Below are 124,781 nucleotides of genomic sequence, written 5' to 3' on the forward strand. Positions count from 1 at the left end.
GAGTTTTGAGGAGGGGAGGATGGGTCTGCCATGTCCTCAGACTGTGGGTCTGTGGGGTGAGGGGTGGGGGAGCAGGGAGGCTGGGAGAGGCCTTCACTGGAACCCTGACATTGGGGTCTGTAGGGGCAGGAAGGTCGGAGGTCAGGATGGTGTCAGAGTCCAGCTGGCCAAGGGCAGCACCAACCCCGTCCGAGGCCTTTGGGATGCAGAGATCTGAGGGGCAGCCTGGGGCTTGAGGCTGGTTGCTCTGAGGCCTGCCCTGCCCATGTGCCCCCTCCCGCGTGCCTGCTAAGAGGCAGAGAGCAGAGGAGGCACATGTCTTCCCCAGGCGCCCAGCCCTTCTCAGCCTGGGAGTGTTAAGCCAATGTCCAGAGAGCTCACTGCCTCCCCTCCCACAGAAACAGGAGGGGTGGGGAGTAAGGCTGGCCACCTGGTGGTAGCCGCTGTCCCTTCCTTCCTGTCCAGGCGCCAACAACCAGGAACAGGACCTACAGAGGGCTTCACTGAGGAGGTGTCCCTGCCCTCAGCGCTGGGCATGTCTCCTGGGTGGGCTTAGTGCGCGGGGAGTATTTGTGGACAGGGCCCCTGTGGTGGCTCAGGTGCCTCTGTCTCCAGTGAGACGGGTCACAGACATGTCTGGGAGTGTGGACACACATTGGGTGGGGGTGTATGTGCCCTGACACCCTCCACCTCCACCTGGAGCGGCCTAGGAGGAGATGGGCCCAGGGAAGAAGCGTCTTTCGCCCGGTGTCCTGGTCAGGCCACGAATTCTCACTGAAGGTGGGTGGACAGGCCAGGCTGACTCGTGCTCAGGTCAGGAGAAGAGGCCAGGCCTCCCAGTGGCCCCGGGGTGGGCACTGATTGCCCCTCATGAGGGCCTCATGGCCACAGCTCCGCTGGTTTCTGGGCCCAGGGAGCCAGGCCTTCTCCACAGGCCCAGAGGGTCTTTCTGCTTGTTGACCTTGAACCAAGAGCTCTGTTTGTGGCATGGGGAGGGAGACCGAGCTGGCAGCTGGTAGGGCCAGGAGGATGGGTCCTGCTGGGCCAGGGGTCTCTGGCCTGCTTGTTCCCTCCCCTCTTTCTGCCTGCCCGGCACCAGCCCCGCCAGAACCTGCCGCAGAACCTGGGGTTGCACACACGTCCTCACCGCAGACGTGGACCTCAGCGCCCCGTCCTCAGCCCCCCGTCCTCAGCCCGACACTTTCATGAACTTCCCATTACTTCCAGGTTGTGCACGGCGGTGTCCTGACTGCCGCTTTTAGGTCCATCTGAGGTGGGGAGGGGCTGTCCAGGCTGCTCACTGAGAGCCTGGGCCTCGGCAGGGAAGGCTAGGCACAGGCCAGGGGCTGTCTCTGGCTGGAGGGCCTGGGCGGGGGATGGGGCGGCCAGGGCAGGCCGGCGCCCTGCGGTCACATGCCTGCTGCTCGCGTGTTGTGAACACACGTGTGTCTCGTGCCCGGGGTTTGCAGCACGCTCCCCCCACATCGTGTTTACACACCCGTGGCATCCGTTCTCCCTCAGGCTGATACACACTCACATGGCTTGCTGATGCTCTTCCGTGCCCCACCTCAGGGCTGCACGCGGAGCAGCACGAGCCCTGCCCTGGAGCCTCATCTGCATGCCCTGAGGCACCCCCACAGGTTCAGAACTGGGGAGGGGCCTTCACCAGGGGCACTGCCCACTGCCATGCTGTCTCTGTGGCCTCTGTGACCAGCAGGTCCGGCTGTGGTGGGGCCCTGGGAAGGCTAGTGTCTGCATAGCTCGGAGGGGTCTGTGAGGGGCCAGGCCTGGCGCTGGGGGAGGCAGTACAGAGTAGGGGCAGTGGTGGGAAGGAGGTAGAGCTCAGCTGGGGCCCCACGGAGGCGGTGTCCTCAGCTCTGAGCCTGTCCTGGCCTCTCCCTCGTAACCCCTGTCTGCTGCACAGGGCTGAGCGTTTGCGGCTCAAGCCAGTACCTGGAGGAGGGGTGCCCCTCAGCCCTGGGACCTGGGCCTCCTATTGGTGGGCCTGCCTTGGGCTCCCCTCGCCCCTCTGCTGGTCCACGAGACAGATAGGGTGCCAACACTGTGGCAGGTCCCGGTGGAGACTCTGTCCAGGGCTTGTGGGAGGCCCTTTTGTTATCAGCAGTCAGGAGAGGGGGCTGGGGCTGGGACCTGCTGGCCCAGCTGGGGGCTGCAGCTCTACACAGCCTGGAACCTCTGGCTTGGAGCGGGGTGGGGGCTGTGCTTCCAGAGTGCTGGCTTCTGTCTGAGGGACTGAGCTGGATGGAGCTGATGGTGGTGGCTTGGTTCTCAAGGCTGTCTGTCCAGGCCCTGTTGGTCATCTGTCCTGTGGGACACATGTCTCTTTTCCCTGCCCGACCCCCCCTTGGAGCCCTGGGCTGGGGTCTGGGACCACCCTGTCCCCACCATAGTACGCCCAGCCCTGGGCTCAAGGGAGTAGGGAGGGGGCCCCCGGATGGCTCCTCTGCTCCATCCTCAGGGATGGAGGGTGGTGGGAGTTTCAGCAGGAGAGGAAGACCTGGCAGGAGCGGGTTTTCAAAGTCTTGGTGTCGCCGCAGCATGGCAGGCCTTCCGCTGACAAGGGTGTGTTGTCCATGTGCCTGTGCGGGGTGTGGTGGAGGCCACGAGGGTGACTCCAGGCTGGTGCTGTGGTGCAGGAGGGGCCTGGGGCCTGGCCAGGGCTCAGACTTCCTTGCCTGGGGCCTCAGCCCCCATCCAGCCCCAAAATGTGGGTCTGCAGTGGGGGTAGGGGGAGCAGCCCCGCTGACCTGCTTGGCCTGGCAGGACAAGGTCGTCCGACAGCACCTGTGGGCAGAGTCGAGTTTCACGGGCCCCTGGCCACTGTTTTTTGTACTGGGGGAGGACAAAGGTCTGAGCTGAGCAGAGCAGGTCCCCTCAGCTCGCCCACCACAATTTGGCTTCTGTTGGCCATGCAGGTGTGGCATCAACTGGGAACTCAAGGGTGGGGAGGCAGCACACGTGTGGGGACGTGGCCGGTGCAGACGGTGCCTTCGTGTTGTGCTGTGGAGTTACAACAGTGAGGAGGAGGTCAGAGGCCAGGCCAGGCGAGGCATCTTGGGAAGGGCCACTGTGGTCTGGGCGGCCTGGGAGGGCCCCGAGGGGAGAGCAGGCTCGGGAGGGCCCGTGGACACAGAGTTCACAGCTCCTACCTTAGAGCGGAGCAGAGCCCAGGCCAGCCTGCGACGGAAGACGGAGGGCGTGGCGGATGTGTGGGAGGTCAGCCAGGACCCAACTTCATGGTGGTCTCTTGCCCTGGTCAGGGTCACCTTCTTGTGGCCGGAGGCCCTGCAAGCACTTTGTCTGGGGCTCCTGTCTCCTCACCAGCTGGAGGCCTGCAGTGTGGTCAGCATGTCCTCCGAGCTGCATCTAGAGCCCAGGATCTGGTGTCCTTCCTTTTCGAGCCTCTTCTCGAAGCTTCAGGAGCTGCTGGGTCATGGAGGAGGCTGTGGGCCACACACCTGGTACTGGTCAGCGGCAAGGGCCCCCTGCCGGTTTGGGTGCTCCTGTCCCCACAGGTCTCCCTCAGGGACGTTCCCAGTATCCACTTTGTGTCCTCTCAAGAGCTCCCCCACTGGAGCCCCTGTGACCACCAGTGTCCCCTTTATGGGAAGGATGGTAGCCAGCTGCCCCAGTTTACCTGTGACTGTTCAGGTTAGCACTGAACACTTTCATTCCAGGAAACCCCTTGGTCCTGGACAAACTTTAGTGTGGGCCTCCCCTGGGGGAACACAAGAGGATACTTCCCTTGGAGGGAAGGCTGCCTGGTGTGGCCAGGCCTGGGCTCGGCCAGAAGATAGCCCCGTCCCCTCCTCTCCACCCAGGGCTGAGGCACTTTGCTGGTTCCCTTGGTCTGTTTCCTCTGGTTTGTCTGAATATCCGCTGTGTGCCAGGCACTGGCAGAGCCACCGTCACGCTGTGCTTTCTCCATCCCACACTGACCCAGGAGGCGGTTCTGCTGTTTCCCCACTTTGCAGCTGAGAGCAGGAGGCTCTGATGGAGGCTTCCCTGGTAAGTGCTCGCAGTCCTGGGTTGGGACATGTGCAGCTTCCCATAGGGCTATTGTCGTCAGCAGTGTCCGCGGACAGATGCCCAGCAGCTGGGCCTGGTGCCGGCCCCTGTGGTGCCCCCTAGGGAACCTGGCAGGTGCTGGGCGGCTGGAATCTCAGAGCCCTGTGCTTCCTTCCTGGAGGTGCAGGAGTGTGGGCTGGAGCAGAGCTACGGCTCACGTTGCTGGAGACAGGTGTCACCTGGGGTCTCCACCCACACCTCCGGGTGACCGTCAGAGTGCAGTCTGGGGCCAGCTCTGTCCTTGCTGTGTGACCTATCTGTCAACCTGGAATCATGATTTTCCTGCCTCTGAGTGTGGAGAGGGTGAGGGTGAGATGCTGCAGGTGGAGGGCTCTGCTTGCTGCTGGCAGAAGTCCCGCGAGTGCCTTTGATGCTTGAAGGAGCCCCGTCCACAGTCTCGCCTGCTGCTCTGGACCTAGTCTGGGGTTTCAGCCTTGGGCTCAGGCAGGTCAGCTGGATGCTTGGAGTGAACACTGGCCTGACAACAGCTGTGAGTGGTACAGGAGTCTGCAGAGAGCTGCAGGCAGAGAGAATTTCCTGGAGGTGGTGTGTTGGGGCATCATCAGCCTGTGCAGGGAGCTGGCCCGAGGTGTGGGGCTCTGCAGTGGAGGGGAAGCACCTCGGATCCCCCCTGTTCCAGGAGGCCCTCCAGATCAGTCCTATCTAACCACAGAGGGGTGACCATTTTCACCAGGGCTGGGGTGGGTGGGCAGGTTCCCTCCATCTCCCAGGCTGGGCCACGTTCTGCACAGTGCAGCTCAACCCTGACCCCCAGCGGCCAGTCCTGAGCACTGCTGCAGGGGATTTGGGACAGTGGGCTTAGGTTGTGACCCAGGAGGGTGTCCTCTAACCCCAGCCCGGGCACCTCACCACCTTCCCTAAAGTTTGGCCTGGACACACCCATACCACAGGCTTGGTGACGGGGCTTCATTCAACATGTGTGTGAACTCCCGCTGGGAGACAAGACCTGAGGGTTCTGGGACAAATAGGTCCCTGCCCCTAAGGAGTTCCACCTGGGGTTGGTCTTTATTGAGCTGGAGGCTTGTCTGTGACTGGCTAGCCTGGAGAGGCGGCCTCCGAGCTGTGTGCGGGGAGGGATGGAGGAGTGTGGGGGGAACGGGAGAGGCTGTGGGGTGACTGGGTGTGTCAGAGACGGGTGAGGCTGAAGGCAGGCGGCCACGCTGGGAGGGGACCACAGGGGGCTCTGTCTGCAGACAGTGGGGCCTAAGAGGGTTTGGGGCACAGCAGCATGGCCATGTGTGTTTCAAACCAGTCATTCTGGCTTCTGGACGGAAGGTGAACAGAGGGTGGACAAAGGGTCAAGGCTGGCAGTGGCCGGCGGGAAATGCAGCCTCTGAGCCCCCAGCCTGTGGGGGGGAGGGCACTGTCAGGTGGGGGCTGGACATGGGGGCGTGGGGGTGTGGCTTGGAGGGACGTTATGGATTCCAGCATCCCTGAGGGCAGAAGGATGGCGAGACCTGGTGTGGGGAGACCTGGGCCAACTGCCAGCCGGTGCAGTGGTGGAGGAGGCGCAGAGACAGCCGTGGGGAGGGGCTTAGTGGTCTCCAGCACCTCAGACTCACCTGGGCCCCGGGGGAGGCTGGGATGGGTTCTGCCCAGTGCCTCGGGCTGCTTCCTGCTCAGGTGGGCAGGACAGTGCTGGGTCCTGAGGGCAACACTGAGGGTCAAATCCTACATCTCCAAATAGCGGAGGAGAGGGACCAGGGCTCTCTGGAGGGTGGAGAGATGTCTGCTCAGCGGGAGGATGCCTGGAGCCCTGGAGCCTGGGGCAGCTGTGGGGCTCAGGCTGCACAGCTGGAGAGGCTGCGAGAACCTGGTGTTTCTGTGCTCAGGTGCGGGGGGCCGCACAGTGTGTGTGCGCACACGGACCTGGGGTGTGTCCACACATGCGCGCGCATGTGTGCGTGATGCTGGGGGCTTCTCCTTCCCTCCCTGCTCATCTCTCCCCTTAGTCCTTCTTTACTTTAGAGTGGTTCTTCTAAAGTGCTGTAGGACCACGGGGGAGGGCCCCCCAAAAAACCCACAAAAAACCAAAGTGCAGCAGGACCATTTCTCTCTCTGAAAGCCTCTGGAAACTACTCACTGAAATACTTATGAATGAAGCGATGTGGCCGTGTTTGGGATTTGCTGCACGAAGACCCTGTGGACGTGGGTGTGGAGTAGGAAGTGGCCCACTGATCTTGGGGCAGGGACGCCCACGTGGGCGATACTTGTTCTCTCTACTTTTGTGTGTACTTGAAATTTTGTCCGGATGAATTGCAAAAGACTTCAAAATGTCAAAAACCCTGAACCTGGGATGGGGGTGGGGAGTGCCCTGGTCAGGATGGCATCCTCCCCAGACAGGTTGTCCTGGCCTCTCTCTCCAGTCCTGTGGGGCCCCTCCTCCTTGCCCACCGTGGCCCCAGCCTGAGCTCCATCTCTGCTGGTGGAGCCCTGGAGGCTGGTGGAGGCTGTCAGGCTGCCCCCGGGTCCACAGCCCTGCTGGAAGTGGCCCTTACAGCCAGCTTCAGTGTTAACCTTAGAGCCCATCCCACTGCCCAGGCAGGTCGGGGAGGGGCCTGGCACCTGGGCTTTATTTCTGTTTTAACTGAAGCACAGCAAACACAATGCGAAGTTCAGATCACAGGGTACTCCCGCCAGGACCTCACGGTGACCCACCACACAGAACCAGTCCTGAGCTCTGCTGCCCCTCCTCCCTCCCGCCCCGGCCCGGCCTTGCCTCCTCCATTACCGGCCAGAGGGGGGCAGCCTCTCCTCACATCTGCCTTCAAGACTGCTGCCTCGGATTCTTGGTGGGCCACCTGTCGGGTGGACAGAACACTCCCGTTAGGTTCTCGGTGGAGGCGGGGGCTGCTGCCCCCAGCCCCGGCCCCATGACACTTCAGAATCACCTGGGGGTCCCCATCCCTAGGCCCCTGGGTTGGAATTTCTGGGATTGGCTCCAGGATTTGGGATTTTAAAAAGTACATTGAAATATTTTATTTTGTTTTTACTTTGGAGGGGGGAGTGGGCCATACATGCAGGTAATTCAGAAAGAAAGCGGCACAGTGAGGAGAAGCGCGGTGGGAGGGACCCCTGGGCCTCTCAGCCCCTGAGAGCGGGGCTCTGTGCACCACACAGGACACATGGTGCAGGGCCGTGGCATCCGCAGTGTGGGCCAGCCCTTACCGATAGACATTCAGGTGGTGTCTAACCCACTTTGCATGCACAGTTGTGCAAAGATGTCCTTGAACACGTGGTTTCCTGGCAGTGGGCATGTTTGAGGTGAGGTTTCTGTACGTGCGGGGCGGTCTGAGCTCTGAAAGGCCTGCTGCTGAGCTGCGCTGCATGGAGCTGGCCCTGAGCTGGACCCGCTTGCGATCTGCCTTTCGTGTCCAGGGCTGTCCCTGCGAGCCGGTCTTTGGGGTGACAGGGGCTGAGGCTGGGGCGTGGAGCTGAAGGGAGCAGAGTCTGTCGGGGGTGGGGAGTGTGAGGGAGACCGTCAGTGTGCGCAGGGTCCCCAGCCTCCTCACAAAGGGGGCCGTGAGTGAGGGCACTACACCACAGCGTTCGTTCATTTGATCGCCTGTTCGTTCAGCACGTGTGTCGAGCCCTTGCCAACACATTAGGATGCTCCTTGGCATAAAATCTGACATAAAAACATTACGCCAGAAGTCGGTGTGACAAAGTCCTGAACGCTGATGATTTTGCCCCAGGATGACTATTTGGACACGTTTGGGAAAAAAAGCCAAGTTCCTCTTAAAACAATTGTTCTTGGTTCCCTGCTTTGATAATTCCCTAAACACTGGCCCTGACTCTTAGAAATGCAGTGGGGTGGGGGATGTGAGGGAGGTGGGTGGGGTCCCCACGGAGGAGACTTGGCCGCAGATCTGGGAGAAGGAGGAGGAGTTTGGGTCCAGCGCAGGCTGCCCAGAGAGACGGGCTTGGCTGTAGTCCTCCTGGAGCTGCTGATGGCGGCACCCTGGTGTTGGGGGCAGGGGGACCCCGGGGCTACTGAGGATGGTGGTGAACAGAGCTGGGGCAACGTGGGATGGGGTGTGCAGAGGGTGCCCCCACAGTTCGCCACCAGGTCAAAGGAGAAGGAAGATTCCTCTCAGGGCACCTCTGGGACGGGTCCAGGACCCACAGGAGGCCCTGCCCTGTTTGGGGAGGGGGACCTGAGGACAGAGATCGGTTCTGCTGGTGACAGTTGGACTTGGGGAACCCATGGGGGCCCCAGGCTGTGCCTGCAGGGATAAGGTGACGTAGGAAGCTCTCGCAGAAGACGGGCTGAGGGGCTGGCCCCATGGCCTCCCACCCTGGTTTCCCAGGATGTGGTGTTTCCAGGACTCTCAGTTTTAACACCAAGACAGTCTGGACAAATCTTTATGAGCTGACTGACCCCTTGTAGGTCTTTGTTCCTGATGTGGCTGAGCTGAGTGGCAGCTGCCTCTGTGTCTGAGGGTCCAGGGCCCCACAGGAAAGAAGCCAGGTCAAAGTTCAAGCTGCTTCCCCAACCCCGAAACAGGACAGCTGTGGACACAGAGGGCAGCCGTGCCCAGGGAGCCGCCGGCTCCCAGGTGAGGTATCTGCTCCCATTTGCAGGGCACTGCTGCCCCCTGGGACCTCTTGTTCTCCTGCTCCAGACAGAGTCCTCTGCACAATTGGCCTTCGCTGCCCTGTGATTTCTGGTGTTTGGGGACGGAGGGTGGGTCACCTGTGTGCTGTTGACCTGGATTGTGGCTCACTCCTCCTTGTTGGTACCAAGCTGACTGCTCTGCATTTTCATGGTGAATTTGTTTCCTGAGCCGTCATTGAAATTCTGGAAGCAGGGAAAATGCATTTGCTCCATCACCTTCCGGATGTGACAAGTCCTATAAAATCTATTAGAGCTTTTAATGAAATCCTTGCTCAGAGCTGCTCTGTGAATGAATGTGGAATCGGAATTTAAATTGAAATGTTGTTTTTGTAGTCTGGAGGCTCTGTCTGGGAAGAAATTAAAGGGACAGCCCACCTTTCTGCCGTAATTCTCAGGCTTGATGGGTGCCTTGCTTGGTGGCCCTCTGACCGGATGCTCACGGCCTCCTCAGACCCGCCGGCTGCTGGGGAGAGACCCTCCCCACGCCAAGCTCACAGAGGATACTGTGCAGAGGAGAAGGCAGGTGCACCTGTGGGCCAGGTAGCCACTGGGGCCTGGAGATGAATGTATTTACTTACAAGCAGATGCAGGTCCTGCACTCTGGTGACCCTGCAGGCTGCCTCTTCGTCTGGGCAAGATGAAGAAGTGGTGCTATAGGAGCTGAGCTGAAATTTGCATCCCTTCCGGGGGACGAGGGCGACATCGGCAGTGAGTGTGAAAGGCTGCGTGTGGCACAGAGCATGTTCCAGGCCCAGGACAAGCCTCTCCTGACCTCTTGACTGTCCTGAAGTTCTGGGTCCTTGGCCACCAAGATGGGAATTTGAGTGTGTCGTCCCTCCCACCCATCTGTGAGGCTCTCTCTACAGCTCCAACGTCACTAGTCACCTGGGAAACACGTGAGGCTGGCAGAACTGAAAACTCAAGATTCTCCAGGGTGTGAGTGGTGAGCTTCATGCAGCAGCAAGAAGATGACCAGCAGAGGCCCCAGAGAGCCTCCCCTGTGCTCCCAGGGTCACCCGTGCTCCCAGGCCACCCAAGGCACCCAGTGGCAAGGAGACAGAGTCATTAAAAATGCATTTGTCATGACAAGAAGTGGACTTGGTATCCGTCAGCAGGAAGAACACAGAGGTATGGTTTATTTATGCTGTTTGGGGCCACACTTTTAAAATCAGCTAGACTGCCTAGTTCTGATACACCTGAAAAATACTCACCTGTATGATCCTCTGCTCTACCAGCTGAGCTGTCGAAGGGTGTGCACCTCAAAATAGCACTGAGTGATAAAAGCAAGTTGCACAGGGTTTTGTTCCACATGATCACATCAACGTAATCTTCAGAGAACGTTACAAGCTGTTCTTGGATGTGTACGTAGGTGGTAAAACTATGAAAACACGCAGAGATGGCACAGACCAGTTTCAGAGATGCTCCCTCTGGGGAGCACGGCAAAGGTCTGAGTGTTTATTGTCGTCGTCTCTGTGTTTGAACACTTTCCTGCTTAAAAATTTAAAAACAAAGATTATGGGGCATGGGACGAGGAGGCAGGCTGAAGGAAGTTCATCCCCAGGTGGCAGAGGGAGTGATCTGGCAGTGGGAGACTGGACAGAGGGGGTACGTTGAGGATTCCGGGCAGAATTTTGAAGGAAGAAGACCTGAAAAGAAGGAGAGTCCCACAGCAAAGGGCAGCTGGGGGGCCTGGGGGAGCTGGGGGCACCTGAGGGGGAGCCGAGGCGGGCAGGTACTCAGGTTCTAGCCTTGAGGTGGTGCGGGGCAGGCAACATGGGGTCATAATGATACTTCTGGGAACCTCGAGCCCAGGTGGGGACCTGTGCCAGCGCCACACCCAGAGTCCGGGGTGGGGCGCAGTTCCTCCCCATCCAGACTTCAGGGTCCACGCGGGTCAGGATGGGGGGCGGTATGGAGATATGGGATGGAGGTGGCTGTGGAGCTAAGGAGTGAGCCCCTTCAAGGCTGAGAGCACATGTAATTCCGCCTCCAATGGATGACGATCACGGGCTGGCCTGGCCATGGAGAGCAGAAGCGTACAGTGTAATGCTAACCTTTTATTCATGGCGCAGCTGCTAACCGCACCACAAACAAGTTTCATCAGCCACTGCTGCTTACTCACTTGCAAGTCAGCTCGTTACCCTCCTGGTGGGTCCCCCTCCTCTCCAGATCCCCCTGAGCCCACCTTGTCCTGCCATCCCTGCTTGGAGATTCTTTGGTGCTCATGACCCCCAGGATGGCACCCCCGCTGGGGCTCCTGAACCTCACGGTGCACGTGCAGGGCTGGCCTCTCCTCTCCCCTCCCTTATAACAGTCCCCCAGCTTGTCCCCCCACCATCTCTTTACAACACCAGTAATGACACAGACCTGGAACTTGGCTCCCCAAGATCCGAGTCTTCCTTGGACTCAGTCCTGCCCCTCTTCCCAGGAGGCGCCTCCTAGGGGGCCGAGGGCTGTTCGTATCTTCATTCCTTCCTTGGGCCCTGACCACCCCCCTGGTTAGGCCTGCCTCCCCGGGCCCTCTGCAGGCTGGCCCCAGAGTGAGCCCAGGTAGGGCTGAAGCAAAGTGAAGCCTGAGCTGGTCGGTCAGCACGCAGACACAGTGACTCCTGCCCCTAGACAGCAGCGGGCCCTGGTTTCTGAACACTCTGACAGTGACCTTCTGGGTGGGATTTCTAGAGTCCTCTTCAGGCACCCTCAGGACGTAGACCCTGGCTGGGTACTTCCTGTGGGCAGAGCCTCCAGCACCTTCCCCTGAGGCTTCCCCTCCACGCTGGGGTCCAGTCCAGGCTTGGCGGCACACACTTGCGTTGGAGCCTCTAGTGGGGGAAGGGAGATTATTCCCATCCCACCAACCCATTCAGTTTTTAGATCAAACGTTAATAGAGCCACGTGGGTGGGTTGGGAGTGGCCAGACTGAAGCAGGCTGGTGGGAACGGACACTGGGGTCCGTCTCCGACAAGGGCTCACTTTGGGGAAAAGGGTCCAGGTTCAACACAGGGCCTGGAGATCGGTGGTGGCACATGGTGGAGTCATGCGGGGAGTCCCCAGGCTTGGGCTCTGGGCCATGCTTAAGCTGATCAGAGTCGTGACCCCTGGCCCTCCAGTGGCCTGGGGACAGGGATGCTGGGTGGCAGGATGCCTCCCCCCACCCAGTTCACAGGGCCGGGCCCCCCAGAGACACCTGGTGTCTATGACTGGGGCTCACCACCTTGCATACGGGGCTGGACTCCTCCACCCAGGCCAGGCAGGACCCGTCCCTGGACTGGGCAGGACGGCAGAGGTTTTGGGCCGCTGAGTGTTGGAGGAGAGGATTAGGAGGGAAACTGTAGACTCTGTGCTGACAGTGGGTCTGGAGGCTTACACACTAATGAGGGAAACAGAAACCATGCTCCTGTTTGTACTCTGAGCTGGTGAGGGATCATAGTACCCACTCCCCTTCCCACATTTCCTGGACCCTTCTCGTGGAGTCCAGGGGATGGTCTGGCCCAGGCTGTTTTTTGAGTCTTCTGGTTGGGCAGGGGAACAGATCTGTCACAACCACACCAAAGTGCTGTGGTGGACAGAGGGATGTGGGGCCTGGGGTTCCAGGAGCCCTGACTCTCAGACCTGCGCCGGGGCCAGTGGTGACTGATGGGTGGCAGTGGACCAGAGGTCCGGCTGCGTGCGGCCCAGGGCCTGGTGAGGCGCCTCAGCCCACTTGTGGATTCTGCCCATGTAAGTAAGGGAGACTGTGGGCCCTGCCGGAGACGGGCACTCCCTGAGTTTGAGCCTGGCCCCTTCTTCCTGTGTCCACCAGCCCCAGCTCCAAATCTGGCAGGGCTCGGGCTAGGCCCAGGGTCATGAGACAAAGAGCAGCTCTGACGGAGGCCCTGGGCAGCTGAGGGGCTTCAGCTTGGCCTGGGGGATGGGCCACTGACTCCTTGCAGAGCACCCTCCCCCCTCTTTCACCCCTAGACTCTGTTTCCAATCAGTTCAATTAGCGCAACTTTGAAGCAATTAGGGAGACTCTGCTGCAGGCAGTGCTGAGCGCACTCGGCCCCCTGTCCTGCAGCCTGCCAGCTGCTGCACCAGCCTTGCCGGTCCTGCTTCCCCTGACCCAGCTCAGGCCGCACCTTCTTTCGAGGCTCTGCAGAGGGAAGGGGGCAGCCTAGGGGAGAGACCCAGAGTGGGAGGGACGAGGAATAGAAAATCCGTCTCCCTTGGGCCCTGGGCCTAGACTTGCAGAGGAGATGAAGTAAGGATGCTGGTTAGAAGCTCAGCCGCTGAGCCAGGGTGCTGGGTGCAAATTCAGGGCCCACTCCTGAGAGCTGCCTCTTCCTCCCCCTCCCCCTCCCCCCTGCAGAGGGAGGAGGAGGACTGGGTAAGTTTGTGACAGTCCTGATCATCAATGCTGCTCCCATTCTGTGGTCCCTGGCTGGAGGGAAGGAGTCTACAGCAGTTTTCTGGGGAGGGGGAAGCGTGCCACTCTCTGCCCCTACACCATGGCCTCCAGGGACCCCCAGCTTGGCACCTCTTGGCAGGGCAGCCTTTGTTTAGGGCTCTGGCCTCTTCACTCTGCACACCCGGGCAACGGGGGCCCAGGCCTGTACCCTGCACTTCGTAGAGGCCTTCTGGGCCAGTTCCAGAGCTGCCGGGAGGAGGTGACCTCTCTGTGCTGCAGACGCCCTTGCTGGAGCCTGGGCTTTCTCCTCCAGGCGCGTGGATGCGGCAGGGCAGGTGCAGGGGCTGACTCTGCAGACAGAGCCCTTTGTGTCAGGACCCACGTGCCACCCCCTCCCCAGGCCTTCCGGCCTGCCCCTCCTCATTCCCCCAGCCTCTCAAAGAAGGCCTGTTCTGGGAGCCTCCTCTGGGAGACTTCCCTCCCCCAGGGTGGCCTCCCTCAGATGTATGGGGCCTGCGTCTGCCCTGTGCTTCCTTCACCATCCACACTGGCCAGAGCCTGGGTAGGCCCTGAGCTGGGCACTGGGGGGACAGCCCCATTATGCCCCACCCTCCCCTGAGGACTCAGGTGCTGGACAAATGATGACCTGATTACTTGTGCTGCTCCGTCTGTGAGGAGAATGGCCCAGAGGAGGGGGCCAGGGCCTAGAGACTCCCAGGACACCCTGACCTAATCTGGAAACTCCAGAGAGGGGGTTTAGCAGGAGGACCAGGGAAGGAGCTGGGTGGGGCAAAGCCTGGGAGATGGGAGGGAGCAAACCCTCCTGAGTGTGGCTGAGCTCAAGGGAGGGGCGGGGCTGAGGCCTGAGGGGGTCTGGAGGGCAGAGGGCAGGAGGAGGCCTGTGCTTTATCCTGCAGTGAAAGTGGATGCAGGGAGGTTCTGGGCCTGGGCCGGAGAGGGGTGGGCCCCTCCTGTTCTCCAGCTGAAGAAGGGGCTTGCCTGACTCAGCGGGGACCGCCTCCCTGCTCTGTTGTGTCCCATGGCCTAGCAGGGCGAGCCAGGCCGGCCCGTGGACAGCTGAAATGGGCTGGGGTGGGCAGGGGACGTGTTTGCTCTCAGTGGCAGGAGACGAAAGGAATCAGCACCCCCACCATTGTTAAACTGATACTGTGTCCAGCTGCCCGGTCCACACCCACGCCTGCCGTCAGTCTTCCCTGGGGGCCCCATCACGTAGGGCTGGGGCACAGGCAGGTTTCCACGCCCTGTGTCCCCACAGCTACCACTGAGCAGGGGTGAAACCCTAAGGAGGGTTCCCCAAGGAAGGGATGCTGAGGGGTGCAAAGCAGCAAGCGGATCACCAGCCCAGGAAGTTCCATTAGAAAGAGGGCACCACCCACAGAGCTAAAGGAGGGGACCACCCACAGAGCTACAAGCTACTTCACTGTCACTTCAAAAAGGAACAACCTCCCTTCTGACCTTGTGTGTCTGTCCCTGGGGTTGAGGGCCTCCTGGTGGTCAGGGGCTGCTTCCTGGCCCCTCCCTGCCTCCACCAAGGGCTCCCGAGGGATCTTGGCGACGCCTAATGCCCTCTCCCTGTGCTGGCTCTTCCCATTTCAAATTCTCCACCTCCTGATGGACAATTTCCAACATAATGGCCCCACGTTGCAAGATAAATGTGAAAAACCACCAAAGAGAGGCCAGGGGATGAGATGCTTCTTCGGAGCGTCACCTGCAGAAGGCAGTCTGGCTGCCGGCAGGGCCTCCGTTCAGGTCTAGGGGAAAGACCTGGAAGACACTGACAGGCACTGGTCCTGAGCAGAGCAGACCAGAGGCCTGCATGGCTCCCAGCCCAGTGGGAGAGGCACGCACGTGCAGGGGCCACACCCCAGGGGAGGTGCAGGGCTGCAGGTCTCTGGAGAAAGGGTGCTTGGGTGGAGATGAGGTGCAGCCTGTCCCACAATGAGGGCAATCTGAGAGCGTCCCTGCTGTGCCCAGCAGCTGCAAAGGCCCTTAGGAGTGGAGACCCAAGAGACCCTGGTCTGGGGGAAGCATGCGGCCCACCTCGAGGAAGGCCTCCTGGTCTGAGGAGAGGGATCTAGGCCACATGATGAGCCCTGGGTTGAGTGGGAGGTGGACACCAGTGGATCTTGGCCTGAGTCTGGGTGGCCACCCACTCGATGGCAGCTGATGGGGATTGGTCCACACGTGGCCCTCTTCTGGGTGCCGAGTGAGACCTGTAGCTTTTGTGCTTTCTCCAGCCTCACTCCCCGTCATGGGGGCAGGAATGGTGTGCACACACAGACACACACATGTGCAAACCCCAGTGTGCATGTGCACACAGACCCACATAACAGACAGGCGCACACACGTGCATACACACTGCACAAGATGTGCATGCAGATGTGCACACGTGGACTCAGACGTGCACACAAACATGCTCGCATGTGTACACGTGAATGCATGCATACCCGCTACAAGACGTAACCACAGATGCGCACACAGATGTACACACACGAGTACACGTAGATATGCACACACGCACAAGCACAGCACATTTCTTCTGCGCAGCTCTGCCTCTGCTGCCAGCTGTCACCTCTCCCCTCTGGCCGTGTGTCCTCCCTTCAGGACGGTGGAGCTAAGGGACAAATGGGGCCTGGAGGCAGAAGGCCTGGCGCTGGTGCCCTTCTACGGGCCTTAGCTTCCCAGTCTGTGGCTTGGGGATGCTGGGGCGTCACCCTCAGGCTGCTGGAGGGAGTTAGTGTACCAAGGCGAGGGGCTGGTGCCTGGTGCTGGGTTACGGTTCAGAGGGTCCAAGCGAGCTGAGAACTTTCACCTCTGAACCCTGGCTTGAGGACAAAGTCTGATGACCCTTGAAGGTCTGGATGGGGCTGTGGGCTCCACTGTGCTTGGCTGGGCTCTGAGAGCCCCTGAGACGGCTGATTCTCTGCACCTTCATAGGGTGATTTGCTGAGGCCACCAAGGGCGCGGGCCAGTGGTCGGTGCTGGAGGGTCCCCAGCTCGGGGACGCCGCACGGCCCTCCTGCGGCTGACAGGTACTGGTGTTTCCCCGCCCCGTCCAGCCCTGGCCTGGCCCGGCGTCGCTGCTCTGTGCCCCAGGGGCTTGGGCCAGGGCTACCTCTGTGGGAGCTCTGGGAGGGACGCCCAGAGCCCTGTTCCTGTTTCCAGCTAGAGGAACTTGCCTGCTGAGACGTGGGTGCCCCGGAGCGTGGGGGTCTGCAGACCTCAGGGCGCTTGAGGACAGCTGTGAGAGAGCCCCCGGTCTCGGGCTGTAGAGGTTCCTGAGTCTGGGCGTGGCTTCCTCATCCCCCCTCTAGGCTCCGTGAAGGGCACAGAGACCAGAGGGCTCACAGCGGTTCAAGGCCAGCTCCCCCAGAGGAGCCCTGTGTCCCTTCCTCTTCTTGTCTTGAGAGCCGTTCATTCAGGAAACACACAGGGTGCCCGATCCTGTGTGGAGAACAAGAGAGTGCTGTCCTGGGTGCGAGGGATGCCTTCCCCAGGAGGTGCCGGAGGACGTGGACCCTGCTTTGTGGAGGGGTGCCAAGGGAACAACTGGGCTGACACCCACATCTAGGTCACCAGGACTGGGGTGCCCGGGCTGGTGTTGGGGGGCCCCTTGGAGGAGGGGACACCTAGGCGGCTGGCTGTGTGGCGAGGAGTGTGTCAGCACAGGACTGCGGCCAGAGAGCACAAGTGGAGGCGGGCCACAGAGCCACAGCAGGATGTCAGGTCCAGACACCGGAGGAGTGTGGGTTAGGGTCTCCGTGGGCAGCTGCCAGAGGGCCAGAGAAAGCCAGACTGAGCTGCCACGAGAGAACTCAGAGGACCAGTTGGGCCATTCAGTGTTTGTTCGTTCACTGGACAGTCATTTCATGAGTGCCCCAGAGGTGCTGGGCGCTGCCCTTCTGTGGGGCTTGTGTCTCAGTGGGTGAGAGCCAGCCAGGTTCGAGGGTGGGAGGTGTGGCATGGCCAGCTGGGGTGTCTGAGGTGCTCAGGTTGGTCAGAACCAGTGTCGCTGGATGTGTAGGGAGGAGGCTGGTGTGGCTGCTGGGGTAGGCCGAGTGCAGCAGGCATGAGCCGCACTGCCCCCACCCCAACCCGCCGCCATGACTGGCCTGGGCTGAGGATGAGCCCAGAATGGGCCTTGGAGCTGAGCCAAGAAGGGGACGTGGCAGCCCCTTCCCTGCACGAGGTGTGGGTCTGAGCTTGGATCCTGCACTGCCCCAGCCTGCTTCTCTTCCGCGGGATGTGGCTTGGCTGCCAGGAGCTTCCCACCCATCATCATCCTTCCAGGAGAAGGTGGAGCTGGAGGTGGCCGCAACCACCTAGGGGCATCAGCCACAGGTAAGCCTCTGCTGCTGATTTTCCATTCACGTCCCCATGGCACTGGAGGACCCTTCAAACAGGATGGCGTGTTCAGTCACACGAAGGGTGCGGCATTGCTGGGACAGCACAGGCTGCGTTGTTTCCTTGGAGTCTCACGTGGTGTCTGGGGTCTTCCTTGGTTTAGAAACAAGTGGCAGGACAGTCCCCATGTTTCTGGAGACCCCGTGGAGTCAGGCTGTGGGACGGGAGCCTGGGACAGGCGGCAAGGATGCAGGACAGGGTTGTGGGGTCCTTCTCTGCCTTGCATGTGCAGCTGAGCCTCAGCCACCTTGCACCTGACCCCAGGGCTTTGTGGGGTCTCAGGACTCTGTATGTCTGTCCGGCACCCACCTCCCAAGCTCCGTGTGTACACAGTGTGCACGTGAGTGTCTGTCCCATGTTCTTGTTCTGCAACACTGGGGGTGGTTTTCGACCTTCCAGCAGGTCTGTCTTGGCTGATGCAGGACTGTGCGCCTCTCCTCCCACAATCCTGTTTATCCCTTCTGGGGCGGGGGCCTTTGGCCACCCCATGCAGGCGGCTGTTCCCCCAAGGTCACTGGGGCTTCCCTGAAGCTGCCCTCTTCCCCTGCCCTCCCCTCCAACACCCTGTGCTTGGCTGGTCCCACTACCAGCCCCCACCCCACCTGCTCTCTCTGTGGGATTTGCATACAGGTGCCCCTGCTGGTGGCAGCTGAAGGGTTGGGGGTGGAGCCAGGGCCCATGCTGGGAGGGCGGCAGCACGGGAGCACAGGTGCTGGGACAATGGCCACTTGGAAAGTGGATTTTAGTCCCTTGCCACCTCCTGAGAGCTGCAGCCTGGCTCCCGTGCCGTGGGGGGAGGCAGGCTCTGGTGTTTGGGGCCCCGGGGAGCCTTTGTGCCACCAGGTCTCTCTGGAGCCTTGTCACATCAGCCACTGTCCAAGCCTCCATTCCTGGTCTGTAGCTTTGTGGGGGACGGGGGTGCCTGCAAGGGTTGTGTTAGCTGAGGCCCTGTGACTGATGCAGCTGGATGGGGTTGGGGGTGTCCCTTCAGGTGCAGGAGGACTCTCAGCCCAGGCTGCACGCTCACAGAGCCCTCCCATGAAGCCTTCTGGGCTCCCTCCCAGTGGGGCAGTGCCCAGCCAGCAGGACAGTGAGCCTGGCAGGTCTGTTGACAGACTGAGATGTCGCTGTGTGCCTGAAATGTTTATTAACCCAGCAATTACAGTGAACATGCCAACCATGGAAGGGTTGAATTTTAAATGCAAGTGTTGGACACGCACCCTGATTTTTGTAACACAGCTTCAGCATTCTTTGTTTCCTAACAGCCTGAAGCCCTCATGGATGGGAGGTGTCCCACCCGCCTGATTACCACCTTGGTGAAGGTCGGGGATGGTCCTGGTCTCACAGCACCTCCCCTCCCAGCCAGCTCTGGGCCCTTTCCCAGCAGCCTCCTCCACACCCCCTGCCCTGCCTGTGCTCCTGGGGCTGGGGGGGCCGGGGTCTGTTGGCCTGCCCCTCTTTCCTTCCAGACTCAGGGATGTCTAGCTTGTAGGGCTGGGGTCAATGTTGTCCCACAGGCCTCTGGCTGGACACTGGGTTGCCTTGCCTGGATGTGTCTAGGACTCTGGAGGTGTGTGTGGTGTGGTGGGGATCAGGTAGGTAGGGGGACATGGGCTCTGGGCTCCAGGGGCATTGTGGATGGTCACACTTGTGGCCCCTAGTGAGCCCTGTCCCCCGTGTCTGAGACTGGAGGTAGCCCTTCCCACGTGTACTGATCTGCACCAGCAAACCTGATGTATCCACCTGCTCATTCGTCTGCCTCCTCTGTGCACAACCCTCCATCCACCCACCCACCCAGCCGTCCATCCCCCACTTCCCCACCCACCCATTCATGCACTCGAGGATGGCAGAGTTGGGGTGTGGGGAGGTCAGGGCTGTTAATGGACTCATTGCAGCTTCATCCAGTAGGTTCAAGGCTCTGCTTCTGGGTGTAGTGGGGACTGGAGGTCTGCACAGGGTCTGGAAGGTTCCAAGCCACTCTAGCCTGCGAAGGCTTGAACTGGGGCAGGGCCCAGGGAAGGTGTGGCCTGGGCCCTGGGCAGCGCTGCGAGGCCTAGCCTGGCTCAGGCCCACTGGTGGGCTGGGCGGTCCTGGGCTAACCAGGCCTACGCCCTGGAGGCCCTGCAGTCAGCGTCTCGTGGCTGTCCCGGTGGGTGTGTCCTCCAGATACCTGCCTGGAGCCCCTCAGTCATCGCTGCTGCCTCCCGTCCTTCTGCTTCGCTCACGTTCCCTTCGGGTGCCTCCTGCTCACTCCAGGGCTGGGACGAGGGTAAGGCCTCAACACCCCCCGTGCCCGCCCCCAGTCCTGTTCTCCCTTGGAAGCCCAGGGTGGGGCCCGTCCTCACCCAGAGGCTTTCACCAGTGAGGCCTCCCCTGTGGGGAGCAAGGCCCAGATCCTGGGTTTGGCTCCAGTCCCGGCCCTGCCCTGGGAACTGCGGGCCCTTGCCCTCTTCAGCCTTGTCTGCAAGGTGGGACCCATGCTGTTGGCCCTGCAGGACCCCCACGTAGGGGGACCCGCCGCCCTCTCAGGGCTGGACCCGTCTTGCCGCACCCTCACGGGGTTGGTGTGTTGGGGGAGGGACAGGAGAGCTGGCACCAGGGCCTGTCTTGATGCTGGCTCTGTCCAAGGCTCCGGCTGCCCTTTCTCCTTCTGGGCTTCAGGATCCCCGCTGTTGAGAGGGCCCCAGGGCACTCCTTGACTCCCCCCAGGAAGCCATCCTGTTATACGGGAGTGTGGTGCAGGCTCCAGTGCTGGGTACGGCTGGAACCACCCCTGATCAGTGTGTCCTGGGCTGCGGCCCGGCCTCTCAGGACTGAGTCTTGGGGGAGAGTGTTGTCTTTGAGCCTCAGCATGTGGCCAGCCAGTGCCCACCTGCTCCACCAAGCTCCGTTCTCGCTGCGGTGGGGGCTGGACGTTCAGGCAGGGATGTTTCCCTTCTGGGGTCCTGCTGGGGCCTCCCCTCCCCAGAGCCTTGTTGACGCTTGTGGCCATGCTCTCATGGCTGCTGTGAGCAGAGGCCAGCAGCCTGGCCTCCCATGGCAACCGCCGAGCCTCAGTCCCAGTCCAGGCGCCTGGGCTGCTTTATCTCCCAGGCCATCTGTTCGGGAGCAGAATTCCAGAGCCGTTTGAACGGAGCCTGGAGCCTCTGCCCTCCACCTCCTGTGCACACACACGTACACGCAGGTGAGCGCGACCCCTGCCGGCACGAGGCCTAGAAAAAGGACTAGACCAGAGGGGGCTCCAGTCCAGCCCTCACTTTCTCCTGGGGCCTGCGGGCCCACCTGCCTCCCTACCTGCCTCCTTGCCCTCTTTGGGCCCCTCCGTCTCTGGCCCCTCCCCTCTGGCCCCTCCCTTTGGGCTGGAAGCCCTCTGACACCAGCCTGGGGTTAGGGGGGATGTGAGGCCTCTAGGGGTCAGACCTTGATGCTGTGCAAGGCTCTTCTCTTCTCTTGGATGTGCTCCCTCCACCCCGGCTGCTCCTGGCACCAAGCTGTTCCTAAACCCGCTGAGAGATGCCTGCAGACCCAGGACCACTGGGCTCAAGCCTCCACCTAGAGGCCCGAGGGCCCCACAACGTGGGTCCAGGGAGTGGCTGCCATCCCCGACAGCCCTGCGCTCAGAACCCAGCAGGCAGCCGCTCTGTGTGACCCCTTGCCCCAGCGGTCCTGCAGGACAACTCCTTCCAAGGTGCTACCTGCTTCTGGAGCCCTCTCTGGCCTGAGGAAGGCCAAGGGATGCGAGGCGGATGTGTTGGGCTCTGCGGGCTCCTGGTGGGGCAGGGTTGGCAGGGGAGCCAGAGGTCAGACCTGAGGGGCTTCTGGGTGCACCGGTGAAGGCTCTACTAAGGCACCACCGGAAGCTGCTGTCAGCCTGACCTGCCGACGGGCACGAGGCTGAAATGCCCCCCAGCCCTAGTGCCCCACGGCCCTGGGAGCCCGCAACCGGCCCCTGGGGCGGACTCTGCTCCGGTGTTACCTCAGTCTACAGCGCTGAGGGCTGGGGCCTGTCTGAGTCTCAACTGGGAACACAGCTGTGGCAGGTGTTGTCCGGAGGGCTTTCCTCAGGGCAGTGCTCAGCACTGATCTGGCTCTGGTCAAGGAGAGGGAGGTGCCACAGCCACACAGGACCACCGCCCTCAGCAGCCAGAGCTAGTCCTGCGGCTGGGGCCTCCCAGGGCCGCTGGGCCGAAGGGAGTGCTCACCTCCAAGGGCTCACAGGTCACCTGGGGTCTCGAGGAAATATGGATTCTGACTCAGCCATCCATGCTCTGGTCCCGTCCCTGTCCCGCTGTCCCTGAGCACACTTTGAGTCGGGGTGGAGGGGGCAGAAGAGCCCCCGGGCCTTCAGAAGGTGCACTGACTTTGTCTTACCTGGCTCTGAACTTGCTTTGTGCTTTGGTCGTGTGATGGGTGTGAGGCCGCTTGGTTGTACTAAGGGGAGCAGCACGCGCGTTCTCGGGCTGCCCGCTTTGTTACTTTCAGTCTCAGTTGGCTCTATCCAGAGGATGCCTGTCCCCAAGGGCAGGGAGCCTGGTGGAGTCAGGGCTGCTCACGCAGGGACCTGGAGTCTGCTGTGCCGGGGCGAGACTCTTGGGCTTCCTGGGGGTCCAAGGTTGGGAGGCCTGGGGTGTGAGGCGAGGGGCTCAGCAAGGACTCTGCACCGGCCAACCGGGGTGGCCCCATCTGGGGACCCACGAGAAGGTGTCCCTGGCGCCTCATTCTGCAGAGCAGAAAACTGAGTTGCAGGAGGGTTGGATAACTCCACCTAGGTAACTTCTCTGGTAAGTGCATCTGTCACTGCATTGGAGGGACAGTGACAGAAGTGGAGGGGACCTTCCACTCAACTGCAGAATCCCTTCCCTGTGTGCCCCTGGTCCGCCATCTGCCCCTGATATTCCCCATCTGCCCCCTCTGCTTTTCTTTCCCCCCTCCGCCCCTGTCCTCCCCCCCTCCCCTGCCCTACCCCTCTCCCCTGCTCTCCTCCTCTCACTGCACTCTCACCAGCCTCTCAGCACATTTCCTCCACACCTCGATGTCCTCTAAGCAGGTGACTCACAATTTCTGGTCTGACCTTGGCCCTGAGTACCATGTCAGGGGACAACAGGCTGTCAATTCCCACAAACCTGCTCTCAGGCCAAACTCTGGAGTCCCGTGTGTCCCTTCGGGGACTCTCAACAGCCTGGCCCTTCCCCCAGCCTGTATCCTAACCTGGCCTTCCGCCTTGGAGCACCCGCTTGTCCATTTCCTGCCCAGCTGTCCTCCCTGGAGGCCTCCCTGCAGGCATGGAAACATTCAACCATTTGTTGGCGGTCACAGGGATGTGAGGGGATGGGGGACAGCCTGGGTTCCGTCCAGATTTCTTGCCTCCTGGCTCCAGGACAGTGAAGCCTGATTCCCCCAGCACCCATCCCTCCAGCTTGCAAGGCAAGCTGGGGGTGTTGTGACTCCCTCTGGCCTGAGTGCATGGTACGCACCACCGTCAGGCTTCATTTAAGGGTGGGTCTGTGAGGACAGGACCTGGCATTTCCTTTTCTTCACCCCATGGTTCCAGGGGCCAGATTTGAGACCTTCTGCTCTAGAGGAATGGGGGTGGGGTGCTTGGTCCTCCTCTGCCCCTAACCACCTCCCTGGCCTGAGGGAGCCCCACCCAGCCCTATCTCCCAGGCCTCCCAAAGAACCAGTGAGTTTAGAATTTCTGCTATAATCTTAGCTGCCACAGGCTGCACAAGCCTCACTTGCTGGGGGGCAGACACCTGCACACAGTCAGCTGAGTACCTAAGCTGAGGATGGGATGGAGACCTCCTGGGAGGTGACACCTGAGTTGCCTTAGGGGTGAGTGGAAGCTTCCTCCCAGCATCAGGAGACGCCAGCAGTGTCCAGCCATGTCTGGTTTATTTCTCCAAAGGCCCTGTTGGGCACCACAGGTTCCTGGACATGGGGTGGGGCGGGAGGGCTCACCCGGAACGGCCTAACCCATCACACTCACACACACACACACACAAGCCGCCACCTCCCATGCCCCTTCCTGACCCTCTGTCCCTAAGGGAGCTGGTCCTCTCCTCACCTTCCCTGGCCCATCCCCCAAAGCTTCACACTTGAGTGGGGATTACCACAAGGGCCTGCCTCCTTGGCAGCCAGTGTTTGTGTTGGGAGGAGGGGCTCCAAAGGCCTAATCCCACCCCAGTCGTCCTGACTGGCCTGACCAGGTTTCTGGCCTACTTGATCTAGAGTGATGCGGGGAGAGAGGGGAAGTGGGAGAGAGAAGGGGAGAGGGAAGTCGGGGAGGAGGGGGGTGCGGAGGGGAAGGCTCTCTGGGGAGCGAAAGGCCCCTCCCCTCCCTCACTTGTTCGCCTATTAGTGAGAAGGGGCTGTGTCTTTGCTTCCCCCCACCTGCAGGCGGGGCTCATTGTCTGGGGCCTGGGGCCCCTTTGTGTGGGGAGGGAGCCTCATTGGCAGGGCATCAATTTGTGTTTATCTGCTCCCTGGCCCCGATTGGCTGGATGAGAAGGGAGCTTTCCAGGGCCCTGGGACACAGAAGTTCGTGAAGCAACTTTCTGCACCATGAAGTGACCGTGTATACAAGCTTTGGAGTGGAGGTGTGCCTGCCGGCCAGGATGATGCTCTGCGGGACCTTCCTGGGTGCGTACCTCTCCGCTCCCTGCTTCAGCACCCCTCCCTGGGCCTGTTCACGGGTTTCTGCCAAGACGCCAAAGGGGCTAATTAGCTGTGTGTCCCTACCGCCCTCAGTGCTCTTTTCTGGGCAGCGGAGGAGGTGACAGACACATGCTCTCTCTAGAGCAAGGCCAGGGCCCTCAGAAACTGGCCTGCTAATCTCCCCTTCCAGACGCTCAAGCCGCTTGCAGAACCCTGTGGAGGCTGTCCTGTCTGTGGGCCCGCCTCCCAAGACTGGAGGTGGGGAGGGCATCTTGTAGGGGTGTTGTGTGACCGGCGTGCCCACCTGGGACTTACTGCAGTAAGATGCTTTGCTGGGGCCACTGCTCCTTGGATTTCCATCACATGCAAAGTTGCTCTGTGTGTGTGAGAAACATTCAGTGTAATACTCTCCCAATCATATGTGTGTTTGTGTGTGTAAGTGTTCACACAGTGCCAAAGTGTTGGTGTGTTTGATGTTTTAGCATGAAATAGTCTCTCTATATGGGGTGTGTGTGTGTGTGTGTGTGTGTGTGCGTGTGACAGGCACACGGAGTCAGTCCAGGGTGCTGGTGAGAGTGGCTCTCGGTTTTGTTTGCTCCATCTGCCAGAGCCTGCCTGGGGCAGCGCCCCCCCTCGCCCTCAGCTGTTCGTATACAATATTAATGCTGACCATCGCGGCTCCACACACAACGGCCCTAATTGTCGTCTGCAGCTTTAAGGCGGGCGCCCATCTGCAGGGAAGCTTTCAGAAGGAAACAAGAAAACCCTCACCCCCAGCTGGTCACCGGAGAAGGTGGTGCCAATTACAGATGCAGAAAGTTTAGACCAAAATTACTTGAAAGAGTTTTTATGAAGCAAATGAACTGACACTTGGAATGTCTGTGTGCAGATTTGCACAAGTAATTACACTTTATTTGAAATGATCTTACCAGCTAGGCGGCCATTGGGCCCGCCTCCCCAGCTCCCACAAACCTTCCTTAGCAAGTGCTGCAGCTTCCAGTCTGGTTTTGCAAATCTCCCCATTTCTCCCATGTGGCATTTGAGGACCCCCCAGTTAGAAGTTGCTTCCCTATGGATCTTCCCAAACTTAAGTCACAGGCAACTTCCCCACAGATTCATTAAATGAAATAAAGCTTAAAGGAACTCTATGCTTAGTTATGGAAATATTTTATGATTTTTAAGAAATCCTGACAATTTCCCCCTGTGTAGGAAAGAAAGTTTTCAGTGACATCTTGCCTGCTGTCACTTACAAGCAAGGCTGGGAGCCTTGGTTTGGAGCCGGCTCTCCCCGCCAGGTTCAGTGACTGCCTGACTGCCGAGAGCCTGCCATGACTCTGTGCAGAGAACAAAGGCCTGGGCGCGCGAGGGAGCGCTGTCCAGCGTGCTGATCCGACCCCACCACTCTGGCTGAAGGGAGCCGGCAGACCCTGGAGACTTGCCGGCTGAGTACCTTCCCCGCTCCCTTCCTGTGGCTCCTCCTTTGCTCTCCTGACGGCGTTGGAGAAAGGCTTTGAACCTTTACTCATCAAAACCTGTCTCTTCTGAACCGGCTCTTTCAACTGTGACCCCCGAGTAGGGGCTCCCGGGGCTTCTCTCCAGGCGCTTGAAACAGGCACCCACTTGAAGTTCTGAGCATGTGAACGCTCCCTGGTGAGCCTCAGGTGGAGTCCAGGGGCCCCATCCCAGACCACTGGGCTACAAGCCTGGGGAAACCTGCTGACTGGTGGTGGTGGTGGGGGGGGTTGGTGTGGCAAGCACCACAAATGTAGCTGGTTACCTGAAAAAACAGCTGTCATCCCGGTCTTCTTGTTGCATGCACTGACGTTACCTCTGCTTGCTGTTGTTTCCTGGGTTTGAGTGTCACGCATCTGAATTAACTACTTTGAAACACTGGGTATTGTTGGAGAACATGGCTGATTCAGCACCGGCCCTCCCTGTGATTCTATCTTCATCTGGAACAATGGTGCTGTCTGCGCCTGCAGCCTGCCGATAAGAGTTTAATAGAGTTTCTGAATGCCAAAGGTTTGGGATGTAAAATATCCCAGCACTTGCAGTGTGTCCAGAGGAGACAGAAAATGGCTTTCAGGAAAGCTCTTAACTGAACACGCTCCCTGTGCTGATGGGTGTGGGCTTAGGGGAGAGTGAGGACAATGTTCCGCAGCCATCGCGTGGCCCAAGCTGCTCTCATCTGGCTGATTAATATTTCATCCTCAGTTTGACCAGTGAGGGCTTGCCTTTATTTCCTTTTGCTCAAGCTGAGAGATCGCTCCGAGTACAGTTTGTATTTTACTTGTGGATAATAACGTGTACGTATAAAGACTGAACATCTTTCCTTTTAGGACGAAGCTCGTTGGCTCACTTGTAATGTGGGCAGCAGCTCTGGAAGTTAAAAACTGTTGACTGTGGAAGAGTTTAGCTGATCTTCAAAACTTGCTCTCTTAAAGAAAGCTAAATGTTTTAGTTCTGTCTCATGTGTGCTTTTGGTGGCCTGAGCCCTTCAGCTTTAATTAACTTGGCGGTGCTGTGTTCCTGCATAACTTACCAAGGAGTGATATTTACTGTCTGCTGCAATCTCCGCTCTGAACTCCTGGGCCAGGGGTCATGCTGGCCTGTGACAGTCCATTCTTTGCAGGTGTCTGAAATTCAGCTTGTGTCATGTTTCATAGAACAGCTTCTGACAACCTGAGTACGGTAATGGACAATTGTTTGCCTGCTTTATCAGTAAGAAAAAGGAATTTGAACAGTAAGCCAGAATACCCTGGCTCCTGGGTGTGCCTACTGAGGAAATTTCTGCATTTGTCCCTGAATGTAGAAAAAAATCACAAGCCAACGCCAAAGAAAGCAGACAGCGGGCTGCGTGGAGAGTGGGTGGGCACTGCTATTGTGTGTTACGGACTTTCGCCTCTTGACTTTCACTGGCTAGCTCCTCGCAGGCAGTTTGAAAAAGACTCAGAAAGACAGAGAGCTGAGTGGTGTGCATCCCTCTGGCTGGGATAAGCGTAGTGGTTTCCAGGTGTAGGATACTTGTGGCTTCAGGAGGGCTCAAGCCCTCTTTGAGAGGGTTTTATTATTTTAAGACTTGAAACAAAAAGGAAACATGTGATAAAAGAAAGCATCTTGCAGAGTATCTTCTCCTGATCTATAATTTGTGTGTGTGACTTCTATTTATTTGTTTTTTGGTCTGTGGCCATAGGTACCTTTTACACACTTAAAAAACACGTACGTACATACTTATCCATTTAAGTCACTGATACTTGAATATGCAGACGAGCCACTGTGTGACCCTCCTGGCTCATCTGAGTAATAAATTCTGCAATCCGTTTTTTATGACGGTAGGTCATATTCCCAACCACCAATAAATATTGTGAAGTACTTTCGCTGCAGCCGCGCTAACCCAGGGCATCTGTCATTCCGGTCGCTGCTATTAGGAATTATTGGACTGAACCACTGGTGGAGAAAGCAGAGGGGGGTGAGCTTGGTGGTTGTGACGCTCTCTGCCCTTCTGTGTGTTTTGCAGTAAAAAAAAAAACCAAACCGTGCTGCATATTAATTATGAATCCGTGTGGGCAAACGCAGGCACCTTCTGTTGGCTGAGGCTTGGAGCAGGAGACAGAGGCTGGGCTGGCCTGGGCACCTCTCGCTCCCCGTCAGCAGATCCATCTTTCTGATGCTATACTGTAAATTTATTTCACCTCGGAGAGTAAACAGATATATTGGAGCCCCAAGGGTTCATGGGTAGCGTATTTACAAAGGAGCCTCTCCGCCAGCCCGTGCCACCGCTGCTAATGAGAGCGGTCATTAAGTAAATGAGACGTCGCCTTTAGCTGGCTTAGGAGTTCGCACACTAAAGGGAGAAGATATTTAATTGAAACCCGCACACAGGCTCCCCACATGTGACCGCTGGGAGGGAGGCAGCTGCCTCGCCTCTCCACCCCGTCCACCCTGCACCCCCATGTAAATTTCATGATTGCTTTCCGTGATGTCATTTTGAAGGAGGACAGACAATAGCTGTGGGGAAAGGTAAGTCAATGTTACGTTCTTTCGCTGACAAAGGCAGCCATCCAGAGCTTGGCTTTTCCCCTCGGACGGAGATGGGGAGAGGGCGTGAGCAGAGCTGATTTCTAAGATGAAGGCTTTCTTTGCTGGAAAAGCAGGTCTGGGGATGGCTTTTTAAAGCCGCTCTGTTGGACTGGGGATTTTTCTTCTCCTGGGTCTGCCTGTGGCTGTTTTCCTTGGCTTCCTCTGTCCGTCTCTGGCTTGTTCACGCGCTCGGCCTCTCTGAGTGTCCAGTGGGTACACTGTGCGTCTGACAGAAAAGACATTTGGGGACCTTGTGTCGAGATGAGAAACTTTATGTGCATTTCTGGAAGAGGAGCACAGACATATCCGCAGCTGTGGGACCCAGCAGCTATGTGCTCGGGGAAAACACTGGCTCCTTAAAGTGGAAGACCTCTCAGGAGCGGGGAACGCAGTCAGTACCGCGTGGGCGACTCCCACCCGAGACACGGCGTAGAGATGGTCATGTGAGCGCTCTGTCTTTGCGTGTCACGTATTTCTAAACTTACGGAGCAGCATCTAGGGTGCGTGTGTCTGAGGAATAGATGCACTGAACTCAGTATTGCTGCTCCTCGGGCTCCTTCTCCTGCTGTGTGATCGGGGTCACGAGCGTGGTTGTTTATGGAATTGGTGTAACTGGGTCTTCATATTTAAAACTAGAAATCAGATTTAGCCAAGAAGTCAGTGTGAGCTTTGAACAATGTGATGCTGTTGGCCGTAGGGTGATGTGCTCCGGGGCCGTGGACTTTGTTTGCTGGGTTCACTTTCCTCTTTGTGAATCAGGAAAATAAACGAGCTGGCGGTGGCTCTTGGGTTGCGGTGCGGTGGGTCCTCATCACGAGAGCTGCTCTTTCTGAGTCACCCAGGGCTCTCTGGTCTCAGCATCACCTCTGCACCAGTGGATGCCATTGGCTGGTAAAGTTGGGCTTTAATTTCTGAAACAACCTCCGAGTGGTAGGCCTGGAAGCGGGATGTGGGCTCGGTCCTGGGCCGTCTGATGAGGCCGTTACAATGGCGATAATGACGGCGATTATTATCATTATCCTTTTGGGAAAGGGGGATGAGGAATTTTGCCCCAGTGGTTAAAAAAAAAAAATCAAAGAGACCTGAGGACATCTGTGAGGCTAGCGGCGGAGTGAACAAAAGGCAGGAGAGTGCTGGGCAAACCCAGAGGAAGTGAACCCTCAGCCTTGGTGCGAGAGGACGTACTTGGACTCTGCCTCCTCCAGACGCTGGCATGGTCTGCCCTGCCCTCGCTCCGGCCCAGGGAGGCCCAGGCTCCTCACCATCGGGGGGGGGGGGGGAGGGCTCCCCTCCCATTGGTCCTTGGCTGTGATTTTCACCTCCTTCCATATGGCTCTGCTAATTAATGGTAAACAAAAGAGAGAGGGAGCAGGGATTGGAGTTTTGTGGTACCAGAGGGGAGGGTGTCACCAACAGGGCTGGACCCAGGGCTGTTTGCTATGCAGAGGAGGCCAGCTTAGGGCTTACAGGGCAGTTTGCTTGCAAAGAGAAGGGAGCAGCTTCACGGACCCTTCTGTCCTGTGGGGCTGGAGACTGAGGCCCCTGCAGGGTGTCCTTATCTCCTGGGAACTTGGTTAACACTGGAACTCACAGGGATGTCTGCTGATCCAGGGGGCAGAGCAGGGGCCTTGGAGAGTTGGATACGAAGGCCTTCAATCTTGGAACCCCCTGGGTTTTGACCCTTTTGGACCATGGACCCAGACGTGGGCCTGGGAGCTCACCAAGGGCAGAGGGTTTCTTCTGTCTAAAGTGTAACCCAGGTGGCCTATGTGACCCTCAGGCATTGCCCATAGGTCTGGAGGCAGCCCAAATAGTCAGAGCCAATGCCCCAGACCCCCTCGGAAGATTCTGGTTAAGGCAACAGTCACCCATTGCCCTGAACACTCTCGGTGCCTCAGGGAGGAGGACCTGCTCTGAGATGACCCCATGCTGTGGGCAGAGCCTTTGGGGTGCAAAGTTGCTCTGTCCCTGCAGTCATGGCCGCTTGTACTGGAAAGTCCTATCACTGCCCAGTGGCATCAGGGAGAGGCTGGCAGAGTGTATGCTGACACAGGAGTGTTCTCAGACGCCTTCCAGGCAGCTGACCTACAGCAGTGCCCCTTCTGGCTGAAGGGAGACCTGTCCTCCCCTTGGCTGTGGTGGACGCTCTCCCTGGTGCTGCCCAGAGCCAGGGCCCCTTCTCCCTGGGCCTTACTGTCCACCTCTGGCCTGGGGTCGCCAAATGTGGCCATGAGGACATGGATGACTCTGGGTGGTGCGGGTGGTGCATGTGAGGTGGGGGCAGAGGGACCCGTACTAACTCTGGGAGTTGGGTTGGGGAGCCCAGGGGCTGTGTGCCGCCCCTTCCTGTGGTGGTGCCCAGGCCTGGGTGATGGCCGCACAGGTTGGATGCTGCTTTGCACGGACCAACACTGCAGACTGACAAGTGCCTCTGGTCCTTGCACAGCTGCTCTGAGGGCAGTGGGCAGGCTGGTGCGGGCTGGGCTCCTCCTGAAAGCAAGAGGCACTTCTGCTGTGGTGAAGAGAGAGCGAGGAGGGCTGGGAAGGGGGACCAGGAGTGACCAGAACTCCTTGGTGGGCACTGGGCCCTAAGTGGACAGAGGCAGGGAACTGGCTGCCAGGTGGGCAGGGGCTGCCTGGTCACCTGACCCTCGGGCCGGCAGGGCACCGAGCGACCAGTCAGACTTGCATGTTAGAGAGATCAATGCTGTGCCAGTCCAGCCCTTGGACACCCACTCCAGATCTGCTTTTTGTTGGCTTTTATCTGCTGGAGAGCCGGCCTGGGAGCCAGGAAGGGGCTAGCCCAGAGGGCCCTCCCCCGACTCCCTCTACTCCCACCAGCTCCTAGATCCTCCCATCTGCTCCTTCCTTGTGAACTCCCTCATGAATAAGCTAGAAGTTATTTGTCTACAGATGTAATTTTAACAGGAATTTTATGGTGTGAGTTTACAGGAGAACAGTCTTTGGGAGCCGGCACCATCAAGAGATTAGTCAGCCCGGAAAATGCTGTTTCCCAGAAGGGAGGAGATAGCTGCCCCCAGCCAGCTCTCCGCTCCCGGAAGACACCCCTCCCCCCACCGCCCTCCCCTGGGGACCCCTCAGGGGCCACCGCTGTGCAGGCCAGAGTGCTTGCCAAGGGGGCTTTCGGGTGGCGTGTTTCCTGTCTTTCACAGATGGCTAAATTTCCCCAAATACTGCTTAGAAAACCCTCAGGACAAAATGAGACTTAAAACGCTTCTGCTCTGAGTTCCCTTGAGGTTGTTTCAGAGAGAGGATAGTAACCAGCACCTGCCGGCAGAGACAGGGCTCCGTCCTGCCTGTCTGCTTGGAGCCCACCTGGCCCCTCTGGCGGCCGGGCAGCGAGGAGCTCCTGTGAGAAGAGGCTGCACCCACCCTTTCTCCCTCTTTCCTTTTTAAATTTGCTCTTTAAAAAATGCAGCATTGTTTTATTCAGATGGAATGAACGTGCTCAGAGGACATTTTAATCTGCCCCTGCCGGGCTGTGACCACATCTGCCCCCGCTGTCAGGATTAGTTCGGTAGTTGGAGAGGGGAAAAGGGTCCAGCTCGCGGCTCCCCTCGCCTGGGCGCTGCCAGCTCTGCATCCACAGGCCCCCCCTCCCGGTGCTCAGGCCACTGGAGGGGCCCCTTGGATTGGTGCCGACACGTGTGGTGTGTGTGCCCAGGGGTTCGTTTGGGATTGCGGCCTGGGAGTAGGGCCTGCAGGGAGGGTGCCTGTGGGGCAGGCCCCAGGCAAGGTGCGTGGGCACGTCCATCCAGACCTCGGAGGCAGAGCGGATGCGCCATATGGCCTGAGCTGCGGGCAGCTTAGCCCCTGGCTCCCACCTCCCCCTCACGCCTGGCTTCACACCTTGATCATGTTCGACATCGGTCTGAGGGCTCTGGCACAAGCCATCTGGGTCCTCTCCTTCTTCCCCATTTTGTTGCCTAAAAACTCCACTTTACAGCAGCAGCTTGAGTGAGAGATCCCCGGAGTCGGGGCTGGACAGACTGCCTTCGCCTTGGCCCTCGGCCCCTCCGGACCCAGGGTGGAGCTGTGCCTGCTGGGAGGGAGCTCGGTGCTCCGTTGTCCCTGCCTTACAAGGTCCCTGAGGGCCGGACACCCCTGAGCTTTGAAGCCCCTGGCACATCTCTGCTGTCCCTGCACATCGTGCTGAGTCCACCTGTCAAAGCACCTCTGCTGCACCCGCAGGGCTTGCTGAATTCCAGAAATAACACAGCTCAGCCACAGTTGTGCTCTGGGCAGCCCGGTGGTTCCTGAGTGAAGGTGCAGCCACGACATGTTTCACAGACTCAGAGCTTCACCTTTGCTCTAAGCAAGGTGCCCTGGGGACAGGGGCCCCCAGCCTCAGTGACTCTGCTGGGTCACCAGGCTGCTTTATGTGTAACTGTGCAACTTCTCACACATTCTACCAAGGTTCTGTGGGGTAAAACCAGGGACTTGTGATGGGAAGGGCCACATTTAGCACTGTTCTCATTGATACTGGGCCGTTATCCCACAAAACACATGCAACAGGACCAGAGATGTCTGTCGTGAGGGGCAGACAGATGCACTTGATGCTGTTATTTCACCTGTGTGGCCTAAGGCTGTGCTGACCGATTTGATTCCCCCTAACACGCCCAGTGGGTAGACACCGTTGCAGCCCCATTTCACAAACAAGGCCCTGAGGCTGGGAACTGAGGTGAGAGTGCAGCCTGGTTTTGAAATTCTTCCGGAATAGCCTCTGATGTTGGCCCCGCCCAGGCCTACGCCTTCCGGCTGCCCCACACCCTAGACAGCCCAGGAGGTCGTCCTCAGACCATCGTCTGAACCTCACTGCCCTCTTGGGAGCTTCCCCCCGGCCTGGGAGACGTCTTAGTCTGTCTCCAGCCTGTCTCCCAACCCGATTCTCCATCCCCGAGCTGTCTACCCCGAGACCCCTGGTCCTCCTCCCAGCTCCCTTCACCTCCTGCTTCTCCTTCAAGACCTCACACAGATGCCACCCTGGGTCCCTAGGTGGACCCCCCCCCCCAGGTGTCACCCCCTTAGGTGTCTTACCCTTGAGACATCTCTGTTACACGTTGTATCAGCCCGTGAGTGTCCCCACTTCCTTGGAGGAGAGCCTGCAGGCTGCCTGGCGGGGTGCTGCCCCTGCATTCAGTTCTGGTACGGACTCAGGTGCCGGCCCAGAACCCTTGGGAACACAGGCAGTGCGCTGTCAGTGCCGGGCTGGACGTGGGCAGGGAGGGTTCTAAATCGAAGCGGGGAGAGAAGCTACTCTCTCTTGGGGCTTGGTTGGGGAGTTTTCCCTCCACCGCCTGCCTTCTGGGGAAGTAAGACCACGTTGGCCCAGAAAGAGGGTCAGACTGCGGTCCAAGCTGAGAGCTGTTTCTGTCATGACTTTCCAGTGGTCTGGTTACGCGCTGGCTGGATTACTCTGCTGTTTGTGTGATCTCCTTCAACTTCCTGAAGCCCACGCCCGACCTCATTTCTTCCTGAGCTCTCGTTTTCACCAAGCAGGTTAGCTGTGAGGCCCCCCACCCTCCACACACATAAAGCAGGAATTTTCATGATGTGTGAGAGTTGTGAACGGCTGTGAGATCATCCCACGGGTCTGGTGTTTCCGGGAAATGTCGCTAGGGAAGCTTGTAGACCCTGAGGCCAGTGCATCAGCACAAAGAGAGAAGAAAGGCGGTTTGGACTTGAAATCTGAATTGCATCAGCACAATTTTTAGCCCCCTCGAAGGCTGCTGGGACACGTCATGAGAACCGGCTTCTGAGCCCTGGTTTGCTTGCCCAGCTGCAAATCACACACTCAGCTTCTAAGTTCAGAAACTGCTGCTGGGGGTGGGGTTCCCTTCATGCCCAGGGTCTAAACTCTTGTACTTGGCCTGCAGCCAGCACCTCTGACACCTAGGGGACCCCAAAAGGGCGCCGATGTGAGAGTCAGAGTCCCACTCTTGCTGGGACAATTCCCAGAGCGTCCTCAAGCTCCTGGAGCATGTGTGTCAGTGCAGGGACCTGGAAGGGCTGTCCCCCACCCACCAGGCCCCACCCCTGCTGGGATGGGCCCTTACTGTCCAGAGCCACTGGGAGGCTGGCTGCCTCTGATCTGTGTGGTTTGTGTTTTTACCAAACTCTGTTCTGTGTTGGTGCTCTGCGTGTTGAGCTCGCCCGTCTAGACTGGGAAGCCAGCATGTGCGGCCCCCCAATATTTCTAAGCTTAAAAGGCAGCAGAGTGGGTTCTTGCTGGGCAGTGTGGGAAGCTGACAGGTGGGTCTCTGCCCACACTCCGGAAGAGGAAAGTCAGCCACCACATGGGGGCCACTCTGAGCCCTGGGCCGGGGCTACAGTTAAACTCTCCAGGGAGCAGCTGCCTGATGCCAGCCTCCTGGGGCTCACCCCTGTCCCTCAACAGGAGTGCTTCCACTTCCTGGAGTTGGAGGGACTGGGGAGGGAGGGGGAGGGGGGAGTCCGAGGGCTTTGAGGCCCCAGAGCTGCGTGGACCTGGCAGGAGGTGCTCCCCGATCCTGCCTGGTTCCCTCTCCTGAACTGGACTGGAGCAGGGGCACAGACAGACCTAAAGGGACCTCCGAGCGGCTTAGTTTCTTCCCTTGATACAAGAGAGTGCTACCTCAAGAGCAGAGCAAAGTGTGCTTTCAGGGAGGAAGGAAATGGCCATTTGTCCTCTTGGGCTGGAGAATTCTGACTGAGAAAGTTGTTTCTGGGGCTCCCGCGGGGACCCTGGGAGCTGTGGGTGGGCACAGGCGGTAGAGTGGATGCCTTCCCTGGCTCCTCCCCTGGACTGTGTCCAGACTTGGTGAGTTGGGCGGGTCGGGGAGTGGGAGGGAGTGCCGTCTGTGCCCGTGGGATCCCCACCTATTTCCTGGTCTTGGGCCTCCTGGTCTCTCCTGTTGGCCTGAGGGGCTTGAGGGAGGAGCTGCCTCCTAGTGCTGAGGGTGGAACACGTTCAGGGTCACTGGTGTTGAATTCCACCTGGAGTGGGAACGCTCTCCGTGAAACCCTGGGCGTCTGCCTGGAGGAAGCAGGACCTGCTGAGTGTCTGCTGCTGTTGCCTGTGGTCCTGGCACCTGCCTGGGTGTCGGAGGCCTGGCCTGCATGCCTGACAGAAGCAGCTCTGCTCTATTGTGCCCTGGGGCTGTGCCACCACCACCCCTCGTCATCCTGAGGCCCCCTCCCCTGCTGGCAGGCTCCCTGACAGGCCGCCTGGAGAGCCAGTCCTGTGATTTGGTTTGGAAAGTCATCATTACTGCCCGGCAGTTTAGCTGTTGTTTTTACAGCGTTGGTAAGGTTAAAAGAAATAATAATAATGGTATAAGAGAGACTCAGCCGCAGTAACTGCCTGCAACGTGCTATTTGCATTTTTAAGGAAACACTTCTTTGAGACAGCCTGGGTGAAAGGTCACTATTTGCATATAAATGGAAAAGAAAGTGTGTGATGCTGGAAGTTACATCTGTATTATTTTCTCAGCAGTGAGCTGCTGTTGGGGAGATTAGGGGACGTGGCTTGCGTTTGGCTTTTACTGAAAAGAGAAGGCACCGGCGAGGCTGATTTAGAGGCAGAATAATGAGGAGCGTGCAAAGCGATGGAACTGCTCCCCCACCCCCCATTTTCACCTAAACTCAGCAAAAGCAGGTCTGTCTTTGCTCCGCTCAGCAAGTCTTCATTTTACTTCTCCCTGAATTCCATCTTAAAAAAATAATAATGAATTTTTTTTAAAAAGGGAAGGAAAAGAGGAAAACTCACCCTCATTTCCCATCGGTTCTGTTTGCACTTCCTGCCAGAAGCTGGTCCAGCAGGTGGGACACCAGCACTGCCTCTGGGCCCCCCAAACCAAGTCAGAAGCCCCCACGGCAACTGTGCTCTTCAAGTCCTGGAACAGGGGAAGGACAGGCACCCAGGTCTAGGAGCTCCGGGGGCTCCAGGAAGATCTAGGGGAGCAGGTGGGGGTCTCGAAATGACCTGCCTGCCCCGAAGAGTCCAGGGCATGTGTACCGCACCCTCTTCTGGACTTGCGGGCTCTCAGACTCTCTGAGGGCACCCCCACCTGCCCCGCCAGGAGGTCCCGTGGAGCCTGCCTCGCAGTATGTTATTTTTTAAAATATTTTTGGAAACAGTCTCCAACTCACAGAAACTTTTCAAATACAGGACAAACTGTTTCCAGACCCACCTGAGAGTAGCTTTGCCCAGTTTGAGCCTGTCGCCCAGACCGCTTGTTTGGGGGTTTCCAACGAAGCACAGGTTCTCCAGAGCTACTGTCTCAGAGGGTCATCTGGCCCTCCCAGCATCCAGCCTTCTCGAGGGTGGGCTCAGGACACACCCTGCATCAGGCTTACTCAGGCGTGGCCCTCCTTGGAGGGCACTGGGTGTCCTCGTGGCTGGACGTGAGCTGTCTGGGGACACCAGGTGTGAGCTCACTCACTGGGTAAGTGGAGCCATCCTAGCATCTCTGGCTGCAAAGAAACTTTTCCCTTTTGCAATTAATAAGGATTTGGGGGGAAGGTACTTTGAAACTATGAAAATACCCCATTCCTCATTAGACTACAGTTACTCATTTATACTGCTATCTGCAGAGGCACATGACTTGTTTTATCCAGTCACAAGCATCATTCTGATGCGCAGATTGTCCATGCTGGCCCTCTGTCCTTCTAATGCCTCTCCGTCTCTCTCCTGCGCCTTCGTGCTATCCCTGCCCTGGGCCTGGAGCCACCCCAGCGCCCGGCTCCTTTGGCTTGAGGGCCCAGGGTGAGTGTGCTCCCAGCCTCTCAGTGGACACGCACACATACCTGGATTTATTTCTCCATTTTCTATACGTGTTGAAAACCACAAGTTCACATTATACCTCTGAGTCCAACTGCCCCCAGGATACGGTCTAGACGTCTCCCTTTCTGTATGTGTAACTTCTTCCTCCAACAGTGGGATACCTGGTTTCCTGAACATACTTACTTGTCAGATCAAGGCCCCTCCCCTCCACCCTGGCACCCAGCTCCTCACCCTTCCCACAGGCGCTCCCCAGCCTGTGGGCTCTGACACCCCCTCGTCGTGGGATGGCCCCACACTCCCCTCCGGCCAGGACTTCTCCCCTGCTTGGGGTCTGGCCTGGTTTGCCCAGGTCACAGGGCAGGGCAACCTGGAGGGACTTGTGGCCTCAGTACTGGGTTCTTCTCCCACTTCCAGTCAGGGCGGCTGTGGCTCCCTTCACAGCTCCCTTCGCGGTCCTGAGCTCCGCCTCCATGCATCCGTCTTCACGGCTAAGCCCTGTCACGTATGAAAGATGATTTCCTGTGCAAGCTTTGTTTTCCTCGTGGGTAATTTGCCCCGTCCCCTCCCCCGACCTACCTGGTGTCCAGAGGTGCTTTTGAGACTGTGTCTCTGGAGGTGTTTTTATCCTACCATGTTCCTGGACTGGTGTTTTGTCTGGGCACGGTTCGAAGGCCTTGCTGCACTGTGGGTACGCCACTCCAATGGTCGCTTCCGTCTGTGACCTTTCCCCCGGGGAAGCTTTTTGGACCTCTCACTACTCCTGGTGTTTTAGAATTTCACAGTGCTTGGCTTGGTTGGAGCAGGTCTTTTTTATTCACTGTGTTGGGCACTTAATGGGCCTTTTAATCTGAAAATGTAATTTCCTTTGGTTCTGGGAAATTATTTTTTATTATTTAATTCATACTTTCCCCTCTCGTTCCCTGGTCCTCTCTTTCAGGAACCCTGGAGTTGGCCCTTAGGTCCTGCTAAGCTTTCCTCCTCATCGTTTCTCTCTCTGTCTTTTCCTTCTGTCTACTTTTCTGGTATGTTTCTTTGACTCTACCTCCCAACTCCTCTGCTGGATTTTTCGTTTTGGTTTTATGTTTTATTTCCAAACCGGGGAAGACAGACGTGATGCTATCAGGCCTTCTCAGATAACTCTCGTGCTAATCTCTACCTCTGCTGCTGCCTGGCCAGGCCATGTCCGCTCTGTCCAGCCGCCGCTGGCTCTGTCCGTGCTCCAGCCCCTAGCCGCTGTCCACAATGCAGAGGAAGGGAGCTTCCCAAGGCCCACACTCACTCATCCGACAAAGATTCCTGGACGCGCTCCCCACCCTCGGTCCCGCCCAAGGTTCCGGCCCACAGATCTGAGGGAGGCCTGGGACCTTCTCTGGACTTGGAGGAATGCCAGGCTTCCTTCTGCAGCCCTTGGGAGCCTTGGGACATGGCCTGTGTGTCCTCCAAGGGCCTGTCTCCCCAGGTCTGAGAGAATGGTCTGCACCTCAGGGCTTTGGAGTCAGAGGTTCTCTGGGTTCAGAGGGCAGAACTGGGGGCTGCCGTCCCTCCAGTGTCTACTGTGACTGTGGTCGGTTTTGTGTGGGCCTTAAAATGGTTACTACAATTTTATTCTAACCTTTCTGCCTCTCTGGGCTTTGCTTTAAACCCAAACAGCAGCAAGGAGAGGATGAATGAGGACTGAGATGAAAGCAGGGAAGAATTTTTCCTTTTAAATGGCAGGATTTGTTTAGGTAGTTGTCCTTGGGTGTCTGCAGGGGACTGGTTCCAGGATCCCCCCAATACGCTCTCCAGTCCCTCACACGGAACGGTGATGTATTTGCATCCCCCCACTCACATCCTCCACAGACTTCTAACACCTAGGACAGTGTAAATGCTGCCCAAATAGTTGCCAGCAAAGCCGAGTTTTGCTCTTTGGAAACTTCTGGAATTTGGGGGGCGTATTCTGCATCCGCTGTTGGTTGTATCCGTGGGTGCAGAACCCGCAGATGCAGAGGCCGACTGTGCTCCATTCCAGGCCCAGTGTCTCAGAGGTACGTTCAGTCTATGGCTTTGAGGTGGAGGGGAGCAGAGGGAGGAGAATGTGCCCAAACTGCCCCCGTGAGGAGGCCTGGCCCCCAGGGCAGCCGCACAATGCTTGATGCTGGAGCACAGCCGACCCGGAACCGCGTGGTTGGTTAGTGATGGGTGGGGTTTGGAGGGGAGGTTGGCTGCAGCCCTGACTTGAGATTAGCCACTGACATGTCTTCTGTGGCAGAAGTGGGCGCCGTCTGTGCTGTTCTGGGTTTCGGAGCCTCCTGCTGCGCAGGGGCCGTGCCTTCACTTGGCTGGAGTCCGAGCTGCTGCAGGTGGGGGTGGGGTCTGACCCCCAGGGCCCGTCCCACATCCCTGCCTTGGCCCATCCTCTTCCTGCACCCCTGGACCCAGCCCTCCCTGGCCTCCAGGCAGCACCAGAACCCAGGCTTACAGAACCCAGCCTGGGAGAAGCAAAGGCAACTTGCTCAGACTACTGCCCTGTGCAAGAGGCCCTGGGCGGCTTCACTGACCTGCCTGTAGTCCAGGGGCTCACACACCACGGAGGGGGCAGTTCATCTCTTGTCTGGCAGCTCCAGTTGTCAGAAATTTATTTTTGATGTGAGCATCTCCTAAAGCACCCAGAGCACACTGAAACTCCTCTGGCTGATGGCCCCTGGTGTTTGAAGCAGCCCTTGCCCACTGCGCTCTGGCGTGGACAGGAGCGCCTGCCCTGCCCCAGTTCCTCAGGTGCACTCCTGAGCTGAGCAGGACACTGCGGCCTACCCGCTCTTGAGGGCTGGTACCCTGCCTGGGCCGGTGGGTGGGGGCTGCAGCGGCCAGGCTGTGTGTCAGAACCTGGTCCGTGGACTCTCACTGCTGTGCTTCCTCCCTCTGTGTGCTGTCGACTTTTAAAAAATAGCTTTATTGAAATATAATTTACATGTCACATAATTCACCTGTTATAAGTATAGAGTTCAGTGGCCTCAGCCAGTTCACGGGTTGGGCATCTGTCACCACAGTCTGACTTGAGAACATTTTCGGCCGCCCCCTCCCGAAGAGACCCCATGCCCACTGTTGCCCCTCCCCCCAGCCCGGCGCCGCTAATCTACTCTCTGTCTCTTTGGATTTGCCATTTCTGGATGTTCCATAAATAAAGAACCGTACAATCATACGTAGTCTTTTTCGTTTGAATTTTTTCACTGAATGTGATGTTTTAGGTTCAGCTATGCTGAACCGTGCGCGAGCTCTTTAATTCTTCTTTGTTGTCAAATACTGTGCAGTCGTATTTTGTATCGTCCATTGAGCAATCGATGGACTTTTGGTTATTTCCACATTTCGGCTAGTATAGATAAACCTGTGACAAATCGTTGTGTGCAGGGCTCCGTGTGGACGTATATTTTCATTTCTCTTGGGTCTATTCCTGGAGTAGAATTGCGGGTCCTACAGTAAATCTACGTTTAGGATTTTGATTACCTGCTGATGGTTTTCCAAGCTGGTCGTGCCATTTTGCTCCCCCGTCAGGGTGGCCAGGGCCCCAGTTTCCCCACATTCCCTCCAGCACCTGCTGCTGTCCGTTGTGTTGGTGGCTGTGTGGTGGGATCACGCTGTGGTTTCGCTTGCGTTTCCCTGATGACGAGGTGTGGAGCATCTTCATGTGCTTAGCGACCACTTACATGTTGTCCTTGGAGGGATGTCCATTCAAATCCTTTGCCCATTTTGAAGTCAAGTTATTTGCTTTATTTTGGAGTTGCAAGAGCTGTTTACGTGCTCTGAGTAAAAGCTCCTCCTCAGGAACGTGACTTGCAAATGCTTTTTCCAGTCTGGGCTGGCTCTTCATTTAATTGATGGTGTTATTTGATGCCCCCAAATATCAGACTTTGCTAAAGCTCAGTTTACCCATTTTTTCTTTTGTTGCTTGTGCTTCCGGTGTCATATCTAAGAAACCATTGCCTGACCCAGTCAGGAAGATTAGCTCCTATGTTTTCCCGGAGTTTTAACTCTGATGTTTAGATCTGTGACCCCTGTGTTGGTTTTGACTTATGATGTGAGGTGCATCCAGCTTCGTTTTTATTGACTATTCTATGTCCCTTGATCTGCCATATGAATTTTAGTATCAGTTCATCAAATTTTGCAAACAAAACAAAAGAGCCAGAGAGGTCAGAAGTGGTCAGATTCTGGGGAGACTCAGAAAGTAACAGTGGCAGGACTTGGGGCCCAGGACTGGTCCCCCGTGCTCACACCCAGGGAGTTCACAGCTGAGAGCAGGGGGAGGGAAAGCTGTGGGCAGGGGTGGGATCAGGAGGTGGCAGGAAGGCAAGTGGAGCAGAAGGAGCCTGCCTGGTGGCAGTGGCAACCAGGAGAGGCTTGAGCGCAGGGGGGTGGGGCACTGCCACTGGAGCAGGGAGCCAGTGTGATGAGGGTGGCACCGGCGACCTGGCAGGGACTGCTGTTTTGGTGGCGGGCTGTGGATAGAGGCCAGCAAGACTGGGGAGCAAGGAATGGCGTCTGCAAGTTGGAGACCCTTACAAGATATGGTTATGAGGTGGGTGGAGATGCAGAGCTACTGGGGCTGGGGTGTGGAGTCCAGCCAGATAGTGTTTTTCAGATGTGGACACCTCAAGCTTGTTGAACAGCTGAGAAGCCCCAGGAAGGGTCCAGTTGAGGGGGAATGATCACAGATTTGAGAGGAGTATTGTATATGGTTGAGGCTCCCGGGACACTTTAATTGGCAGTGGGAAGAAGGGGATATCACGCCCCTCGCCGTCACGCTGGAGAGGTTGTCAGCCGGGATGCAGCTCCTCCTCCCTATGTCTGGGACAGAGGAGGACAGAGGAAGCCTGGGGCTGAGGGGCTGACCTGTCCCACTGGGTGGGCGCACGGGAGAGCCAAGATGTGGGCTCTCTCCAAGCAGAGACCCTTCCTCCTTTGCTTGCCTGGCGGGAGGCAGGTAGTAACAGCTCCTGGCTCCAAAGACAGGTCACCAAAGACAAAAAATCTAGTGAAGACTCGGAAAACATTTTGACAGGAGTTTCTTTTGAGCCCACAGGGTCTCTACTGCCTTCAGAGCAAAACAACCCTTCTGCCAAAGTGGCACCTCCTGGGCTGTCCTTAGGAGAGGGATGAGCCCAGCTGTGGCCTCAGTCAGGGCTCTGCCCGGTGGAGGAAGGCACCAACTGACCTCCCAGGAGACTCCCCACCCTGGGGACCCCTGACCTTATCCACCTACCTGAGTCCTGTAGATCTGAGTGTGGGACCTCTGTGGGTCAGATGCTGGGGGCAGCACGGAGCAAGCAGGGTACGTGGTGCCAGGTCCCACGGAGGGGTCGTGGCCAGGGCCGTTGACCTCACTACCTGCTGCCCAGTGGCTTGTTTGCCATGTGTGTCTGGGAGCAGGGGCTCAGATGAACCTGTTAGAGACCTCAGAGCCCAAAGAAAGGGTTGGTCTTGAGGAAAGCCTCGTCCTCACCTCTGACTCCTGATAAGAAAGGCAGAGCTCCTTCCGCATTCACTGTGTGCTGGAGGCTCTAAGTGGCTGTCCCCAACTTCATGGGTGAGAAAGGTGGCTTGCAGGGCAGGGGCAGAACTGCCCCTCCACCTCCATGGGCTGAGTGTCAGCCCCTGGCATGACTTCTGGACGGGGCATCTGTGAGACCCTCTTTTGTGCAGGGCCTGCCTTTGGCTCGGGGGCTCGGCTGTTGTCTGGGGATGTGGGGGCCTCATGTGCTGCCTTTGTGGCAGCTCAATGCGTCCAGGCAGGAGGGGTCTTGTCTGTGGTGGAGACACATGCAGGTCCCAGTGGGGACCAAGAGGGCCCCAGGTTGTCCCCCAGCAAAGGAGAAGGTAGGGCAGGACCCTGGTAACGTGGTTCTGGTCCTGGAGAGGGAGCTCGCGTAAATCCCTCCGCATCCCAGGGCCAGCGCTGCAGACCTCACTGGGGTGCTGTTTGGAGGCAACGATGCCAGGGACGGCCTTTAGGCCCAAGTGTTGCCTGAGCAGCTGTGAGGCTGCAGAGACCAGAGCTGACCCAGGGAATGCAGGCGAGGGGAGAATTCCCCTCAACAGGACTTCGCTTTCAGACTCCCCAGGCAGGCGAGCGGGGAGGCATTGTGAGCTGGTTATCTCTCATCAAACAGAAAACCAGTGGCCCCTTCACACAGAGTTGCACCGTTCACCCCCGCTGGGCTTCTTGGGAGGCAAGCAGGGTTGAGGGGAGAAAGAGCTGAGGTGGTGCTTCCAGGACACCTGCTGGGATGACGACTGATGCTCGCAGCACAGACTTAGGGTCCTGTGTCCTTCCCGCCAGCTGTCAGGGAGACAGGCCCTAGTTACCCCATTCACTGACACGATGCCGTGACAAGAAAGTCCACTGGAGCCTCGTAGATCAGCCCAGCATGCAGGCTTCTGCGGCGCCTTCTCTCACGGGAGGTACCTGTGGGAAGTGAACCCCATTTATGGCCGGGGGTCTCCCAGCTTTCATTGTCGCTGTAGATGCACAACCCTCATACCATCTTCAAGTGTGACACACACGCTGTGGCCAGAGCGATTCTTGGCGATTCCTGGTGATTCACCTCCTGAATTTCCTCCCTCCATCCCCTTCGAGGAGGCTGTCTGCTCCCTCCTCCCCACTGGTGCTGTGAGTGGCACCCTCCTTTTGCGTTTAGGATCCTGGGCAACTCCTGTCGTAGGTTTGGGAATTTGGGTGCCCAGTGGTTGAGCCTGTTTCCTTGTGGAGCCTGCTGGTGTCTGCTGGTGCCCGGGTGGGAGAAGAGTTGCATAGCTTCCCACTCTCCACTTGAGTCAGTCCTCACGGGGGCCCTGCAGGTGACCCATAGCCCAGAGGGTGAGGCACACAGTAGGAACACACAGTAGGTGCCAAATTCTGGTGGTATTACCCATCCCTTTGAAGACTTTGCATCAGGCTGTTTCCTTGACAACCTGTCTGCTTCCCTCTGTGTTTGTGTTCCTGGGGGTCACCAGAGGCCCTTTAATGGGATGGAGTCATTTCCAGACAAGAGGACACTGTGGCCAGAGCCACAGAGCTGCCCGGGGCAGAAGTGGTGGAATTATAGAAAAACAGCATTTGGGGACACATGTCAAAGATGTGAGAAGAAGGATAATGGGTGTGACAGCAGTGCGCCCGACCGGCCTCCAGCAGAGCCCAGATTCACTTCCAAGGGGAGGCAGAGAGCAGAATGCAGGAGTATTCATTTCCTGTTTTTATTGTTGGTTACTTCACGACCTTCCTTTGAAAGCTGCAGTGGTAGAAAGCTGGTTGTCATGGAGACAGGGAGTGCCGTGCAGGGAACAGGCACACAACGCCTCTCTTTGTCAGGTCCAGCTGATGCCTTTAGCCTCTGCTTCGCGACATGTGAACTTACGTGACGAATTAAATATCAACTGGAGGCAATGCCCTGGAGAGAGGCAGGCGCACAGGCAGAGGAGGGACCTGGGAGCCAGGGCCCAGGGGAGGCCGAGCGTGGGGCCGCACCCGACTCACATCAGCGCCCGGGTTGGAGGGGCCGTGGGGGCGGAACCCCACCCCAACTCTAAGTCAAGTTCCACACGACAGTGCCAGAGCTGGGATGCCGGTGAGGGAGTGTGCCCCAGACAGACTGAGGTCTTCCTCAGAGAGCTCCTGTGTCTTGTCCCTGAAACGGCCGTGGGGCCATGACCCTGGATGTCTTTCTGGTGGGTCCCTGAGAAGGGCTGTACACCTGCTGTGGAAAGAGTGGCCTGAGTTCCCCAACTCCTCCCCTGGAGCTGGCACAGCGAGCGTTTATTAGGTTTTCTTTTTCTGACCCTCAGAAAATGAGTTCCGGGGGGAGCTGCTGAGTCAGAGGTGGACGCAAGGACACAAAGCCAACGACTGCAGGACCTCAAGACTCTTCCTGGGTGGACGTGGCAAGGTGAGGTACTCAGGGGCAGCCCCCGCCCCGGGCCTGGCCTGGCACAGGACTTCCTCCCTCCTCGACATGGGGCACGGAGGGACTTTTGATACCGTGGTCGTCCGTCTAGATCAGGCAAAGAGTAAGTGGGCTAGGACCGTCAGTGATCTGGTCACTTTAAAATTAGAGGAAGAAAAATAACTGAGTGGAGTAAAACCAAAATGTGGCAGCAGGGGCTCACATCTGCCAGGTCCCTGCTCTGGGTCCAGTCACACCAGGGCTCCATGACTCCCCTCAGTTCCTGTTCTCTGTTCTCCCTGCTGCTTCCGGCAGCCTGAGGGTCCTGGACTGACGTTGCCACAAGGACTCCTGAGTTCTGCTGACTTTGTTTATTTCGATCTTCCCAAGTAGGGGCAGATAGTGCCCAGTTCCTACCTGCCTGGAACTCGCTGATGGAGGTGCCTCAGGCTCTCTGCCTCCCTGGAGGTGCTGCAAGCCCCGGATGTCGCATGCACTTACTGCCACCCCAAGTTTCTGATTCTAGAGCTTCCATGACGTGTTCTGGATAAAGCCAGGCCCCCAGGCTCAGGGGACCCCCAGAGATGGAGGTGGAGGTGATAGCAGGCTTGGTGGGCATCCCTTCCTGGATCTCAATTCTGATCTCTCATTTTCTTTGACATGTGGATGCTCTCCACCAGGGATCCAAGCCATGATCCAGGGCAGGGCCACCAAGTCGTAGTGACCCAGGGTAGAGATGAGGTGGTCATGGAGTTTTAGGCGGCGACCCCACTCAAGGTTCTTGTGTTTTACTCTCGAAGCCCAACATTTTTCTTTTGAATACGGTGGCTGGCCGTGATTGTACAGTGGTTAGTACTCTGCGTTGTGAATCCGGTGGCTGCAATGTACATTTTAACGGGCCTGTTCTAACACCTTGTGAAGCATCTCCACTCACACTTTTCTTGCTGTGTGATTATCAGTGATTTGCTGAGCCATGTAGGAGCCTGAGGCAAAAGGAAAAGCCAATAGCTGGCTCAGTCTTTAAGTAATTTTTGCTATTTTATTCACCATGTAATTTGGGCATTAATTTAGGTACTTCAAATATTGCATTAAATTATTATTTATCTTGATCACTTGGTTTTATTCCCCCCTTAAGTCTGCACCTGGCTAAATGCCTCACTCGCCTCACGGCTCCGGCCCTGAGCATCCAGAGATCACGAAACCAAGAAGCTACAGGGTCTCTGGGTGATGTTCACCCACAGTGGCTGGCACTGGGTGAGGGTGGGTAGGAGGGTTGCTGTCCCCCTGTGGCTCAGGTGTGACAAGCCTGGAGGATGAGGGACCTGCTGAGAACCAGCCTGGTGGCCTCGCTCAGCCTCTCCCCAAGCACCAGCTGTTTCACAACTGCTCCATTAGGGAGTGGTTTCCTCTAGTTTGGGCCTGAGTTACTGCTCTGAGCAGAGGCACTAAGACAAAGAGTGGTACAGAGAAGGACGTTCCTGTGAAGAGGACAGGACTTGGGGGCTGGCGCCAGTGGTGGCTTCTCGTGGTGGGGGCTAAGACAGGTAGGGGCACCGGAGAGCGGAGTGCACCCTTAGACAGGAGGTGGCGAGGTGGGGAGCTCAGTGCCTGGAGGGCCGTGGGAGCAGAGGAACCCTATGTGGGAGGTGGTACAGCCTGTCTGCCTCCGAGTTCAGCACCGGGCATGTGGACAGCTCAGAGACGAGTGGGAAGGGGCTGTTGGAAAGAGTGGGTGGTTGTGTGTTTGGTGGACGTGCTGGACATTGGGCTTTTTTCCCTTTAACTAGAGGAGAAAAGGAGTAAGCATTGATGGTAGGACCTTAAACCTCTTTTTGACCTTGAAGAATGAAACATTAGGGCCCCAAATCATATAATGTTCAATAGATGCAATCGAAAAGCAGGGTGGCTGCATGGACAGTCAGCAAGCAGGGCCTTCTTCCTGCTGCCGACGTGGATGCTCCCGACGAGGGACGCCTGCCTCACTTGATGTGGTTAGATTTCTCCTCCCGGATAGGTGGAAATCCCATTTAAGTTGGTGTTTTACACAGATGGACACCCAGACATGGCTGCTTTATCAGGGTGTCTATTTCATAGCTAAATTTTTAATTTGGGGGTTGGAGCGAGCCATGATCCCATGCTTAGAGATGTCAGGAGAACCCCTCCCAAGACACATATTAAATAATGCTCCTGAGTGTCCTTTCTGCAACCCGAGGAGAAGGCTGGTCTGTTCAGCTGCCAGTCAGCTGGATGACGGGTGGCGTGTCAGAGAATTTCAGACACACGGTGGGACATCCCCTAGGGGACACGACTGTCACTGCCAGGAGCCAGGGGAGCCATGATGGCTGTCAGGAGGTGCTGGAGTACAGGCTTGTGGCTTAGCCTCGGAGACCAGTGCATGGGAGCAGGATGTGAGCTGCAGGTCCTGAGGCAGCAGGACTTCTACCTCTCCAGGCTGACTTGCTGCGGCCTGCAGGTGTGTGGTCAGGTGAGGGGAGCTGGGAAGGCTGTGCAGGCAGCAGCAGCAAGCAGGGCAGAGGTTGGGGGCTCTGTAAGATTCCACTGGGGTGCTTGGTGGGGGTAGGGAGTAAAGGAGCATACTTGAATACTGCTCTTAAATCCTTAAGGGGAGCTTCTCCCAGGAGTGAGAACATGGATCTGCCACAAGGCTTTGCAGCAGCCATGTGTGAGCTGCCTTGCCCTCACCTGTGCACAGGTGAGAGGGTAAAACTAGCCCAGACCGTGCCACTCCTCTGCCCCTTCCCTCCCTGGGGAAAGGGGAGACTGGGCAGGTGCTGCCCCTCCGGTTATGTCCCCCTGCCCCCCTCACTGTTTCCTTTACTGCCTGGTACCCCCCCCCCCGCCCCGACCCGCCTGGCATTGGCAGATGCTCCCCAGCCTCAGCTAGGGCTTCCGGGAGGAAAAACACCTCAGACCTCCCACAGGGACCCTATCATCAACGTAGTCTTGTGGATTTGAAAACTTGACCTAAGTCCATTCTAATTCCTCAGCTTTGCCAGCTGTTGGAATGTGTTCTGAATAAAATGGAACAATAATCTGTCTCCTCTAGCCCAGGCCAAGTGAGTTCCCTGGGAGTCTGGACCCCCCTGAGCAACTTGTGGCTCTGGTTTCTGCTTTGATGGCTCCTGGTCACCTTCCCCAGGTCTAGGGCCTCAGAGAGGTCAGATTGTCCCCATTGGTCTGTCCATCTGCCTGTTTGCCTGTCCTTACATAATCCCTACTGAGCAGTGAATGAGGTCTCTGTAGGAGAGACACTGACCTCAAAAACATGAATGAATGAGCTTATTTCAGATGGTGGTGAGCACAGGGTGGAGAGAGGGTGGGGGCTGGGAAGACGGAGGGAGCAGGCCTGGCCACCCATGGCTGCACTCTGCTCCCCAGGTCTGGAACACCCCCACCCTGCGGCCATCCTCCCTGATCCACGGAGCCTCCCCACACCCATCCAGGCTCCCATGTCCAAGCAGCCCCTACCTCTCAAGCTCTCCCCTGACATCCTCCCTTCCCTGGAGTGAGGGACCTGTAAGTCTGGTGCTCCTCAGGCCAGGACACCCCACAGGGCCAGAGAGGCAGGACGGCGTCTAGAGCTGCTGGGGTCAGGCTTCAGTACGGACTCTGATTTTTGTCCAGCCCTCAGCCACCTCTTCAGCTGCGAAGGCCCCAGAAGAACCAAGAAGAAAAGAGAGTGACAGAGACAGAGAGACAGAGATAGAAACAGACAGAGATAGAAACAAAGACAGAGAGAGCAAGGATGACTGAATGGGCAATAAAGAGAAGGGGGCCACCCCTCCTGAGACCACCTAAACTTGGTCTCTGAACTTGGGCAGGGCTTGGGCAGAGCTGGATTCGCTGGTGAAGGTGAAGATTGGGACAAAGCCTGTTGGGCCTCTAACTGGACACTTGTGGACACAGAGAGTTCACCCTCTCCTCTTTGTTACTGGCTGTGTGTCTGGCAGACTTCTCACAACCACACCCCAAGGGTCTACCAGTTTCAAGATTGCTTAGCACGTTCCCATTTTTGGAGTTTGTAAATCTCCAACTTAGGGAACTCAGCTTCGTCAAGGGTGCCGGGTGGATAGGCGTGAAAGCGGCTGATCTTTGTAACATGTCCTGTGAGAAGTGCTCACATGACCGACTTTAGTGAAAATACAAAATGGAACCAAGCAGTGACACCGTCCTGGATGAGACCATGGCCAGGACACTGGTGAAGCGAGTTCAGGGGAACAGGGAGGGACGGCGGGCCTCCCTGGTTAACAGGAGCAGCAGAACGGGCTGCATCTGCGTGAGTAGATCCCTCTCCTCCCTGTAGTTTCCTTTTGGAGACAGAGCTATCTAAGTCTTAATTGGAGCGAAGAGCTGGTTAGGGAGCCCAGGGCAGTTGTGAGTCATGCTCCTGATGGCAGAATGCGGTTGGCGTCACAGAAATATTGTGGGCTTGTGCTTGAGAGATGGGGTAAGGGGCTGAGGTTGGCTTGGCTGTGACGGGGCCTTTCACCCTCAAGATGAGAGGCCACTCATTTTCTGTGGGCCTTCTGGAAATAGCCTTGATTGGTTTGTGCTCAGAACAGGTGGAGAGTTTTAAAAATAAGTCAGTGGAAGCTTGGGAAGTGTCTCATTGTCTTTGCACTAGGAAGTGTGTTTTCTGTGGTGCTGGGAGGTGGGGGACTGCCAGCAGGAGAGTGGGGTACAGGGCTCCCACCATACGCACGCATAGCACCAGTTGAGGGCATGCGGACAGCAGAGAACCGCCTCCGAGAAGGAAAACAACCAAGTCCAGCGGGGCAGGTTCTGCCAAGCCTCACCCAGTGCTTCCGAAGGCAGCCGCCACGCCAGTTCAAGCAGTTCGGGAGTCAGATTTCCCTGCTTCACTGTCGATGCCCAAGTGGTCCACCCGGCTCTTCCCAACTCATTCTCATGTTGAAGCACTAACCCTCGCTTTTCCTCCTGTCATTCCATGTCTTCCTTTTAAAATCGAAGCTTCCGGCAATGAAGAGACCATCTCACTTACTGACCATTGGATGCAGACAAATTGCAGGTGGAAAGGTGCTCGGCAAAGGGAATGTGCAGCTGTAGCTCCATTGAGGGGAGCTCGCGGGCTGCAGCCCTCTCCACTCTCTGCTCTTTGAGTAATTGATCTGCGGGAAATCCAAATTGCCAGGGCACGCTTTAACCTAGCAGAATGCTTGCCAATTTCCTCGGGAAAACTGACAAAAAAAATTTTTTTTTAAGAAGAGCTGTAGATTGTATTTCAGCTGAGAGCCGCATGGAGCAGTCGGACTCATCAGCCCCTTTGTGCCGCTGCACCGGAAGCCGCTGGGCTTGGGCTCCGCGCAGACAACGTTTGAAGGCTCATAAATGTAATGAAGTCCCTTTGACACCTGCTCCGCTCTTCACTTGAAATGCAAGCCGTTGGTCCAGGGGGAACCTCCGCTTTAAAAATTGTCTTCCGTGCTGCTGGAAGGCTGTAAACGCACAGCTCAGCTCTGTGGCTCTGCAGCCGCGACTAGACAGGCTGCATAAATTATTCCAGATTTTGATGTTTCTTCCTTAACAAACCACATAAATCTTTGTATATTCGTGCTGCCCAGGGAGGGGCTCACTTTGCAAGTTCCATCTTACTAATGGGGGGGGGGTGTTAATGGGAGGATTCCCTTTCTTTGCTTCCTGGGTGGAGCTTCGGACACCGGTCTTGTGCCGGCTTTTGGGAGCTGGAGCCCCCTCTTGCTCCTGTCCCACCGTCTGGCTGTGACTTTGATGGCCTCAGCTGTGGCCCAGGACAGGTGGGAAGAGTCCTCTCCCATCTCTAACTCACTGTCACCTGCCTGCCCAGGTTTGTCCCTGGAGACCCAGGAGAAGGATTCTGTGTGCTGACCTGTGGCCCTTGGGGGCGTCCCTGTCTGATCCTCGTCCCCAGGTTTTGCCCTCCTGGGGGCTCTCCCTCCACTCCCTTGAAGGACCATGTGGGTAACATCCCCAGTGGAAGTGAGTCTGGGGCAGAGCATGTGGGGTGGGAGCTCTGATGGATTCAGGTGGGGTGGCCAGAGGACATGCAGGGTCCCCCTCAGGAGGCTCCACTCATCCTTCCTGGGAGAAGTGTCACCTTTGGGAGGGTGGCCCGTGAGTCGAGCCTAGATGACCCTTGGCCTGCATTCCTGCCTTAGCTTGGCTCTCACCCCAGTCTGCCTCCCACCTCTGGAGCCAGCGTAGTGGCCACAGGTACTTGGCATGTGGTTGGTCGAACTCAGATGGGCTGTGAGTCCAGGAGACATGAGGAATTTCTAAGAGTTGGCACGAAACAAAATCTCATTCATATTTTTTATATTGATACTGTTGAAATTATAATGTTTTGGATAGGTTGGTCTAAGTAAGGTTTAGAATTAAAATTAATTCCACCCATTTCTTTTTACATTTTAATGTGATTATTAGAGAATTTTACATGATGTGGATGACTTGCACTCTTTTTCACTGGGTGGTGGTGCCTGGAGGCCCCTGTGCCTGCAGGAGCTCACATGGGGGGTCTGGACTCATGTGGGGATGGTTGGGTCTCTGGGCTCAGGCTGCCCCCCCTTGGGCTCTCCCTGGTACAGTACATGGTAGAAACGGAAGCCATTGACCTCTGGATGCTTTGCGGAGGCCCGCCCGGGTCCCAGCCTCCTGTTGCTAACAAGACAACCCCAGTGTGCTTGGGTCAACAACTCCCAGGGGAAGCTGGGCTCTGGCGCACAGTGTGGTCAGAGTTAGTGTTGGGCGACCTGCCCTGCCCTGCCCTGCCCACTGTGAGCAGAGGATGGTGTCGCCAGGAGACCACGTGTTACCAAACCTCGACACTAATGAAGGTCTGGTGGGTGTAGCTTCCTCCTCGGATGTGGACCTGGGGCAGCAGTAGAGTCAGAACAGGAGACGGGGGATCGTCTAGGGCTGGTGGTCTCTGCCCTGAAGTCCCTCCTCCCTGCCTGCTGCTCCCAGGTCCACAGGCCTTTCTTGCCTTGTGAGCCCATTTCTTGTTCTGGGTCACAGATTCACATGTACCCCAAAGCCTGAGCCAGGAAACCACCCAGGTGACGCCATAGCCTCCCAGGGTGGTCCTGCTGGTTTCCGCTGACAGCTCTGTTGTTTTCACTCGCAGATGAGTTTGGAAAACGAGGAAAAGAGAGCTCGAACAAGATCCAAGGCCCTCCGAGGTGAGTTCTGCACCCCTCCCACCAGGGTCTGGCCTGGGTAGCCCAAAGCCCAGCTCTGGCCCAGAGACCCAGGTCCTGAAGCTGTAAAGGCCATGTCCCCCAACAGTTTTCCTCAGGAAGACAGACCCCACAGCCGCGCCTAAGGCCCCAGGACACTGCCTCCCTACGCTGGGTGCCTGGGGTCTGAGGCGCCTGGAGGCCTCAAGCCTCTTCAGCCTCTGGGTGCCTGAGAGGGCCGCGGGGTAAGGGTGGGGGCCGTCTTGCCAGACACACCTGCTGGGTTGGAGATAAGGAGGCAGAGCCTGGTTAGACCTGTTCTGTCTGGAAAGGAGAGGCCGCCAGCCTCTGCCTCCTAGGATGTCAGTCTTGGTGCCGGTGCCGGGAGGTTGGGGCAGTGTTGAGTCCAACCAGCAGTGGGGTGGGGAGGGGCCAAGGCCCTGTTTGCTCTGCAAGGACGAGCCTTGCCCCCTGCACCACAGCGCCCAGCTGGGCGAGGGTCTTGTGCTCTGAGCGCCCCCATGGCCCCATCACTGAGGGACCAGCTGCTTGGACCCCCATTCTCTTCTCTGTCCAGCTCTATCTGGTGGGTCCTGTTTCCTGCCAGGCGCTGACCCCTGCCTGCAGTCAGAGGAGGAGACAGTGCCCTGGCCTGAGCGCCCAGGGAGCCTGCCTTGGGTGGGCCATCTGTTCCAGTCCACAAAACCACCAGCCCCCAGGGGAGGGTCTGGCAGAACATGGGCTTGGAGAGAGGCAGCTGGCGCTGGGGGCCCTGGAGGACATGCTAGGAGGTCAAGGATTACTGGGGGGGCAGGTCCTATGGGGGGGCGCCTCCATTTTTCACTCTACTTGTGCTGCAGGGCAACGTGCCTTTTCAGTTCTAACTCCCACATGCGTTTCCCTGTTTCTCTGTTTCTCTCACTCAGCTCCCCTAGAGCCCACAGGTGCTGACCTCAGGTAAGAAAGGCTTTTTGCCAGCATCAAGCATGGTGCATCCCTGGGACCCGGACATCCTAAATGTCCCACACTAGGCACTTGGAATTGGCCAGCTGCGCCCGAGCCTGTTTCCCTAAGCAGGCCCCTCTCTTCCTTGCCTGTGTCCAGTGTCTGCATCCCGCCTCTGTCCTGGCCCCACCGTGCGGTCGAACTTGCGCAGGGATGCCCACACCTGGTCACCACCAGGACCTGACAGCCACCACTGTCAGGTTCCCAGCCAACAGCAAGGCTCTCACAAATGCTTGTATGTCAGATGGTCTGAAGCCCCGTTCGGGCAGAGACGAGGGGTCAGGCTGTCCCATGTCCTGAGTCTTCCACTGACTCAAGGTGCAGACAGTGGTCTGTGTGCTGGCCGAGCTTGATGACTTTCCAGATTCCCGGTCGGTCTCACAGGGACATGCACTCCGAGGAGGAAGGAGGGCAGACACATAGCAGTTTGCTGGGTTGAGACAGGAGGGTCTGGGCCCTCCTCCCCAGAGGTCGACTTGCCCTCGCCTGCTGGCTTCTGCCCTGGGCTTGGCCAACACCTTTGTGTGGGAGGCTGGGGGTGCTGGGAGGCCAGAGAGAAAGCCACTCCAATGTCTACAACTTGGGGCTGCCCCAGTACCACTCCACACAGCCTTCCAACTGCAGGCCTGTGGGCCTGGGCTCTTCCTGGGGTCTCCACTGGCAGCCTCGGGTGCCGACTTGCCCAGGCAGAACTCCAGTGAATGGTGTCCAGTGACTGGCAAAGAAAACCAGGCCCTCACGCCCCCATTTTCTGAGGAAGGGTGCCACTGCGTCTGGCTCAAAGCACTGGAGGAGGAGGGAGGGGGTGCCAGGTGGGCACTGGGTGCCTCATTTAATTTTTACAAATTCTTGTGAGATGGGGCCAGGCTTGAACTGTGGTTGAGATAACCTGCCTGAGGCTCGTCCTTGGAGGAATGAAGGGGCTCGGAGCCCACCCTCCTTCCCCTGTGGCAGCTCTGGCTCTGAGTACACCATGGTGCCCGTCACCCAGTGCCCGGAAACAGCTGCTCTGCCCACGCTGTGGGGTCAGGGTGACACGAGGGGTTGAGGGTGACAGCCACATCTTGATGGACACTTCTGTGGGCTTGCAGGCTCGTGGGTGGAGACAGACAGAGCAGTCCAGTTACTGAGGGTGGATGCTCCCTCTGCCCCGGGCCTGGAACAGCTCTGGCCACATAAGTGCATGATTCTGGGGTATCTGCTGCTTCTAAAATTCTTAGGGGTGACGGTTCTCACTAAACAGTGAGCACATCCGGGGCTGGGACCGTCTCATTCTCCACCAGAGAGACTGTTGCATGGATGGTTTTTGCCAATCAGGAGAACAAGAGGACCCCAGATCACTCTAGCGCGCCTCCAGCCTTTGAGGCTGTAACTTGGAGATGGAAGGGAAGCGCGCAGGAGGGATGCCCGGAGCCCCGGGCACCGGGCAGCTCTGCAGTGGCTGCGAAGTGCTGTCTGATCTCAGGGATCCTCACGGAAGCTCTGCCGGGTGGTGGTATTGTCTCACTTGTGAAGGGGGAAACTGAGGCTCAGAGGGTTAAAGTTCATGCAGCCGGAATAGCTGAATCACAGGGCGGGAGGGTGAGGGTGGGGCAGCAGCCAAGCTGGGCCACGGCGGGTCCACAGAGCACTGTGGGGAGCTCCCTGTGTGGCGGGGTCCTGTGGGCAAACCACTGGAGAAGATGCTGCGTGGTGCTCAGAGAGGCCATGGCATACAGGGAGGAGAGAAGGCTTCCAGGAGGAGGTGCTGCTTCTCCATGTGACGTTCACCTGGGGACATCTTGGGGACAATAAGGGGAAGGAGGCTGTGCACAGGACTCGAGTTTTGGTAACAGCAGTTAATTTTGGCTCAGGTGAAGTAATGGGGGAAGTTGGAAAGGCAAACCCAAAGGGCTAGGTTTCTCTCGAAGCTTTGAAGCAAAAATAACTCTCAAAATAGATTTGTTTTGAAATATTCTGAGAGAGGACCTGATAGTGTAAGTACGGGGATGACGTGGGCATCTGGACTGTGTCCACCTTCATTAATCTTGCGGTCTCAACCTGTTTACTTGGCAAGAGTGAGACCCATAAGTTTTGATGGAGAAACTGGGCACAGAGGCATTGACATGTTCTAGAAACAGTGTCTTCAGCAATTCTTCAAGTTTTTGAGAATCAGTGCTTAGAGGAAAATGGATCAGGCTGTGCCAAGGAGCACATGTACTCTGCATGGAAGGGGCCCCTCACTCCTGTGTCACAACCACCTGTTGTCCACGAGGTGCATGTGGGGTGCGGCCCGTGGGAGGGTTCACGCTGTGGAAAGGGGCAGAGGCTGCCTGCAGGCTCCTCCCCTCAGCACACCAGGGGCTGTGGTCAGACAAGTGGACGAGACCCTGTCCTGGTGGGGCGTACGCCCCCAGTGCCTACCCAACCCTGGTTGAGACCCACCGAGGAAACTCACCGCTGTGACTCAAAGGACCCATTCGGACCACCTGAAGGGAGGAAGGGTCATGGTGGAGCCGCCTGAGCAGGACTCAGTTCATGGACAAGGGACTTGCACCCGTGGTCCCAGAGGCTGCAGTCGGCCTCTCACCCCTGCCCCTTCCCCAGCTCAGCCACGTGCCTTCAGCTCAGTGGTTGTGGGGGGTGAGCTGAAAGCGGTCACTCTGGAACAGGCAGGAATCCCAGCTGCCCCCAAGCCCTGGCCCCCTTCAAGTCTTGCTCTGACTTTCACATGATTCCTGAGATAAAACAAGTGGGTCTGGGCCTTTCCCTTGGCACCAGTGTAGAACCACAGACATCTCTGCTGGCCCCCTGGGCCCATCCGCTGTCACACAGCTGCTACAGCCACTGGAGGCGGGTTAGGTGGGGGTGGGGTGGTGCCACCCTTCTGTGCAGAAGGAAGTGGGCAGACCCCTCTGGAGTGTCTTTGGGACATCTCCAGGTTCTGGGAGGGACGTCTGCCCTCCTGTCCTCACCTGAGGGCTTCTTCCTTGAGCCGGCGGCCAGCTCCCACCTAGGGGTCAGCCTGAGTAGGGAGTCCTCTACCTGCCTCCAGGGGCGGAGGGGTGGGAAGCCAGTCTCTTCCAGGGGCTCCCGCTGGGATGAGCTCCTCCTGGCCTTGGTCTTGGGCCCTCAGAGCAGTCACCTGGACCCTGCGTGGTGCTACCTGTGGGCAGGCCCTCGGGGAGCTTACCTGCCCACTCCTGTCTCTGCCACACTCAGAGCCATGCTGGTGAGTCGGGGGAGGGCTTGGCTGGGTCTTCCTCCCCCAGCGATGAAAGAGGCTCCAGAGGCCCAGAACCAGGGCTTGTGCCTCACCCTGCCCTCTGGCCCCGCGCACTCAGGGAACCATTCGAGCACTGGGGGTCCCTGTAGGGTAGCCTGCGGGTGCTGCCCTGCTGGGGCCAGGGCTGGGTCTCATGTCAGTGATGCTCTGGGCCACCCTGTGGGGAGCAGGGGATGTCCGGCTTCCTCTCCCAGAGTAGCCCTAGCCAGCTCTGAACATGGAGGCTCACAGCACGCCCGCTGTCCCCCGAGGGGCTGGAAGCCAGGACCCCTCTGAACTGGTGGGCGGAGGTGGGACTTGGAGCAGGTGACGTGTTTGGGGGCAGTGCCAGTGCCCCACAGGCCTCCACAGCAGCTGGCACCTAATTGCCTGATTAACTCAGTGATTAATCGACTAATTGGGACCTCAGCTTCAAATCCCCGATAACAAGGAGCTTTTGTGGAGTCTCAAACTAGTTCTTGAGAAAGTGACAGCAAGTGTGGGGCGTAGATTCCAGAATGGAGAGGCTGTGGGCAGCAGGGAGTCCTCTGGGTCTGGAGAGGAAACAGACAGCAATGTTTGCACGTCTTCCCCCTCCCCCTCCTCCCCTCCCCTTGCCCCCCAGCCTCCCCCCCCCCCCAACCGTCTGCCCCTGAGCTTTCCTCTCCTCCTCTAAACACCAGGAGCATCAGCCCTGGGATGAGCCCTGGTGGCCGCACCGTGGAGGGCTGTGGGCTGTGGGAGGAGCTGGGGGCCGGGCTCTGTCCTCAGACTGTTCTGTTCCTCCCTGGCAGGTTGGGTCGGGTCGGCGTGTTGGTGGGTGTGGCCTTCCAGCCGGCTGCACCCCACAGTCATCTGCGGTCAGGCTCATGATCAATCAGATTAGAAACTGTCGGGGTGTCTGGATACAGGTCCCGAGTGGTGCCTCTTTTGGGGTCCCAGGCGGCCACAGGTGTTGGTGGGGCAGCACAACCCTTCCTTCCCGGGTTCTAGGACAGCCTGATCTGAGGTGGGGAGCTCAGACCCCATGATGTTCACCCCGTCACAGGGTCATCCCTTCTTGGATGGGGGCACCGTGGTGCCCCCTTCCAGGAGGAGCTTGGGCTCCCCTCCCCCAGGCTCTCCGTCTCAGCATCGGTCTGCCGCTCTGTAACACGAGGTGGTGCCAGCTTCCCGCAGTCCTGGTCCATGGATGTGCCCAAAGGCCCGAGCTGGGACCCTGGCCTTGAGCCCCACGTGGCCCCTTGGGGAGCTGACTTCTAGGGAAGTGGTTTGAGTGGTCCCTGCCCATGATCAGAAGTTTCCAGAACTTACCACCATTTGGTTCTGTGGGGAGACAGTTGATGGTGGGGGGAGAGGAACTCCTGAAGTCTTATCTCTGTCGCAGTGTGGGAGCTGCCAGAGGCCAGGCATCGCCCTCAGCCAGGTCTCACGGCAGCGCCTGGATTGTGGGCCCTCCTGGTCTCACGTGCCTCCGCAGGAAGCTGGAGTCACAGCAGGGTGCGGGTTCTGGGGTGGGGTCTTTGCCGCCGAACCACGCCCACCTCCAGCTGGGCCCTTGGCTCCAGCCAAAGCTGCAGGTCTGCAGAGCTGTTTCTGCCTGGGGGCAAGGGCTGTAGAGACCCTGTCCTCAGTAGCTGTGGACCTCTCAGCTGCCTGACGGCCTGGAGAATTTGTTTGTGTTCTGTCCTTGGGCTTCAGGTGCTGGCTCTGGGGCCACATCCGAGGGTCCTGGTCCCTGCCCCTTGAAAGCCTGGTGGCAGTTTGCCTGCAGTGGGAAAGACTCACCCGTGAAGAAAGGAAGACGTCCAGTCTTGATCTCATGCATACAGATCTTTAATTAAACACACTCATGAAATTGTAATGAGCCATTCATTTATTTAAATGGGGTGAATTATTTCATTAATTTTTAGCAAACTGCAAGCAGCTGTTCTGAGATGAACTATTTAGAGACAGGGTGAGGGTCTGGGGTGGGATCCCCGATTCGGGCCCTCTCCCCGAGGTGACGGCTCCTGCTTGTCTCCCCCTAGCTGTCCTACCCCAGGATGCACAGGCTCAGGACACATCCGGGGCAAGTACTCCAGGCACCGAAGGTAAGGAGGCCTGTGGCCCTGACCAGGTTCCTGCGGAAGAGGTTGGGCTGCTGGGGGCCTTTCGTGGATCTAGATCTTTCCATCTCTGCTCTCGGCTGCTGAGCCACGCTGTCCTCGCACTTGACCCCATTTCCGTGAGGCCAAGCAGGGCCATCCGGGAGTCTCCCCACAGGGGTTGCTGTGAGGCCGGAAGAGTCCACGTGGGAATGCTCAGAGCAGACCCAGCACACACTGTGGTGCCTGGCTGAGCTGCCCCCGGGCTCCAACTGTTGTTGCTCCAGAGGTCAGCATGCCCTCAGGGCCCCCGTGTGCAGCACCAGGTTCAGAGGATGGGTGAGGGTGGGAAGAGTCTGCAGGTGGAGAAGGAAGGGCCCAGGTGCTCCGGGCTTGCTTGTGGGGAAGTAGGCAGGGTCTGACCAGGGCATGGAGCCAACAGCCTGGGCCGGCCCCCCGACCCCAGCCACCCCGGGGGAGTGACTCTGCATGGACGGGACCCACTGAGGTCTTCTGAGACAAGCAGGAAGTGAAATTTCAAGCCCAATCAGGTGCTTTTTAATGTGGACAATTAATGTAAAATTTTGAACACATCAACGTGCCAGGCATGAGTTTGGGGCTTCAGGCTTCGGGGCAGTGACGAGAGGCGGAGAGAACTTTCCCAGCAGGGAAGGCGGCTGCAGAGGGTGAGAGCAGGAGGGAGGGCCCCGGGAGGTGCTGACGGGGCAGCCCGGCCCTGTCCCCCCCAGTTTGCAGAGCTGCCCTCTGGCCAAGAAGAGGAAGCTGGAGGGTGCTGAGGCTGGGCACCTGGGGTCCAAGCGGAAGGCGCACCCCCTGAAGCTGGCGCTGGACGAGGGCTACGGCGTGGACAGCGACGGCAGTGAGGATGCTGAGGTGAAGGACGCCTCTGTTTGGGACGAATCGGAAGGAACTGCGGAGGAGGACGAGGCGGAGACGTCAGGACCGGAGGAGAGTCGTCGCCCCGAGCCAGCTGAAGGTGCTGTGTCGCTCTTTCTCCTCCAGATAAAGGCTTAGTGTGGCCCTGGAGAATTGCGGCCTGTGAAGGGGCAGCGCCTGAGAGCGGGAAGGCCCTTGCTGAGAACAAGCGACTCTTGTGCGACTTCGCGGGGCTTCCTGGGGAGGGGCCGGCGTGGGGGCCGGCGGGCCCAGGGCTCATCTGTGTGTGAACACTGTGTTCTGTGGATGTGTGTCTGTGTGCGCGTCAGAGACGGATGAACAGGTGGACGTGGGCTGTGTGTGTGGGGATTTCAGACAGGCCCTGCCGGACCCGGCTTCAGGAGAGCCGCCTGGGGCTGTGCGAAGGGTCTGTTTGGAAACAGGGAGACTGTGGGGGGTGTCCAGGGAAGCTGGGGGAGGGGAGGGGAACTGAGGGGTCTCCCTGCTCGCACCTCCTCCCCTGCAGGGCCCCCAAGACTGGCCAGGTTGGGACCCTCAGCCCTTGGCAAACGCTAGTGTGAAGGTGGGAAGTAGCCGTGTCCCCTGAGACCTCGGCAGACCGTAGAGTCCTGAGGGTGGGACTGAGGCCCAAGGTCCAACCCCACCCCAACACTTCCAAGCTTCTCGTGTTCTCTGACTTTGCAGGGTTTTTATTTTGTTTTATTTTGAGCCAAACCGGGCAGGGTCTTGCACCTGCCTCCCTCCTGGGGATCCCGCTGCGCTCGACGGCGTTCATGGCCCTGGGGCTGGCCCTGGTGCACCTCTGGGAGTGGCCAGACAGGGGCGGAGCGGAGAGGGCTGCTTCTGTGCCCTGGGGGCCTTGTTGGCGCTCCAGGGCACCTGCGTGTGGGGAGCACACCTGCAGCTTAGTCCTGGCAGTTGAAAGACCTAACCTTTAAAACAAATTCCACTGCTTCTGAATTATGAAACAGCTTCTGAAACCCTGACGTATCCCTAACCCTTAGGCTCCGTTGTATGAAGTGCAAGTTTGCCTGGTTTAAGAAAGTGCGCGTAATAGGGAGGACCTTTAATCAACAATAGCAGAGCAATTCCTAGTTTCAGAAATACAGCAACAGTTACTCCATCTACCTCCTTAAGTAGGCTCACTGTGATCTCAAGATCCAGGCAGAGGGGCTGACACAAATGCCCGCACTGAACCCACCCCCAGGGGTTTCTGTTCCTGCTGCAGTGGGCAGAGTGCAGGAATCAGAGGCCTGGAGCCCTGTCCTCCCTCCCCCTGTGCCCCTTCCACCTGGTGTCTCTGGTTCTGTGCAGGAAAGAGCCCTGCCAAGGCTCATTTCGGGTCCAATCCCATCAGCAGCCCCACGGGCTCCTCCAAGGGCAGCTACAGCAGCTATCAGGAAATCATTGCAACTTCACTCCTAAATTTGGGCCAAATCGCTGAAGAGACCCTGGTTGGGGAAGGCTCTGGCCAGGCAGCCCAGCCAGGCCCTGGCCCCGTGCGCGAGGAGGAGGCTGAGGAAAGGGCTACCAGTGACGCGGGGGAGAAGGACGTCTTTATCCAACCGGAGGATGCTGAGGAGGTCATCGAAGTCACCAGCGAGCGCTCCCAGGAGCTGTGTCCCCAGTCCCTGGAGGGTGTGGTCAGTGAGGAGTCCAGCAATCAGAAAGTGGGCCTGAGTAACGAGGAGGAAGAGGAGGAGGACGAGGAGGAGGAGGAAGAGGAAGATGAGGAGGACGAGGAGGAGGACGAGGACGAGGAGGCCCCCCCAGACCTGATCTGCCAAGAGGACCCCCCCTGCACCCCCACCCCAAAGGCCCCTGAGCCCCAGCACCCACCACCTCACAGTCCCACGCCCGAGCGCTCTGTCATAGTGGAGGTGCACTCAGACGAGGACTCGCGCTCCCAGAAGTCCACGGTCACGGACGAGTCGGAGATGTATGACATGATGACCCGCGGGAACCTGGGCCTCCTGGAGCAGGCCATCGCCCTGAAGGCAGAGCAGGTGCGGGCTATCTGCGAGCCGGGCTGCCCAGCCGCGGAGCGAGGCCCGCTGGGTCCAGGGGAGCCAGGGAAGTTGGCCAGGCCCCCGGATGGCGTGCGGAAGGACTACTGCAGCAAAGGTAGGCTGCTCATACTGACCCCGCTTTCTCATGCTCCCCCTGCCTCCAGGGGCCACAGTCCTGAGGCCTTTGCAGGCTGGGCAGCAGGTGGGGGGGTGGGGGTGGTGGGGGGCAGACCGAAGCAGACGGGGGGACAAATACGCACATGGAAGACTGGGGTCATCGATACTGAGGAAGCGGGCTCACCTGCTCACACAGGGTGGTCTGGAAACACACAGCTGAGGGAAGCCAGGCTGGGGGACGAGGAGGGGTCTAGGGACAGCGAGCTCAGCTGGGGGATGCGCACCTGGGTTGAGGGGGCCTTGAGTGAGCTGTAGCTCCCGGTCATAGTTGGTGGTAGGTAGAGACAAAGGGCACAGGTGTTCTGGGGACACTCACTCACATGGGATGGGCTCGGGGGCAGATACTGAGGGACATGGAGGACAGCTATCAATAAGATACCCTCTCAGGGTGGCACAGACTTGGGGGATAGCTGTCTGGGGGCTCCAATGAGACCAGCACAGGCCTTGGGAGGACATGGACTCTAGGAGATGAAGGGGCACAGGTTCGGGAACAAGTGCTGGGCCTGTGTCGGGTGTCAGCCTGGGGGCAGCAGTCTTGGGGCCTAGAGATCAGGGCCAATATTGATGGGATGCTGTTGGGGAGCGGAGAGGCGTAACGGGGATACGCGTGAGCACAGACAGAGTGACGGGTCCGGTCCCGAGTGTTTGGGGCCACAGACCTGTGGGGTCTCAGAAGTGCTGCCTTAAGGCATAGAGTTGAGGGCGTGGACCTAGGGGACAGAGCCTTAAAGGCAGGAGGCCAAGCTGGGACCCCTGGGCAGCCCTGAGCAGGCTCGTGCTGTGAGGACCGCGGCTGGTTCCAAGGGAATGACACTTGGTGTGGATGGAGCGCAAGTCCTGGACAAAGGCCAGTGGCAACAGTCACGAGCTCAGGAAGCCAGCCCTGGGGAGAGATGTGGGGGCCCCTCGGGGTGCGCCCTGGGGAGGGTGCCCCTGCCTGCCTGCCGGTGGAGGAGCAAATCCCCCCTTTTGAATCAGAGGCAGAGCCCCCCATCCCATCCCAGGATCCTGTCCTCCCCTAGTGGGCATTCTGAGCGTGGTCTGTGACCTCTGCGTTCTCCCAAAGGGCACAGCTGTGCTCTGGGGACCATCTGTGTCCTGACAGGTGTTCCCTCTGCCCCCACGCTCATAGCGACCTCTCTGGGCCTGCAGAGGCCAGATGCGCCCAGTGACTGAGACTTGGATTTAAATTTCTGCCCAGGCATTTGTTAGGTGCTTTGGGGAAGTTACTTAGCTCCTTGTTCCCCTCTTTTCTCAGTTCAAAGGCTGTGTCCTGGCAGGGACTTGTCACAAACTTTCACCTCTCTGTGTGGAGGCCTGTCCCCCACCCTGAAGCCAGGGGACCTCGCATAATTTCAGTGGGAGAGAGGGCAGAGGACATCAGCCGCTGATCGGGTGGTTCCCCCACCCCTCCGCCTTGCATGTCCTGCTGTTTGTGGGTTTCCACAGTCTGTGGGCTTCTTACCCCAGACCACCGGTGTGGGCAGTTTCTCCAGCGTCCCCTCGCCATCCAGCCCCTGGTCCCTCTCAGGCTCTTGGGCAGTCTGGCCACTCTCCTCTCTGGACAGCCAGAGTGAAGGGTCAGGAGATGTTCTGCCCGTGCCCTGCTTGCCACCCCCGACCCTGCTCCCCTCCCGGCTGTCCTTTGACAGTCTTATGTGTTTAGATCCCTCAAGAGCTGAGAAGCGTGAGATCAAGTGTCCGACGCCAGGCTGTGATGGCACTGGCCACGTCACGGGGCTGTACCCGCACCACCGCAGCCTATCTGGTTGTCCCCACAAGGACCGGATCCCCCCAGAGAGTGAGTAGCTCTGTCCGCTCAGGCTGCCTCTGCTGTGTGGACGGTTTCCTCATATGGGAGTGGCCATCCACGGCCCTGTCCTCTGGGTGGCACTGTCCAGAAGCCCAAACCCAACCCTACAAGTGTGGGGACACAATCCACGCAGCCTGGACAGGGCCCTGGAAGACCGCCACAGACTTGCTGGGGGGCTGAGTCCTGGAGCTGGGGAGGGCCTATGTCTGTTCCGAAGGCTCAGGAGGAGAAAGCCTGTCCTCGCCTTTAGACGAGGGGCAGTACTTGTGGACATTCCATTCAGAGGAGTGAATCACAGAACAGCTGGAGGTTTTAAGGCTGTGTTGGTTTCTGTCCCAGGGAGGCAGAGGGCCACAGGGGGAGAGGTGGCCTTGACTGAGCTGAGCCTGGACTGTGCTCACCGCCCCCTCCCTGTTCCCTCGCAGTCTTGGCCATGCACGAGAACGTGCTCAAGTGCCCCACCCCCGGCTGCACCGGCCAGGGCCACGTGAACAGCAACCGCAACACCCACAGGAGGTACTGGGCCAAATGCGCGGTGAGGGTGGTGGTGGGGCCTGCTGTGTGCTCCTCGGCTGGGGGCTGCCTTGAGGGCCAGTGCGAGGTCAGCGCAGATGTGTGGTGGGGCAGAGTGGCACCCAGATGTGCGGTCACCTGGTGGTGTTACTGCCTGTGTCACTGTGAGAGGGGGGTCCCGAGAGACCAGAGGGTGTCAGGAGGGTGCAGGCGCGGTGCAGAGCCAGGTGGAGATGGTGTCCTGCCGATGTTCAGGACCCCTCTGGACACTAGTGCTCGCTCAGCAGGCTGCTGGAGCCCTGGGCTGCTCCGTGGGAGCTGAGACCCTGGGAGAAGCACGGCTTCCAGGGTTCAGTTGTCTGCTGTCTTCCACGGGGAGAGGTTAGTGTATCCTCCCCACTCCCCGGGGTGCCTGGATAGCTGCAGCTGTGACGGGATGGCCTCTGCTCCAGCGGGTACACACTCAGCCAAAACGGCTTTAAGAATTTTGAAGAAGAGGCTAAACTCCCCAACGCTTCTGTGATGACGTCACCTCTCCGGGCCTCTCTCCTCTCAGGCAGTTATTCAGTTCTGACAGCTGCACCCGCGATGTCTCAGATGGGCTGCTTTCCTGGGAGGGCATGTGCCCTGCTGGTAGGAGCCTGCTGGTCCATGTCTCGCAGGGTCAGCAACCAGTTCATAGCCCATGGGGCCTGGGGCCTCCCCAGGTTGGCTGAGCAGATCTGGTTGGTGGTGAGGGGAGCGGAGGGAGGCAAGAGGCAGATTCCTTGTCCAGACCCACCCCTAGGATGTGCCTTTGCCCAGAGGTTGGAAGACCTTTAGGATGCATTTTGTCTTTGTGTCATTGGCTTAGAATTTCCGAAAACAGAAACCAACTGAGCTGCTGGTACCCTGAGGGCTCGAGGACAGAACTAGGGGAACCCCTGCCTGGAGGAAGGGCTCAGCTGTCCTCCTGTCCTTTCTCTAGCTTGTCTGGGTGTCCCATTGCTGCTGCAGAAAAATTAGCCAAATCTCACGAGAAGCAACAACCACAGACGGGAGACCCTTCCAAGAGCAGTTCCAATTCAGATCGGATCCTCAGGTGAGTAAAACGAGCTACAGACCGGAAGGGGTGTTACTGGACCCAAGTTCTAATGTCCGACGCGCGTTGAGGCCAAACAAACCAAAACCAGAGTCAGAGTTTGGAGCAGAGAGAGGTTTATTGCAGGCCCAAACAAGGAGAACAGGCGGCTTGTGCGCCAAAGACCCGAACTTCCCAATGGCTTTCAGGCGAGGGCTTCTAAAGACGGTGTTAGGGGAGGGTGGTGGGATGCATGATCAGCTGTGGTCGGCTGGCTGTGAGGTAACAGTGTGCTGTTTCAGGAGTCTCAGCTTTCTAGTTCCAGCCAGTCTGGGGTCTAGTGCCTATGGTCAGCATCCTCCCCTGGGTGAGGGTTCTTAGCCTCTGCAGAACGACTCAAAGATATGGGTCAGATTGTTACCCATGGCCCTTCAGGAGGAACTGGGAGTCCTGGGACTCTACTGTCCAGATCATTAACTGCTTGCACCTGCTCTTTGAAACTCTGGGAAAGCCTAGGACACTTGAAGCCTTTTTTCTCTACAGACAAGAAACAGGGGACGTGGAGGGTTTTTTGTACCAGGAAGGACCCGTAGGGTCCTGCTTGGTGTCAGGGGCTGCCTCCTGAAGTGTCCACAGGGCTGCGTGTGCACATGTGCGTGTGAGTGTCCGTGCTTGTGTCGTGTGTGTGCTCGTGCCCTGAGTTGCCCTGGAGGCTCCCAGGGCAGAGCTGGAGGGTGGTTTCGGGGCACACAGGACAGAGTCTTGTGTACACTGCATTGTCCAGTGCCTCTGCCCCTGTCTTTCTCTCCCCGAGGGTGTCTGATCTCTTTGCTTTGGACTGCTCAGGGATATTTGCGGAGATGCTGGCCCAGTTTGGAGAGAGCAGGCTGCGTCAGCTGAGGGTCACCACCATCCAGGGAGCCCTGGGAGCCACTCCTCCCTGGCTGTCCTGCCTCCACCTCCCTTACCCCAAGGATGGACCCTGAACTCGGGAGAGGAGCCAGTGTAGACGGTGCTCTCCAGAGTGCTGCCCCCTTGTGGCCCCTGAGGTGCTGAGACAGCAGTGGGCAAGTGTGTGTGCGCGTGTGCAAGTGTTTAGGTGCATGTCCATGTATGTGAGTGCGTGTGCAAGCATGCGTGCCTGTGTGTGAATCTGTATATGTGTGTGTAGACCATTAAGAAAGAATCTGCTTAGTGTGACCTCCAGCCAAGTGACCCTGTGAGTGCCACAAATAAGGCCAGAGGCTCAGGAACCACCTCCAACCCCGCCACCGGCCTGTCCCTTTCTGGGCACAACCTCAGCCAGAGAAGCTGGGACGCCCACTTGGCCTGCTCTGAGTTCCGTGAGAGGGGTCTCTGGGTAGGGCGGGGGCTTCACCCTCCCACCTGGGCGGGCAGGCTCTTGCAGGCTGGTCCGTGGGCGCCTTCAGTCCTGCACTCGAGTTGGCTTATTTCTACTGGGTAGCTCTCGTGATGACTGGAAGCAGCGCCTTTCCTCCAAGTTATTACTGGTCCTTCCAGCTTCTTGTCAGTTTTCTTGCCTTGATCCAACTTACTGATAAAATGTCAAACCACAGGCAGGTAAGGCTTGGTGAGGCCAGGGTGGAGGCCAAACAGGTTCCAAACATGGAGATTGTGCCTCGGGAGTTCCACTTCAGTCTGTTTGCCAGTACAAGTGGGACAGCAGTGTTATCGACTTCAGAAGTTTCTCATGAGGCGTGAATGAGGCAGTGGCATTGTTGCCTCCCGGACCCTCAGCGAGGAGCCCAGGGTGGTAGCAACTGGGGCCCAGATGAAGGAGCCTTCCATTCGGACTCTGTCTGGTCCAGGGGCCGTGCTTCTGAGTGTTGCATCCTGGGGTGTGGGGAGAGTCTTCAAAAAGCTTTGCTGGCATCACAGACACTAAGTCTGTGCTGCTGGCTGAAGCCACCAAAATGTGGTCCTGATGTTAAGTTTAGGATTTGCTTCCCCCGGGGTCCCTGGTGCTCTCCAGCATCTTCTTCAGATGCTGCTGGCCGGTGCGGAGAGCCCTCAGCCCTTCTGCTCATGCTCTGGTGGTGCTGGTTTCCTAAGGCCTTCAGAGCTGGCCTTACCGTGGCTACAGCATCTTCCTGTCACCAGTCCCCAATTTCCAGGCCACATTCAGGTCTTCAGTGCCCAGCACCTGGGGCCCCACACTGGCCCCTTCTTGGTTCCACTGACCCACCCTTTCCAGATGAAGTCACCACCTGGCTCTCCAGGCCCCTCCTCTCTTTTCCTTCTCTCTGAGCGGACGGTATACAAGCCCCTTCCTCCACGGAAAGCACAGAAGCCCATGGCCTTGCTGCAGGCGCTGGCCTTCCTGCCCCGGCTCCTGTGCTGTCTGGGACACTGTCTTCACTGGTGTCTCCTGCTCATTTAAAACTCTGAACGTTTCCAAGTGCTTTGGTGACAATGAACTGAGTGCTTGTGGTGGTCCTTTCCGGCCTGTCCTTCACCCTTGCAGCAGCCCCCTCCAGGGGCATCTCAGCCGACTTCAAGCGGGAGGCAGGGGAGGACAGGGTCGCCCTGTGAAGGGCTGAGTGGCCTGCCTCTGGGTGCCCTGCTCCCTCCGCCCTGGGGAGCTGCAGAGCTCTGCCTTGGCCCCCGCCCAGCAGTGCTCCTGTGGGGCTCCCTGCCAGGGCCCCGCGCGTGTTGTCACTGAGCTGCTTGAGACCTGCTCTCCGACTTCCCTCCTCTGGCTGACGCTGTGCTCAAGGGGACATAACGCTTGTTTCTCCAAGTGTCCCAGCGCTTCCTCCCTGCTGGCAACCCTTCCTGCAGAGCAGACCCAGACACCCTTTAGGGGTGGACATGAGGAGGGGCTCCCTGGGTCTCTGTCCACGCTGGGCTCTGAGGGGTGGCTTGTCCAGGCTGTGGGATGGGGCCCTGGGGGTGGGTAGTGCAAGGCCACTGGAGCCTGTCCTCACAGGTCTCTGCCCTGCACCCCAGGCCCATGTGCTTCGTGAAGCAGCTTGAGGTCCCTCCATATGGAAGCTATCGGCCCAGCGTGGCCCCTGCCACACCCAGGGCCAACCTGGCCAAGGAGCTGGAGAAGTTCTCCAAGGTCACCTTCGACTACGCAAGTTTTGATGCTCAGGTTTTTGGCAAGCGCATGCTTGCCCCAAAGATTCAGACCAGCGAAACCTCACCTAAAGCCTTTAAATGTAAGTTGGGGAAAATGGCTTCTGGGAGGTGTAGGGTCTGAGGGGCAGTGGAGGAGGAGCCCCACCCCCCAACCAGGAGCATGTAGGAATCTCCACCCTGGGGGTACCGATGGGATGGGACTGTAGCCCAGGCCCTAACATCCCTGGCATCCGTCGTGGGAGCTTTCTCAGGGTCTGTGTCTCACCGACATTGCCGCCTCCATGTCCACCATCAAACTTGATTTATCTCCTCACTATACGTGAAACAAAACCCAGGTCCATTATGGTGTCGTGTCCAAAGGCTTAAGAACAGCTTCCTTGACCTGGCTCACTGGGAGAGAGTGCCCTCTTCTGGCCCCCCTTCCCAGCCAGTTTACTCAGCTCAAGGGGTGGGGTCTGGGGAGGGTCAGACAACCGCTGTGCTGAGCTGGGTACCTGACAGGCCCTTCCTACATGGGGACCATCTTGCTGGATACAGTGTGCTATTTGTGATTTTAGCAACAAAGTTTCTGGGTGCTTGCACCAACAAAATTCATTCCTAAAAACCTTTGAGAACAAGCACCCCATCAATTTTTTGTCACTTATTGTACTAATTTGTGGGTTGCGAGCCCGTTAACCCTGGAAATGCACCTGGAATGTGAAACGGAAAAGCACCCCTGGTGACCATGAGATTGGAACTGGCATCTCCTGGTGGATGCCCAAATCGTTAATAATAGAAACTGATTGAAACGATTGCTGGCTGGAGTGGGAGCATCTCTTCAACCTGTTAGGACTGGGGGCTTCATGCCTTCACCAAGGTGCCCACTTACACTGGAGCAAGAGGTCAGACCTGAGAGTGATCTGATCTCTGCAGCACAATTACTAGAAAAGAGAACATTTTATGCCTTCGTTTGTCATGGTTACTTGAACAATAATGCTCCTTATTAAAGCTGTGACTGCTGGGGGGGGGGGACACCAAAGTCATCCGTCTGAGAGACTGTGACAAAACTTTCCTCCTTGAGTGGCGTTCCAAGTACTCATCCTGTCTGCAGACTCCTGCAGTCTCTCAGTAAGCACTCACTGGTAGACAACTTGCTTTCCATGAACTATCAGGGGCACTAGGAAGTCTTTGGAGGGTTTTGCCCTTTCTGCCCAAATGTTGGTCAAGCCAGAAATGGCCTTCTCCATGCCTGATGAGAGCAGGGGGTTGAGGGGCGTGTGGGCACCCCTTCATGAGGCTGTGCTCTGTGTGCTTCTAGCCCCCTAGGCCCCCATGTGTCTGCATGGCTGCCTCCTGTTCAAGTCGTTTGTCAGCCTGGTGTTGTTCCCTTTTTGCAGCCAAGTCTTTCCCAAAGGCCTCTTCCCCCAGGCACAGCCCCTGCGCCTCATCCTCTTCTGCAGGCTTCGACTACACACACGACGCAGAGGCTGCCCACATGGCTGCCACCGCCATCCTGAACCTCTCCACGCGCTGCTGGGAAATGCCTGAGAACCTCAGCACAAAGCCGCAGGACCTGCCCAGCAAGGTTGGTGCGACCCCTGCGAGGAGCCCTTCTCAGGCAGAGGAAGGGTGGGATTTGCAGTCAGGACCCCACGCCAACAGCGTGAAGAGTGCTCAGCACACCCAGTGTCTGTTATTCCTCTTCCTCATCTCCCTCCTGGCGTCACCCCGCTGACCAAAGACACTGACCAGAGACGTTGGATGGGCACCCCCCGAGCTCTGTGTGCTCTGTGTGCTGGGGGTGCCAAGCGGCTGTACACTCGTGTGTTCTCAGCTGTCCCCCGATTCTTAGGGTCCTGCACACCTTCTTGTGACCACATGAATGGCCTTCTCTTCTCCAGGGTCTGGTTATAGCGTTGGGAAACTCGAGGGAGTGAGTCGAGTCTAGTCTGTGTGAGTTTCAGGCCTCTCTCTTCTCAGAGACTCTTCTGTTCTTGTTTGGTTCTGCTTCCTTTGGAGGGAGACACTGTTCTGGCTTCTGAAAGCCGAGGAGTGGTATTCAGCATGGGAGGGTGGGCTCTGCCGCAGATTTCGCCTTTCAACGCAGGCTGTGGACATCGAGGTGGATGAGAACGGAACCCTGGACTTGAGCATGCACAAGCACCGCAAGCGGGAAAACGCCTTCCCTGGCGGTGGCGGCAGCCCCAGCGTGAAGTCACCAGAGGCCTCCCAGCGCCAGAGCAGCACCAGCGCCCCCAGCAGCTCCATGACCTCCCCCCCATCCAGCCACGCCTCCCGCCAGGACGAGTGGGACCGGCCTCTGGACTACACGAAGCCCAGCCGCCAGCGAGAGGAGGAGCCTGAGGAGGTGGGTGCTGGGGTCCAAGCTAGCAGATGAGCGGGTGATGCAGGTTGGCCTGCTGGCCTGAGGGCTGGTGTAAATGTGGTCGCTCCTCCAGGCAGAGCCTCCCCAGGTCCTGTCCCTGCAGCCCTGAGCAGCCAGGACTCATGCCACCCTCCTGGGGCAGTTTTCACCGTTGGGCCTTGCCCCCTCTGAGAGAGGTGGTCTTCTCACCTCTGCAGACTTGGTGGTCAGCACCAGCACAGGCCCTCTGGGGGCACGCAGAGCAGAAGGGCTTTTACTCAAATCCCACGAGGGAGGATTTGGGAATGGTTCTGAATTCCTTGGTTTTGTGGGCCTGCCAGCAGCTTGCTGTCCAGATCAGGAACGCACTGTACTCTGGCAGCAGCCCCTTCACACCGTCCTCAGGATACTCCAGGCCACCTGGCTCCTTGGACAGACGCAGGAGGAAACGCCTGGCCTCAGGAGCCCCTGGGTGGCCAGTGGCCTGAGTCCCAAGAGGGCAACTACGTAGTGGAGAGCAACAACCCAGGCCCTGGAGCCTGGGGGCAGTGGGCCCTTCCTTCCCAGTCCCTCCACCCGCTGTGGATGCGGGCTGTTGAGGGCTTTCCCCCCGGGGAGGGGAGCCTCCTGAACAAGAAAGCCCAGCTCTGAGGACCGCATGGCTCCAGGCAGCTTCCACACAGTTTGGGCAGGTCTGTGGGTGCCCTACCCACCTGCCGCTCCCTGCCAGCCCACACCCCCAGGAGGGGTGGCAGGTCCCTGTGGAGGGAGGCAGGACCCTGTGGCCCAGGGGGGCGGGGCGGGGCAGGTCCCTGTGAAGGAGGAGGTGGGCAGTGTGAGGATTCCTCCCTGAGAACTTGGCACCTCCACAGTTCTGTCCCGGTCAGCCAGGTTACCTCTGTCTACTGGCTTCGCATTCACCCCCACTTTACAGAGGGCAGACGGGGCCCCGGGTGAGGTCATGGCTCAGTCACATGGCTGCAGCCTCAGAAGAGGGGCACCTGTCAGAGTGAGCCCGCAGCGGAGGGCAGCCGGCCGTGGGTGTCTCCTGGGGCTGGCAGGACGCTCTCTCCCTGGTTGGTAGGAGTCCAGTCTGGGGCCTGGTGGGACTCTCCTGTTCAGGGCCACCAGGGCAGGGTCCCCAGATCTGCTCTTATCCTTGTTCCAGTCCTGCCCTGTGACCTTACCCCTCCTCGGCCCCTCCATTGGCTACGTCCCTTTCCCTGTCCCTTTCCTTGACTCCCAGCGCAGGCTGGTCTCTCTGGGCACTTTGTATCCGCCCCCTGGCCCCCCACCCTTGTCCATTCACAGGCCCTCTGACCATCCTTGTCCCCTCCCAGGGACTGTCACGACTATCTGTGCGGTGGTCCCCGGCCATGGAAGCCCGCCCCTCTGTCCCATGGTCGACAGTCTGCTTTCCAGCAGGAAGCCCCAGCCCATCCCCAGACCCGTCCTCTCCTCCAGCTCCTTCTCCTGGGTACAGGTGCCCACGTCCTGTTGGATCACACCCAGAAATGCCTCCTGGATCAGGCCTTCCCATCGCCTCTGCCACGACCCTGGACTCTTGACTCAGACTGTCCTAGCCCTGCTCGAGGCTCCCTGACCCATCCCGGGCAAAGCTGCTGCCCTGGCTCTTTTGCCTCACCTCTCACCTGACTCTGGCAGCAGCCCCCCTCTCTGCTCCCCAAACACCCCAGGACCCTGAGTCCACAGGCCTCTGGGACGTGCCCCCCCCCCCCACCATTTATCCTGAAGACTCAGCTTAAGTTGAGGAGTGTCCTCCGTCTCGCTCAGGCGAAGGAGTCCCTTTCCCTGGGCCACGTTCAGTGACAGTCATGGTACAATATCAGTGAGATGCGCTGGTTCATCGAGACCCTCGTGGTGCTTCAGGGCGTCCCCTCACTCCATCCCCTGATGTCCTGGGAGGGGCTGCTGTTACCTCAAGTTTGGAAGTGTGGGAGGTTGGACGGCTTGCCTAGACACAGCGAGCACCAGCACTTGGGTTTGAACCGTGAGCCGCCACAGGGGGCTGGGTGCCTGTTACAGGCTGACCTGCAGGGCTGGCGCTGACCTCCCCACCTCTGTGGACTCCCCACCCTTGCCCCTGGACGGAGGGACTATCCTCGATCCCCCTGTGTCCAGAGCACCTGCCCTCGGATGGTGACTGAACACCTCCAGATCCCACATTTGAGGTCAAAGTGCTTATTAAGTGCCTGATGCAGTCAGGTCATCGTGCTGGGTGGGGGCCAAAGAGCCAGGTGGCCCCAAGGTCACTGTGATTAGTTTGATCATACTTTGTGCCTTGTGCCAACCCCTCATCATTGCATTTCAGGAAACTCGTACTTGGGCCCCCTGTCTACTGAGGGCCTCCCGAGCCCTGGAGGGGCTGAACTCTATGTACACATTTGTGTTTAGAAGGTGGCCCAGGGCGGTTAGTTGGAGGTGACCTCATGCCCGTGGCATCAGAGGCAGCCGCCGGGGCAGCACCCAGGCCTCCTGGTTCCTGAGGCCGCTCAGGAACCGTGGCTGAGGTGGGGGTACTCCGGCTGCTCAGGGCGCTGCTTCCTGTATCTGGGGATGGGTAATCCTTCCCCTCCTTGTCCAGAGGATGGGAGCCTCCAGAAAATGCTCTGTGGACACTGTTCTGAAGGGTCCCTCTCCTTCCGCCCCGGGCTGGGCGCCCGGCCCCGCCAGCTGGTTAAAACGTCTCCCTGCTGGTTTTTTGCAGTCAGAGCCAGCAGCCCATTCTTTTGCTTCTTCTGAAGCAGATGACCAGGAAGTGTCGGAAGAGAATTTTGAGGAGCGGAAGTACCCTGGGGAGGTCACCCTGACCAACTTTAAGCTGAAGTTTCTCTCCAAGGACATAAAGAAGGAGCTGCTCACGTAAGTCCCCACCTTGGCTGACAGGACTCTGCGGGGAACCTCCATGGCCTGGACAGGAGAGCGTCCTGGTGGGAGCCGGAATGACCGGGCCCTCCCCCTCCCGGCCCAGCTCTGCCCGTCCTCCTGGCCTGACCACCTTGGAGGGCAGAGGCTGGGCATCCTCCACTGGGACTGTCCTGAGCCAGAATGGGTGAAGGGTTTCCTGTCAGCTCTGCCCCATGCTGGGCTCTAGCACGCTCCTTTAGGGTGCTGGACAATGAGGACGGGACCCTGTTCCGGCCCGCAGAGCCCAGGCCCGAGGTGTGCTCTGCCTTAGGACTGAGTGCCCTGGGTTTAACCAGATGTCCCCGGAGAGTGGGGAGGTGGCTGGTAGTGTCCGCCATCCTGTAGCCTCTGGTCAGTCCCCACTGAGACCGGCCTCTCCCAGGGGACTGAGAGAGGCCACATCTGGCACCCGCACCTCAGGTGATCCAGCCCTCACCTACGCTCAGACTTTGTTCCTGGGGTTCTCACCCTGAACCTCACCAGATTCCTCTGGCCCCGTAGCTGGCCTCCCCAGAAGTGGCCGGTTCAGTGTCAGGTCTGGGGCCTTGTTCTCAGGGCAGGCCTTGCCACCTCAGGAAGGAGCTCCCTGCACACGTGTGCCTGTGCAGCACGTGGGCTTCAGAGGCACCTTGACTTCAAGCTGAGCATGAATTTGGTTCCCTTTTCCTTCTGAGTTAAGTTGTGTGGGAGAAATTTGCAGTTGGAGAGGTCAGGGCTGTCCTCTGCGGTGAGCCAGGAGCAGGGCCAGCCCCCTCCCCGCGTGGGCTCAGCCCGGGGCAGGCCTGGCTGGTGTGCCTTGCTTTCCGTCTTGACGCTCTCTTTCCTTTGTCCAGCTGTCCCACCCCCGGCTGTGACGGCAGTGGCCACATCACCGGGAACTATGCCTCCCACCGCAGGTTCGTGCCTGGCCTGGGTGCCGCGTGGTGGGTCTTCCTCCTCTCCACCTCTGCTCCCCCTCTTTGCTCACCCCATATCCCATCTCTTCTCTTTCAGCCTCTCTGGTTGCCCTCTTGCTGACAAGAGCCTCAGAAACCTCATGGCTGCCCATTCTGCTGACCTCAAGTATGTCTGCCCTCCTGGCCTCCCACCTCTTGGGCGGCTTCCTTGCTCTGCTCTCTCCTTCCATGAGGCGCCAGCCAAAATCGGCCTTCTCCAGGGCTCCGGCACCAGGGGGCAGAGAGGCAGGGCTGTGGAGGGGCTGATTCTACTTGGCTGGGGCTTCCGCCACTGCTGCCTGTGCCCCTGCTCTGAGTGCTGCTTCCGCCTGCTCCCTTGGGAGGCTCGCCTGCTGCCCTTGGCCCTGCCAGCCTCTCTGAGGGCCGAGGTGGGGCAGGACTTGCCTCTGGCTCCTGGTAGCCCAGCCCGTCCTCTCCTTCTCCTGAGGACCCCGACGGGGCGCTCTGGGCCTGCTTTCCTCGCTGCCCTTGAGGTGTGAGAGAAGCCCAGACTTGACCTTGGCTTGCAAGTCTCGCCAAGGCTCCGAGGGCTGCAGGCTGTGCAGCTATTGCTCAGTGGATGGGTGCCGATGGTGGCAGAGAAAACTCTTGCCTTCTCCTGCAGCCCTCTTCATCTCCTTCTGTCGTGGCCCCTGGTGCCTTCCCACACATGCCTCTCCCCCATGCTCACCCACTCTTTTTCCTGAGCCCCACTCTCTGCTTCTGCTCCTCCCACACCTAACACACGGGCAGGGCAGCCCTGCGGCACCGGCTGTCCTGCTTGACTGTCCTGCTCAGATGAGGTGCAAGCACCTGAAGGCCTCCCAGCTCTCAGGGTCCTCTTGGGGCTGGAGTTGGGGGCTGAGATTGCCTTTGGTTTTGGTGCCCTCAGCTGAGCTGCTGACATCACAGCTGGTGTGACCCTGAGCCACGCAGCACTGGTCCTGGGCTCCCAGGCTGGACGGAGGCTGTGGAGGGAGGTCCCACCCCTCTCCCAGGTGTTCCTCCCTCCCTGGGGCCCTGAATCCAGGCCACTTTCTCTGGCTCACTCTGTTCAAGGGCCAGAGAGGGGCCGGGGCTCTGGCGCCTCTGAGACGAGGAGCCATTGCTGCTGAGGCTCCCTGGGGACCCAAGCTGACCGAGAAACAGGGCAGGAAGCGCCAGGTCTCTCAGTGAGTCCCGGGATTGCCAGCCTCGTCTTCGTGGCTCTGGGGAGGGCTGTCTGGTCCGAGCAGCCAGAGAAGCGTGTCATTGCCCATTTTACCAAGGAGGCCTTCCGTTCCCGCAGACAAGGCTGGGCAGGACTCACGACTCAAAGCATCTTTCCGGGAATTAACGGTTTTGACACAAGCAAGTGCTGGGGCTCAGCTCCCCTGGCAGCCTCCCCGGTGTACCCATCGTCCTCTGTGTCCAGCCGCAGGGGTCCAGTGAGACCTCCCCCAGCCTCCTCTTCTCTCCTTCCTTCCTCCCTTCTTTTACCATCTCTCTCATGTCCTTTCTCCTGTTTTCTTTTCTAGTTCTGCTTGCTTATCTAACTGATCAGTTTTCATGATTTTCCAGTTTGAGGGCTGGTTGGTTTCAGAGGCCTGGACGCAGCCACATGCACTTAGTAGCCCTTTATTCCCACAAAGCTGATGGTCAGGGCTGCCGAAAGGAAAATGAGGACTTAGTCTGGGTCCAGAAATGTGGCCAACTGGGAGGGTTGGCACCCTTCTAGGACAAAGGGCCTGTGAAGAACTGTAGCCCAAATCTTGATTCGCAGTAAGCAACAGAGTCTTCCTTGTGTGAAAACACATCATTCCCCAGCTCCCTCCAAAGCTCTTCTCTCCCCCAGGGGTCTTTCTGCAAGTGTGGACACGGCCTGGCTCCAGCCTGTCCTGGTGTACCGCCGCTCTTTCTACCGCCCAGTCCAGGGGCGTCGCACCCTCATCAGCCTTGGGGCAGCGTTGAGTGAAGATGAGTTGTCCACAGGGGGGCAGAGACTCCTGTGCCAGGCCTTGCAAATGAGTCTTTTTTGGTGCCCCCCCCAGCACCTGGGTGCAGTGACAATCTCAGATGATGTGTTTTCTGTGTTTTAATCAAGTCCCCGTTGTGGGGATTTGGAGTGCAGCCACATACCCTGCAAGCGAGCGAGCGGGGACCTCTGCACAGGCTGGGGGACAGCCCTCCACGGGACAGGGACGGGGCTGAGGCGGGGCCTGGTGTGCGCCAAGCCACGTGGTGTCCCCTCTACATGAATCCTTCTCTTGCCCGGACAACTCATTCAGAACAGGTGGTGGGAGGGTTCCTGAACCTGGCCCCATGGGTCCCTGGGACCATAAGAGTGGCCAATATTGCCAGCGCCCAGTGTGGACACCTGCTTCTCTAGCCATATGAGCACCATTCTTTCTTGGACGTGACTCTTGGGGAAAAAACATCACATCAGGCTGCAGGAGGAGTATGGGATGGGCCCACCTTCCTGGAGCAGCACTGTTCCCCGTCCCACGCCCCACCCCCCGCCCCCGCTGTGCGTCTGGCCTTCCAGAGAGGGACATTCAGGGAAAAATAAGTTAAGGAAAGCCGTGCTGGTGTATTAAAATGAAGTTTTTACCTTCTACAGTGATTTGTTCATCAAACATCTTGGGTGTACAAAGCTGGGCTTTCGTGTTTTGTGTCCCCCTCCCTGCCCTCGGCCAGTGCCAGCTACCCCTTCAAAGCTCCTGTCTGAGTGATCTCTGCACTCACTAAGTGGGAATCACACCTGGTGTGGCCAGTGCTGTGGACGGCACATCTCAGGGGTTCGGTGGATTCTGTTCATTTGCGAGGGTCAGCCACAAAGCTCCCTGAGAATAGTCCCTCTTTCTCCAGCAGCTTTGAGGAAGGACGTCTTAGGTGCTAGGTGGGCCGTCCTGAGCGGCCGTGTGAAGGCCCATACAGTTTCTGAACCTTCCAGTCCAGTCTGGCCCTCTGCAGGGGCCCGTCGTCCTGCATTGGAGACGTGCTTCCGTCTCTGCCCTCCCGGGCCCCTTGGGGAGACTGGGTGGCCAAGTCCTGCGGCCTGGAGGTCATGGCAGCAGGCCGGCAGGGTGTACATGACCTTTTCTGAGACCTTAGTGCTGGCTGGTGGGTGGGCCCATGTGGGGCTGAGTGCAGAGTTGTCTTCTGTGGCCATGCCTTCACTGGCTCTGGTCCCAGCTCCACTGTCCTCCACAGGTGCCCCACGCCTGGCTGCGATGGCTCTGGCCACATAACGGGGAACTACGCTTCGCACCGGAGGTGAGCCTGCCACGCCCTGGATGCCAGGCTGGTGCGGGTGGGGGTGGTCTCTTCCTCAAAGTGCAGGACTCCAAGTGAGACACTAATGTTGCTGCATCAAGAACCCATTTCATGTCTTTAATCTGAATTGCTGATGCTCCCAGAGCCTGGACAGCTGGCCTTACAGCCAGATCTGGGGCTCGTGGTGATGCCTCCTGCGGTGGCCCCGCTGCCGGGCAGGGTGCTCCCCAGCGGAAGTCTCCCCAGAGCTTGTGGGGCTGGTGTGAGATACTGCTGTTCTGGGACAACTGTGGCATTTTTTTCCTCTTTCAAAACCAGCCTGTCAGGCTGCCCCCGTGCCAAGAAGAGTGGAGCCAAGGCGACACCTGCAAAGGACGACAAGGAGGACCCTGAGCTAATGAAGTGAGTCTGGGTCTTGCCGGCCACTTCATGGTGGTGCAGAGTTGGGGTTTTCCTGCATTTGTAATCTTAAAAGCCCCTTCTGGATTCCCTTTGCAGTAATATAGCTGATCAGTGACAGTGCCCATTTTGGGGCACAGACGTGCTCGTGCTACGCACGTGGACACCTATGAGGGCACACACATGCACTGGCTCCTGTCTGGGCTTCCCAGGTCTGGGCTGTTTGACAGGGCTGGGAGAGGCAAAGCACCCTGCTGCCTGGGCACCTAGGGTACCTGGTGTAGGCCTCAGGGTGTGGATGGCCCCCCAGGTCACGCAGGAGCTTTGCAATCTGCATGGCTTCTGGTCTGGTGGGAAAGGTCAGTGCAGGAGTCAAGGAGGAGAGGAGGTTAGAAAGCGGTGAGTCTTTGAACCGTCTATGTGTCTGCATGCTGCCTCATCTTTGAAGGGAGCTGATGTGTTGCAAGCTGGTCCTTCCAGAGGTGTGGGCAAGGCCACTCCCCACTTGCAGGTGTGGGCAAGGCCATGCCACAGGTGCAAACGGGGTGACCCACCATCCGGTTTGCCCAGGACTCTCAGAGCTGACGCGGGCAGAGCAGGCAGTGGGTCCTCCGGCAGGTGAGGAGTGGCAGGGGTGGCGCTGGCCCTGGGGGCCCCAAGGCCTCGGGGCTGGCTTGGCTGGGTCAGGGCCCGCAGGTCCACAGGAAGCAGATCTGCCCTGAGTTACCTGCGGGCCACGAACACCTGGATGCTCACCCCACATCTGGCCCAAGATTCGGTTGCTCCTCTTCGGACCTCACCCCAGCTGCCCCAAAGCATCTGTTCAGCCACAGAGGAGGGGCCTCACTGACCTTCAGAAGGGATGGCCCACCAGCTGCTTGGTGTAATAAGGCTGCGGCTTGTTTATTTAATTTATACAATAAAACTGTAACAAGTGCTGAATCAGAAATGCAAAACACATGGTTGCTGGTACTGTGAATGCTGCCCACTAAATGGGAGGGCGGTAAAGGAGTATTTTTCCTTCTGAGGATCCAGGAATTTGCCTGTGATCACACGAATGCAATGCTGTTACGGATTTAGCAAGGATCCTGCTGAAAGGGATTAGAAGTGAATTGTGCTGCATTTGCAAATGGGTCAAATCAAGATCAGCATTTTTCAAGTTAACTGGGAAAAATGACTTTCCTCTTCCTAATGTGCTGTCAACTTTACTTTTAAAAAAACAAGATTTCCGCAGCCAAGTGGAGAATGTGACTGTCAGAAGCAGTTCAGCATTTACAGGATGGGTGAAGTTTCCAGTGGCTCCTTGGCCAGGAGAGGAGGCTGCCCACTTGGTGCCTCCATTTTGTGGGGCTTCCTACAGCCATAAACCTAAACTGTGTTTATAATTGACTACCGTCTTTAAACAAGTGCAGACCACAGCAGACACTTTAATAGGTGCTTCAGGTCCTGCTGCGGACAGGATTTCGTTAGCATGCACGAGCTGTGATTTTGGAGGGGTTGGTGGAGGAAGAGGTCCCTTTTATGAAGTCTTGTGTCTGCACCATTTAAGATTGAGCCAGGTCAGCATTTTGTGGTAAATCCTTTTGGCCACCACCAAATAACTGACCATGAGAGTCAGTGGAGGTTCCAGAGCTTAATGTGCATTGTCTGTGGGAGGACCCCAGGTGTCCCTGGCCATGCTGACAACTGACCGCGCAGAGATATGCCTCTGACCTGGGGCGCTGGGTTCACCTGGGAGCGTAGAAGCCGCCCCACTTGGGTCCCCACACACGCCTTAACGTGAGGCCACCTGACAGCTCTGAAGACTTGGGACCCACCTGGGGTCCAAGTGGAGTAAAAGAGAGAGAGGCCGTTCCTGCCCACACACCTGAAACATCGTGGATGCAGTTCCCGGGAGACAGAAGCCGCCCCTCCTCAGAGTGCCAGGTCCAGGGTTCCCCTGAGACCCCATAGTTGGGAATTGTCCAGGTTTGGGGGAATGGACACAGAATGGACCCTCCCCACAGCCACTGCAGGGCCTCAGCAGTGACACTGCTCTGGACTGGCGTCTAAGGTGACCTGGGGCCGGCTCAGTGGACACCCTGACATCTGGGGCCCACCTGGGTGGGATGAGTGCCCAGGGGCCCATGAGGACAGTCCTGGCTGAGGAGCCTGGGAACGCGTCCGCAGCGGCCACCTCTGAGATGAGGCCAGAGTGCAGGGGCCCCCAGGCCGCATGGCCTGTTCCCCAACTCTGCTGCCCTTCTGAGGGCTTCCTGCCTCTGACTTCTCTGTACCCCAGGGACCTCTCTGTAAGCGGGTCCTGTGAGTTTGCTGGGTCTGTGGCATGTGGAAAGTGGGTGACAAGCAGCCTGGTTTATTGGAAGAAGGAGACAGAACCAGCAGGTGGAGGGGCTCGTCCTCTGGCTGTGAGGATAGACCCCCAGAGCCCTCTCCTCGTCCTGTTCTCTGACTGCATGGATTCCAGCGGCAGCATGAGGGGCAGTCACTCTGAACCCTGCTCAAGTCACCTCACCTGCTCCTGGTGTGCTTGTTGCCTCTGCAAAGGGTTTACTCCCTTTCCTCGAGCAACCCGAACAGAGGAAATGCTGCTCCAAGGGCCTTGGACAGGAGTTGCCAGGGGCAGTCGGAGCTCTGCGGACAACCGATCTTCCATCCAGGATACACGTTCCAGATGCGGTCAAGTTGGGACATCATGGGCATCATGCCACGGCCAGCCTCACTCTGGGATGCTGTGGGGTGATGGGGACCCTGCTGTCCCCAAGCTGCCTGTGACCCCCAGGTCCCCTAGGCCCCGTGCTCAGTGCAAGCTCCCAGCAAGTGGCCTCTGGGGTAATACAGAAGCGATGCTGGCAGCAAGGTCTAGGTGTGGACCTAGAGGCCACCAAGAGCCAGCCCCAGGCCCCAGGGGTCACTGTTGCAGGGGGTGGGGAGAGAGGGTGGCTGCTGGCCTTCTTGCTGCGCAGGGGACACGAGGCCAAGACTAGAGGGGAACCACGATCCCTGCTGCCCTCACCTCTGGTTGGGAAGGCCCAGGTTCTCCTCCAACCCTAGGAGATTAGCCAGGAGCTCCCGGAGTGTCTCAGGGTCTGGCTTGGGAGGGTCTCTGGGCTTCTCCTCCCACCTCCGGCACCTTGTGCTCACCTCTGAACTCTTGTGTCTAGGTGCCCAGTTCCAGGCTGTGTGGGGCTTGGCCACATCAGCGGCAAATATGCCTCTCACAGGAGTGCTTCGGGCTGCCCCCTGGCTGCCCGGAGGCAGAAAGAGGGCTCCCTCAATGGCTCGTCCTTCTCCTGGAAGTCTCTGAAGAATGAGGGGCCCACATGCCCCACTCCAGGCTGCGACGGCTCTGGCCACGCCAATGGGAGCTTCCTCACCCACCGGAGGTAACTACCCTCTCTGCCATCCACGAGGGACCCCAGCTTTGGGCTGGGGCAGGGCTCCCAGGGAGGGAGACTGAGGTCAGGTGTGAACCGTAGTTTCTTGAGGAAAAAGTAAGACCCAGTTGGTAGCCAACTGGAGGAAGCCATAGAGAGTCTGTGGGACCACCTGAAAGCTATGGGACTTGCCAGTGCAGGTGTCTCCTGTGCTCAGACCCCTTCTACATCCCTCTGGCAAGAGCGAGGCCAGCAGGCTGCCTCCTGAAAAGCATTGTCACAGCTCACGCCCTGCCCCTCCCGCTGGAACCTCCTCTTTGAAATTTGGGCCTAGGCCTCTGCCTGCTTTACAAGGGACCCCTCCTGCCCAGGCAGTGGGCCTGCCCCCGACACCTCCCCGGTCCTCTTCCTCTCTGTGCCAGGAAGCCAGGGTGAACGGAGTCACCACCTGGTCCCATCAGGAGCCTCATTTTTCTATTTTATTTTTTTTGCTGTTGTTTCTCCACCTACACGATTAATTAGCTCATTCATTCCATAAACCAATACAGATAGTTCATCAAAGACCAGTCTCTGGAGGTAGATAGTCTCTGGAGAACAAGACTGGCCACCGGCCCTCCTGGAGTTGATTTGGGCAGAGCAGCAGGGGAGCCAGACTGCAAACAACAGATACACTTAATACAAGTTTGGTGAAGGACGGTCGCACCGGGGGATGTAGTGGCAGGGAGTGGGTGAGGCGGTCCTTTCAGAGGAGGCGAGGCACCGTCTGGGGGATGAGCCATCGAAGTGACGTCTAAGAGCAGTGGCCTGAGCTGAGAATGGTCTGGGCTTATGGAGGGGTGAGGAGGATGGAGGGCTGGAGCTGGGGAGAGAGGGGCACAGTTCCAAACAGGACCCTACCCAGCTGCCAGCTAAACCTGGTTCTCATTGTTACATGTGACCTCAGATGGCCTCTGGTGCATGACCTCGAACTTGCTTTTGATGTGTGACCTTTGCTTCCAGCTTGTCTGGCTGCCCTAGAGCGACCTTTGCTGGAAAAAAGGGAAAACTCTCAGGGGACGAGGTTCTGAGCCCAAAATTCAAGACAAGTGATGGTAAGGCTGCCATCTTGCCTGTGATCTTTGCAACCTGAGTGAGTGAGCAGTACCAGTGGGCGGGGGTAGGTGGCTAAGCCCCACCTGGAGAGAGTCTTGGTGAAGACTGAGTCCTCCAGCTGAGCCAGTGGCTCTTCTGACCTGGGCTCAGAGCTTCTGGTTGCCTTGTGTCCGAGAGTGGCCGTGACTGCTCTGACCTGGGTGTTGGTGAGTGTTGGCACCAGAGAGCCCTGCCAGCAGCACTGGAAACCGTGTTCTCAAGATGTATGGATTTGCAAACCCATTTAGGCTCAATGAAGAGGGAAGCTGAGGAAATTCAGCCTCATCTGGAAAAACTTCCATTTTTATCTTAGCAATTAATATCTGCCAAAGAAGTGTGTCTTCTCCCACATAAGACCCAGGGCCAGGAGGCAAACAGCTGACACATGGCCAGTAGTCCCCAAGGCCGACTTTCCCATCATGGAACATGGGACACCAGCTGGGTGTCTCTGCTTGGACGGGGTCCCTAGTTGCACCTGGAAGGCAGGCCTCCACTGCACCCACTTGCGGGCTGGGGCTTGGCCAAGCCACGACCCGGTCTCTCTCGGGCAGTGCTGGAGACCGATGAGGAGATCAAGCAGCTGAACCAGGAGATCCGCGACCTGAACGAGTCCAACTCGGAGATGGAGGCAGCCATGGTGCAGCTGCAGTCCCAGGTCAGTGCTGCCGCCTTCCCCTCCCCACCCCAAGGAAGTCCCTCCTGTGCTCAGCTTCCTCTTCCCAGGGTGGGGGTGGGGGAGCCAAGCCCGCGCCCCGCCCAGTAGTGTCAGGAGTCCTGGGGGTCTGGTGCTGTGGTCCCTCCAGGGCTACTGGTCCTGTCAGTAGGAGCAGAACCAGTTTGTGGGTTCTGAGAGCCTGGCTGGAGCTGGGTTCCACCTGGCACTGCTACACACTGGAGGACTGGTCACCAGTCTGCTCCCGGACGCCCTCACAGGTGGGCGGGAGACAATACCAGGACCTGCCCGGTTCAGCGGTTGTGAGATGAACACAGTGAGTTCAGGCGTCCCAGCCAGAAAGAGCACTGCTGCCAAGTGATGGGGTGACAAACTACCCTAAGTGTGTGTGTCATGTCTCACTCATTTCCCCAAAATGAATATTTGCAATGAGAAAAAAAAAACAGTAAAGGTCTTATTTTAAAAAGAAGACCATGTCCCTCCCTTGGCTGCTGAGCGGGGGCTGGAGCGGCCACACGTAGCTGTGTCCCCTATGGCTGGAAAGACAGAGGGATGAAGAGGTGACCTGGCGCCGCAGGGTCAGAGGGCAGAGGGGAGAGTGGGAGGTGTGAGGCACTGGGCCCCGCGTGCTGCTCCTTCCCCATCGACAGGCTTGCACGCTAACCTCCTATTGCTCATACACTGGCAGAAAAGCAGCATCAGCCTGGAAAGGTCGGGATGGGTTTCATCCATCCCGCCATGCAGCATCTTCCCCGGGGTTTCTGGGCAATGGAGGCAGAGAAGGCGTACAGGGACTGTCTCTGGGCACCGAGACACCTCACGGGCAGCTGTCACCCCCGTCCCTCCCTGCTCCTTTCCTTCTCAAAGTCCAAGGGCCCTCCCAGAGCCAATAGCCTTGGGAAGCACCTCTGATTTCTCTTGGTTTGCCAATGCCTACCTCGTTCATAGACAGATTACTCGCTATTCAGCGTCCTTTCGGAAGGACGGAGGGGTCTGGAGTTGAGTGCTCTGCAGAAGGGTTCATGCAAAGACAGTGTAGCTCCCCAGCCCTACTCAATCCTTTTAAAGCCAAAGGCTTGTCAGTCAGCGATGAAGGAGGGATGTGCCCAGCCACAGGTCACAAAGCTGCAGCCCCCTCGCAGGCGCTCACCACCCGCACCTAAGGGACGGCTCCGTGTACCACACACACTGTGTGCCTGCCTCTGCCTTCAGGTTCCCTCAAGAGGCGGTTGGGCAGGGGCTGCCTCCCAAGCGTGTCTTCTCCAGGCCAGGCCCTGGGCAGCCTTCCCAGCTGCCTTCCCCACTGTGAGCCTCTGCACAGGGTTATGTGGACCCCAAGCCAGCCAGCCCTGCCCACATGTCCTCTGCTATTCTGGTGTGGAGCCCTCAGAGCCCCTGGGAGGAGCTCCTGGGCTTCTGCCTGGGACTCCCTCCTGGCATTCTGCTGGGTCCAGAGGAACAGGGTTTGTGCTGGAAACCCTAGGATGCCCCCAGGGAGCTGGGGAAGCCGTCGGCCAGGCCTGTCCAGCCGCAAGCTGCAGAGAGAGACGCAGACCTGCTCCACTTGCCTCCACAATGTTTTGGTCTTTCTGATGCGGGAAACCCCACAGGCCGGTGGTCACCCTGAGGTGGGTGTGTTCCCATCACAGAAGAGGAGTAGGGAGGACGGCCACACTGGTGGCACAGCCAAGTGGCACCTCCGTCTGTGCTCCTCTCCACCCCGTAGGACCCATGAGGCACAGAAGGCTGTGGCCCTGAAGCCCCTGGCTCAGTCTCCGCATCGCCTCCTCCACTCAGGGCCCAGGCCAGCCCCTCACTTGCAGCAGGACCCCCAGGGGGCAGGGTCCCTGCCTCCACACCCTCTCACAGAGACGTGAGGTGTGGCCAGCGGCGTGGCTGGCGTGCTCCCAGCAGGGCGTGCCAGGAGGCAGCTGCCTTCTCTGTTTGCGCAGATCTTGTCCATGGAGAAGAGCCTGAAGACCATCGAGGAGGAGAACAGGCTCATTGAGGAGCAGAATGAGGCCCTGTTTCTGGAGCTGTCGGGCCTGAGCCGAGCCCTCATCCGAAGTCTCGCCAACATCCGCCTTCCGCACATGGTGAGCAGGAAGCGGCCCTGCGGGCACCACAGCTGAGCTGGTACCTGCCCCCGGGGCTCCAGGAGGACGAGGAGGGTGGGGCGCTCCCCTGCCTCTGGGGTCCTGGTGGAAGGCCCCGGCCCAGGAGTTCTGCTTGGGCGGGCCACATGGCTGGCCTGTGCCCCTGGGTGTTCCAGCCCGAGGGCTGCCCAGGGGATGTCCGGGCTTGTCTCCGGGGGCGAGGGCACGTGGGTCTGAGGTTCACCCATCGATTTCTATTTCCTTTGCTTCTGAAAACCACACGTCCGCGGCATGGACGGGCCTCGCGAAACTGCTTCTGTTCTCTAGGAGCCAATATGCGAGCAGAATTTTGACGCCTACGTAAGCACCCTTACCGACATGTACTCCAACCAGGAGTGCTACCAGAACCCGGAGAACAAGGACCTCCTGGAGAGCATCAAGCAGGCTGTGAGGGGGATCCAGGTCTAGGCCTCCCTGTTCGGGGAGCCACCATGCTGACCCCGGGGCGCCGGGGCACCCACTCAGCTCCACTGTTTACCTCCCTTGCCCGGCCCTCCCGGTGGAGATTTCCAACTTGCAGTGACTCCCAGCTGGCAGCCCCGGGCAGCCTCGGTGGCCACCCGGAGGGGCTGGGCCTGGAAACCCGTATCTTCCTCGATGCGATGCGCTTTGCCAGGCCGGAGCCTGGGCCTCTCCACGCAAGTGCAGGTGCACGAAGGGTTACAAAGTGATTTGTTTTTGCTTCTGGAGTCTCCAGTGGAAGCTCATGGACAAGGTTCTCAGGGAAGTTTTGGAGTTCGCAACCACAGTATTGCTTTGTCTGTCGAGGCGGGAGGGCAGCCGTGGGCCGGGGCGGGTCGTGCGTGTGTCATGTCAGCCTGGAGCGTGCCCGTGTGCCTGCTTGGTGCAGCCACTGTGGCAAGTGTGTTTTCTGTTGTCCTTTAATTCAGTTTTATGTTAAGGATGGAAAAAAGCAACGTTCCAGAGGTTAGGTTAGGAATATGCCTGCAGCCCACTGTCGGCTCAAGGAAGCTAACCTGGGACCCTTGAAAGTTCCAACCGGAAGCTCCTCTGTCTGGGCGCTGCGGCCCGAGCCCGTACAGACACTGTGGCTTGGGGTCATGCTCTCTCTTGAGGTCTGGGTCGGGGCCAGGGCCTCTGGCTCTGCATGTGCCCGCCCAGACCCAGACCCAGACCCAGACCCATCACTGCCACGTCCCCCGGGTCACAGCTGAGCTTTACCGAGGGGGGCGCAGCATCAGCAAGGTCAAGGGGTAAATTCCTAACTGGAGACCACCAAGGTTTCTCTTCTTTTTAGATCCATTCAAGATTTGAGAGAAGGTAAATTTTAATTTAATGTGTTAAAAACACAATGTTCTTAACATGTAAATAGAGTCCAAATCAATTGTGACTGCAATTCCAAGTTAGTATTTAAAAGTAGAGAAATTGCACTTCCTGGAAGAAATAAGAAAGTAGTTAGTTTAATTATTCTGTAAATTATTTAATTTTGTCAAAATGTAAGTATTTATATTCACAACCTCTTATGTTAACATTTGCTATTTATTTGACATTTTTATTTATTGATTTTATACTATTTTACCTAGACCCACACCAGGATGCATGAGAGGAAAATAAATGAAATCAAAGCAAAATTACCCATTGGACTATGAGATAGGCCACAAAAAAAATCTCGCTGTAACTTCTAGTTGTAATTTTAATGCAACCAAGTTATTTTTATATATTTTGTTATTTATTATTTTAATAATGGAATTGTGAAAAAGTATTTTGTAACTGAGGAGGTTTGATAATTTGGGGACACTCTCCCCTGGTCCACTGGAAAGAGGGACTTTCTGGTTTTCTTTGCCCCTTTGGCTCCTTCTGTTCCAGGCACGGACAACAGCAAACAGAATCTGTATTTATTGTTTATTTAAGTGTAGTGCAGATGTGTGTGCCCTGGCGTGTTTCCCATGTTGCGTCTGTGTGCAGGTTCTCGGTGGCCGAGTCCTGTTGCTGTGGGGGCGCGGGCCCAGGTCGCCTGCCCTCCGGCCCCTTTCCTTCGACAGCTCTGATACTGTGACCCTCCTTCCTCAGGAAACACATGGAACCCACAGCACAGCACTTCTCAGTGTGTTTGCAGGGTGATTTCCTAATAAAAGTCCACTCTGACTGTGAGCGGGAGCTTGTCTGTGGTGAGGACGCCGTCTCTGTCCCGATGGCTCTGACGAGTCACCTTCCTGGGGACTGGGTGGTGGGTGGACTTCTCCATCTCAGGCCTCTCCCTGATGCCACATGCAGAACCCACATCTCCTCCGTGGAACTGCCCTTTCCCCTGAGGTCTAAGTCGCAGACCGGGTATGTTTAAATCAGAGTTTTCCGGGGTCAGAGAGAAGTCTTTCTGCTGGGGTTGTCAGTGTGTGGGGCGTGAAATGGGGGCTGCCCCAAGTCCTCTCTCCTAGCCACAGGAGGAAGCTACCTGCAGGAGGAGAGTATGGACAATCTGGAGAGAGGCAGAGCTGAGCAATAGAGAGAGAAAGGTAGAAGTGAGAGGGGGAGGAAGAGAGCGCTCTCCAATGGCCTTTGCAGAGCTCCTGGGTTCAGCCATACCTGAAGGCATCTTACACTTTTGTGTCAGGTGGGGCTTTATCTCTCCCAGGTGAAACTTAGGTTTGGGCTTCTAGTCACTTCAGCCTGAACTGTCAACACACTTTGACTTCCCTGGGAATGCGGCCCTTGAGGCTAACCTGGAGCTTCCATCTGACATGTGAATGAAGGAAAATTCTTAGAAATTCTGGGCCTCATTTCCAACTGCTATCTGGGTCGTACCCAGTCATGCTGGCACACAAGTGCTGGGGTGTGGGCAATACCAACCCTGCAGTGTCCCCTCTGCAAGCTGAGGTGACACCATTCTGGGGAGCCGCTCGAGGCCCCTGCTCTGGCTGCCTGGAGAAGAGGTAGAAGAGGCCAGGGCTGGGGGAGAACAAGATGCTCAGAGTGAATCGCCACGTCCGTCTCTGCGTGGGACCTCCTGCCTTCACCCTCTCCTGGGGTCTCTGCCCTGTTTCCTCTGAAGATTCACTTGGCCTCTCGCCCTTTCTGACACCGAAACAGTACACATGGAGGGAGCCTGGTACACCTGCACCAGCTCAGCCAGAAGCCCCCCCCTTTTCCCCCAGTGCACGCAGCATGGTGTCAGGACTCATTTTCAAGGCTGCCAGGTAATTCCCAAGAGCAGCCATGCTGAGAGGCACGGATGCCTGGGAAAGTGACGGCTGGTGCAAGTGTGCTCGCCTGGCTGGTCTAAAGAACCACAAGAGTAACATGGGTGGGAAGAGGGCCCTAGAGGTCAGCTTCAAGTGCAGGTGAGTGTGCAGGTGGTGAGGGAACCGAGAGGCTTTGGAAGGTAGGCATGAGGTGGTGCAGGGCCCCCTCCACGGGCCACATCTCAGGGAAGACCTCTGTTCATGGTTGGGGACAGGTGGGCAACGGCCGAGAGAGCTGCCCTGGGAGAGACAGTTCCAACCCAATCCCAGGTTGGCCCTGGGCAGGGCTCCAACCAGGATGGACTCAGCCTTGCCCTTAACAGATGTGTGTGGGCTGCGTTCCCTGTGGAGGGCCATCTGCTGTGGGATTTGGAAGATGTCTCAGGGAGACCATGTTTGGGATGTGGCTGGTGGTCACGGGAGAAGGGACATCCTGGAGTGGACACGCTATGCTGGTGTGAAGGACCTTGATGTTGAAGAACTATGAGCTCTAAGGAGGTTGCTCTGATCCTATAAGAACTTTAGGTTTTCCAGATTCTGCCCTCTGACCCGAGGATTCTGGGAGGTACGAGGGAGCCTGGCCTCAGAGTTCTGGGTCCTTAGTACCTCCATGAGAAGCTTCCATCTGCCACGATGTCCTGGGCTTTTGAGGGTTTGTCCTCTGTGGGGTCAGCAGACCTGAGCTGGAACTGGCTCTGCATTTACCAGCTGGTGTCTTAGTCATGCTGTGGACGGAGGGACCCCTGCAGCCCCTCTGGCTTCAAGATGATGCGGCGTTACTGTGACGTCAGAAGGCTGCACAGTCCTGCAGTCTGATGATGACACCAGTTGTTTGCCCCCCAGGAGACGCTCCCACGTCTCCTGGGGTCCAGGGTAGGGGCAGGATCTTGGTGTCATAGGCAGATGCTCTCTTAGGACTTATTTGTGCTTTGGGAACCTCACTGGGTCTTCTCTCCCAGCCTGCAGACCCTTCTTTTACTCTCCAGAGACTAAAACTCAAAGCTTTATCCAGAGGGAGGGGAGTGTTCCCTGGCTCTGAGTCAGGACAGGGTTCTTGAGAATCTTCTGACTTCATAGACATACTTTCCACCAGTCATTCTTGGTACAGGACCCCACTTCCACCTCCAGCAGAACCTGAACCTGCCAGTCCCCGGGGTTCTGAGGTGTGGACTGCCTCCATCCGGAGCTTCCCACACTCTGGCTATAATTCCGGTTTTGGGTCTGCTGAGTCATTCATTGCATATCTGTGTGTTTTCTGGCTTCTAATCACATTGTTGTCTCTTCCTCCATCTTCCCATCCCTGTCAACTTACACCCTAAGAGCTGTCACTTTAGCCAGGTTTTGAAAGGGTGCCAAGGTAGATGGGTGTGTATACCAGCACGCCTCGCCTGGACCCACAGGTAATGACCCAAGGGGATGAGCACCTGACTGTGTGTGGATGCTGCGTCGATGCCACCCCATGGGTGCAGGAGAAATTAACCACTGTGTCCCTAAGGCTATTGGGTAGAGGTTGTGTCAGCTGTGGTTGGGGAGAGTTCCCTAACTGTCAGTAGATTTCTAACCTGGTAGTATAGTCAGCATCTCTTCCAGGTGTTACAGGCTTGTCCTTTCTCTTTGCTCCTCCTTCAAATAAGGAGGTGGAGTGTTGGCTTCTCCAACAGAACCCCAGTCCCCACCTCAGCAAAGTGGCAATCAGATTAAAACACACAGGAGTGCCCTTTTCTGTGGGCCCAGGTGATCTGTGATTGTGGGAACCCTGCCAGAGCTGGGCAGCTGACCCGTGGTAGAGCCCCTGTAGCCTTCACTGCACCCCAGCCTCCCACCCGTCCCCACTTTCCCCTCACGGAGTTCCTGCCTCTCCCTTTCCTCTCAGGGACTACAGCATGCCGGCCTCTGACTTCTGTTCTTCTGGAGCCTTTTACGGACCCCCTCCTCCCCTCCCCTTCTGGGTCTTCCTCCAAACTGGCCCTCGCATGCTCCCTGGAGGCTGCCCCCGCACACATCCTGGCATCTCCACTCCCTTTCTTATCCCGTCTGCAGCTCGTGTGTGCCCACAGTGTCCCAAGCCTGCCTCTCCCAGTTTGAGCACCTTCTGGGTCTCCACTTGGATGTCCCGCAGGCCTCGGGACACTGCTCAGGGTCCCCCAGAGGACTGGCTCTGTAGCTGGGACACATCCTCAGATGACCACTAGCATCCACTGGCTGGTCCCAGCCTGACTCACCCAGATGAGGGGATCAGGCCACTGTGCAAGCCACCAAGAGAGGCCACAGCTGTGCCGTGTGGGTGTGAATGCCGTGTAGAACACCAACCTAGGGGTGAGTATGCCCCAGATGGGGCTAGCCATGTGCAGAAGCACAGACATTTATTTGAGCCATACGTGGATCTGTGCAGGGTTACATGTATGACAGCACAGCCATGCCCTGCCCACCACAGGGGACCGTGTGGACATGGTGGCTCCTGAGCTCCACAGGAGCCTCTCCTGCTAGCCGAGGTGTCTACATTGGGTTGTTCTGGCCCCAACCCTGGCAGCTTCTTGAGCCAGGGGAGGTCTTGGGGGACACACTTGGAGCCCCACAGAGCTGGAGGAGGCCGCACAGGCTCAGCCCCATGGGGCCGTCCCCGAGCACCCATCACTTCCAGGACGAGGGACCTCGTGGGAGGTGCCAACAGATCAGCCCTGCTTCTCTCACTGGCCCCCAGGAGGCTGAGGAGGAAAGGATAGGCCCCTCCCCTCATCCTGCCCATGAACATCTCCTTGGCGAGCCCGCTCATCTCTGCTCTAAGGAGACCTTCTGCCAAATTAGATACACTTCTGCCAGTTTCTTTCACACACTGTCAAAAATGTTTTCCTTATCTTTAGTTCTGACACGGCTCTCTCTGTAGAAGTCGTCAAAACAGCAGAGGAGAAACCCGGTGGTGTTTATGACTAAAGACAGTGAGGAATGCACCCAAGGTCCACCTGCCACATTGTGAAGACCAAGCAGAAGGGCTTGCGAGGCCCACATCATGCCCCCTGGGCCACTGCCTGAGACTCCCAACCAGAGGTTGATAATTCGGGACCCCACCAGCTACCAAAACTAGAAGGGCTCAGTCACAGCTGAGTCACCTCACACAAAGCCCTGCCTGGCTGATTCCTGAGCAGGTGTAGGAGAGAAGTGATGACTGGCAGTTCCTAGGTGGCCCTGAGCCCTTTGGTCTCACGTGGGCTTCTCCAACCTCTCACTCTGGGGTGCAGGCACTAGAAATGTCCCCATCATACAGATGAGGAGGCTGAGGCTGAGGATGCTGCTCAGGGGCCCCAGAGGACTGGCTTTGCAGCCAGGATCTCCCCCAGGACTAGAGGCCCTCCTCAGGAAGAGGAAGGAGGTGCCAGCTTGGCCGGACCCCACAGAGTAGTCAGGCCCAGTGGATGCTAAGGAGCCAGGGGAGAGGGAGCTTCTGTGGCCCTGAGGCCAGCAGGAGGGGAGGGGCTCCATGGAGAGGCCGACCCTGCAGCTGGTTGCCCCAGACTTGGGAGAGTTGGCCAGGCAGACGCCACTGCTTCTTGGGATGCTCTGACCACTCACCAGGGTACGTAGGCCTGGCTAGAGACCCCTCAGTCTCCTTTGGGTGGAAGTAGACCCTCTGGTGCTCCTCTGGCTCCTCCTGCCTGTAGGTGGAGCAGGGGGACCCATCATCAGGCCAGAGTGGGGAGACTGTGGCTTCGTTAGGCAGGAGGAGGGCCCGGAGGACAAGCTGCGAGTTAGGAAGATCTGGTTGTGTCCCCCAGCACCTTGGCTGGGGCAGCCCACAGACAGGAGCCACACCTGGCAGGAGCCCCAGAAGTTGTGAAGTTCCTGAACCTGCTTGGAGTGTTTAGCACAGGACCCCCAGCCTAACCCTCCCTGACAGACGGCTCCATGGTGGACTCTAGACCCAGCACTCACCCTCTGGTCCCTCCTTCCAGGGAACTGGAGCTCCCGAGAGAAAAGCAATCAGTGCTTCTGGTTTCTAAGTAACATCGATTTAAACCGTGAAGTGGCTACAACGAGAAAACACTTGTCTCCTTTCACCTTGAGCTAATTACAGGCTGGGCCTTTTTTCCAGTGTGAGGACAAGGCTACTGCAGACCAGGGTGTCTGTAATGTGGCCCCAGGTACCTGGCCACTCCACTGGCAGTGTGGGAGCCCAGCAGAAGCTGGCCTCTGTGTCTGGGGCAGAGAGAGTGATGTAACTACAGGCGGCCCCACCTGGACGCAGGAGGTCTGCGGCTACCAGATCCAGAAAATTTGCTTCCTCTTGATTTGGTTTCGAGGTTTACACACCCCACATTCTCCAACGGGAGAAGGGTGGACCAGCCACATGCCGTGTTCTTCTGTTTCTGGATCACCCTGGAGATCACATCCTTCACTGTGAGCTGACGGCAGTGGCAGCCCCCAGGCAGGCCAGATCAGCTGTCAGAGTGGCCTTGTAAGCAGGAGGGCCCTGAGAGCCTGGGGAATCAGTCCAGCCCCCAAAAGCCCCGCTCCAGTTGTTCAGCAAGGATTTACCGTCACTAGAGCTGGCCATGCGTTTTCCATGGGGTGGCCAGGCTTGTGCAAGATCCCTTTTCTAGACTCCTAAAGGCAGTGTCTTCCGATGCATACATCTGCAGTCAGAAGCAGAAAGGAGTAAGACGTGGTCCTTGCCCTGGAGCACATTTTCCAGAACACTCCTGACTGTTCTGGAGCAACCATCACATGTACCCTCCCTGGGGGGCCCCTCGTGTTCTTACTGTTCCTGGAGAGTTCATGTCTCCCTGGCTTCATCCGTGTGCTGACCCTAGGGAAGGGGATATGCTCCCAGTAAACTCCCCCAACCTCAGGTCTGGGTCACGACCAGACAGACCCCCAGGCGCGTTTCTTTCTTGAAGTGCTGAGTCTAGGGGCCTGTTGGAGTCAGAACAACTTGAAATTGAGGAATCATGGGTGCGTGCTCAGAGGGGGACTGCTTGCCCTGGTCCGCAGCCCTCCCTGCATTCTGTAGGGCAGCAGGGAGTCCCCCAGCTCCCGGTCCCCAGGTGTCCTGTGAGTACGTCACTCAGAGCGCGTTCCGTCTGTAGCTACAGACACATGTGCGTTGAGAGGCGCTTACTTCAAGGACCTGGGATTTCAGTCTTCGCTCTCAGGGCCTCACCTGGAGGGTAATTTGCTTTACTCAAAGTTTAATGACTGAAGTGTTAACCACATCTAAAATATACTCTCACAACACCACCTAGACTGGTATTTGACCACACATCTGAGCACCACAGCCTAGCCAGTGGACGCATGAAATTAATCATTGCAGACTCCTTCCCTGACCCAGGCATTGCTAGCCTCTTACTAAGGTGGTTCGTTGTAAGATGAGAAATTATTTTTGAGAAACTTTCCAATCATTTTCCGTAAATGAATACATTTGAGTTCACCAGTATTCTTAGATCAACAACAAATCGCGGCCACCTGTACAGTACAGATAGCAGAGAAGCTTTTGCGCATGTCTGGAACTGTGGTTAACTCGACTTTCTGGCTACAAATGGCTTAAAGTGAAGAACAAAATTTTTCTCTCTTCAGACCACCTCAGCTGGATGCTCTCAACACAACAGCTGTGCAGTAGCGACGCCTTGTGGTTAATTTTGCATCTTGTCATTGCTGTGGCCTCGACCCTGGGATGAGGACCCCCCCCCCCCCCCCCGGCTAGTCTCACTGATGGAGGCAGGAGAGAAGGTCCAGCTCTAACACCTTTTACTTGGGATGCTGCCCCTGCCTTAACCCCTCAGTGGTGTTTGATGTGTCTGTGGGCAATAATCTCAGTCAGAGGCCCAAGACACGGAGAGTGGACACGACACCTTCCCCCTCCCCTGGGGGAGACGTCAGAAAGCAGGGGTGGGGTGGGGGAGCAGGTGGAGCTGAGGACGCCTGTGTGAGCGGGGCTTTGGGCAGCCCTTCCTGGCTGACACAGGGTGGGGGCGAGGGGCTGTGTTTCTGACTGGCGAGTCTCTTTATCAGCATCCCTGCATCAGCTCCCTGACCACGGTCTGGGGTTTGGAAATGGAGCTCCTTCTCAAAAGCAGAGTGCGGTGGGAAGACTCTTGGAGGACAGAACGTATTTTTGTTATTGTAATTGTAAAAGCAATTCTTGCCCACAGTAAAAACAGTCAGACAACACTGCAGTGAACAAAGTGAGAAGAGACACTCTTATCCAGGGCTGAGGCACACTAAAAAATAACCTTATACCTTTACCCACATAGTTACAGTGATAACCAGTGTTCTTCATCCTTTTGTATAGATCCAAATTTCCATCTGTTATTATTTGCTTTCTGCCCGAAAAACTCACTTTTTAAAAAAATGTATTCTGCTCTATTCTTTATTCTCCTTTTGATATTCCCATTACATACGTTACACCTTTTCATTTCATTTGTTTCAAGATTGTTCATCAACTGCTCACTGAAGTAGTTTCATTACTTAAAAAAAAACTTTGTCAGATAGCTCTTTTTTTTTTAACATTTTTAATTGAGTTATAGTCATTTTACAATGTTGTGTCAAATTCTAATGTAGAGCACAATTTTTCAGTTACACATGAACATACATATATTCATTGTCACAATTTTTTTCGCTGTGTGAAAAACTCGCTTTATCATTGCATGTTGTGTGGGTCTGCTGCTTCTTCTAGTTTCTGTATGTCTGAAAAAAATTTCATCTTCTTTAAAAAAATCTAGTACACTTTATTTCTGAGAGGAGTTTTAAGGGACTAGTACAGAGAATTCCCATATACCCTCCCTATCACGAAGTTTCCTCTGCCATTAACATCCTGAGTTACTGTGATACATTGTTACAACTGATGTACCAGTATTGATACACTATTTTTTGATACACTATTAATTAAAGTCCATAATTTACATTAGGCTTTACTCTTGGTGTTGTACATTCTGCGAATTACGACAATGCATATGTCATGTTCCCACCATCACGGTATCACACAAAATAGTTGCACTGCCCTAAAAACCCCCTGTGCTCTGTCTCTTCTCTTCCTGCACCCCCGTTCCTAGCAACCACTAATCTTGTTACCGTTTCTACAGTTTTGCTCTTTCCAAAATGTCACATCATACAACATGTATGGAATCATACACTATGTAGCCTTTTCAGACCGGCTTCTTTCATTTAGCAATAAGCATGTAAGTTTCCTCCACGTCTTTCTGTGTGACTGGACAGCTCACTTCTTTTTAGTGCTGAATAGCATTCCACAGTTGGGATGTACCACAGTTGTATCTAATTACCTGTTGAAGAACGTCTTAAGTGGCTTCCAATGTTTGTCAATTATGAGTAAAGCTGCTATAAACATTCGTGTGGAGATATTTGTGTGAACATTAGTTTTCAACTCCTTTGGTTAAATACCAAGGAGTGTGATTGCTGTATTTAATGATAAGACTGTTTAGCTTTGTAAGAAACTGCCAAATTGTCTTCCAAAGCTGCTGTGCCATTTTGCATTCCCACCGGCCATGCATGAGATCCCCTGTAGCTCCACATCCTTACCAGCACTTGGTGTGGTCAGTGTTTGGGGTTTCAGCATTGTGATGGGAGTGCAGTGTGTGTATCTTGTTGTTTTAGCTTCATCTCCCCGATAACAGGATGTTGAACATCTTTTCTTTGCTTACTTGCCACCTGTATGTCTCTTTTGCTGAGGCATCTATTCAGGTCTTTGGCCCAGTTTTTAATTGGGTTGTTTGGGATTTTTTTGTTGTTGAGTTTTAAGAGTTCTTTATATATTTCAGATACAAATTCTTTATCGATTATGCATTTTGTGAATATTTTCTCTCTGTCTGTGGCTTATCTGTTTATTCTTTTGATAGTGTCTTTCACAGAGGAGAAGTTTTGAATTTTAATGAACTCTATCTTACAGGTTTTTTTTCTTTCATGAATCACCTCTTTGGTGTTGTATGTAAAACATCCTTGCCCAGCCAAGGTAGCCCAGATTTTCTTCTATATTATCTTCTGGAACTTTTATGTGAAAATTGTGAGGTTTGTGTCTAGATCCATTTTTGTGTATGTGTGTGTCCAGTTGTTCCCGTATCATTTGTTGGAAAGACTATCCTTCCTCCATTGTATTGATTAGCTCCTTTGTCAAAACACAGTCAACTATATTTGTGTACGTCTTTTTCTGGAGTCTGTATTCTATTCTATTGATCTACTTGCCTAGTCTTTCATTGATACCACACTGTCTTGATTACTGTAACTTTATATTAAGTCTTGAAATCAGGGAGTGTCAGTCCTCCAACTTTGTTCTTCTCCTTCGATATTGTATTGGATACTCTGTTTTTTTGCCTTTCAACATAAACTTTAAATCAGTGTGTTGATATCCACAAAATAGCTTGCTTGGATTTTGACTGGATTGCATTGAGTCTACAGATCAAGGTGGGAGGGACTGACATTTAAATAACATTGAGGCTTCCTATCTGTGAACATGGACTATCTATTCATTCATTTGGATTTTCTTTGAGTTCTTTCATCAGTTTTGTAGTCTTTTTCATATCCATTTTTACTTTTTTGGAGTTAGATTTATAAGTGATTCTAAGTATTTCTTTTTTTTTGATGCTAATGTAAATGTTGTGTTTTTAATTTCAAATTCCAATTGTTCACTGCTGGTATATCGGAAAGTGATCGATTTTTGTATATTAACATTGTAGTCTGAAACCTTGCTACAACTGTTTATTGGCTCAGGAGGTTTTTGTTTATTTTTAATAGATTTTCGGGGTGTATTCCATGTCATCTGCAAACAAAGACAGTTTATTTCTTCCTTCCAAATCTGTATACCTTTATCCTCCTTTTCATGTCTCATTGGATTAGTACGATGCTATACTAATCTTCCAGTTCAATGTTCATCAGGAACGGCAAGAGAGAACATTCTTGCCTTATTCCCAACTTTATGGGAAAATATCTAGTTTCTCACCACTAAGTATGATGTTGGCTGTGGGGGCTTTGAGGATATTCTTTATCAAGTTGAGAAAGTTCTCTATTCCTAGTTTGCTGAGAGTCTTTATAATGAATGGATGTTGGATTTTGTCAAATGCTTTTTTGCATCTGTTGATATGATTTTAAGATTTTTCTTCTTTAGCTTATTGATGTGATGGATTACACTGATTTTTTAATTTATTGAAGTATAGCTGATTTACAATGTTGTGTCAATTTCTGGTGTACAGCATAGTGGTTCAGTTATACATATACATATATATTCTTTTTCATTATTGGTGATTAGAAGTTATTGAATATAGTTCCCTGTGCTGTACAGTAAGACCTTGCTGTTTTTCTGTTCTGTATATAGTCGTTTGTATCTGCTAACCCCAAACTCCCAATTTATCTCTCCTTCTACCTTTCTCCTTTGGTAACCATAAGTTTGTTTCCTATGTCTGTGAGTCTTTTTTGTTATGTAAATGAGTTCATTTGTGTCTTTTATTTATTTATTTATTTTTTTAGATTCCATGTATAAGTGATAGCACTGATTTTTATTTTTGAATGTGGAACTAGCTTTGCATCCCTGAAATAAACTGCACTTGGTCGTGGTGTGTAATTCTTTCTATATATTATTGGATTGGATTTGTTAATATTCTGTTGAGGGTTTTTGTGTCTATGACCATGAGAGATATTGGTGTTTACTTTCACTGTCTTGTGATGTCTTTGTCTGGTTTTTGTATTAGGGCAATTTTGGCCTCCTAGAATGAGTTAAGAAGCATTCCCTAGCTTCTGTTTCCTGGGAGAGATTAAATAATTAGTATCATTTCTTCCTCCAGTGTTAGAACTCACCAGTGAGCCCATCTGGGCCTGGTGCTTTCTGTTTGGAAGGTTATTCATTACTGATTTCTTTAATAGATGTGGGACCACTCAGATGATCTGTGTAACCTTGTGTGAGTTTGGATATTTGTGTCTTAAAGGGAATTGGTTCATTTCACCTAGATTATCACATTTGTGGGTATAGAGTTGTTCACAAAATTCTTAAATTTTTTTTTAATTTTATGGAATGTTCATATATATATATATATATATATATATATATATATATATATTATTATTATTGAAGTATAGTCAGTTTACAATGTTGTGTCAATTTCTGGTGTGCACCATAATGCTTCGGTGATACATGGGCATACGTATATTCATTTTCATATTCCTTTTCACCATAAGTTACAAGATATTGAATATAGTTCTGTGTACTACACAGTATGAACTTGTTGTTTTAAAGTTCTTTTATTGTCCTTTTAATATCCATGGGATCATATTTCATTTCTGACAGTTAATAATTTGTATCTTCTCTTTTTTTCTCGGTTGGCCTGGCTAGAGGTTTATCGATTTTATCAGTCTTTTCAGAGAACTACCTGCTGGTTTCCCTGATTTCCCCTATTGGTTTCCTATCTTCACTTGCATTGATTTCTGCCCTCACTTCTGTTATTTCTGTTCTCCTGCTCACTTGGATTTAATTTGCTCTTTGCTGTGCCACTCCCAGCTTGTTGATGGAGTGCCTGGGGCATTTTCTAGGCCTGTATTATTGTAGTGAGCCTCGTAGACACCCCCACCCCTGCTGCTGGGACTGATGCTGTGGCTGGACCGGAATCTTGTGGTTCTTACTATGACCAGAGGATGCACTGCAGCAAAACCATGAGGGAACGCTGAGGAACAAGATTCATTACTCACAGTTCCTGCAGGGTAGATGGCACACCCCACGGCCACACAGCAAGGTTGGAAGGGGAGAGGGAGAACCTGGGGCTCTGCCTTTATCAGGGTCTGAGGCGGGGGGGGTGTCTGGGGCTTCATGCTCATTACTGGCAAGCTTGCAGCATAAGGGCGGGAATTAGGATGTAGGCTGGGTCATTCAGGTGCTCAGTTTCCTAGGTCACCCAGGGTTTTCTGAAAGGGGGGCTCCACGCTGGGGGAGCAGTTCCCTGCCTGGTTGTTTTGCTAGTAGCTGTGTCACATGGCTGGTGATATGTTTATTCACGAGCAGTATCTTCTGACGTGGGTGCCTTGGTAATGAGAGCTTCGTGCCAGGCACTTACACTCTTCGCCCCTTTGTCTTTGAGAGATCTTTTCACTGGGTGTAGAGTTCTAGGTCGACAGGGTTTTCTTCCCCCTTTGAGGATTTTAAATATGTTGCTTCCCTGTCGTCTTGCTTGTGTTGTTCTCAACAGGAAATCTGCTGTCAGCCTTATTTCTATGCCTTCGTATATAATGCGTCTTTTTCCTCTGGGTATTTTGTCCTATTTTATTTTTCTCTTTATCGTTGGTTTTGAGAAATTTGACTATGTTGTGCCTTGGTGTAGTTTTCTTTATATTTCTGTGCTTGTGGTTCATTGAGTTTTATAGTTTTCATCAAATTTGGAAAAATCTCAGACTTTGTTTTGTCAAATTACTCTTTCTGTCCCAAACTGTCTTTCCTTCTTCCGGCGATACTAATTACACATGTATTAGGACACTGGGAGTTGTCCACATCTGTCATTGAGACTGTTAACTTTTTATTCTCTTTTCTCTCCATGTTTTATTTGGGTTAGTTCCTACTGCTGTGTCTTCAGTCTTTTCTTCAGCAGTGTCCAATTTGCTGCTAAAACCATCTGGTGTATTTTTAAACTGAGATATTGTAATTTTCAATTCTGGATATTTGAGTCTCTCTTCTCTGCTTAACTGTTTTCAACACTTTATATTCACTTTAACAGCCGTGTCAGTGTCTTTGTCTCCTAACACTGAGATCTACATCAGCTCTCGGGCCAGTTCCAAGTGCCCGATTTTTCTCCTCAGTGTGAGTTGTCCTTTTCTCCTCCTTTTCTCCTGATAATTTTAGATCAGATGCCAGATTTTGTGAATTTTACCTTGTTGAGGGTTGGATATTTTGCATTCTTAAAACTATTCTTGAGATTTGTTTTGGGGCACAATTAGAAGGATATAGTTTGATTCTTTCAAATCTTTTTTTTTAATCTGTTAGGTGGGGTCTGTGCAGTGCCCGGTCTGGGGCTAATTATTCTTCAATACTGAGGCAAGGACTTTCTGTGCAGTCTACCCAATGTCGCCTGAACCAGGAGGTTTTCCAGTCTGGCTGATGGGGGCCTCACCACTTCCTGCCTTGTGACTGTGAGCAGCATTACCTCTAATCCTTCCAGGTGATTCTTTCCCTGGACTTGGGTTGTTTCTTCACATACAGGTGCTGATTAGTTCTCTACAGGATACTGGAGTGGTCTCCTGCAGCTCCCAAGCTCCTGTTCAAGGTAGCTCTCTCCCCACCAGCATTCTGCCCTGTGCCCTGCAGTCTCAGTTTTATCTCCTCAGGTCAGGGCATCTTCCAGGCTCTGCTTGGGCCCCTGCTCTGCACTGCAGCCTGGAGTGGTGGGGGCGGGGGGGGGGGTGGCAATTGCAGGGCTCAGCCCATCGGTTTTGCATTTCACAGGAGTCACTGAGCTTTGCTACATAATGTCCAGTGTCCTGAGAACTGTTGCTTCACATATTTTGTCTATTTCTTTGTTGTTTCAGCAAAGAGGGCAAGTCCAACTTCTGTCACTCCATCTTGGTCAGAGATTCTTAGCAGAGTTTCAGTTTGGAATGATGAACAAAATCTGGAGATAGATGTTGGTGATGGTTGTACAACAAGGAGCATGAACTTGATGCTGCTGAACTGTATACTTAAAAATGGCTAAAATGGCAAATTTTATGTTATCTATATATTACCACACACACACACACACACACACACACACACACACACACACACACAACCCTTAAAATAAAAAGGGCCACTTGAACCAAGGGAAGTCTTAGTACAGCTCTAGGACAATGACAACAGAGCCCTAAATGTGGCTCCAACCACACGAATACTGGATACATTCCTGCCTCTGGCTCTGCACGCCTGTCCCTGTGCTGGGGACTCTTTTTCCAGATCTGTCAACCATGGGTGGCCCACAAGTCACCCAACCGAAGCCCACAGCCTTCAGTAAGGTTCCCCAATACCTGCCAGAGACACCTCACAGCTCCCCATGGTGTGCACCTCACTCCCTGGGACAAGAAATAATCCCGGCTCATCCAACTATAGGTGTGTCTGATGGCCTTTGGTGGGACACTGACATCTCTTTTACAGACAGGGAAGCTTTGACCGGACTGGCTCCTGTCAGGAAGCAGGATTAACTCAGTGAATGATATCTGTGGGGACAGGGCAGAGGGCTGCTCTGCTGTACTGACAAGGAGCAGGGCTCACTGCTGTTGACTGGGAGAGGGCACGTTGGTGGCACAGGGACCTGGCTTTGGTCTGTGCTTTGACACAGTTATGACGTGGCCCTGTTTTGTCTCCCTTTATCGCTGTGGAGCTCCCCTGCAAGATGCCCATGTCCAGCAGGAGAGCCACAGGGCCTTGTTGCGAGAGCCAGGCCAACTCCCATTGTCGGGGCTGTTCTTTTCCTCGGGGGGCACGCTAGTATCTACTTCCCAGAAATAACCTGTGTAAAGTGCTTAGGCATGACACTCTAGGGAGATGAATACCGATGGTATGTTATCTATTATGTATACTAGGCATATATGAGGAAGACCACTCAGCAGAGCCTGGGAAGGGGTGGTGGGATGGGAGGCAGGAGCCCTTTGAAGAGGCTATAGCATGGCCCAGTAGAGATGATGGAAGAAGGCTAAGGGGGGGAGGGTGTGTATGAGGGGTATCCCCTCCCAGCAGGGAGAGGGTCAAGGATGGCTCCAGGGCCTCTGCAATTTGAAACTGTCACAGGAAACCACAGGCACCCAGGTAGGAAGGACTCTGAGAGCCAGTGGGAAGGTCATGAGGTTGGTGGCAACCAAAGGGCCATTGATCAGGGCTGTGGACCACCAAAGGAGAAGCAAGCCTTCCCCAGAACCAGGGAAAGTGGTGAAAACCACGCCCCCAGGTGGAGCTCAAGTCAGGGGAGGAATGTGGGTGCAGGAGGGACCCAAGTCTTCTTCTCCAGGGCAGCAATGCTTGGGGTGCCCTATAAGACTGTGTTTGAGGAAAGGGTTCTGCTGCTGAAAACTCACTTGGAAAACCTGTGTGAGGTTTGGTCTGAAGCAGAAGGAAGACGGGCAGATTCCAGAGTTTACTGGGCAGGCTGGCTACAAAGGGATGGTGGCACCAGTTGGCAGAAGATTGGAGGCCCCAGGGCAGCTGTGGGTGGTTGGGGAGGTAACACTGAGGATCTGCCGGTGGGCCAGAACGCAGAGGCAGGTCCCTTGAAGGTCACTGGACTGATGTCCAGACCACTCTCACAGGAAGGGCTGATCAGACAGCCTGTGTGGGGGCCACCTGCCTGGCCAAGAACATCTCCAAGCCAGCTGCTGTGGAGCACAGCTTCCTGCTCTGAGATCAGGTCCACCTGCGACCCTCACCCACTCTCGCACCACACGCAGGGTGGGAGGCAGCAGCCCGCTAAAGCCCAGTAGGGTGAGCGGGCAGGCCTGGGCCTGCGTGGACCCCTCGCAGGTGTGGGGACGGCCTGGGGTTCCCACCCACTTCTGCTCTCTGTGGCCTGTAGCCATTGGACCCTCTCTTGACACCGCTGGATCTTTCTCATCCTGCAGATCTTCGCTCGAATGGCCCTTCGGTGTCACAGAAACCACAACAGCCACCGCCACTGGGTTACTGTCCGTCACCTCTGTTTTCCTTTCTTCCTCAATTGTTGGCCCCCTCGTGGAATGTTACTTCCACGGGAGCGAGCCCGGCTTGCTCTGCTCGCAGCTAGGTCCTGGCTCGCGGTGGGGCGGGAAGTGACAACGCTCACCTTCGACCTCCGCATCCCTGTCAAGCGCAGGGTCGGCCGCGACGTCGGGGTGGGGCCCACCGCGGCGCCATCGCCCCTTTAAGGCTGGGTCGGGGCGCACGCGCAGTTGGGCCGTAGCGCGCGCAGGCGCAGTGGGACGGCGGATATTTACGGCGGCGGAGGTCGAGCTTGCGTAGCGTTTCGGCGGACGGACGAGGGGCGCTTGAGGAGCTGCAGGCGCGGCCAGCAGCCAGGTCCCGCTCTCGCGGGCTGGCCGAGCGAGGAGGTAGAGTCACGGTCGCCGCCGCCCTTGGCCGGGGGCGGTGTGTCCTCTCGGCCCCTCCCCACCCCGCCTCCTCTCCATTCCCTCTCCCCTCTCCTGGCCTCCTCTCTCCCCCGTCCTCTCCCCCTCCCTCCCCCCTTCTCTACCCCTCTCCCCCCACCTTCCCTTCCCCTCCCCTCCGCCTCCTTTTTCCTCCCCCTGCTCTCTTCTCTCCTTCCACATTCCCCCGCTGGCTTGGTGCCTGTGTTTTGTTGCTGTTTGCGAGGGCACAGGCCTCTTGAGTTGATGTTTGCACCTCAAAAAGGTCATCTCTTCCCCCCCCCCCCTTTGCTCAAGGAGCTGCTGAAGTAAATAGCCCTGCTACTGGCGTGGAGTAGACTGAAGGGTGCCTATAAACATCTCAGAGCTTATGGCTCTGCCTGGGGGAAAGAGCACCATACACTCGGGTGAGGGGGGACCTTGGAGGTGGTGGGGTTCAGCGCCTGGGCCCTCCCCCTGCTTGTGCTTGGCCTGGGGAATCCTCCTGAGAACGTTTTGGTCTTCGCAGTTTTGGTTGTTAGAAAGCTTTTCTGTGTGTTCAGTAGAAATTCTCTCTCTTTAACGTGTGTTCCTCTGGTCTGGCTTTGTCAGGCCAGTGAACAGTGCATACGCTGGCAGCCTTTCAAGTATTTGAAAAAAATCCCTTTGCATTTCCTTGTAAGAGTTCTGGTTTTCAAGATGAAAAATACCTCAGTTTCTTCCATTGTTCCTCAGGCAGGAGGTGTGGTTTTAGTTCCCAGCTCATCTTCTACATGAATTGCTTTGTTCACATTGCCCTGATTTTGATAAGCAACATTCAGGTGGGAACGTGGCCCTCCACGTGTACTCTGACAAACCCAGCGTGGGCTTGACTCCTGACCCCTGTTGTTAGGGCTTCGTGCTGTGTTAACCTCACCACAGTCACGGACTTCTCAGTCATCAGTCCTGAGCCCGCTGCTGCTCTCCTTCTTCCTCACTGTGCCCTTGCAGTTGTTTTTGGAAGGAGCAGTAAGCGTCTGGTTGTCCTGTTGGGCTGTGGCCATTTACTGCAGGGTAATGAAGTATGTGAAGGATTGCAAAGTATAATCAAGCACAGCATCCAAAAAATGATGTGCCATTACTTTGGAAAAGTGGACGTGAGTGGGTTGTGGACCCACATTTGGTTTGGCAAGGGTACCTTTGCACCTTTGTCAGTTTTTTTTTTGGTGGCAGGACATTGATGGTCAGTTGTGAGGGCGAGTGTTAGGTTACCAGGCAAAGTTAATAATAACATCAGATCTGCAGATGGTCATGTGCACCCTACCAGTGGCAACACATAGGGTTACCACATAGTTATTTTGTCTCATTTTGGACAGAGATTACCAGCATATTCTATGTTAAAGAATTTTGCTCCCTTGAGAATTTTTAAGGCTGTATTTGGTGTGACCTTTGGCTGGACAGTCCTGGGTTTCGGTGCCAGCCCTCTTCTTGCACACTGGTGTGTGATCATGAGCAAAATAACTTCTTAGTCCCATTTTGCCTCATAATGTGAAGCCAAAATGAGGTCGTGACTGGAGGTGGTGCCTGTAAAAAGGTCGTAGCAATTTTTACAAAAAGCTAGCCTTTGCAGAATGGCCATCATTCAAAAGTCCACAAATGACAAATGCTGGAGAGGCTGTGGAGAAAAGGGAACCCTCCTACACTGCTGGTGGGAATGCAGTTTGGTGCAGCCACTGTGGAAAACAGTATGGAGATTCCTCAAAAGACTAGGAATAGACTTACCATATGACCCAGTAATCCCACTCCTGGGCATGTATCCAGAAGGAACTCTACTTCAAAAAGACACATGCACCCCATGTTCATAGCAGCACTATTTACAATAGCCAAGACATGGAAACAGCCTAAATGTCCATCAACAGATGACTGGATAAAGAAGATGTGGTATATCTATACAATGGAATACTATTCAGCCGTAAAAAAACAACAACATAATGCCATTTGCAGCAACATGGATGTCCCTGGAGAATGTCATTCTAAGTGAAGTAAGCCAGAAAGAGAAAGAAAAATACCATATGAGATCGCTCATACGTGGAATCTAAAAAAAAAAAAAGAACAAAAAGAACATAAATACAAAACAGAAACAGACTCATTGACATAGAATACAAACTTGTGGTTGCCAAGGTGTAGGAGGGTGGGAAGGGACAGACTGGGAGTTCAAAATTCGTAGGTACTGACAGGCATATGCAGAATAGATAAACAAGATTATACTGTATAGCACAGGGAAATATATAGAAGGTCTTGTGGTAGCTCACAGCGAAAAAAATGTGACAATGAATGTATGTATATTCATGTATAACTGAAAAATTGTGCTCTACACTGGAATTTGACACAACGTTGTAAAATGACTATAACTCAATAAGAAAATGTTTTAAAAAAATAAATGGTGCTGCTATGAAAAAAAAAAAAAGCTAGCCTTTGCATGTGGAATACACTTTCAAAGTGAGGCAAAGTTGAAACTACGGATTCAACACTTCGTAGAAAATGGAACATGCCCAACTGGCATTTGGTTTGTTTTGAGGTAGAGCTGGCTTTCAGAGCCGCTGTGTGGCATATGTGGTCACCAGATCTTTTCCTCAGTAGACCCTTGAGTGGCCAAACATGACTCTACTTCTAACTAGTGACCCAAATTTTGAGATTACTGTCCTAGGCTAGGGGTGTAGACTTTAGCCTCAGGACTAAGTTGGCTTATCCAGGATTAGACTTGACCTCATTAGCACTTTATCCCATCTAAGTTAACTGGCCATGAACTGCAACATAGCAAGGGCTCTGAAACAGCTTAAAGTGGGGATGACAGTCTAACAATTGGACTGTCCTGGTGATTTGTCTAATACTCACCTTTAAAATCTTGATGATGAGGATGAACTGTTCTAGCCATACAGTGGAAGAACATTAAGCCCCACCGTTCACACATTTTGTGTTCTTCTTGTGTGAAGATGAAGATTCATCCTTCTCATTACTTTCATTCCTGGGAACACCTCTCCCACCACAATTGCCAGTTTTGTGCTTGGGGTGTGTGTATGGAATCTCTAACCTCAGTATTTCTTTATGATTCTTGTTCCGCTGGTAGAATTCCCAGGATTGTGAGGGGGAAAACAGGTGTAAACGTTAATAATGAAAGTACAGTGTTATGGACATTGTCCTGACTCAGAAAAACAGTCAGCTTATGTGATGTCTGGTGTTTTCCTTCATCCCCCAACAATTTATATCAAATGTTTTGTAAAACATTACCATTTTATGTGAAGTAAAGGTTACGTGGGGTAAGTATAAACTTGGAAAATATATTTTTATAGTTTAGGAAGAGTAAAACCTCTACAGATGAAGGGGCATTTTCCTTGATGAATTAGATGAATGTTCCTTGTATGTTAGTAGTCGGCTCAAAGGGGAACACATGCTGTTAGTTTTTCTTCTTGAAGGCAATTGGGAAGAAGGTAAGAAATGCACGTTTTATTGTTAAAGAGCTGGGAGGTTGGACAGCAGGCCCTTCAGAGGGATTTCGGCTGTTGTGGTAGTGGCTTCTCCTGCTCCTAAGCTGTAGCCTGGAAACACATGTTGTACTTGTTACAATAAGGAGTTTGTCGCAGTCTGTTCCATCGGGGAAGAGACTTGTATGGATGTTGTTTTTGCTTGAAATTTGTATGTCAGGATGTCCAAGTCAAAGACTGCATGGATTGTCTGACTTGATACTGATGTGGATGTGGATGTGAAGTTGCCAGATAAAACAGAGGACAACAGTTAAATTTGAATTTCAAACGAACAATGAATAACTTTTTAGTATTTGTTATTTACCCGAATTAAAATTTTTTTTTTGCTTTTAAAGATTTATTTCCAAGAAAAAGATCAACAGCGCTTGAAATAGTCAAAGAAGTTAATATTAGCATGAATTTTTATAGACATACTTACTGTCTCTTCATGTTTGCATTCAATGATTTTGCCATACGTGGTTATATCCCTGTTAAGATGGGTCAGCATTCAAGATGATTTTGATCCTGAATACTTGAACTTTCTAAAATGGTGACTTTCAAAAGTGAAGTATTGAATTCATTAATGATGTCTTTAAGTTTTAGGTATCTCAAGTTCACTTGTATTCAGTTGATATTATAAAGTACAAACTTATTTCTGGATGGACATGGTTGAGTTTCAAATTTTTTTTTTTTTGAGTTTTTTTTTTTTCCTGTTTTGAAACTGGCATCCTTGGGAGTGGAGAAGAGTCGAGTGGGTTTTGACCAAATATATTCCATCTGTATTTTCAGAGTTCGGAGTCTGAGGTTGGTATGTGTTTAGGATTCTGTTGCTCTGCTCTGACCTTTCACTTGCTCGGCTCCTTGTACACCGGTCCAGCCGCAGCCCTGCCACCGCGCGTGTGAGGATGGGGGGTGCCGTGAGTGCCGGCGAGGACAATGATGAGCTGATAGACAACCTGAAGGAGGCGCAGTACATCCGGACTGAGCTGGTGGAGCAGGCCTTCCGAGCTGTTGACCGCGCAGATTACTATCTGGAGGAATTTAAGGAAAATGCCTATAAAGACTTGGCGTGGAAGCACGGCAACATCCACCTCTCTGCTCCGTGCATCTACTCGGAGGTGATGGAGGCCCTGGACCTGCAGCCCGGCCTCTCGTTCTTGAACTTGGGCAGTGGCACTGGCTACCTCAGCTCCATGGTGGGGCTTATCCTCGGTGAGTCTGGTTCTGTCTCGGTTCAGGAGAGGCCTGCCCTTGGCCTTCCCAGCGTTGTGCTGTCCACTCAGTCACAGGTGGGTGGTGGCGGGAGGGCCCTGAGTTTTCCAGAGGGACCCCTTCTGTTCCCCGTCCCTTCCGCCCGCACCACCAGTGTCTACTCCGCACACCCTCATTTTGGACAGCGGAGGACCTGGAGATTGTGTAGATCTGGGCCTTGCGGTGATTTCTTGATGAATACAAGCTCCCCACCTGCCCTCTCATTCTGTCTCTAAACAGGGAATCATCAACTTTGAAGTCCCCTGGGAGCTAAAGTTCTTTCAAGCAGTTTTTGTTTGTTTTGTTGTTTTAATACTAAAAGAGTTATTACCTGTAAGTTGCTTATTTTTAAATGAATTCCAGGAATGGGAAGGGTTTCATGAATTCTCTTATTTGAAGCCACTTAGCCTAGTCTCACAAACAAGTAAGTTGTGAGACTGTACATGGGAACTGGCCGTTTTTAATAGTGAAACACATGATCAGACAACAGGATTTACTGAATTCCAGCATTGCGCAAAATGTGATAGCGGGGGAAGGCGTCTGTTTTCCCTCTGAGCAAGGTGGAATGTTTCGTGAGTGGAGGGATAGGAGCTGATCTGTGCTTTCCAAGGTAGCTCTGAGGAGGAGGTGGGCTGGAGCTGCTGCTGCAGCGGTTTCGGGTGGAAGGGGCAGAGGCCGGACCCTGGGTGCTGGGTGCTGGGGGTTTGCATCCTTTTGGATGTTGGAGCAGATAGGGTGTGTGAAATAGCAAAGTTTTTGGCTTAAATATCTTAATGTTATTATCAAGTCATTGTAAGATTCTGAATATTGGAGATTTAAAGTAACAACTTAAAAGTTATATGTAATCATTGGCAGGTACATCAGGACTTTGTTTCTTTGTAGCTGTTACAGCTGCTTTAGAAAATCTTAGCAGTAACAGTTGCTTTTTGTGGATATGGAATGAAATCTTTTGTTTTTAAGTTCATATACTTTGGAACTTGGTGAAGTTTTGAGATTTTGATCATTTGGTTTTAGGCTAGATTTGCTACCCTCAGATTATTAAATGTGTATCTTTTTTAAGCTAAATGCTTTTTGAACTTAATTTGGATTGAGACTGCTTTGCGAAGAGAGCCATCATTCTAGAATTAGTGCATTATAATTCCGTTTATGGGAGCTGGGAAGTTGGAGGAGCTATAAGGATAGGTGGTATTTGGGGAAGGGGGAACGGATCATCAAACTGATCGGATCATAAATGCTGTTGAAAGAACCAAATGCTTCGGAAAAGATGACTTAAGATAAACCTCCAGTGATGCTGCGCTTGACTTTTCCTGGGAGTTGTAAAGAGACGGCTTGCAACTTGGTGGTGTTGCTTCTCTTTTCTGAGCCCCTCCTTTCCTGGGAATTTCACTAGGTGTTGGGGGAGGAGCATTTGAAGGAAGGAAAGCTGTGTTTTTAGTGGAAATGGGCACTACGTACTGCTTTGATGTATTTGAAGGAGGTAACTTGAGAGTCCGCCTTCACAGGTAGACGTCTGGGATCTATAGGGGAGGCTGCATGCACTGGACTGTTGCTGTGTGTCCTGGGCCCCCGCTGTGGTTTATTTACCTTTCGCACTGCTTCCTGCAGATCACCCCAGGGTGAAAACCTTGTTGGCCTCCCAGTGCCTGCAAATGTGAGGCCTGAAGTCTTTCTTCTGACGCAGGGGTCCTTGTTCTTTCTGACCCCAGCTGCCTTCTCCCTGGCCTTGAACTTTGTCCTTTTTCTGTCACACTCGTGTGCTCATTCTGTGGGCTCCTCTCCTTTGCTCAGGACACTTGTTTCTTGGGGTTTTAATGGGCAAGGGGAGGGCATGACCCCTACTTCAGAGCTAGTGGCGCGTGCGCTAAACCCAAAGTGCGTGTGATTCAGGAGCAGAGTGTGTGCAGGAGCTGGTCTGCCTAGGGGTGGGGTGGGGACCGGCTTCAGTGCTGTGTCCTTGGTGCCACCATCCTGCCCTCCCCCCCCCCTTCCCCCGAGGCCCTGGACTTCCTCCTCATTTAGTCTCCTTCTCTTGCGGCGGGTTAGGGGGTGTGTGTTACTGCTCTGTTTAGTGTGAAGCTTCTTTGGGAACGGGGACTGTGTCCTGTATCTGTCGTTAGAACTGTGTCTGACACAGGGTGAGGGGCTGTTGAAAATATGATGAGTGGGAAATAAAGGCAAATTTTCTCCAACTCCGGCAAGTGACCAAGAGAGCAGTGGGGACTGAAAGTGGAATAGTTTGAATCTGATGTTGTAAATAGTGGAAATGTGACTTCTCAAGTAGGGTGTGTTGGATGGGAGAAAGTCCTCGCAGCAGCTTGGTGTGTGACAGGTGTTGAGGGGGCAGGTGAGGGGTCCGGGGGCCAGGGAAGCCGTGGCCTGGGGTGGCGGCTCTCACACTAGGAAGGACCAGACTGAGCCCACGTGTCGAGAGGCAGGCATGCGTGAGCACAGGGGTGCTCACTTAACTGGTATTTCTGGTGGGCTCTCGGGTTGCTTGCTACACTGTGGCTTCAGTGTGTCTTCTGGATAAAGTCCTGTATGTCCTGATCGTTTTCACATGCAGAGTTCTGTAAAGTTGAGGGATAACTCACCTGCAGTAAACTAACAAGCCTGAAATGTGGAACTTGGTGAGTTTTTACATCCACCTCCACGCAGGCACCCCTCGGAACAGGGTGCAGGGCAGACTCTGTGCCTGAGGTTCTTGCGGCCAGCGCCCCCCAGCGCGGAGGACCCCACCCTCCAGAGGGGTGGGCACTGTCCTTGCCCCCCATCACGCAGGTGGTCTTGCCTGCTTGGATTCTGACAACACAGAGTCACCTCAGCTGTTTGAGTCAGTGGTTCTCACTGCGATTGAACTCCGAAGCTTTTGTGTGCGGAGGGAGCATTTTCATCACTAAGTGGTCTCCTAACTTTTCTCACAGTTTTATATCCAATTACTGATAAATTTCCTTTGATTAAAAAATGTTTCATTGTGACTTTGGAATTATGGGGTTTTTCTGGATGGTGATGATTAAAACCTACTTTGTGACGATTATTGAAATGCCCACATCTTGAGTGTTTGGGGATACCTTTGATGGAAAACAGGCCTATGTTTGTTTGCAAACACATGTTTTTTCTTTAATTCATTAGTAAGGACTTGAACTTTTGGTTTCAGACTTTGCTTTTTTACATTTTCAAATGATTGTTTGGAAGTTTGAGAACAGAGAGGCCCAGACTTAGGGGGCTGGGAGTCGGTAATGTTATAGGGAAGAGTGTTTACGATGTGGTGAGCAGACGCTCACCTGTGTGCTTAGAGATTAGGTTGGGTGACTTAAGCCCAATAGTGTGAATTTCTGTAGGTGTACATGCTAAGTCAAATGCATTGCATTTGATGAAATAACAAAATGAAGAGTAAGAGTTCTTGCCCTAATTCTAAATGTTTTCTTATCCTGAAACTTTTAGGTCCTTTTGGTGTGAACCACGGGGTGGAACTTCACTCAGATGTAACAGAATATGCGAAGCAGAAGCTAGACTTCTTCATCAGGACGAGCGAGAGCTTTGACAAGTGAGGTCAAGTCTGTCCACAGGCCTGCTGTCAGTTATAGCTTCAACTTGGGATTAGATGGAAAGAAACCAGTTTATTGGTCCTCATATTTATGTGACAGAGACTCAGGGAGATACATGTATCTGTTCTAATTATTTAAAAAATATTTTTTGTTTCTGAGGACCTCAAGTTTTTTTAACCATGATACCTACGTAAAGGTGATTCCTCACCAATATAGTAAGAGAAGGAAATAGAATGTTTATTTTTCTCAGTTTTCATGTTTCCAGTAGAGACAACATTTTATCATCTGCTTGTTTCTAAAACAGAATTGTTGCGTTTGTCTTTAAATGGTAGCATAAAACTAGATCTTGCCATTTTTAAAGTAAGGCATTAAAGTTCTTACTTTAGGGACTAAAAGTTTTAGAAAAACCAAATATATTTTTCCCTCATTTCACTCAGTTAGTAGATCTTGAATGAAATAGTAAAAGATAATAAGATAATAAAAACAGCAAAGATAGTGATGATTGGCACCTGGGTGATTTAAGCTTGGATCATGGTTATGATACCGAATTTCATAGTATTTTGTTTGGAATTTCTAGGGTTCTGCTTATTAACGGTATAATCCGTTCCGAATTCTGGCTTCCGGCTTCTGGCTCTAATTTTATTAAATTGCCGTGGGATCGTGCAGTGAGAACATGGACTGTGTTTAGCATAGAGGTGCTGTGTAGACTTGCTGCACTGTGGTGTGTTGAGGTGTGGAAAACGTTCTCACTCTCAGGTTTGACTTCTGCGAACCCTCCTTTGTCACTGGCAACTGCCTGGAGATCTCCCCGGACCGCTCTCAGTATGACCGGGTGTACTGCGGGGCCGGCGTGCAGAAGGAGCACGAGGACTACATGAAGGGGCTGCTCAAAGTCGGGGGCATCCTCGTCATGCCGCTGGAGGAGAAGGTCAGACCCTTTGTACCCCACGTTTCTGCTCACTCACCCCTCCGCCAGGGTCTGTTCTGGGGAGTTGACGTACATCTCCCCTGTGACCCTCGTAACCACTCCTTCCACTTCACAGGTGAAGCAGGCAGGTGCAGGTCACAAAGACGCCTGGGTGGGCCGGGACAGACTCAGGTGGGCCTCCCAGAGCCTGCACTATGGGCCCTGACCCACCTCCCTCCCCCCCTCCTCCTTTCTTCCCTCCTCCTCTTCCCCCTCCTCCGTAACTACTCGGTCATGCTTGTTCTAGTATTAGAATTATTGTACATGTATAAAAAATTGTTAGAGTAATCCTGTTCTGACCGTTTGTCCGACTTAAATTCCATGGTGGTGAGTATCTTTAGAATCCCTTGCTTGGTGGGAATCTTGTCCAAGTATGTTTGTCCACGCATGCTTCTGTATATTTTAGATACTGTGTTTCACTGGGAAAAACAAATTGTAATAAATGAGCAAGTTAATTAGACATGAATTGGTCAGGAAGAATTTCTCAGTCACAAAGAACGAAGGAAAACAGAAATGATAACCATTAGAAGATTGTGCATTTTGGTGTAGTTTTCTCCAGTTTTTAAATGTTGGCATTTAATTCACTTTTTTTGAAAAGTAATCATATCATTTATTTTGGAAAATCCAGAAGAGATGAACATTAAGAAAAACTGCTCACAATCCCTAGTGACTGTTAGTGTGTGATTCTTGTAGCATTTTTCTCTTAGTTTATACCCTCTTAAAAAAAGGCTGTTGTACATGTGGTTTAGAAGTCAAGGTGTGTTAGTAACAGAGGCCGTGAGTATGATTGTAGGTCGCTTGGCGTCCCACCTCGTCGTTTTTGGCGCTTGCATGGCAGCCTGTTGGAGTGTCGCCTTAGTGCACCCTCCGATCCTGCAGCTGCTCGTCAGGTGTGTGGTCTTCCACTGTTGATATAAAGGCTGTAGTGAATGTTCTTAATTAAAAAAAACTATCCATAAATAGTTCAGTTTGTACCTGTGAAAGGTAAGGGCTCTCTTTTTTTAAAACAGCATCACAAAACCATTATCAGCCTAAAAAATTAATAGTAATTTCTTAATATCTTCAAATGTCCAACCAGCCTTGAGATTTTCCTGATTGTGCTCAATATTGGGTTGAATAGGTATTTGAATGAGGCTCCGTTTAGGGTTATGGACTGTGCTCTTCAGTGTTTGTTAATCTGTAAGTTTTCCTTCTTTCTTTTTTTACTATTTTCTTGCAGTCTTTTTGTTAAAGAAATCAGGTCATTAGTCTTTCAGTTTCCTGCAGCCTTGATTTGGAGGTTACTTTCCTCTGTGGTGATGTTTTGCAGATTCTTCTTTATGGCCTCTGTATCCCCTATAAATTGGTGGTTGGATCTGAAGACTTGATTAGGTTCTGGTGTGATTTATTTTGGGGGAGAGAAAGGGTGCAGGAATCCTCACCAGGATCATGACGTATTTCCGTGTGTGAGACGTCACGCCTGCCGTTTCTCTCTGATGCCGGCAGCGTGACTGTGGTCCTGATCCAGTATTTCATTAAGGGCTGCAGAATAATGCATTCTGATTCTGTTGTTTCTCTTCATTTAGTAGGTAGAATGCTTATGTAAAGAGAAATGCCCTCGTTACTTACTTGGTTACCCTGAGGTTTACTTTATAAGGAGAATTCTGATTCATACATAACCTTTGTTGATCAGTTTTCTCAATAACTGGTTTTCTAGCATCTGCTAAAGATAGTGACCAATGAGGTTTTATTTGATTTTTTTAGTTTCAGAAGGAATTCATCGATTTAAGCATACTTAATATTTTAATCATTGTATTGATTCTTACTGAAGCTCAGCTTGCCCCACCTTGGCCAGTGGGAGCCTCCCCAAACTGGCCTTTGGGCTCTGATACAACCTCAGTCGTCTCTGAGAGCTGTGTTGCTTTCTGGTAAGAAAAGATGTTCCACACTTATTTTGTATAATTTTTTTTTACCACCAACTTGGAATTGACCATTTCTGAGGATTCCTATTCTCATTTTTAATTCAGTAGGAATTGGTGTCCAGAGACCACATCTGTCACGTTGTGGGTAATCTTTGATGCTGTATCAATAGCTAGGAAGTTTGCGTACATGTGCACGCGTTTTTGTTTGGTTTGTTGTTTTGGAGAGAAAATACGCCATAAATCCCCATTGGTACTTCCAACTCAGAATCAGGACCAGAGGGTTTTTCTCACCTTTTCAGTCTTACGTCAGTGTTACCTTTCTCTCGCTGCAAGTCCTGACCTCCCCCCCCCCCATGCACTGTTTGTCTGCAGTGTGTAGCACTGTCATCATCAGCCATCTGATTTCTGATCTGAAACTGGTTCAGAATTTTTTTTTGGTGGGTGTGGTGCGTTTGTCCTTATGTTCCACTGGAGACGTACAGTTGTTACACTTAATGTCACTGGAAATGGTGCTTCCCTGTGAAGTTATGGCACTGGCTTGACACGGCTCATTTGATTGCTTTTTGTTCAGTTTTGAAGGATGGACATTTTAGGTACCATAACTGTGTAAAGTAGTTAGAGTCCAAAGTCTAAATAAGGGGTACTCAGAATTTTCCTCCACGCGTGTCCCCTCCACCCTGCTCCCTTCACCTGTAGGTAACTTTTTAAAAAAATGTTTTTTGGTTTCTTTTTGGTCTCTTTCATTTAAAAGGATGGAGGCAAACACATCTCTTGATAACCTCCTTCAGTGAAGGTGCATGCCCTTTTTTACACTCCATCCACCCACCCAGAAATGGTAGTTTTAAGTTTTATACATCATTTATTGTTTTAAGTATTTGATGTTCATTCTAACTAGGAATTCTTTTTTGGCCCTGTTTTGTTTATTTAAAAAATTTTTGTTGATATATAAAATGTAATTTTTTTGATGGGCATTTGGGTTCTTTCTAGCCTTTTGCTGTTAGGCGCAGTGCTGCTGTGAAGAGCCTGTGCATATATTGTTCTGTGGATATTCTTTTTCTTAGTTTTTGTCTATATCCAGGACTTCCTCCGGAAGTGCTTGATCAAATCCTCTATATTTTAACTGTTGCCATTTGTCGTTTCAAGGGCAGTGCTCTCAGCATGGAAGAGCTGCTGGCCAGAGGCCTTGCTGACTGTCCTGCCTGCTGTTTAGTAGCTCGTCCTGTGTGACAAGGCTCACGTCCCCACGTTTGCTCCTCTTTCTCAAAATGCTGTTTTAAATACATGTTTACTTACAAGTGACTTTCGAAATCTTCGTTGTATTGCAGAAATAACTGGACTTCTTTATTGGACGTGTGTTAACGTCTGGATTACTTTGGGGACTGAAGACATCTGTTCAGTTTTCACTAGCTTATGTAGAACAGGACAGAGGGATGTGTAGTTTACTGATTATACTCAAATATTTCATTAAAACTAGAAATTCTCCTTTTAAGAAAAGGTTTTCAAAAAAAAGATTTTGCTGGTATACAAGAATGCAGTAAGTTGATGATGTTTATCTAATTCATCTAGTACATGGCCACTCGGTTCTTCCAGCTCTAAGATCCAGGACACAGATTCTCAGTTTTTAGAGGATTTGCTGGCTTAGATATTTTTAGACAAGAGAGCAATAATCTTGGCGTGTCAAAGCTGACCAGAAATAGGACTGTGACCTGTTTGGGCCATTTGGAGATGGGCTCAGTCACAGAACACACAGGAGGACTGTGGGGTCTGACCTGGTCCTCCTGGTGCCCCTTTGCTATGATTCACAGAACTCTTTGATGCCCTGCACTGCGGTGTGTGAGCTGGCTGACTCCGCATGTCATGGGGTGATGTCACTGGGAAGCTCATTTAAGCATATTCGCATGCACCCCACGCCAGTGAGAGTGAGCTCCTGCACATTGAGGTGGCAGGCCACCTTGAAGGAAGCAGCACTGGCTGCAATAGTTTCTGCCCCCTGGTGGAGTCATGAGTTCCCAGTCACTGCAGGAAGGTCTTTTCACAGTCCCGTCCACCAGAGCCGACAGCCCAGGGTTCAGTCTAGGTTGAAGCATTGCAGGTGGTTTTGTGTATGTCTTGGATGACTTTTGCTTTAGAATAGCCCCCGTCTCCTTATGTTTCCCTCAACATTGACATTTTTGGAGAGTCCAAGAAATTTGTCATATCAGAATCCCCACTCTCCTTATCTGATTGTCTCCTCTCTTGTTAACTTTAACCTCTTTCTGTATCAGATGTATTTCCTGTACTAGAAGCTTGAGTATATTCAGGCTAAACGTGTTTGCAAGAATATCAATAAGCTATGTGTAATTCATGTCATATCATATTAGAGAGCCCGTATTGTCAGGTCATTTAATTATCAGCGTCTCTGTGTTTTTTTAGATTGTATATGGGAACGATTGTATTTACATGTAAGCTACCAGTAGTCAAACTTTTTGAATATTCTCGTTTTTGTCTTTGGGGTAGTTGACTAAGATAACTCGTACTGGTCCTTCTGCTTGGGAAACCAAAAAGATTCTGGCCGTTTCTTTTGCTCCATTGATCCAGCCCTGCCATTCAGAGCCGGGGAAGTCAAGGCTCGTCCAGTTACGTAAGTACAAGGAGCCTGCCGACCCTTAGATCTTTTTACGTTAAGATTTGACGGGAAGTAAAATTCATAAGGAGCCTTTCGGTGTTAAGGAGCATTTTCCACCCAATGGAAAGTTTCATAAGTGACTTTTAGGCACTTAAAAATTATAACCCATTTTAGCCTCTTCTGGGTTACTTCAGGACGTTTGTGCTTGGTCTTCAGGGGTGAAAAGGAACTACCTAAAGAGGGAAGAAAGAGAGAGAAGCATCAGCAGAGGCCGAGTGCCTGATGTGGATGCCCTGGTGTGGTCAGAGTGGGGTCTTTGGAGGAGCTAGATGGGGAGGAGGGTTAGACCTGAGTTCATCATGTAGAGTGCTGTCATGTTTTTTAAGGGGAGGACGAGTTTGTCAGTGTGCTCTCTGAAAACCCCACCAGAATAACTGAGCAAACACTGGCTGCGGGTAGTGGGGCCGGGCACCACCTTCCAGAGCCTGAGCAGAGTTTCGCAAGGCGAGGGCACACCTGGGGATCTGTGAGGCTTTTTGGGGGTCTGGCTGAAGATGTGTCTTGGTGTGGGGGCTTGATCACATCTGGGTGAGAATCATGGCGATGTGGAAGCACCCCAAGGTGCGGGCGGTGGGGCCAAGGCTCAGTGCCACTGTGGCCTGTTGAACATCATGTGATGCTGTTTAGGGCTCCTGAGGTGAACTGTCCAATTACTTGCAACTTTATCTTCCTGGGCCAGCGTTTTCTAGACCAGGAAAGTCATGTTGGTGAAGACAATGGAGTAGAACAACCGTGAGTGGAGACAGTGCGTATAGAAGTCGTGAGGGCGTGGATGTGTGCTGAACAGGTAGGCAGGGGCAGCTCTCACACCGAGGCCGGAACCAGTTAGGAGGCTGTTGGAGTTTTCCGGGCAGGAGATAAAGACGGAGACTGAGATGCCTGGCTCCACAGTGGCGAGGACTCAAGCAGGCACGTGGGGCCTTTCTGAGGAAGGATGTGGGAGCCTGGGGTGTCTGCCCTCTGTTTTGGGTGTTGGTTTGTGGGAGGCTCAGACACATGTCAGGACTGGATGAGAATCCTGGGAGCCTTTGGCTAGTCTCTATCACTTGAAGCCATGGGATGGATGTAAAGCCGAGGACTAACAGGCGTATGCAGAGGGGGCCTCTCAAGGGAGCACTGCTAGGCTGGGTGGATGAGGAAGAGGTAGCAAGAGACACCTGGGCCAGGGGACACCTTGGGGGAGAGCTGGAGGGGCCAGAGCTGGCAGGTGGGAGACCTGGCCTGGGAAGGAGTCGATTCAGGACAACAGCACGGGGGGGTGAGAGGAGGAAAGGCTGTGGCCTTGGAGTTGGAAGCCACGAGGGGTGCTCAGGAGCGGGTAAGTGCCGGATGTCCTGGAGGAGGGAGCAGGGACGGTGGAGCAGCGGGCAGAGCAGCAGAGGTGGGGGCCTGTGACCTGGGCAGCATAGGAGCCTCCCTATGGGGTAGGTTGTTATTTGGAGAAGTTAGGTCCCGGGAAGTAAAGAGTGATGCTGATTTTCAGTTTAATGTATTTAAACACACAATCCCTGTAACTCTTTTCCCTCAGAAAAGCCTGTATGTCACCACGTGTGTCTGCCTCCATTCAGTTGAGCTTTAATTTAATTGCCGGATTTTATTTTTCCTTTATGTGGTTTGAGATTTTCATTCTTCTTAAAAATGTTTTGGAACTGCTTTGTCTCTGTTGTAATAAAAAAGGAACAAATACTAAATTTCTAAGGTACTATGAAAAGTTAAAATAGATAAAAGAATGCTGGAGCCCTGCAGTGTCTGTGTGAGGATGAGACGGAATGCCTCAGTGATCACAGTGAATAGGGTAATGAAACTGGTTGCCAGAGAACCAAAAAACCATGACTCAGGTTTTTATTCTACCACTGATTGATTAGGCGAGCAATGTTGCTTCCTTTTCTCATCTCGTTTAAGGGTTAGTGTATTTGAAAATATCTTTGGAACCTACCGTGTGAATGCAGATGAGAGCAGTAGTTAACATTTACGTAGAACACCCGTATTCTCGCACCGTATTTGTAAATGTGCCAGTGGATGAAGGTGACGCAGGGTCTTCTCAGACGTGTAGGGACGTTGACGGTCTCGTTCTTTGTACCACAGCACCCCTGGCAGTTCGCAGCCTCCAGGACCTGGCACGCATTGCCATCCGGGGCACCATTAAAAAGGTCATTCACCAGGAAACGGTGAACAAAGCCGGAAATGGGCTGAAGAACACTCCCAAGTTCAAACGGAGGCGAGTTCGCCGCCGCCGCATGGAAACCATTGTCTTTTTGGACAAGGAGGTCTTTGCCAGTCGGGTTTCCAACCCCTCTGATGATACCAGCTGTGAAGACTTGGAGGAGGACCGGCGGGAAGAAGAGGTGAAAACCCCATCAGAAACAAAGCCAGACCCCCCGGTGAACTTCTTGCGTGAGAAGGTCCTGAGCCTCCCGCTGCCAGACCCCCTGAAATACTACCTGCTTTATTACAGGGAAAAGTAAGTCTGTGGTTCGGGGACAGGCGGCCTTCCGCCCCGAGGGCCGCCTGGAGCAGGTGCAGCGGGGAAGGAGCAGCTCCACACTCTGTGTTTCTGCTTCTGGTCTGTTCCTGACTGTCCTCTAGAGTTTCATTCATTGGTCTGATTTCTTTAAACATAGTCTGACCGACGAAAGCAGTTGTAGGGAGAACGTGTTCTCAGAAGGGGGAGGATCTCCTGGAGAAGGGGTGCCTTTCCGCTCTCAGGAAACGCTGCGGTCTCGCATGGAGACGGCTGTTGACCTGCTCTCACGGGAGGTGCCCATATTTGCATCAAAAGTGAAAACTGAGGTTGAAGTTAACCTGTGTTGCTTACAGAATGCGAGACAAAGCATAAGTGTGTAAAACCTCTTCTGGGTGGGACACCTGTGTCCAGGTTTGAATTTTACCGTATCAGCCACTTAATTTCTGGCACTGAGTTTCACTGAACCTTTAGTTATCTAGAGGGGGAGACGTTGAAAAGCCTTCCCTTATTTTAAGAAAGTTAATTAAATCTTAATGCGAGTCGTCAGTTGTAATTTTAAGAAAGAAAAATTGTGATGTGGGAGGAGGAACTTAAGTATCCAAGTGCCAGGTGTCTTTCTGGAATTCCAGAAGAATTCCAAGGAGTGTTTTCCTGACACGTTTTGTTACCTTTAAAAGAACCAGTACTGGGTAACGCCTCAGAGCATATCCTGAGGACTAAAGCGAATGTAATGAACTGTGTTACTCCCCCCAGGGTCAGGGCTGACTGTTGATCCTACTTTCAGTAGTAGCGGGTGTACTGCCTGCTTAGTCCTCAGCACAGGTGGAAGATGCTGGTTGCAGGAAGTAGGGTGGGGGCCATAGTACAGGCAGCCCGAACCTTTTTTTTTTTTTTTTTTTTTTAATTCAGTTGGCTATTTTTCTGTAATCATTGTAATACTGATTGGTAGATTTTATCTTTTATAATTCTGGAGAAAAAGATTCATTAGTTTTGTAGTTTTTCTTAAGAACAAACATGTATTTTAGTAGCTCCATTTCATTAGAACAGTTTAACTCTCAGTGACTTTGGAAACTGTCTTCTCCAGGCCTAACTTTCTACCTTCATCAGGTCACGGGTCTGGAAGAAAAAGCCATCAGGTCAGGCAGGTGGTAGCATGTTTACCGGTGATACTGCTTCTTCCAAAACTTTGGTTCTTTTCAGACTTTTTAATTTTACCCAAAGACCAGTATGAAATGTTAACAGTAAACCCAGAATCAGTGCTGTTGGAGGATTCATCGTCCAGAGTTTGTGATTAATTGTATCCCTTAGCTTCATGGGTGTTGCTGGGGTTCAGTGTCTCTGGTTTCACCAGCTTAACTGAGTTCTAGTTATATTTTTTACCTTTTATGCTTCTGTTTTTTAGTAACCGAGTCATTTCGTCACAGAACACTGTGTGCGTGCATAGCTGGGAAAACGTCTGAATTGCCCTAGATGTGTAAATTTAAGCTGTTGTAAAGAAATTTACTTCATAGTTGTGTTTACCTGCTTTTTAACTGGAAGTCAAACCTCTTTCAGAGGAGGAGCATGAGTTCTGTTTATCTGCTGACACTTCAGTTTGCAGGTCTTACTTGACATTATTCTGATTGACTTGTAGAGGCCTCTGCAATACGTGGACGTTTGGGAGATAATATTAAATAAATGGTATCTATGAAATCTGTTATTAGGTGGCTTGACTGATTTTCCCCATATGGATTTCATTTTTTTTTCAAAACCGTATTTGCCTTTATGCTAGATTGTAAAAACTCTCTACAGTGCGTAAGACATGTTTTCCCCTATGTATGTTAAACCTTTCCTAACATCTTGTATTTATGTATTGTTGGTTTGTGATTTTTTAGATCAGAATTTGTTTTAAAAAATATATAGATATAATATATGTGCAGTGGTTTGCTGTTTATCTTGTAAACATAAAGGAGAATCGTAAGTGAATTTTCGTGTGCTTAAGCATCTTACACCAGAGTTTGGTGTGGGACACTACTTCTGTTTTCAAATAGATGAATTATGTATAGTCTGTGCTGGCTGCAAGCTCTGTATTTGTAAACCACATTCTAGACAACTGCTGACTGCTGTGTTCTGAGGGGTCTGTATTTTCATATGTGAGTTTTGTCCTAAAGTAGTAAAGCCATAGACATGGGCAAAACAAATAAATTTATAAATATTGAGTAGGTAATGTAGAAATCAACTGTGTATTTAAAAACATTTTTGCCAGTTTGGAACTTCCAGGGGATTAATGGAAGAAATTAGAAACAAAAGATTTTCATGAGCCAGTACACAAAGGGTACCTGTAAAGGTAGTGAAGACGCCTGAGACTTCTTGGCATTGCTTCTGTTTCCTGTGTGGAATTGAAATTCTGGGCTACATACTCTTTTTTTCAAAAATCTTTAAAAAATAAACTAACCGCCCCCCCCGAATCATGTATTTTCTTTCATTATTTGTGTTTTTGCTGAATTCTGTACCATTCTAGCACACATAATTAAACACAGGAAGTTGGAATAGCCAAAGAGAAAGTGGCTTGCTCTGACTACACAAGTGTCTGTGGGTAGTTTTTTGGCACAATTTTCTAATATGAAAATGGGTAAATACAAGGTAATTGGGCAGCAAGGGACGAGGTGAGGGTTTAGGGTTGGGGTTGGGGTTAGGCATGGCCAGGGTCAGGATTTAGGGTCGAAGGTCAGAGGGTTATGGTCTGGACTTACAAATTGTAAATGAGCTTTTTTCTTTTTCCGTTTCAAAGTCCAAAATTTTCTAAACATCACTGCTGATTATTTTAGTTCCTCGGGACTGCTATAACAAAACACCAGTTGGGTATTTTAGGTGGCTTGTAAACAATAAACATTTATTTCTCACAGTTCTGAGGGCGGAAGCCTGAGATCAGGGTGCTGGCGTGGTGGGGTGAGGGCGCCCTTTCTGGGGCTGGAGTACATTGCAGATGGTCTGTGCCGCTTTCTCTTTCTGTAACCACATCAGATTACAGCCTCGAGTGCGCAGGGGGAGGTTTGCTGCAGCCTCCCTGCTTCCCCAGAGATGTTGCATTCAGTAGTGAGCACAGAAGCCTGGTTTTCTGGCCTTTGTCCCGGGGTGTCTCCCTACTTTCTCGTGTACGTTCCTTTGGCAGGATATATTTTATAAGAGCACCCCTGCTCTGCGACTCCGGGTAAAGTAGCTCGCTCTTACGGTGTTTCAAAACCAAGCTCGTCTGCCCCTCACACAGGAGGCAGATGCTGAGACGCTGAGGTCACGAGACAGCCAAACGAGGACCCAGGAGAACAAATATCATAGCCACTTCCCTGAAGGCGAGGGGCCTGAGATACTTACGAGATGAGGAAGCAGGGTGGTTTTAGGGGTGGGGAAAGGAGATTGGAGTTAGGGGAAAGGTATCGGAGTCACATGTGTGTTTGAAGGTGGAGGCACTTAGCATAGTCTGAGGGTGGTGGTTTTGGGCCCTGATTGGTTGTTCGTCAGACGTCACCAGACACCTGTGCAGGCCCAGTTTTAAGGTCAGTGGTTGCAACTAGTTTTAGCTGGCTTGAACTGGAGCCTACTCCAAGTTCCTGGAAAACAATTTAAGCCCCTGTTACTACAGCAACCCAGATGTCAAGAGGCATTATCTATAGGGGTGGTTAAGGAGTCAAAAAATAATTAAGGTGAGCTTGGCAGGTTACAAGTGAAGGGATTTTTAATAAGCTGGACCCTTGCCTAGTGTTCTGTAGGACAAGCTCAAGAAGTTCCATTAGTCACCAATTTCTGTTAACCCTATGGGGCACAGTTTTAGGGGCACACCATAGTTTTTAAAGGTTTGGGGTGTTTATGGGGAAAAGCCCCTGCAGAGAGAAAGGAGAAACACTGAGACCATCCTGGGCTGCTGGTACATGGGGACAGGTCAGCCCCACACCTGGAAGCAACTTCAGTGTCCATCAACAGAGGAATGGATAAAGAAGACGCGATGTGATACAGTGGAACACTACTCAGTCATAAAAAGAACTAAATCTTGCCATTTGCAGCAGCATGGATGGACTTGGAGGGCATTATGCTAAGTGCAATAAGTCAGAGAAAGACAAGTCCTGTATGATATAACTTATATGTGAAATCTAAAAAATACAACAAACTAGTAAATACAAGAAAAAAGCAGCAGACTCACAGATACAGAGAACAAACTAGTGGTTACCAGGTTACCAGAGTTGGGGGAGGGGCAACAATGGGGTGGGGGAGTGGGAGGTACAAGGTATTGGGTATAAGAGAGGCTCAAGGATGTACTGTACAACACGGGGATATAGGTGATATTTTGTAAAAAATGTAAATGTGGAAAGTAACTTAAAAACTGTATGAAAAATTTGAAGAAAAAAATTTAAAGCACAATAAAAAAAAAGTTGCAAATGAAGAAACAGATGCAGGTAAAACTGAAAAAATTCTGGGGAGAAGGAGTCAGGGGCTTATAGACATACAGCCATGGTTTTGTTAAAATTTGCCCTGTGAGTAATGTGACGGATTCTAACGTGAGTCAGAAAGTTCCTTAAAATCGGAGCTGTTTTAGGGTGGGGTCCAACAAGTAGATAGGCTGTCATGAGGTATTTTAGGGCAAGGGTCTGAATGGTAAGTATCTCGAGTTTCTGGCAGATGTTTTGCATGCCTTTGTAGGGGAGCAAAAGTTGCCACTCCAAAATGTTATTCTGACATGCGGATTATTTTGAGCTGAAAACAATGAAACCCCAGAGGACTCAGGAAGAAAGTTCGATCTTCCCAAATAGTGCCTGGAGAATTTAGGGTTAGGGGCTTGGGCTAGGGCTAGGGGTTTGCGTTCGGAGTTATGGGTTAGGGTTACGTTTAGGGTTAGGGTTAGGGTTAGGGTTAGGGTTAGGGTTAGGGGTTAGGGTTAGGGTTAGGGTTGGGTTAGGTTAGGGTTAGGGTTAGGGTTAGGGTTAGGG

At 54.6% G+C, this 124,781-nt stretch overlaps 2 protein-coding genes across 7 annotated transcripts; both read left to right on the forward strand.

Moving 5' to 3' along the window:
* Positions 1–24,042: 24,042 nt before the first annotated feature.
* Positions 24,043–87,403, forward strand: MYT1 (myelin transcription factor 1). Of its 5 annotated transcripts, none has more exons than XM_032461667.1 (23): positions 24,043–24,176; positions 44,872–44,972; positions 52,111–52,165; positions 53,089–53,119; positions 58,442–58,504; positions 59,248–59,495; positions 60,731–61,540; positions 63,269–63,403; positions 63,841–63,931; positions 64,896–65,009; positions 67,959–68,173; positions 69,533–69,657; positions 70,180–70,440; positions 73,166–73,320; positions 74,199–74,261; positions 74,359–74,427; positions 77,493–77,555; positions 77,874–77,957; positions 81,119–81,340; positions 82,331–82,422; positions 83,014–83,117; positions 85,088–85,231; positions 85,559–87,403. In XM_032461667.1, exons 1-23 carry the CDS (start codon positions 24,152–24,154, stop codon positions 85,697–85,699), a joined length of 3,411 nt encoding a protein of 1,136 aa, XP_032317558.1. In that variant the 5' UTR covers positions 24,043–24,151; the 3' UTR covers positions 85,700–87,403. The 5 variants fall into 5 exon arrangements, with proteins under 5 accessions (XP_032317558.1, XP_032317562.1, XP_032317560.1 ...); XM_032461669.1 differs by lacking the exon at positions 24,043–24,176 and adding an exon at positions 27,926–28,211 and having other exon boundaries at positions 69,470–69,657; XM_032461672.1 differs by lacking the exon at positions 24,043–24,176 and adding an exon at positions 27,927–28,211.
* Positions 87,404–103,362: 15,959 nt separating this feature from the next.
* Positions 103,363–122,270, forward strand: PCMTD2 (protein-L-isoaspartate (D-aspartate) O-methyltransferase domain containing 2). 2 transcript variants are annotated; one of them, XM_032461673.1, is made up of 7 exons: positions 103,363–103,515; positions 107,820–108,242; positions 111,723–111,825; positions 112,583–112,754; positions 117,191–117,314; positions 119,445–119,820; positions 121,226–122,270. In XM_032461673.1, exons 2-7 carry the CDS (start codon positions 107,936–107,938, stop codon positions 121,281–121,283), a joined length of 1,140 nt encoding a protein of 379 aa, XP_032317564.1. In that variant the 5' UTR covers positions 103,363–103,515; positions 107,820–107,935; the 3' UTR covers positions 121,284–122,270. The 2 variants fall into 2 exon arrangements, with proteins under 2 accessions (XP_032317564.1, XP_032317565.1); XM_032461674.1 differs by having other exon boundaries at positions 103,364–103,515; positions 107,908–108,242.
* The last annotated feature ends 2,511 nt before the right edge of the window (positions 122,271–124,781 follow it).

Source organism: Camelus ferus, chromosome 19, assembly GCF_009834535.1.
Source record: "Camelus ferus isolate YT-003-E chromosome 19, BCGSAC_Cfer_1.0, whole genome shotgun sequence".
NCBI lineage: Eukaryota > Metazoa > Chordata > Mammalia > Artiodactyla > Camelidae > Camelus > Camelus ferus.

Bases quoted from the DNA above. Each gene is read 5' to 3' on its own strand.
- PCMTD2 (XM_032461673.1), top strand. From the start codon at position 107,936: ATGGGGGGTGCCGTGAGTGCCGGCGAGGACAATGATGAGCTGATAGAC. The intron at 112,755-117,190 runs GTCAGACCCTTT...TCTTTGGGGTAG, and splicing joins TCATGCCGCTGGAGGAGAAG to TTGACTAAGATAACTCGTAC. The intron at 117,315-119,444 runs GTAAGTACAAGG...TTTGTACCACAG, and splicing joins GTCAAGGCTCGTCCAGTTAC to CACCCCTGGCAGTTCGCAGC.
- MYT1 (XM_032461667.1), top strand. From the start codon at position 24,152: ATGATGCTCTGCGGGACCTTCCTGG. The intron at 44,973-52,110 runs GTGAGGTACTCA...TTTCACTCGCAG, and splicing joins TCCTGGGTGGACGTGGCAAG to ATGAGTTTGGAAAACGAGGA. The intron at 59,496-60,730 runs GTGCTGTGTCGC...GGTTCTGTGCAG, and splicing joins TCGCCCCGAGCCAGCTGAAG to GAAAGAGCCCTGCCAAGGCT.